This window comes from Vanessa cardui, chromosome 16 (genome assembly GCF_905220365.1).
Source record: "Vanessa cardui chromosome 16, ilVanCard2.1, whole genome shotgun sequence".
NCBI classification, from domain to species: Eukaryota; Metazoa; Arthropoda; class Insecta; order Lepidoptera; family Nymphalidae; genus Vanessa; species Vanessa cardui.
Genome location: NC_061138.1, coordinates 11983383 through 12127561, shown reverse-complemented (window position 1 = coordinate 12127561; position 144179 = coordinate 11983383). Strand labels below are relative to the sequence as shown.

The 144179-nt window shown below is 33.4% G+C and overlaps 5 protein-coding genes across 6 annotated transcripts; 4 read left to right on the top strand and 1 right to left on the bottom strand.

Moving 5' to 3' along the window:
• The first annotated feature begins 39893 nt into the window (after window positions 1-39893).
• LOC124536497 lies at window positions 39894-41241 on the top strand. Its single transcript, XM_047113053.1, has 2 exons — window positions 39894-39937; window positions 40532-41241. Exons 1-2 carry the CDS (start codon window positions 39919-39921, stop codon window positions 41239-41241), a joined length of 729 nt encoding a protein of 242 aa, XP_046969009.1. The 5' UTR covers window positions 39894-39918.
• Window positions 41242-41645: 404 nt separating this feature from the next.
• Window positions 41646-56890, top strand: LOC124536398. Its single transcript, XM_047112930.1, has 3 exons — window positions 41646-41838; window positions 53790-54261; window positions 56690-56890. The coding sequence occupies exons 1-3, from the start codon at window positions 41646-41648 to the stop codon at window positions 56853-56855; spliced, it is 831 nt and encodes a 276-aa protein (XP_046968886.1). The 3' UTR covers window positions 56856-56890.
• Window positions 56891-58084: 1194 nt separating this feature from the next.
• On the top strand, window positions 58085-60340 carry LOC124536015. Its single transcript, XM_047112388.1, has 2 exons — window positions 58085-58214; window positions 59604-60340. Exons 1-2 carry the CDS (start codon window positions 58184-58186, stop codon window positions 60230-60232), a joined length of 660 nt encoding a protein of 219 aa, XP_046968344.1. The 5' UTR covers window positions 58085-58183; the 3' UTR covers window positions 60233-60340.
• Window positions 60341-64700: 4360 nt separating this feature from the next.
• LOC124536332 (lysophosphatidylcholine acyltransferase) lies at window positions 64701-134096 on the bottom strand. 2 transcript variants are annotated; one of them, XM_047112857.1, is made up of 11 exons: window positions 133773-134096; window positions 122720-122865; window positions 102393-102619; window positions 78409-78521; window positions 72445-72599; window positions 71129-71266; window positions 70322-70447; window positions 69607-69751; window positions 68961-69062; window positions 67047-67188; window positions 64701-66135 (listed from the first exon to the last, which is right to left on the bottom strand). In XM_047112857.1, the coding sequence occupies exons 1-11, from the start codon at window positions 133887-133889 to the stop codon at window positions 66038-66040; spliced, it is 1509 nt and encodes a 502-aa protein (XP_046968813.1). In that variant the 5' UTR covers window positions 133890-134096; the 3' UTR covers window positions 64701-66037. The 2 variants fall into 2 exon arrangements, with proteins under 2 accessions (XP_046968813.1, XP_046968814.1); XM_047112858.1 differs by lacking the exon at window positions 102393-102619 and adding an exon at window positions 88809-89020.
• Window positions 134097-134657: 561 nt separating this feature from the next.
• On the top strand, window positions 134658-137482 carry LOC124536215 (sperm-associated antigen 7 homolog). Its single transcript, XM_047112702.1, has 3 exons — window positions 134658-134955; window positions 135029-135139; window positions 135403-137482. The coding sequence occupies exon 3, from the start codon at window positions 135736-135738 to the stop codon at window positions 136441-136443; it is 708 nt and encodes a 235-aa protein (XP_046968658.1). The 5' UTR covers window positions 134658-134955; window positions 135029-135139; window positions 135403-135735; the 3' UTR covers window positions 136444-137482.
• Window positions 137483-144179: the final 6697 nt, after the last annotated feature.

The window sequence follows — 144179 nt, the reverse complement described above, 5'->3', positions numbered from 1 at the left end:
AGGAATTCTTTTATGTAACTGCTTAAATTTAATAATTTCACTTAAATTTTGCACATACAAATTTTAATATATGTTTTGGGGATAGAGCTGAGATGGCCTAGTGGTTAGAACGCGTGCATCTTAATCGATGATTTCGGGTTCAAACCCAGGCAAGCACCACTATATAATATGTCCTTAATTTGTGTTATTAATTCAACTCGTGCTCGGCGAAAGAAAACATCGTGAGGAAACCTGCATGTGTCTAATTTCATCGAAATTCTACAATGTGCATTCCACCAACCCGTATTGGAACAGCGTGGTGGAATATGTTCCAAACCCTCTCCTTCATGGAAGAGGAGGCCTTAGCCTAGCAGTGGGTAATTTACAGGCTGTTACTTTTTTTACTTTTGTTTTGGGGTTAATATAGATGGCAATAATGCTTAGCTTTTGTGCATAAAAACATATTAATAAAGTCTAAACAAACATATGTCTGTATACTCATTGGTTTTATTATTTACTAGCGACCAGGTTCAGCTTTACACGTGTCTAATGCTGATACTAAATATACTACAGATTTTTTCTTGTTTCTTTACTGTATTGACCATATTTTAAATACAAAAAACCTCCTCTTGAATCACTCTATCTATTAAAAAAACCGCATCAAAATCAGTTGTTTAATTTGAAAGGGTTTTTCAAACATAGGGACAGACAGTGATAAGGGACTTTGTTTTATACCATTTAATGATTCATTAATTCGTGACGATTACTAAACAAAAGCATTGTTTTAGACAAGAGGTTTAAGGCCGTTTCCACGTTTCCATTTCTCTCTAGATAAGGCTGCGGTTTGCTACAAACTGGACGCAGTTTAGTGCGGATTTAAGGCGTGAAAAGAAAAATCGTGCGGTTTAATTCGCATTGCGGCCGTAACCTTAAATTACAAGTGCTGGAGAAATGGGGAAATAAAACTACGTAGAGTTTTACTACACAATATAACTCTCAATATATATATGATGTGTTTAAATATAGTTTTATTGATACTTTGTTGATCTCGTGGATTGATTAGCCTACAAATCTCGAAGTACTGGGTTCAAACTGGTGGGATTTTTTGGTTGAATATTTTTCAGTGAAAATCTGAGGCGTGAATTAGACCGTAAAGTCATTGGTCATAAGTCTGAACTCATCCTGGTCGATGGATTTTCCATCACAATAGGTTATAAGAATGATAGAATAAAGAGTACCACTGTATTTGCAAATCAAATCGTTTATAAAAAATACATTGGTAAAAAAGGCGTATTATTCGATACAAGATATTGTAGATGATAAAAAAGCGTAGAATTAATACCTGTTGACTTCCAGGCAGGATATATTAATTGAAATAATTCTATTAACTAACATGACTGTACTTTTTTTAAATGTTGAAAAAGAGTAACTACTGAGTTTCTTGCTGGATCTTTTCGGTAGAATCTACTTTCCGAACCGGTGGTAGCTTCACTTAATTATTATATGACGATTCAAAAGTGCTTGATAAAGCCCACTTGAATAAAGTATATTTTGATTTTGATTTTTTGATTTTGAGCGCCCATTGTGCGCAATAATATATCCTACGTAGTTGGTTAGCCTGCGACAAGATTGACCGCTGTGACTGGTACCGACATGGTCATCATCACTATCATATATATTGGATGATGAGCACAATGGTCACCACTGCCCATAAAAAAGGACGATTTAAGAAATATTACCCATTCCTTATATGCGCCAATGCACCACCAACCTTGGGAATTAAGATGTTTTGTCCCTTATACCTGTTGTTACACTACATCATCACCCTTCAAACTGGAACACAACAATACTGAGTTCTGTTGTTCGGGGGTAGAATAGTTAATGAGTGGGTGGTACCTAGCCAAACCGAAACTTTTCTTTCTTAACATTACTCCAAATTTAACAAATAATTTAACATAGCAAATTACAGACAGTTTTGTATATTTTCAGTACCAAGTACGTTACGCTAATTGTCGTAAATAAATCGCGTCTCTGAATTTCTAAATCGCGCAAGTAAGATGTTCTAAAATTATTATATATAGTTCAAAACAATGTGTCACAACTCGGAGCAGCCTCACTCACACACGCTCACTTAACAGGGGGTGACTGATACGTACACCTCACTTACACCGTCTCCGCTGGCGGAAACGAGGTCTCCGGCTTACGTATCCTCCTTTCCGACGTCCTAAGCTATTCGCTATCTCAGGAGATACCCTTAGGGCGATAATATTACGGAGCTCTCGCGTGGACTTATTATCTCGGCTGAGTAGGACTTGACACATTCCTTATAATTAAAAATAATACGATATAAAATTATAAATAACTGTAAACTTTGAACATTACTTAAAATTGTATCATTTATATCGGTGGACCTTCAGACGTAATCAATTTAATGTAAGTGTATATATTTATTTTTTTGAAATAGTTATTTTGTTTTTTATTTTGTTGTTAATAAGTAGATCTTTAAATCACGCTGTCGTTATTTAAAATAGTCAAAAATTGTCGTCTAACCATAAGAATCATAGATAACAGTTCAACGGATCGTTTACTGGTCAAAAGTGTATTTGATCAACATTTTAAGTCAGGCAAAAGGTAATTTAATGATATTAATGTGAGTTTAGCATTTTATAAAATTTTTACTTACAAGGCAACGATATAGCAATGAAAACCAAAAGGTAACAAATTTTTCAATTAAAAGTAACATGCAAATGGCAGCCTTATTGTTCATACATTTATATGATGAGTTAGGACCTCCCCTGTCTATAAAAGAAAATACACAGACTGGTGACGAATTCAAACGTACTTGAATTAGGAATAAAATTAAGTATTCGGTTTTAGAATTTCTTTTTTTTTTTAATTTTGTATAGTCAAGATAAAAATGTAAAAGGTCCAAGTTTCGTTTGCCTCAATGTTCATGGATAGACAGATACAGATTTCCACTCTATTGGGAGCCATTAAGTAAGATAAAACACATTCCACATGTTCTTCCAATATAAATTTATAATGCTATCTCTTTCTTCCATTAATAAAACGTAGCGATTTTAGCCTGACATGTATTTATTTTTTAAATACGATATCGACATATTATTTTAAAGTAAAATATATTTATAGATTTTTTTTATAGTGGCAACCTCACATTCGAAACAATTAGCATAAGTAATTGGGCTCTATAATTGGTCCCACTTATCAAATACAAATGCTATTAAGACTGGTTAGATATTAAAAACAATAAATACGGAAAAGTATTATTCAATTACATAATATGTCATAGTTTCATACAACCCATACAGGTCACTTAAGTCGTTTTTCTCCAAACAAGAGTTATATTATAAACAATGATTACGCACTTAAAAATTTATTGATTCTTGACTTCAATCGTAATCGTTTACGATACGTGTTCTAACCACTGGGTTGTATCAGATTAAAACTATTAAGTGAATTGACCTATATATCTGAAAGCACACCTAATTAATATTTGAGTCGCTACGAAATTTGAACACAAAATTAATTAGAATCAAGCACCTATTAAACTATTTTGAATGCTACTATTAAATTAGCTTAAAATAACTCAAATCTCACGTAATAGTAATTTTAATTTTTAAAGTTTACGTATGACTTTATTATATTTATCATTCAAAATAAATACGTTTAAAGCTCATATTAATATTCTTTAAAAATTAAGGACATTAGTCTGATAATAAAAAAATATCAAATTGAAATTTGTGACTATATCCATTATAAGATGTTTAAACCTAAGTGTTAATTATTATCTTTTTTTTTTTTAATTAAAAACAAAAGAACGACTGTTTTTCTTGCTGGTTCTACAAGTCAGTACAACATCAAAAGATACGTTATTCAAGTAGGCTTTTAGGCTACCACCGGATCAGAAAGCAGATTCTTCAGAGAACAACCGGAAACAAACTCAGTAGTTACTCTTCTATCAAAAATGAAGGTCAAAATTTCTTATAAAAACCTGGTTAAGTAATATATATATATCATTTAATTCAGGTATATCAATATATTCGCAATCACATCCTTGGGGGTTTGTAATCGCAGTCTTCGATCATTATCTGAAACATCGCTGATCCATCTCTTCACGATAATTAATTATTTCAAATCAATAATTTCTAAATGTCAATTTTCAAAATTTATTACTTCCGAGGCTGTACCAGCATTTACCATATGTATGTCGGCGCGGTATATCAAAATTATTGCCCAATATTTCTTACGAACTTCGAAGGCAGTGCTTCGTTCATTATTTATAAAAATTTCGAGGGTAATATTGTAAAAAGTGAACCATTTTCTCGAGAAAACGTTTTTGTAATCATATATTTTATAAAAATAAACAAAAATATTGGAAAATTAAATTTATTGGTAAACAGGAATGGGGTGGGGTACCGTGTATTAATTACCTCCCGTCGCTTTGTCTGTGTTTTGGAAGATTTCAATAGAATTAATTGAAAAGTTTAAATTTTAAAGAGTTACAATTATTAAGATTTGATGTCTCTTATGCCTGGATGCGAGTAGCCCAAGAACGATCTCAGTGGCGTGCAATTGAAGAAGCCTATGTCCAGCTGTGGACGGAAATGGGCTGATGGATTGGATTGGATGCCTGTAGTTACAAATTAGATAATATTTTATTAAAACGCTCATTATCATATGCTTCCATTTAATATATAATACATACAATTAGTAATGGTAAAAATACTCACGCTGATTAAATTTTTGAATAGGAGCATATGAATTTTTAGACTGATATGAATCTAGATTATTATGTATAGTCTAATTACGTACAAAAAATAATACGTCAAAAAGAGCGAAGTGGAAACAAAGGACTAAGAAGGCAGACCATCAGGTGGAAATTAAAAATACACAGGGGGGAGAGAGAGAGAGAGAGAGAGAGAGAGATAGAGTGACGCTGATTTTCAGCATGAAATTTATTAAGTATTAGTTTTTTTTAATTATTTATTTGTAGTATCATTTGTTTTGCTAGTATTGCAAAAGACTTAATTGTAATCAGGAATAAGATAAAACTAACCAGACATACTATTCATTAAAAATTATTGATGCGATTATTTAGTATGAATAAATTAACAAAATAATAAAAAGACGTTGATGACATTAATGGGTCTCTATAATATTCAAACAAATATATAGAACGTAATTACATAATTGGAAAACTTTGAAGGAATATCCGAGATTTTCCGATATTTTCTTCCAAGGTTATACTCGCTTTGAATAAATCGTTTAAAGTAGAGAAAAGATTTATGAAACAGATTGTATTAAAATCAAAATCAGACTCAAAATATACTTTATTCAAGTAAGCTTTTACCAGAACTTGAATCATCAATAAATAAGTCAAATGAAAATCAATAATCATCATAAATTTAAGTCATTTACAGACTATATTGAGTGAACCTATCAGATCGGAATGCAGATTCTACCGAGAAGAACCGACAACCTCATTACTCTTTTCCAACATTTGAAACTCCAATAAATTATTTCTTTAGACGGCAAATATAAATACGAAGCAGATCTAACAAAGGCCTCTAGAAAAAATAATATCATAGCTCTATATTTTACCAAAACGTTGCTTCATTTATTTTCAATCTTGCTTTCCTTGTATCTGTAGTCCACCGATCGACCGAAAATGATTGATTGTCGGTGGTTTGTTTGAAAAATAGTGTACATTCCGACAATGGGGCGAGCATTGTACAGTTGATTATAACGAACGTCGCCACGCTATAAATAACTCGGATAGGCATTTTCAAATGTTTCATGCTTTTTTTTCAATATATTCGCTTCTTACCTTATCGAGTGAAATATTACGATGTAAATACAGCGTTGGAATGTAATTCTTCACGTCTGCTAGGACGAATGAGTGGATTAAATACATGATGAAATTTCTGCCAAATGCAATTCTTAGAAACGTCTGCCAACCAAATTAACTTATCTACTTTAGATATATCTACATATTTCCAACATGAGAACATTTACCGGCTGCTACTTGTACTTTCAATATATGAACAGATAGTCAATTATTATCAAGTACAGTTTTTAATAGATCTTTAATACTTATATCGGAATCGGAGAGAAAGATAAACCCATAACACAAGCAATTTTCCCCGTAATCTTGATTCAAAAAGACGTATGATATAAGTGTACTTGAATTAAAAATACTTTGATTTTGATAAAAATGTCAATTGTGCAATTACTGAATAAAAGTATTTTCTTCATTTTGTTCCAGGTCTTTTAAGACATGTGCTAGAATTCCTCACGGATTTCTGATTTTTTAGTTTTTTGTTTTTCCAATACATTCTTCAATGTACCAGGGTTTTAACTTCAAATACCACGAATATATTATTACTAGTTGATAGGACTTTGTGGAAGTCCACTTATGGACTTGTGGAATAAAAACAGGCGCTCTAATTAGAAGTGGAACAAGTTCCTTTGTCCAACTTTGGTATACACAGGCTATATTACAGTGTAATTATTTGAAAGCTTGAAATGTACGTAATACGTAAATGTATGTAATTAATATAACGCATGTGTCTTAACCAAAAAATGGCGGGTACAAACGCAGTAAAGCATTCATGAAATTTGTGTTTGTAAATCATCTCGTGCTCAAGTCAAACATCATGTGAGCACATGCATGTGTCAATTAAATTCTCCTGCATGTGTATCCTTGTATTAGAATAATGGCGGGTTCCAAAACCTCCTCAAAGGGGAAGAGAGGCTTTACCGCAGCAGAGACATAATTACAGTAACTTTATTTATGTATTCTGCATTAATCCAGTTACCATTTATTCTACATCTGTAAAAGCCCTCCTCGGACAAGTATGAGGTCGAATCATTTATTATATTGATGAATAGGCGACCGTTCGTTGACGGCCTCTGTTACTCGGATATAATGAATGAAGTTAATTAATTACATTCGTAATATAAATATAACATCAACTTATTCATTGTTATTGTTATACGAAGTATATTTGATTTAGTATGTATGGAAACGTATATATGTTATATATACTTTTATTGATCCAATTTCGATGATACTTTTAACATTTAAAATATTCAAGACTGAAAGGAGCCGAGATGGCCCAGTGATTAGAAGGACTACTGAATTATCATGTGCTTAATTAGTATTTTAGGAGAAAAACACCATGAAAAAACCTATGTATGTATCTAATTTCAACAAAATTCTGCCACATATAAATCCTCCAAATCACATTGGAGCAGCGTGATGGAATATACTCCTTACATTCTCCTAAAAGAGGGAAGAGGACTGTTACTATTAACATTGACGTATATACAAAAAAAAAATTGTAATAAATATCGTGCAATTCTTCAACGCACCCTGGGTATGCGAGTAGTCCGTTATTCGAGAGCAATATGGTTACTTGATTAGAGGTATTTACTTGATGGTAGATAGCAATATTATGTATATTGAGTTATGGTATAAAAGTGAGCCAGTTTAACGTCAGGCATTCAAAATATAACGTCTTATATTCCATAATTAGTATAGCATTGGTGAAATCACTTCAATTTCTTACGGCGCTTATGTCTATGCACATTCGTGATTACTTACCATCAGGTTCATTGCCCAGTAACCATATGTTCGTTAAACAAGAAATGTTCCATCAACCCAATAATCAAGTTTTCGAATAAGTATTCGATTAGACGATTAGATTTAAAAATGTAATAAGTGCCTTTTATAAGAACTGAATTTATATTTTAATATAAGATCCATTTTTATTGAGAATTCGGTAATTTATGTACACTGGTCCAAACACACTGGTAAAAGTTTTTATAGAATTGAAACACACACCAATAAAAAGTTTGTAGAAACATCCATTAACAAATCTTAATGTAAAATAAAAAGTTAATTTAAAAATATACATTATAGGAAAAAAAAAAGTAATTATATACAAGACGCAAAATATTCAGAGCTCACATAATGTAGTTCACAAAAAGCTAATGGACGCCTTTCAGAACACCCTATATTTGGCCGATGATACAGCACAATTCGTTAGTGTTTGACATTTTTCACCCCAACGTATAATGTGGGCATATTATATATTGCATTAATGTAACAGTATTGTGGACTGAACGCTGAAAGCTCCTTCATCATGTAAAAAGGTTTCACGCAAAACTCGTCCAACCTTAGAACTGAGTGTTTTGGATGTGGCATTGAACTTACATTAGTTACACAACGTTGAACATCTATATAAACTATATTTAATAAAGTTTTTTATCAGAATGGTTTTATATATAAGTCGTAATTTACTTGGTGGTAGGGATTTGTGCAAGCCCGTCTGGGTAGGTACCACCCACTCATTAGTTATTTTAACACCAAACCACAGTACTCAGTATTGTTGTGTTCCGGTTCCGGGACATAAAAACTTAGTTCTCAAGGTTGGTGGCGCATTAACGATTTAAGGATTAGTTAATATTTCTTACAGCATCATATGGGGCATCGTATATGGATGAAGGCGTATGGTGAACATACATACATAAAAGATCTAATAAAACATTGTTCGAGTATGCTTTTTGAATTGTTTAAAAAAGTATGTGTTTTATTTACCGAGTCCTCCAAATGGTTAGGTTAGTAATAACATATGAAAATATGTGAATCTTAACAAAATATTGCAAGATCAACCCGGGCAAAAGTGTAGTGTTTTGATGTGCTTAATTTGTGTTTATAAATCATGTAGAACTCCTCGTTTGAGGATAATATCGCGTAAGAACCTGTGCGAGTAAACATCTGCTACATATGTATTTACATATTATAATAAATAAATAAGTAAATAAATAGTGGACAACATCACAAACATTACTCTGATGCCAATGTAAGTAGCTAAAGACTTGTATCAGAAGCAACGATAGTACTACAAACACCCACCCAATACCACATAGAAAACTAATGAACTTTTTCTGTATTGACCGGGAATCGAGGAGTGGGGAACCCATGAAAACCGGTGTACACACTACTCAACCACGAAGTCGTTGTATATTCTTCTACATATATATTCAAAAAGCACCAACCTTGGGTTCTAAGTTGTTTATCTTCTGCCCATGGTTACACTAGCTCACTCGCCCTTCAAACCGAAATATAACAACAACTACAACGGCCTGTAAATTCCCACTGCTGGGCTAAAGGCCTCCTCTCCCTCTGAGGAGAAGGATTGGAACACATTCCACCACGCTGTTCCAATGCGGGTTGGTGGAATGCACAAGTGGCAAAATTTCTATGAAATTTGTTACATGCAGGTTTCCTCACGATGTTTTCCTTCACCGCTGAGCACGAGATGAATTATAAAGACAAATTAAGCACATGAAACAGCGGTGCTTGCCAGGATTTGAACCCGCAATCATCGGTTAAGATGCACGCCTTCTAACCACTGGGCCATCTCGACTCGCGGAATATAAAAATACTTAACAGCAGCAGAATATCTGGTAAATTGGTGATCCCTAAATATCCAGCTTGAACGACGTCAAACCATCAAATAAATTAACAATTATAATTTCCTATAGTATTGTACAATACTATTAGGACATCACATTAGACACTACTAAAATTATCACTATTTCATTACTATATCGTCCATTTATTATATACAAAGACCTTCCCCTCGAATCACTCTATCTATATAAACAAATCGCATCAAAATCTGTTGCATAATTTCAAAAATTTAAGCATACATAGAGACAGACAGATGTATATGAGTTTGTTTTATACTATGTAATTATAATGATGATAATAATAATGCATCAACACAACAATACGAATCATTATTTCATGTTCCTAAATTGTCTACAGTACATTTCGTAAGTATGTATTGACGTAACCAAGCTTTTAATCTGGGGACTGGTTTGAAAATAAAGAAAAGTTTTATAACAATAAAATCCAATATTTTGTATTCAAAGGAAAAAAATCAAGTACAGCTGATTAATTTGGGTTTAATCATTGAAGTTTTTTTGATTACCTGGGGTTGTGACCATCCCTACGTTACGCTCTTGTAGATACTCATATCTAAAAGTCTCAGACGTCTTTAGACATTTTGATAGGTATGTTAACGGTTTTATTTTCGATATCAGTCACTTGAATTTTCTCAAATATTTTTTTATTTTATTAATGTAATGATAACAATAATAATATATTTATTGTTAATTAAATCTGTGCTAATTAATAATTGTTTAATTATTCATTTTTATATTTATTTATTTTGAATGTTTCTTAAGTAATTATGTAAAATCCAAAATTTTTATTTATTTATACTATAATCAAACTTGATATAAGTGCAACAAAAACATAATACATGTATGGGAGGATATGTTTTTGGACAATAGACTTCCTCATACTTTTAAAGGCTGTCGCATATTCCTATACAAACAAGCAATATTATAAATTATATTTGATCCATTTTAATAAAAGAATATGGTCACAAATAAATTTGTTTATTTTTTAAATGTGTTGATTTATATTTACAATACCCTAATTAAATAATATAATACCTTAAATTATATTTACACCCAAAAATACTTATAAAAAACAAGAAAGAAAAAAGACACTATAATCTTGAAGATTTCATTAAAAAGTTTCGCTGAGACTATTTACTTTACACTTTTAAGATGCAATAAGGCAAGATTGGTGTAATATTTACCCTTTCGTATAAAAATGTTATTTATTTTGATCTCGAAAGCAACGGTTTTACATTCTCTATGAAATGTAAAATCGATATGAAAAATTGCGATGAAAGGAAATTTGACGTTTCTCGCGTGCAATTTAGAAAAAGTTTAAGTTCGCTAGGAGCCATGACAAGGAGTTTATGCATACTTTAACTAGAATGCATGCATGCTAAGAATAGAAGTAGGTAAACGTAAGCTCCACCAACCCGCATTGGAACAGCGTGGTGGAATATGTTCCAAACCTTCTCCTCAAAGGGAGAGGAGGCCTTTAGCCCAGCAGTGGCAATTTATAGGCTTTTGTTGTTGTTGTTGTTGTTGTTGTAAACGTAAGCGCATGTATATATTCCACTGGGCTAAGACCTGATGCATTCGATTCACAAATGAAAGCTTTTTTTTAATTATTAGTAACACCGATACGCCACCCTGGGAACTAAGATATTTTATCCCTTGTGTCTCTACTTACACTGACTTACTCACGTTTCGAACTAGAGAACAATAACAATAAGTATCTCTGTTTAACAATACAATACCTGATGAGTGAGTACCATAGGGGTTTGCACAAAGACCTACCATTTAGTATACATAAGTCAAAATATTCAAAAATTAAAACTTTTTAAAAAAAATATATTTTTTATTAAATATTAACTTAAACTAAAACTACACTACTTGTGTCCAGTGGATGAATGAATTTACTTCCAAATGTGTGGCTTTTTATAGGCAGCTGTAGATGGTGGTGGGACTCAGCGAAAATTTGCTAATGTTCTATTTTTTCTTAATTACTCTATTGTCTCCTTTTGTTTAGTCTCTTATACCACATTCTTCGAAGTCCAGGGTGTTGACATTACATCCTGAATATGACCCTCGTTCGATGTACTGGCATTATTTACAATCCTTTTAAAATTAAGTTCTTGCATCTCGGTGGCGTGACTTACATATGATTTGCTTTTCAATTTAAACATTTTATAGATAACAATCAATAAATAAAAATATAGGAAAGTCATCATTGTACTATGCTCTATGTACTATCGATTGAACATAAGTTACTTGAATAATAATTTTTCAAATAATTCAGAGCGTTGAATATTTTCTGGAAGAAATCTGTTCGACAAATTGTCACCCCTATTCGAACTAGAAGGGGCTGTTCGAACGCTGTCGACAAACGACAAGTAAATTCCTTGCAGTCGTTCATCTTTAAATATTTACAACTGAAATGTATTCATATGCCTTTCTTTATTTCATTGCTCAAAAACTATTTTATGATGCTAATTAAACTTGAAGCGTCTTAGGATTCTCTGACAGTCAACTTTTGGGCTAATCAGATTCACGTCCATTACGTACGTACAAAGCTGTATTGAAATTTGGTTTTAGATAAATCATCAATGTATATAAAACAAATACCCATAATCATAATCAGTCCTGAATAAAGTATAGTAAGGAGAACCGTCAAGACGCTTTTATATCGCTATAAAAACGTAATGATCATTGTGAACATCTTAAAAAAACGAGAGCTGTGTGGAACACCATTACATAATAAATGATGCATTGAAATAAATCAACAGTGTTTCAGAATGACATGAAAAAAAATTGTCACGTGACTTGCAAAAAATACGGTGACAAAAATATATCTTAAATAGTGTTTTACAAAACAAAAACTAATACGTCGCCTGGAGGGGGATTAGCGCTTTTTCTATTAGTGATGATTCCTTCCAGTTCACCCTACTTTGAATTGTATTAAGAACTTATTCCAAAAATCTTATTCAAATAGACTCTTATATAATTAACTAGAAGTTTATATACAGTATCAATTCTTCAAAAGACAAATGACTCGTACCAATCTGGTATGAATTTTGTCATCACTACCGTCATTGACATAGGCCCTTTCTTAAATTTGGACTGCCTTGCGTGTACAATTGCGTTCCTCGACCTTTTACGAGTCAAGAGTTTATTTAGCTGTAAAACTACTATGTAATCAGAGTTTGCTGATACTCGATCTTTCCTCTGGGACTACAAAATAAGTAAAGATTAAGGGATGCCATTAAAAACTTCTTGCCAATTGTGACCATTCAAACAAAAACGTTCGTATAAACATACACAATCATAACACTTTTCCACACAAGTGTACTCAAGCTGACACACCCATTGTGCATACATGTAAAAACAGACAGGTTAACTGCATTACCTTCATAGGTGACGTAATCATAGAGCTAAGTATGATTATATGCAATAGTATTTCAGTATAATAGAGCTATAAATAACAAATACATTCAGAGCTTTCTCATAAGTACAGTCATGACGAAAGGGGGACTTGGGTAATATTTTGCTAGAACGTTCTCGTTTTATCTCATTGGCTACTGTCCAAAAAATACTGGCTAAGGACAGAGTGGTCTGTTATGTAATGCTCCTTGGGGGGCACTAGAACCATAATAGAGACATCGCTCCAACATTAAAGTAGATAAACATTGCATTGTCTATGTACAGTCGGGGTAAAAAGCGTTCGTCACCTTAAGATCTATTTTCGTGTGCTCAGTATGAGCGATAATCTGCTTTACCGATCGAGAATGGCATATTGCGTCGCAATGATTTGATGTTTAGATTCAAAAGGTACTAAGAGTCTAAGATTTGGTAAAGGAATTAATTTGAAAACTGACAAAGGTTTTCTTACTCTGACTGTACTTAACTGTAACGCGGTCGAATCTTTCTACAAAAATCCGTTATTGTGTTGTCTGGATACGTTATGCTCACACAAATGGTTATATTTTAAAGGAATTCTCTCCATGCTGTCAAATTTCATAAATATCTCTGGAAAAATCTAGGATATTCCTAAGAATTATCAAAAAATGTCTACTACTAGTACTGTGCGGAAAGTTGCAAGCGCTATTTATATAGCGTGATTAATTAATACAATAATAGGTATTGTGTATCTCGACAATAACTTAATGTTACTTTTCATTATGAAATTTATTTATTTTTTGTAAAAGATATAAACACTGGGATGGGACTCCCGAATGTAAATACTTATAATTAAAGACACCAATGTATAAGTTTATTGGTAATTCGACATATTCCCGTTAGGAGGTGATTGGAGTGACTACTTGCGATAATTTTGAACAAGAAAACCATTTTTAAGTCATAAATTTATTTTAAAAAAATGTATTAAGTATAAGTAAAAGTGTGCAGTCTAAAAACACGTACATATGCCACTTGCAATGCTGATACAAGGATCTACAGAATCAAGTAGAGAGCTAAGGGATGAAATTCTGTTATGCCGTTATACCAAAAATTCCACCGTGAGCCGACACAGTTGACGGCCATACTCCCAAGTCGCACCAATAAAGATTCCTATCAAAAACTTTTTAAACAAATATCGAACATCTTCAATCAATATTCTGGGTGTTTTGTGTATCATTAGAAACCTGCCCAGACTTCGCACGGGTGGTGTTTATTAATAAAGGAAATGAGAACGCTAAGCAAGAAATTATTACGAGGTTTATATATTTCATAACGTTATGTGTATGCTGTATCTACGTCATAAATGTAGGATGTTATTTGTAGGATCGGAGAAGGATAATAGTTCGTTACACTAGCTAACTTTTAAGGGTGGCGCACTAACGATACACGTTGGTACGTCCCACGCGAAAAGGGAAGTATCAACACAAATTAGATGTAGCATCGGAAAATACAATGGAATGAAAATAAAACCGATTACTGCCGATTTACACAACCAATAGAAATAGCTCACTATCGCGCCATTCGAGGCTATTTGTCGCTATAGATTCACGCGTCAGAGAAAGCAAGTGCATGTAAATCGACGCGGCGATTGACGAATATATGATATTGCAAGTTATTACGTTTGTGTAGATCATATTCGCATGAGAAATAAATTTTGATAATTTAGGATAGCGTACTCAATTCGGATGTGATCCGTTTAACGAATTTTGTCGATGCGACATCTAAGTTGTTTATATACGTACTATACGTCATAAGGCAAAATCATACAATGGACAATTATCAACGTTACAATTTATGCATTATTAAGTACACTACATGTATAAATAATGTAAAAAGAGTTTAAAGTCGTAATTTTATTGCGATACCTTATCAAAATTAGTCCACGGCATATAAAATTTAATTTGTGTAACTGACAGCTTACATTTTTTATTTTAGATTTTTAGTAGAATAAAACAACAACATACAACTTGTTATATCCAAGTATCAAACCTTCTTTAAAGCAGTGTGTGAATCGATTCCAATAATTGTCTCTAATCAGAGAACTTTTACCAGCAGTGGTGTAAAAGTTCCTTTAAATTTTTCAAATGAAATTTTTTTATTGAAAAAAATAGTTACATATACGAAAAATCTGTTTCCTCATTTTTTTTTCTCGCTGGAAAAACGCGTTACGCGCTTCCCCCACGTGATGGAAAGTGGAGGGCTGTGTGGGACTCCCCGGTTCCCTAGAAACTGAATGTGCCAAGGTTCACCGGGTTTACCCACTAAAGGCGTGGCTCATTAATATTAGTACGGAATGATATCATTTGTAAATCTCGAAAAGATATTGTGGCTCTCTCTGTCGAACGTACTATCGAATTATCCTGCGTGGAATTTCCGCAGTACATTGTAGTATGCGTTTACCGGCCCCCATCGGGAGATTTTTGCTTATTTGAGACCACTATGGAGGATGTTCTTAAAAAAATAAGCGAAGATCACTGTGGTCAGAAGTTTTCTTTAGAACACAAAGAAATTATTCATTCAAAAAAAATAATGTACAGGCCAATAACGGCTCATAAAGTAAACTGTTTTAAAGATATTATGGCGTATAAATTAGCTTATTTAGATCTAACGACACAAGATCCAAATGAACTTTATAATTATTTTTTTGAATTAATATTAATAGAATTTAATAAAATATTCAAAATGAAATCATTTTATAATAATACAAAATTGAAGTTTAGTGACTGGGCTACTATTGGTATATATAAAAGTAGAAATAAATTATACGACCTATATGGTATGAAGCAGTGGAATCAAAACGAAGCCTTTCTAGGATATGTCAATAAATATTCCAAAATATTTAAAACAGTATGTATTTATGCTAAGTATTTATACATAAAGAACAAAATTTTGACTTCCGATAATAGAATAAAGGCCACTTGGGACATTATTGGAAGTGTTAGTGGAAAACCTAAAAAGGAAAGTATACCTATCAAATTAAACACAGGCAGTAAATACACAAATTCTAATTTGGAAGTTGCAAATTTATTTGAAATATTTTTTGATAACATACCTAATAAAATAACATCTCATTTAAAATCATCTACATTAGATGCAGCTAAATTATTAAATAAACATGTTTCTAAATGCGTTATTGATTTTTCTTTTGAAACAGTTTCTGCAATAGATGTTATAAAAGTATTTAAAACACTCTATATTAAAAAAACTAACGACGTATGGGGCATTTCGGTAAAATTCATAAATAACATCATACACGATATTGCTCCGTATATAGCAGTAATTTTTAACAAGAGTTTGGACACGGGTTCATTTCCTGACTTGTTAAAATGTAGTAAAGTCTTACCACTTTTTAAGAATGGAAATAGGAGCGATCCCAGTAATTACAGGCCTATTTCAATACTCCCATCTTTAAGTAGAATTTTCGAAAAAATTATTTTAAATCAACTTCTTATCCATTTTGGTACAAATAAAATTTTTCATAGTGAGCAATTTGGTTTTACAAGAGGTCGATCAACAACTGATGCGGGAATTGCGCTTCTTAAGCATATTTACGATGCTTGGGAGAAATCACAGAATGCTATTGGAGTATTCTGTGATTTATCTAAAGCATTTGATTGTGTAGAACACGAGACGCTTCTTTATAAGCTTAAATATTACGGCGTTAAAGGTAGGGCTCTTGATCTCATTGCTTCCTACTTAAGTCAAAGAATTCAGCAAGTTTTCATTAATGGAATAAAGTCTACTGGATCTACGCTAAAAATGGGTGTTCCACAAGGTTCAATTTTGGGTCCCTTTCTATTCCTAGTATATATAAATGACCTTCCTTTCTTTGTTAAAGGTACTTGTGATATAGTATTGTTTGCTGACGATACTTCACTGATTTTTAAGGTTGACAGGAAAAAAACTGACTATGACGATGTGAACGGTGCCTTATCACAGATACAAGATTGGTTTAATGTAAATAATTTGGTTTTGAATACTCAAAAAACAAAATGTGTAGTTTTTACCCTACCCAATGTTAGGAAGCAAAATTATAATATATCTTTAAGCGGTGGCCCGCTTGATGTAGCCGATACTACCGTGTTCTTGGGAATAGAATTGGATTCCAGACTTCAGTGGAGTCCCCATTTGTCTTCCCTAACAGGGAGACTCAGCTCCGCAGCATACGCGGTTCGAAAAGTTAGACAACTAACTGATATTGATACCGCTCGTTTAGTTTATTTTGGTTATTTTCACAGTATTATGTCAGTATGGCATATTACTTTGGGGTAACGCTGCAGACATTGAATCTGTCTTTATTTTACAAAAGAGAGCAATTCGGTTTATTTATAATCTTGGAGCTAGAGACTCTCTTCGGGATGTTTTTAACAGAGTAGGAATACTCACTGTTGCGTCGCAATATATTTACAACAATATCATGTATATTCACAGTAACATTGATAACTTTGATAAAATCAGTGATAAACATTGTATATGCACTAGAAGTAAGGATAAGCTTATAACGCCAAGTTTCCGACTCCGCAAAGTCAATAAATCTTTCTTGGGGCAAGGTATCCATTTCTATAATAAAATTCCACAGACATTTTTAACTTTGCCGTCTCGTAAATTCAAATCGTTCATAAAAAATACATTGGTGAAAAAGGCGTATTATTCGATACAAGATTTTGTAGATGATAAAAAAGCGTGGAATTAATACCTGTTGACTTCCAGGCAGGATATATTAATTTAATAATTGTATTAACTTAAAAATTAACTAACATGACTGTATTTTTTTTAAATGTTGAAAAAGAGTAACTAATGCTTCTTTGCGTTTCTTGCCGGTTCTTCTCGGTAGAATCTACTTTCCGAACCGGTGGTAGCTTCACTTAATTGTTAAATGACGATTCAAAAGTGCTTGTAAAAGCCCACTTGAATAAAGTATACTTTGATTTTTTGATTTTTGATTTTTGAAAGAACCAGCGGTACCCTCTCCGTCTTTCGACGGACGCCACGGGATCGCTTACGCATGCATGCAATGTTTCCTCGTCCCTAAATGATCAAAGATTAAACGCGTAATAAAATTTTCACCAAGAAGCATTTCTCACTCAAACTCATTCCACGTAATGAAAATTTAATAATGAAAATTGCTACTATCGGATCGCTTCATCAAAATAAATATGGTTTTCCACTTACATCATAAAGGTCCAAAAGTTATTTTTTAATAAACTACTAATTTCACTGTAACTTCACATAAAAGCAATAGTTATACAAGTGGTGTATTGCTTCGTGTAAAGCCGTCTAGGTATGTCCGTCGAGGTAGCTCTACCCCAGATTGATGTATAGCATATCCCATCTGGATATTATTATAGTATCCCGGTTTGAAAGGAGAGTTAGCCATTGCTACTACAACTGAGATGGTCCAGTGGTTAGAACGCGTGCATCTCAACCGATGATTTCGGGTTCCAACCCGGGCAAGCACCTCTGTATATATGTGCTTAATTCTGTTTATAATTCATCTCGTGCTCGGCGGTGAAGTAACGAGAAGAAACCTGCATGTGTCTAATTTCATCGAAATTCTGCCACATGTGCATTCCACAAAAACCGCAATAGAACAGCGTGGTGGAATATGTTCCACATCATAAGTCTCTCCTCAATAGGAGAGGAGGCCTTAGCCCAGCAGTGGGAAATTTACGGGCTGTTACTTTACTACAACTACAAGTGATATAACATATTAGCTCCCAAAGTTGGTGGCGCATTTCCGATGTAAGGCATAGTTACTAGGGACCCGCCCGGTTTCGCACGGGTTCTTGATAAGTTTATTTGGACCAAATTACATAAAATCATTATAAATTATGCCTATGTTTAATTCTGATCTATAATCTATGTTACTGTAAAATTTCATACAAATCTGTTCAGTAGTTTTTTCATGAAAGAGTAACAAACATACATACATCCATCCTCAGAAACTTTCGAATTATAATGTTACTAACATTATAATTCGAAATATAATTGCTTACAACTCTTCTATACATATAAACGCGTTATGGATCAGAGAGTACATTATACTTTTTTTAAGCTAATGACTTATGCCTAACCTTGTAAGTCCTTAAAATTTTCATATCGTTTTTTTAATTTTGGCTTCGAACAAATAAATATTTGAATTTCGAAGTACTTCGAATGTCAATTGTCGAATATTATAAAGTTTCTCACAAAGATAAAATTATACAATGAAGCCCTTACTTGTCGAACGTCAGAAAAGTTATAACCTTGCATTGTTATGAAAAACAATTAAAAAGTTTATACTCGATGTTTCTAGTGGATGGCACATATGGTACTCTACTTAAGTAAAATCCGAGATAAGAAAACATAGAAATATACGGACTAATTATTTTTAATGAGAACTAATTAACTCTTTATCTTTCTCATTACGAGTCCAGGAATTGTCCCAATAAAACAACTTACTGTTAACGGTTAACAACAATTGTTAGCATAGTCATACTTAGAATGTATATCAGAAGAAATAAAACACAGGACTTATTACGGATTTATTAATTAATTATCAAAAGATACAACGTGCTCCAGAAGAAAGAATATGTAAAACATAATGTTGTTGTTCATTCAAAAATGTAAGATTAAAACTCGCCCAAGCGCGATTTTCACATGTCTTATTTGGATTAAATCTCGTATTTTACAGTAAAGAAAACATCGTTAAAAATTGTACTAAGATACAATGAAATAGCGCAGTGGATTGAGCTTGATACTTGACCTCCAATATTATATCCCATAAATAGTAATAACTTATTAGTAATGCTCCTAATAGCCGTAAGTAACAGCCCTTAAATTTCCCACTGCTGGGCTAAGGCCTCCTGTCCCATTAAGGAGATGACTTGAAACATATTCCACCACGCTGTTCCAATGCGGATGTGTGGAATGCACATGTGGCAGAATTTTGACACATTCAGGTTTTTTCCTCGCGATGTTTTCCTTCACCGCCGAGAACGAGATGAATTATAAACACAAATTAAGTACATATATAAAGTGCTGATTGCCTGGGTTTGAACCCGAAAGCATCGGTGTTAATTGGTTGAAATTAAATCCATGTAAGTCCTTATATACCCACACATATTTCGAGAGTTAATATAATAATAATGACCTAATTGACTACGGCCAATTGTGGCTTACATGAGAGGCTGCCCACCGTGGTGTGGTACAAATTATAGTTTCAAAACTTCTGAGCCACAGATATCTTATCTCTTAATGCCATAATCCGATAGGCCCGAAAATCTAGCAACGAAAACAAGAGAAGATGAGAGAAGAACTGAGGCACAGAACTCGGCTATTTCGAGTTTCCGAGCTTGGACATAGGATGTCGGGACCTTATAGCTAACTATGAGACCAAAGACACAGACAAATTGGAACAATATTCACAATACGAAATAAGAGACCAAGCTACTCTGAATCGAATCGATTAATAATAAGATAACAGCGACTGTTGCGAAGACCGGACAGCTGTAACCAATCGGTATAATATATCGACTGGCCGACTAGCTAGTGATACATATGTACAACAATTAATCATCTAGGGATTTCTCATAACGAATTACTTCATTTTGTAAATTGGGGTTCTTAAAATATATTGGTTTTGCTAAAACCATTACCCACAAGCTACATTCACATAATTATATTTCAAACGAGGCATAATTAGAATATCAGGGTCCCAAAAACAATTTCGATTCGTCAAACTTTTGTATAAGTTCGCCTCAAGCGTCACGGCCCGTAAGCCGGCATTCAATCACATTTTAATTAAAAATAAGCAAAACTCAAATAACGGCTTAACCAAAGTCTCTTATTCCGCGAAAAATAACATAAGAAAATTGAGGGAGAACTATGGAGCTAGACGTCGTACATACGTTGTTACGATGAAAAATCCGTGGTTCGGATTTTTTATTGAGCGCTTTGTACACGATATAGACGAAAAGATTGTAATCGGAATGTCAATTTGGAAAAAAATATGATTATTTTACGTTCAAAATTGAACAATGATTTGACCAATTGAATTCAATATAAAATATAGAAGCTTCATTTATAAACTTTATCTAAAACACACGAACTCACAACATTAACACAAAATACATCATTACGTCACAGGACACTTTAGAAATTTTCTGTGACCTATCCAAAACCTTTAATTGTGTTCAACATGAGACTCTTTTCAGGAAACTATATCAAAATGGAATTAGAGAATGAGCGCTAACCTTTTGAATTTTTGTAGCTTAATTGTATAACTTAGAAGGTTAACGTAAAAGGAAAAAGGTCTCTCGCGTATCAGCATTTCTATTCCATATATACATACATATCTGACTCTTTCTATTAGGAAACAAATATGATGTAGTATTATTTACTGCTTATATATTGTAAAATTAAAAGAGAACAGGCACACAAAAGAACAATACTGTATCTAATATAGTACATTGGTTTAATGTAAATAATCTTTTCTTAGTAACTTTTGTGTGGGGCAATATGTACGGTTTTACAACAAGTTCGCTAAATTTAAAAAAGTTCTTCTCTTCTCAGAGAATTTTCTTTCCTTTTCGCAGGGAATTTGTAGTTAGCAAAGGAAAGCTTTTATTAAAAAAAAAAGGATTTGATTCGATTTTCAGTTTTTCTCATTTAGTGAAACTTAAACCCTAAATAATTAGCTATTATGATTTAGTACCTGACTCTCAAAATCACACACATATAAATAATTGATACTTTAATAACAATTTACTTCACTGGAAACATAAAAAAGTAACAAATCATACTCGCATCACTTCTCTGATCATTCTCAGTATAAACGACTCAATCCTTCGAGGCACAATAAAGAGAAAGAAAGACGACACATACAATCATAAACAGTACATACACACCGATATAATGCATATTAAAATTTCGTAATTAGTTCTTTCATTCAAAATTCGTTCTTTTTTTACTAACAAGTAGACCGTCAAACGTGCAAAGCGAAGTGTAACCCAAGGGTCTAATAACTACCAGAATTAAGAATCAGCTGGGACCTCGTTAAAAAGATATTAAGAGTCGAAGTTAAAGGTAATTTATGTGCCAGAATAATTCCCATTAATCGCAAACAAACAGTAGTCTCATGAAAACTTGCTGACCTGCGTAATCTATGGTCTCAGGATCGAAGACTGACAACTTATTGGTTTATTTTTAGTATAGTCAAGGTAAAAATAAATTTTCAGGGGCTTAGTAACTAATTATTATACCTATATTATTACAATGAAATAAGACACATGCAGGTTTCCTCACGATGTTTTCTTTCACCGCCGAGCACGAGATGAATTATAAACACAAATTAAGCACATATATATAGTGGTGCTTGTCTAGGTTTGAACCCGAAATCATCGGTTAAGATGCACGCGTTTTAACCACTGGGCCATCTGGAAATTCTGCCACATGTGCATTCCACCAACCCGCATTGGAATAGCGTGGTGGAATATGTTCCAAACCCTCTCCTTAATGGAAGAGGAGGCCTTATCTCAGCAGTGGGAAATGTACAGTCTGTTACTACTACTACTACTACATATTATTACAAACCAGAAATTGGATAAATTAAAAAAATAAACAATTATATAATTCATAATACCAATTCAAACGTAAACGCTATATCTAATCTTACAATTTCTAAGAGCAATACAATCGTTTAATAATTTTTTACGAATTACGAAACTATTACAATTCAATGATAAAATTACAACAAAGACGAATATTACAGAAGCACGAACTAACGACCGTCATTCGCAAAGGCCCGCACCAAAGTGAGCCTGAGGTTGTCGAGATCCCTCTGACGTAGCTTATTTCGCCTGAACGACACTGTCAAGCCTTGAGAAATAATTGGAGGTTTGAAAATGCTGGCTATGTCTTATTTCCTTGCAAATTCTCTTACAATATATAAAACCAGATTTAACATGTTAGCGGTAACCAGATTTTTCTGGTATAAACCGGAATTGACGAAAAACATTACATTAAAAATATACTTAAACTTAGTAAAAACTGCGGCAAGGTGATCCAGTGGTTAGAACGCGTGCATCTTAACCGATGATTGGTTCAAACCCAGGCAAGCATCACTGAATATTCATGTGCTTAATTTCTGTTTATAATTCCTCTCGTTCTCGGCGGTGAAGGAAACCTGCATGTGTCAAATTTCATAGAAATTCTACCTGTGTTCCAAACCTTCTCCTCAAAGGCATTAGCCCAACAGTGGGAAATTTACAGGCTGTTGTTGTTGTTGTTGTTGTAAAAAACACTTAAGTAAAAAGAAACGTTATTTATATCGTAAATATACAAAAATCAATGTTCATTTCTGTGAGCTATGTCCCCGCTCCATTCCAAGGGTCAATTTATTATTCTACCCAGATTTCACAGGTTAGCAGTTTTTCCACGTTGAGTTTGCTAGCTGACCTTTGCGTCCCTTTTTAAGATGATCCCAGTAACAAATTGAAATTTCTTTTTAAACGGTAGTCTAAGAGACTTTTTCATACATAGTAAGCGTCCTGACTTGCACTTCTAAACGATTTTTCGTTTAGCTCGTCTCTATAATAATAAGCAAGGGTTTTATTTTGTAAAGTAACAGCCTGTACAATTCCCACTGCTGAGATAAGGCCTCCTCTTCCATTAAGGAGAGGGTTTGGAACAAATTCCACCACGCTGTTCCAATGCGGGTTGGTGGAATGAACATGTGGCAGAATTTCGATGAAATTAGACACATGCAGGTTTCCTCACGATGTTTTCCTTCACCGCAGAGGACGAGATGAATTATAAACACAAATTAAGCACATATATAGTGGTGCTTGCCTGGATTTGAACTCACATTCATCGGTTCAGATGCACGCGTTCTAACCACTGGGCCATCTCAGCTCAGGGTTTTATTTAAAAATGACTAATTACCTGTGCGAGTAAGACAATTTGTTTAACAATACCAATATTAAATAATGTCACATTATGTAAAAACATATGACGTCGTTACATGAAATTTATGATACAATGTTAATTAACAAGGTTCAATAACTTTTATGACGATATGGCAACACCATTTTATCCATATAATGACTGGATAACAGTTAGCTGATTGGCCGTTTTGTGATCACTTTATATCCCTGTCAAAATCAAAATAAACTGTATTCAAGTAGGCTTTTACAAGCACTTTTAAATCGTCATTTTACAATTAAGTCAAACTACCACCGGTTTGGAAAGTGGATTCTACCGAGAAGAACCGGCAAGAAAGTAGTTACTTTGTACTCAGTAGTTACTCTTTTTTTAAATTTAATAATGCAAAGTCATGTTAATTAATACAATTATTTAATTAAAACCCAGGTAAGCACAATCGAATATTCATGTTCTTAATTCGTGTTTATAATTCATCATGTGCTCTGCGGTGAAGGAAAACATCGTAACGCAATGTCTAATTTCATAGAAATTCTGCCACGTGTGTATTCCACCAACCCGCATTGGAACAGCGTAATGGATATATTCCAAAGTTTCTCCTCAAAGGGACAGGAGGCATTAGCCCAGCAATGGAAAATTTACAGGCTGTTGTTGTTGTTGTATGCGTATATTTCATAATAATATTAAATAGCATGTGTATAAATTACATTTACTTTCATAATAAATCAAGTACCAACACATGTGAAAAATATTATAGAGAATTACGTTTGTATGTGACGAAGTCAGCGCTAAGAAACTTGCGCTGTTAGTTGTAAACTTTAGCCGTGCTTGATGTACATAAACCATTTCATATATTTTATTCCGGCTATAAACGCGATCATACCTATTTCATTTTATCAGTTACTTCGACAGAGTTGCATCCAGAGCTTTGGCATAATATTATGAGATCTAGAACAGCGGCTTATTGGAATCGAGTACACTTATGAAAAAAATAACTTTATCGATGCATTGAATGTTTCTATAATTGAATTTCTGATTATCTGTGCGTCGTGATAGACATACGCAATGTTAAAATCTATTTACGGCCTCCGTGGTCGAGTGGTGTGTACACCAGTTTTCATGGGTACGCCACTCCGAGGTCCCGGGTTTGATTCCCGGCCGAGTCAATGTAGATTATCATTAGTTTTCTATGTTGTCTTGGGACTGGGTGTTTTTGGTACCGTCGTTACTTCTAATGATTTTCCATAACACAAGTGCTTAAGCTACTTACATTGTGTATGTGATGTTGTCCTATATTTATAAAAAAAAAAAATATTTTCAGTAATTTTACTCATTTCAATTTTGGTTAAGGGCTTCGGCAAGCTCGCCTCGGTTAGTTCCAACGTATTGTCGTATATTCTAATGTCGAACAGAATTATTTCAAGACTCATACAATTGTCTATGTGCATATATCTTGACTGGCTCGTCGGTCTAGTTGCTTAACCTAAGGCCACATATCTTGAGGGTCTGAGTACGAACTAGGTCAGACCAAAAAACTGTTTTTGGCTTATTAGTCATACTCTCAGTGCGAAGTTTAGTAGTTGGAAGCATATAGAGTGTATATGTGCACGTAAGGCTGTGGTCATACCTCTAAACTCTTTCCGCCAAAAAATAAGAATTAAAATTCAGATTTCGAACGCATAAAAAACAAAACACATAGCTAAAAATAATAACGATTTCATTTCAAACAAAAATCTTTATTTTTCTAAAACTGTTATAACGTGTGTTAGTACATTTTGTTTTGGACACAACTTGAATACTGATGAGAAACAGTCTAAAGAACGCAACCACAATATCACAATTTTTCTACAAAACTTTATATTTGAAAGTACGTTTAAGGAGCACCTATTTAATCAGGCTTTCACGCTGAATCGCAAATTCGATTCTTTTGGCGCACCGTCACTAACGAAGGCTATTAAGCACATCTTTAACGAAATTTTAACAATGCCGTGTCTGTGCTCACGAAAATTATTTTTCAGTAGTGAAGGCCGATTTATATTTTCTTTTTTGTCTCTATGTTCACATTCCACAGAGACTAAAACATTATATTACCTTCACGTATTTTGAGATGAGAGCTGCAGAGAGAGCAGAGCTGAGATGGCCCAGTGGTTAGAACGCGTGCATCTTAACCGATGATTGTGGGTTCAAACCCTGGCAAGCACCACTATATATATGTGCTTAATTGTGTTTATAATTCATCTCGTGCTCGGCGGTGAAGGAAAACATCGTGAGGAAACCTGCATGTGTCTAATTTCATCGAAATTCTGCCACATGTGCGGAATGCACATGTGGCCGCCTAACCTAACCTAACCAACCCGCATTGGAACAGCGTGGTGGAGTATGTTCCAAAACCCTCTCCTTAATGGAAGAGGAGGCCTTATCTCAGCAGTGGGAAATTTACAGGCACTTACTTTACTTTTTTTACTTTACTTTTGTCTTTATTGATTTATCGTTACATATTATTACGGCGTTATTAAATAAATTTTGTTATTTAAAGTTTATAATAAAGCTTAAGGCTTCTTCCAGCACGCGCATATTTCATAACTCTTACAGTTACATTTTCCTTTCTCTATGTGCACTTTCGAGAGACTAAAAAATAATACGTTCACGCAATTTGTATGACACACCGTTATTTTTATCGTTATTTATATTAATCAATCGTTACATATTGTTTACCGACGTTATTTATTAATAATTTTTCCTCCGATACATGAATGTTTGGTATAAAGATTTCCTTCAATCGAGCACTAGACGATTTACAAATTAAAGTAAAGAAATGAAAATTTTATAAATTTGTTACTTGATCATCATCTTCATTTAAGATTTTCTTGTTCAGACCACTAGACCGTTTCGGATTGAAACTAGATTGTACAAAACATTTAATTAAATTGACGGAAAATAACATAAGGCCAGAAAAACCTCAGACGTAGTATCTCAGTATGATTAGATAAATAGCTTCAGGCTCAAAGAAATTTTGAAGCACGGCGGTATGCGTTCCACAGTTAAAGTTAATGCAAAGCTAACACAGGTTCGAAATATAGATTTTACAGATAGGAACTTTTTTGATGGTATAGGTTGGCTGAGGAGCATATGGGCCACCTGATGGTATATGGCAAAAGCAAACGAGTCAGTTCAACAGACCCCCCCCCTACAAACACACACACATACACAGAAGAAAATAACCAATAAATGCTTAAAAATGTTTCACGAAAGTGAATTAAACTATACAATATCGTATAAGGTAGCTAGTGTAGTCATATCGTATGGTTTGTGTATATACAGAGTGATTATCTGGGCAGTTCAAGGTGTTTTAACAAAATATTGTCCCTCCGCCCAACGTAATGAAACAGTCAATCAACCGCTTGCTGATAAATTCTCTCGACACACACACCATTAGGCGCTCACCTTTTGAAATTGAAAAATATCTAAACGTTTAAAAAATGACATCATGTTTTATCATATTTACGAGATAAAATTAATCATTTGCTATCTGTGTTCTTAATTACTAAGATTTTTTTTTATTTTTATTTGACTACCTAGTATTCTTGTATGGCTATTTCATAGCTTTATTTTACGATTGCTGATTGGTTGTTGGACTTTGTGAAAATCCGTCTAGATTGGTACCACACACTCACAAATGTGAGTGAGTCAGTGTAATTATTGCCTTAGTACCCAAGGTTGGTGGGGCATACACAGTTTAAGGCATGGTTAATATTACTTACTTACTTAGAAGAAGAAGATGAGTAGTGGTGACCACTTACCATGAAGTGGCTCAATTAACTGTCAGCTAACGCATATAACATTAAAAATAAGGCCGGTTCTAATCTCAGGTCGAATCAATAAAAAAATATTGCCATCTTCTGTCAAGAATTCAGTTCGGTAGCCTGGAATTTTTTACGTCACGTTACCACATAGGGCCGGTGATCTTCTAGTTTACCGTATCATAGATGGGCTGAAGCAGGGGAGGCATTAGCAGCCAGCTTGGACATAGCGAAGGCCTTCGATCGCGTGCGGCACAAAGCGCTTCTTTCGAAACTTTCTTCCTAAGGGCTTCCCGGGAAATTATGCAATTGGATAACTAGCTTTTTGGCAGATCAGATCAAGGTCGTTGTCAACGGTGCATGCTCTGACTTAAAATTTGTCAATGCTGGTGTTCCACAAGGCTGCGTTCTATCACCCACTCTGTTTTTTTGCATATCAATGATTTGTTGCAAATCGGGAACATTCACTCCTATGCAGACGACAGTACCGTTGACACCTTATACACTGCCCGCACTAATATTTCTCGGGAAAGCGTCGAAGAAAACCGAAAAAAACTTGTGTCTGAAATCGAGCCTTCGTTAAACGAACTGGGGCCGGCTAAATCTAGTCCATTTCAACCCCAAAAAGACGCAAGTTTGCGCGTTAACTGCTAAAAAAAACACCATTTGTCGTATCTCCACGATTTGAGAATATCCCGATAGCCGCTACAGGTAGTATCGGAATAAATGGCGTTGATGGTTCGAGCCTCGTTCAATTCCGCGGTCAATTTGAAGGCAAAGCCAAATTGGCTTCCTTCGATGTGCACAGCAAGGCGAGACAGTATTTCAGGTCGGCCCATCGCCTAAAACTTTACAAGGCGCAAATTCGGCCACACATGGAGTACTGCCCTCACCTCTAGGCGGGTGCTCCCCAGTATCAGCTCCTTCCCTTTGGCCGTATCCAAGGTAGAGCGGCTGGAGTTATTGACGATCAAGCCCTTTCCGATCTCCTTGATCCTTTGGCTTTGCGTAGAGATGTTGGATCACTCTGCATCTTCTACCGAATTTTTCACGGGGAATGTTCCGAGGAATTGTTCGGATTAATCCCGGCTGCTGAATTTCACCTTCGGACATCTCGCCAAAATTCTAAGTTTCACCCGCACCGCCTTGATGTCCGAAAATCAACAACAGCGCAATTTCTTAGACATTTTCTGCCTCGCACAACCACTTTGTAGAACCAGCTTTCGCCAGCAGTTTTTCCGAACCGATACGACATGAAAACCTTCAAGAAAAAGGCGTATCCTTTCTTAAAAGCCGGCAACGCACCTGCAAGCCCCCTGGTGTTGCAGATGTTCATGGGTAGTGGTAGCCACTTTCCATCAGGTGAGCCTCCTACTCGTTTGCCACCTATGTCATAAAAAAAAGCCGAATAATTTCCGCCTTGGTACAAATTCGATCAAGATTTTTTAATGATAATCACTTGTATTGAAAAAAAGAAATGACTCGAGTTATTATAAAGAGAATATCATGTTAGATTACTATTACTAGTGATCACTCATTGGCCTAAATTCAACTGTCATTAATTTCTAATAAAAAGAAAACATTAATTTTAAAGGTAAGGAAAAAGCTCAGCTAGACGACAAAACTGAAAGTTGAAAATGGCGTCCTCGATTTTTTACTTTGACAAGGTTTTTTTATGGGAACAAACAATGACATGAAAGTTATATGATAATATGATACAAAATAGTTGAGAACTGTCGTGTTGACATTGTCAGTATGAACGTAAAATATAAATACATATACATATGTGTCAAGCGCAAGACAGTGTGTGTAATTTTTTTTATATCACAAACGAGTTCGCTTTCTGAACCTTATTCCATATAATTTTTAACCGTGCTAAATATTTTTACTTCTTAGCCGGCGTAAATTTCATAAAAAAAAAGCTTTGCCTTTACATAGATTATGTCGTTACTTTCATAACGCATAAAGAAAAAAAGATGATTTCCTTTAGGTTGACGCAAATACAAATAATGTTTTGTTATTCGAATATAAAGAAATCTCGTGGCCTTTTAAAGCACTTTGATGAAACAGCATTATCAGTTATATCATCAAAACGGCAGCGCCATTGTTTAAAAAAAAACAAAAGTGCTTGTGGTCTGGATTACCAAAAAATAAACAATAAGTTCACAATGAACTATTACTGATTTAAATGTATCTTTAAAGATCCCCGATTAATCAAATGTGATTAAATTTGTTTTCTTGATGGTATGTCTTCGGTCCCGTCTGCATATACCACCCACTCATCAGATATTCTACCACCAGAGTGTGAGTGCTAGTGGAACTACAGGCATAATGGACATCTTAGTTCTCAAGGTTGGTTGTGTATGCTGATGTAAATTGTAAGGAATGATTATTTCAATACATTGCCATTATCTAAGGGTGATGCGGATTGCATACAATCGGGTCTCCAATTGGCTCAACTGCCAACCACTATCATAAAAAAGTGATTATCTTAATTTCAATAATGTTAATAATCTGTACAAATAATAAGACTAGTTGTCGCCCGCGGCCTTGTTCGCATTTTGGGGGTTTGTTTGTCGTGTCTAAGGCAAAAAGGAACCTATAACATACAAACAGAGTTACATTTATAATCTATACCAGATTGGAGTGCCTGTTTGTAATATTAAAATAATCGCTTTTAGTAAATGCACACGTGTATACTAAATAATATTTTTACAATTTTCGTCTGTCTGTCTGTTTACAGACTAATTTCTGGAAAGTCTGGATCGAATTTGATGTGAATTTCACTAGTATATAGCTAATTTAATAAGGAGTCACTTGGCTACTTTTAATAAGTAATAAGTTATTGTAAAATCTGCGAAGTAAACAAAATTTTTTTTGTTAAATTCAAACGCGCACAATTTCGCGAGCAAATTTATTATTATAATAATACTGTTTACATACTTGTGTTATTTTAATGCGTGGCCCAAATCCGTCAAGAAAGCATTATCAGTCTATAAGAGATACTCTTCTAAACACGCAGAATTTAACTCAAACATCGGTAAAGATGAAACATAAGATAAGATCGCAAATTATTTTATTTTATTTTTGATAAGCTACAACATTAAAAAAGAATATGTGTCGTGGTTTTCTGCATTGAAACGAAATTGCATTGCATATTTATTCAATAACAGAAAACATTAAATAAAATAACAACCGCATGTAAAAAATATATTAATTATGACCGCTTGGAGTTGTGGAAAGAATGCTGGCAGCATTTCCCCATTTAATACCTATTTTCATCCTCAGAGAAAAATGAACCTACCGTCCTGTCATCTGTTAAGTTAATAAAACGAGGCATATCTATAATAAAGGTTTTTGGACAAATATTCCTTGACGACCTCCATGGTTGAATGGTGTGTACACCGGTTTTCATGGGTACGCCACTATGAGGTCCTGGGTTCGATTCCCGGCCGAGTCGATGTAGATTACCATTAGTTTTCTATGTTGTCTTGGGTCTGGGTGTTTGTGGTACCGTCGTTACTTCTGATTTCCATAACACAAGTTCTTCAGCTACTTATATTGGGATCAGAGTAATGTATGTGATGTTTTCTCATGATGTGATGTTATCCCAGGCTCTTCAAACTCAAGAGGAACAAATATACTTTGTAGAAGAATCTTTTGGTAGATATTTGCATCTTTTTATAATGAATGATATTTTATTTTATTCGATAAGATGTATAATTTATAATATGTATCCGTTTTTACATATTATGAATTTCTCACTGCTGGGCTTAAGCTTCCTCTCCCTCTGAGGTTCTCCTCATATTTCAACGCGAAGCTCCAATGCGGGTTGGAGGATTTACAGGTAACAGAATTTCGTTGAAATTAGACACATGCAAATTTCCTCACGATGTCTTCCTTCACCGCCGAGCTTGAGATTGCATTTTAAACACATATTAAGCACATGGAAATTCAGTGCTTGCCTGGATTTGAACCCGCAATAATCGGTTAAGATGTACGACGATCTCTTGCCACTGGGCAGTCTCGGCTCTTTTTATAATTATATATATTGCAATACTCGTAGATCACATAAATATGGTTCTTAGTATTTTGTCCGTTCGTTTGTTACCGCTAATATCTGAATTCACTAAACCGATTTGGATGGTTTGGGGTGAAATATAGCGTCGCACGAATCGAACGGAACCGAGATAGCCCAGTGGTTAGAACGCTTGCATCGTAACCGATGATTGCGGGTTCAAATCCAGGCAAGCACCACTGAATATTCATGTGCTTCATTTTTATTTATAATTCATCTCGCGCTCAGCGGTGAAGAAAAACATCGTGAAATTTACAGGATGTTGTTGTTTGTTGTTGTTTGAATCGACCAGAGTCGCAGGCACCAGCTAGTAACATATATAGAACATACATAATGACAATTGCCATCCGTGGGTATTAAGTTATTATGGCCCTCTCTGTCTGTAATTACGCTGGATTATCCTTCACAATGAATAATTACACGGATGTAACTTGGTCTAACAAGTAACGGTCGCACGATCAATGAGTATGCTTCTGGAAGGTCACATTCAAATCTACGCTTTCTTGAAAAAAAAAAAAAAATTAACTGTGCCCGCGAATTTACTAAAAAAAAATATTATTGTAGCCTTTGTTACATCTTATTATATCAGTTATCTGCCAGTGAAAGTTCTATCAAAATCGGTCCAGCCGTTCCAGAGATTAGCTGGAACAGACAGACAAAAATTGTAAAATCTATCATCGTATGCTCAGTATGAACGATAATCTGTTTTACCGATCGAGAATGACATATTGCTTCGCAATAATTTGATGCTTAGAATCAAAAGGCGCTAAGAGTTTATGACTTGATAAAGTAATTAATTTATAAACTGACGAAGGTTTTCCTACTCTGACTGTACTGACTGTACATAAGACCAGATATATACAATAAGAAAAAATACTTACACAAATTATTATTTGTAAAAACGCAAAACTTTTTTCTTAGCTTAACTTTTTAGAAAAAAGTTTTGCGTTTCGGTTTTAGTGTTTAATATGATTACTCTTTCTTTTCTCAAATTTTCACAATTATTTTTCACAATTACATCGTCAATTTTTTAATCAGCCGAGATGGCCCAGTTGTTAGAACGCTTGCATCTTAACCGATGATTGCGGGTACAAAAGCAGGCAAGCACCGCTGAATATTCATGTGCTTAATTTGTGTTTATAATTCAGCTCGTGCTCGGCGGTGAAGGAAATCATCGTGAGGAAACCTGCATGTGTCTAATTTCTTAGAATTCCTGCCACATGTGTCTGCCACCAACCCGCATTGGCACAGCGTGGTGAAATATAAACCAAACCTCAACCCAGTAGTGGCAAATTTACATGCTGTTGTTGTTGTTGCGTCAATTTAGTTTATTTGTATTTTTATATTGAATATTATTATACTTTACCTGCTATCTAAGTTGGCCGGTTTGAAATTATTGTAATTAGTCACAATGGTACGGTATGGTAGAAATGGTAATAGTGGTAAATTGGACTGAGCACGCGAATACGTCTGGGATACCACACACAATGATACTGTTACTATTGCTGTATTTGGTGATTACTTAAGTGTTTTTCACTTATATACAGATGATTCATATGGAATGTTTACGTATATAGTTTATTAAAGTTTTTGTATAAATTAGTTGAAATAAAACGAAATTTGTTAAACATGTCGGAAAAAATGTGAAAAGAAAATATGAGATAAAAATTAAAAAAAAAAAACATCTTAACTAATATAATAAGAAGCATAAGGGACATAACTGAGTTTTCTTGGTTTGTAGTGTATCGACGATGTAAGAGATAATTAATATTTCTTACAATTTCAATGTATGATCGATGGTGACCACTTACCATCGGGTACCATTTGCCGTCCCAAAAAGCTCTCTTCTCTTTTGAGTACTACTTAGAGTATAATCTATATAGTAGATACTCAAAGCAATATCAATTATAAAAAAAATATATTACACTAAAAAAGACATGTATTTTTTTTTAAATAGAATATTAATTGTATATATTTCATTTAGTAAATAGTTAAATGCATTTGAATTGAATGAAACGGTAACGATTTTATGGTATCACTAAATAGTATAAATCAAAATCGCTTTCTCTGCCCCTATATCCCTGTATATGCTTAGGTGTTTAAAACTCCGCAACGGATTTTGATGCGATTTTTTTAATAGATAGAGTGATTCGAGGGGAATGTTTTTGTATATAATACATGGACAATATAATAAAGAAACACTGATAACTATAGAAGTTTGTAACTTGTGTTGTAAATAAGTAAATTCTATAGTATATTTAGTATCAGTATTGCACCTGTGCGAAGCCGGTGGTAGGATGGATAGTACTAGTAATAATTGCGGAATCTTATTATTGAAACGGATACCTTGCCCCAGAAACGATCTATTGACTTTGCGGAGTCGGAAACTTGTTCTAACCTGTACTTCTCCTATTTATTCAATGAAGATATTATTATTCAGAACAATGGCTAATCAGTTGATTTTTATAGAAAACGACTGCATATTATATAATCTGTACTGTGATTACTATAGTATTGATAAATATACTATGTTGGTATCGTACGCATTCTCTTGTAAACACTATATAAATTATTATCATAAAAAATAAAATTACTAGCTGTTTAAAAATAAAATGTTGTACGTGAATCAAACAAATAACAGAACGAAATAAATAAAAAGATTCAATATTAACAACGCTATATCGTAAACAACACACACACACACAACACAAATTAAAAAAACTAGTATAGTACGTAGTTTTTATAGTACTACGTAGTCTACGTAAATATTATTTACACAATCAGAGAGAGACATAGTAACAATAATTCTGTTATAGTTAATATAAGAGACGTCGATACTACGAGTCTAAATATTCTAAAAACCAAAATTTAATTAAAAGAAATATAATATCCACAATTACATTATATAATTTTATATAACATAATTATTTATTTAAAAAAAAATTGTCGTTTTCAATTTAGAAAATATATAACAGTGTTACATATAAACGTATCAATAAATATTTTAGATAATACAACAAACAGAAAATATAAAAATAAGTTTCAAATTTACAAACACTTATTGTTCAAATATAAATAGATTATTAATTACGTAAACAAATGAACGGAAACGTTATGAAAACAAAGAAAAGGTTCTTTATAATCCCCGCAAGCTAATCCGGGATTACACATTAATATTTAATGTGTAGTAAATAAAAGAAACCTAACAATGGAACGGAACGCAACGTAAAATTTATAACAGACAGGACAAGATTGAAATAGCGGTAATCAAAAATTGACCTCGTCAGCGCCTTACCTGTAATTACACTTTTCGGTTAAACACAAAACACGCCCAGCGGCTGGAATTCTATTTCAAACTACATCACACAGGTCACGGCACTAAAAGAACTTAAAATGTCAAAAGAAATTTGTTGTCAGTTGAATAAATTATCGTCATACTTATTTTCAAATTTCGAACTTCGCGTGCATTCGATTTCGAGTCGCGTGCTCCCGTCGCGTAGAAATCTAAACTACATTTTTTTCGTGTTTTTATTTTTTTTCACGAACAAATTCAGGCACGTGTCGACGGTGGAACGCACCTTTTTACACTGGAACTGAGGGGTAGGAAACCCCTATTTCGATACTACGGGATCATAGAATAAAAATATCGCAGACGAAAAACTAGGTACTAACTGGAGGTCTTCAAAATAATTAAATATAATAAATCTTACAATTTTTTTGTGAAATCGTAAGGGTTCATAAAATTGTTTAATAAAATATGAAGCTGGAAAATTTATAAAAAGCTTGATATAAACTACTTATGACTTACTGAAAAATGTAATTATAGGAATAAGATTTTTATTGATGTGGGTTAAAATCGTAACTAAATCGTACACGTCTAATTTTTAGAACAAAGTAAGTGATAATTAATGTGGTACAAATAATCTTTGACCAATTTGGCCGAGTGCGAAAACGGGACAACTTATGAGGGATATAGTTAGAGGAAAGAGACGAGACATATTGACGAACGTACAACGTATTTGACCAGCCTTTCTTTCTGCTCAAATAAAACATGAGTTCTGAGAAGGCTTAGTCGACTGTACGATTGAAATAATTCAGAGATCACACCATTAAACATATGTATAGTGAGCACTTTTACCTTATATCATAGATAATAATTTTCTTATATGGTTGATTGAAAAAATACTGGTACTAGAGGTTTTAAAAATAGAACACATTCGTAACATGAAAATATTCGAAATTTGAATTTATTTAAAAAGCGACTCGTATCAATTACTATATATCAAGAAAAATTAATGTAATTGTAAATGAATTGGTATGAATATTTTATACAAGTTTTATTTTTATTTTTGCACTTGTAACACCTTAACAGTAATTAAATACCATAAGGACTTTCATAGGCAGAGAATTTGTTGTTTTCAATCACATGTTTTGACATAAGTCCTTTATCGTTTGTTCAACCAAAACATCGTCATTAAAGAGTTGAAAACAATTATTTCTAGGTATATAAAAATACGAGGGCAATTTATTCAGGTTAAATTTATATATTTTTATAATATAAATAATCGGGTAGTGGGACACTTGATCGTGAGTGTATATAATATCAACCATCCCCTTTTTTTTTGTTTCTCGCTGGCATTACGCGCTTCCACGTGATGTAAAGTGGGGGCAGGAGTGGTACTCCCCGGAGCCCTGAACGGCGAGTGCGCCCAACCACATTGGGTTTACCCACTAATAAAACCAGCGGCACCCGCTCCGTCTTTAGGCGGACGCCACGAGATCGCTTACGCATGCTACCGTGACGAATATCAACCATTCCCTATATATTCAATGCAGCCCCAACATTGGGAGTTAATACGTTATATCCCTTATGCTTGAATACCCCGGCTCACACACTTTTCAAACCAGAACATGAAAATACTGAGTATTACTGTTTGGCAGTAAATTGCGAATGGGTTTCAGACGACCGCTAAATTCGGATATTTCATCGACACCTTGATGTCCGAAAATGTACAACAGAGTTAAGGCATTTTCTGCCTCGCACTCGCATTCACGCACTCTATGGAACGGTGAAGCTTTCGTAGGCAGTTTTTTCGAAACAATATGATTGAAGTTCAAGTAAATAGCCTACTTTTGGCTCAAATTCGACGCGAAAGCCGGTGTACGTTTAGCAACGGTATTGCAGATGTCCATGGATGGTGGTAATCACGTTCCGTCAGCTAAACCTCCCGCTCGATTGTCACAAAACATAAAAAGCTATATATTTATTCAGTACTATATTGTATGGATAATAATAAATAGTGAAATTAAAAATGACGTTTTACAATAATGCATCTTTCCAAATTTTTTTTAGAATCATTCAATTGATTTTTAATGACAGCTCAATTTTTAAAATAAGAAATAGTTTTTTATCCCAGTATTATATGATTTATACCATATAAAATATTATTAATTATATTTGTACAAATCCATCAATTACTTACAAAAATAATTATATATATGTATATATAATAATAAAGTCAATTTAATTGTTTCTGTTACATTAATAATATGTAATAACAATATGATATAATTAATGATATAGAAGCAAATGACATTACACCGTATTGGAGGCCAGGATTACTCGGTAACACAAATAATATATAGAAGAAAACAGAACTTATTACTTAGAAGATGCTTTTAGTAGAATCGACCTTCCAAGCTTATATTTTTTAGCAAACCAGTCAGACATTACCGTATATAACATATAATAGTATGTTGCGAACGGTAAAATACGATATGGTATAATAAATGAAAAATAAAAAAAAATACCTTTACATTGTCGTTATATATAACGGACAAGCTTGTCCAGCTTGTTTTTTAAAAAAACATGACAAATTGCTGACGTCACAAATGTCAAGATTTCGATTTTTATCCATCGTAAGAGGGATTGCAAATGCAAAAGTCAGAGTAAGCCAGCTGATATTAACATCGATAGTTGATCTTATATGACTAATAACTGAACTGATCGTCAGCTGCTCAAGTAGCGGTGCGTCCGGGTAATGGAGGCTGCGAAAGAGGAAAGAAGGTTGGCGGACGAGCATATGGGCCACCTGATTGTAAGTGGTCACCATCACCCATAGACAATGACGCTGTAAGAAATATTAACTATTCCTTACATCGTCAATGTGCCACCAACCTTGGGAACTATGCTATGTCCCTTGTGCCTGTAGTTACACTACCTCACTCACCCTTCAAACCGGAACACAACAATACTGAGTACTGTTATTTGGCGGTAGAATAACTGATGAGTGGGTGGTACCTACCCAGTCGGGCTTGCACAAAACCCTACCACCAAGTAAAGTGGCTGAAACTTTTCCCATAATAGTTGATGTCATACTGAGCAAAAGAAATATTGTCAGCTGCATCGTGGAGGAGGGATTATGCGTCAGCTGGTTGCATGCAATATTGCCGGTATGGAATTTTTGTCAGCGACACATTTCTTCAGCTTTCTAGTAGCCTAATTTTGATCATTTACACATGACGGTGAAGAAAGTCGAGGTCAAGAAATTGAAAACTATTTCCTGCAGGACAGTTCGGCCGGTGATTCGTCAGAGAACGATAACGATAGCCACACCATCGACAACGAATATCTTTAGCGATCTTTTTATTTCTATATTTCAATTATGTTTATGTTACCTTTACTTTACCTTGGGTTCATTTCATTTTGCACTCGATTTTTATTTCATATCGTGCATTTTGTTACAAATAAAATGAAACAAAATTATATCGAGAAAGCTCCTGTCCATTGCTAGAATAGTCTTTACCTTTACTGCGTCAGCTAACGGTCTTTGCACCGCGATACACGCAGCTTATTGTTATTTTCTTACTTTTAATTATTTAAATAATCACGTAGTTCAATTTCTACTACTATGCCTTTATTTTTTTTATTACAAGTTCATGCGACCAGCTGACGCATAAACCATCCCCCTTCTATGATGCAGCTAATGATTTTTTTTCAGCTCAGTATAATGTCGACCATTCATGGAAAAAGTTTGAGCTGCCGTACTATTACTTAATTATTTATTTATTTTTTACCACTTCCACAACCAGCTGACGCTCGGTTCAGTTATAAGTAATTCAAGATAAATAGAAAAAGAAGGCAAACAGTGGGCTTAAAATCACCGTCAAAAATGCAATGCCCGGACTATCGGAGAGTATGAAAAGAGGAGAGAGAGTATGAAATTAAACTCTGGAAATATTCATTTCTTATTTATTCTAAGTTGAGGAGGTCTGATGGCTGATGGCTCGAACAAGCCTCCTGATACCGGCGGGCGCTCGGCCTTTTATAACAAAAATGGGTGGGTAGACTATTCACTCAATATAACACCTTTTCATGGACGCTAAAATATTTCTGAATAATTTAACATCTCAGAAACCACTAAAAATTATTAATTGAATAATCAAACAGTTTTAAATTATTTAAACAATCATTTTTGGACACGTGTTGTACTTAAATTCATGGTTTCGCGCCGACATGGCCATTCTGACAAGCGGTGCGTGTTTTAGGATTTGGATATCAGGTATAAGGCATAAACAATAGTATATTTGTGTTCTTCCTTGGACTTCCAGCATAATCTGTAACAAATACGATTCAGTATTCAGTTACTTTCGCATTTATATAACTAGTTTTTATTATAGATTTTCATGGTAAACGATCAAACATGGAGTTGGAGTCCATTAATCTAATACAGATAAATTAAACATTATTTTTATATATAAACATGGGTCGAATTGAAGCTTAGATTTTTATTTTTCAGCCAAATGTGAAATATGAAGCAAGATTGTGAGTTCAAATCCTAGTCAAATAACACTAGGTTTTCACTTTCATTTATTTAGGTACAAGTATCCGATTGATTTATAAAAACGTTGTTAAACGATTTCGAGCTTAAACGATAAAACGATAATGTTTTATTTTTGTAAACGTTTTTATTTTGTATTAGTGATATTTATCATTCCTTATTAAATGTTGAATTATCTCAAGGAGGCTTTGTCTAGCTGTTTGACAGTCACAAAATGTTTTATTAATGAGAAATTTTAAATTGTAAACATTAACCGTTAAACTACGATATTGTTAATGGTCTATTAGTGATAGAAATTGTTGCATTTACGATTTTCTCTGTAAACCTCGCGGACGTCGTGGAAATGACCGTACGATTCTTCAGTGAGTTATTTTCATTATAATTACTTAAACGATTACAATAACCAATCACTGTGTAAATTTTATTCAGTCAATAATTTTAAATAAACTTTATTAAATACTTAAAAATAAAACGTTTATTCACAAAAATAAAACATACCTTGTTCATTTAATTCATAATCAAAATATGTGTTATTCAAGTTGACTTCTACAAGCATATATAAATAGTCATTATAGGTATATATATTAAATCATTATTAAATCTATATTAAAAGTAGAGATTCGGAATTTAGATCCGACCGAGAAGAACCGAAAAAAAAAGCGCCCTCACGCATCGCAGACGGCGCGTCACGCATGCGCCTGTCATGAGCATGTGACGCGAGATATAAGATTTTCCTCTACCAAATTTTGCCTTACGCGCATATAGAAGCTTACACTTCAAAAATGCGGTAACGATACTTTGCCAACGTCTACCAAAATTTCGACAAGCACCATCACAAGTAGATTGAGTTATTTATAAAGTAATTCGACCTAAAGAAACATCAAAATCGATTCACATTAATAAGACCAGATTAACCTACTTATTTGTAAAATTAAATATTGTTCTATTTATTTCAGAACATCTAAATTTTATCCTCAGTCTAATCCATATAGTTAAAACAGACTTCGATCCTCGCAATAAATTTGCAAATTTCACATTTAAAGATTATCTAGAAAAATTTAAACCGAGTATTATTTGGAGAGAAATCGAAGACAACAACAAATTGAAAGGCATAAACAGAACTCTAAAAGATGAATTCGAAAATGTGTACAAACGTATCGACGAATCTGACACGCTTTTAAATTTGAAAGTTAAAAATGGTGATCCAAAAATAATATTGAGAAAAGACGGTAGGCGATGGAAGCCCCCCGGGGATATTGTACCAAATAAATACGATCGTTTCAGCCTAAGACGCAGGATACTGGAATTAATGAAACAGACTATATACCAAGCGAGAAATAAAATGGTCATAATGCAAGTGTTAAGAGAGAAATACAGTTCGATATCGGTATACAAAATGGGTTTTTTGATTAGTAAAACGGATACCGCGTGCAAAACCTTTGCGAGATTTGCATATAAGGCTTTTAGGGCTTGTACTTTGACTAGACAAGGCGCTATTACCACTTATCCTTTGATTGATCAATTGGAAGCAATCGAAAGGCTGCTAGATCTGTGGTTTGATGTAGAACTACTAGTTGATTTGATTAACATTAATAACGAAAACTGCAAGCGAATGCTGAATCAAGTTATGACCAACAGAAAACATGCTTGGAAATTTGTCGACTAATAATTTACATAATATTATACATTAAATAAATATAATCTTCAATTCACATTGTATTATTAATTTAATGCCTAAATTTATACCACATAATCGTTATCTATGTAATAAATAGGCAATCACATAATTTATGACGATCGTATTCATAAACTTGAAAATGTTGATAACAATTATTTTAATTAAATAGTAAAGACGAGATGATAACTTTATTTCTTTTAATATTTTCACATAAATATTGTAAGTTTTATATTACATTAAACATTGTCATGTGTCTTTTTATCATGATTTTATACTAAAAAAGAGTGATTTCAGGCCTATGTGAAGACAAGAAAAATAATTTAATTGAAATATATGATAATATTTATGATAATAATCGACTTTTTTACGGTGATTTGACTAACATAAAAGAAATGTTTCTACCACCTCTGGATGAATTAAGTGATGACGAAAGCGAAGAAGAAGATACAACCACAACAGAGAAACCTGTTGATTTACATTTTGATTTTTTAAAAGCAACAAATCAGCGAGATGATATAACAGAATTCAATGAAATAACAAAACTTCTCAAAAACGTAACGAGAAGGTACAACGGCAAAAACTATGGTTGGATTGATCCGGACACTGAGAGAGTTTATTATTTTTTACTTTTATGGTATTACAAAGAGGACACAGAGGAAATGAAAAAAGAAAAACTTAATAATCTTAACATACAATTCTTGATACATACGAGATACCAGGTAAAAAAAGTATTATTAGAAAAGCAAGGATTTAGAACAGACAAAAGATACAGGCTGGGTTATCTTTATAATAGATTGAGGAGGATAAAATACGAGCAGCAGAAGATAGTAAGTTACGTAAGCAAACAGGTAAAATCGTATTATCGAAATTTAAAATCACAAATAAAACTTTATGAGAAAATGGTCCGTTATGATGTAGACATAACGGATACTATTAGGCTCATTAAACAGATTGACAACGAGAAAGTTGAAACTGTAGGTATACAGTCATCAAATGAAGACACAGAAAAACAAGAATGGCAGTTAAAGGGAGTGCCGACAGAAGAGACAAAAATAAAAATTTCCTGATATTTAAATTTAAATCGTCAACAACAATTGGGTTTACACAAATAATGACACGCCGAGCAACAATTATATGGTTTTCACTATACAATTATATTACAAGATCATGACAAAATGTATTGAAATTACAACTTAAATAAAATACAATTATATTATTTGTGGATAGTATGTGTTTTTGCACAAATTTCAATTTAAATTATTTTTAACATTACTTTCATTTTTGAAGTGTAAACTTCTATAGCCGCGTTAGGCAAATTTTGGTAGAGGAAAAACTTATAGATTCGCGTCACCGACATGCTCAAGACAGGCGCATGCGCGACGGGCCGTCTGCTATGCGCGTTACGCGCTTTTTGGATGGGTGAAAATTCGTGTGTTCGCATATATATACATGTTAATAACAGTATTTTTGTAGCTATGGATACATGAGACGTACTATGAAACATTAGGTATTTCATATTTTTGTTTGATTATTATTTAAATAGTTTAATTGTAGAATTACTGCGAATACACAATAAATATTCTCATTTTTAAAAATAAATAACAGAAAATTATTTTAAGTCTTTGTATTTAGTTTGACGATTTCATACCTTTTATTTTCTAATATTTAAAATTATGAAAGGCATCACGAAAGTAGTACTTCGCAGTGGCTGGGGCGATTTCTTACTACCATGATTAAACAGATTTCTAGTTGTACTTTTGCCGTGGACTTTGAAATTAAAAAGTTACTTCATGAAACAATAATTTGAAGTTAATGTTCTAAAGCTTCAAATATGTTTATTAGAAAAATTAATGTGGGAATAGAGATAAGAAGAGAACAAATAATTTGACAAATTTACAAACAGATCAGCCATCAAAAACAGTTGTCAAGGATGTTCATGAACGTCAGAATTTCGTCCACATTCTCGTCCACAAGAAATGTTCCATATATACCACTAAATCATACATCTAGCGCTATTAGCTTAAAGTAAATAATTTGGTTTTGAATGCTCAAAAAACAAAATGAGTAGTTTTTACCCTACCCGATGTAAGAAAGCAAGATTATAATATATCTTTAAGCGGTGTCCGGCTTGATGTAGACGATACGACGGTGTTCATGGAAATGGAATTGGATTCCAGACTTCAGTGGAGTCCCCATTTGTCATCCCAAGCAGGAAGACTCAGCTCCGCAGCATACGCGGTAAGAAAAGTTAGACAATTAACTGATATTGATACCGCTCGTTTATGTCGAATGACATATTACTTTGGGCTAACGCTGCAGATATTGATTCTGTCTTTATTTTACAAAAAAGAGCAATCCGGTCTAGTAGGAGGAATACTCACTGTTGCGTGATTGCGTCGCAATATATTTACAAAAATGTTATGTATATTCACAGTAACATTGATCACTTTGATAAAATCAGTGATAATAATTATATATGCACTAGGAGTAAGGATAAGCTTATAACGCCAAGTTTCCGACTCCGCAAAGTCAATAAATGTTTCTTGGGCAAGGTATCCGTTTCTATAATAAAATTTCGCAGACATTTTTAACTTTGCCGTTTCGTAAATTCAAATAGTTTATAAAAAATACATTGGTAAAAAAGGCGTATTACTCGATACAAGATTTTGTAAATGATAAAAAAGCATGGAATTAATACCTGTTGACTTCCACGCAGGATATATTAATTTAAATAATTGTATTAACTAACAAGACTTTGTATTTTTAAATGTTGAAAAAGAGTAACTACTGAGTTTCTTGCCGGTTCTTCTCGGTAGAATCTACTCTACGAACCGGTGGTAGCTTCACTTAATTGTTAATTGCCGATTCAAAAGTGCTCGTAAAAGCCCACTTGAATAAAGTTTATTTTGATTTTGATTTCTTTGAATGCGAAATAAATTTTATATTCCAGAATCATATTATACATATCATAATACCAACACTCAATACAATATTATTTCACAATTAAATTGTATTCCACAATTATATGAAAATGCTTAAAATATATATATATATCCTTCAACGTGTTTCTCACAATAATATTCAAAACATTTGTTCTCAACATAACTTATCTGTGCAAACATACTCTTTTTTCCAACAAAATTCCAGTGCTCATCGATTATTATAATTTAATAATCGATTATTCTTGAAAATTAGAAGTTTTACATTTGGCCATGTTTGAGATATTTGTGATAGACTGTGTTAACGATATGACTCGCAGATCGAACGAATTGAGCATATTATTAATTGCATTATGAGAATGGACAATATGTTTTAATTGTTGTCGTTTATATTTCGCCTGGAAAATCTCATAAGACAGATAATATTTTCTATAATAATGTTACAATAAGTTCGTTTAAAATCAGAGTCAAGCAACACTTTCTTTCCACTTTTTAATTTTACAAGTTTAATTTATTTTATATGTATGTATTATATATAATATATACATAGATACAATATATATATATATATATATATATATATATATATATATATATATATATATATTTCTATGTACGTTGAATGTATATATATATATGTAGGCATGAATTAATGTATTTATTTGTATTTAGTGTGTAATATATTAATTTATCGTTAAGTCTACTTGAATTTTACAATATAAAACTAATTGATATTGTACCTACACCATAAATATGTATTACAAATAATCTCCACTAGATTCAGGGTTTCTGGAAGGTCTCTTGTTAGAAATAAGTTATCCCTTTGTACACATTTTTCATTTATATAATTGTCTGTATACTCTGTTGGTACATAAATAACTAAATACAAAAATGTTTACTTGATAGTTTGATGATTTATACATGAAAAGGTCATGAAATATTCGAAAAAAGATTTGGCTAAAAGTATCATGTTTCGATGATTTTAAGTGGAGACTTCAATGTCAACTCTGCAGATTATATAAATCCGCCATTAATTGAATTTCTAAAAGATACACTTAAATTGATGATGTCCAAGGACCGAAATGTCAGTACTACAATATATCAAACGACGATTGATGCGGTTTTTACCCGATGCTTGGATAAATTTCATTCAAACATTTTCATTTCTTATTTTAGTTACCATATGCGAGTTGTATTTTTTTTAGAACAAAATGACAAAATGAAATCATAAATTAAGAATGTTGTACGGGCGGACGTATGGCTCATTAGCCATCTCTTCTAATCAACCCAATGAGAGAGAGATTTTTTAAAGCATCGGCGTAGGCGTTGTCATCATAAACTTACAAATATTTACACACTAATACTTATAATTATAAATATATAAATATGTACACATAATACACATTTAACATTACTTGGTGGTACAGTTATTCTACCGCCAAACAACAGTACTCAGTATTGTTATGTTCGGGTTTGAAGCACAAGGGACATAATATCCTGGTTCCCAAGGTTAGTGGCGCATTGACGATTTAAGGAATAGTTAATATTTCTTACAGCGTCATTGTCTATGGGTAATGGTGACCACATACCATCAGGTGGCCCATATGCTCGTCCGACAACCTATACCATAAAAAAGATAATAAAATGTTATAAAAAGGAATTTATTAAAGTCGTCTAAATTATTATTTAGGTAATAGTTTCTAACGGCTTCTTAAAAAGCTGAAATTGATGGAGCTTTTTTTATATTTACCGGAATGGCATTCTGTAACTTTGTGGCCTGTACAGTAAACGAATTGTTCAGGAATTTTGTTTTGTGTACAGACATTTTGAGTGTTAGGTACTGCTTAGATCCTAATAAAGAAGAATTCAATTTTTTTCTTTAAATACGTAGGAAAAGTTAAATAGCGCACAGTACAGAAGGGAAACAATATGCAAGTTCCGGCAAAGACGAATAGGAAGCCACTTGAGTCTTGAACGATATTCGGAGACATGGTCATATTTTCGCAGGCAAAATAAATAAATAAAAATGAGACAACATCACATACCTTACTTCTGATCCCAATGTAATTAGCTGAAGCACTTGTGTTATGGAAATCAGAAGTAATGACGGTACCACAAACACCCAGACCCAAGACAACATAGAAAACTAATGGTAATCTACAACGACTCGGCCGAGAATCGAACCCGGGACCTCAGAGTGGCGTACCCATGAAAACCGGTGTACACACCACTCGACCACGGAGGTCGTCAAATATGAATCGAATGGCAATATTTTGAAGTCGTTCAAGTTTTTTCAGCCGGTCCTCGGTCGATCAGGATAGCTTGTATCTGCGTAATCTAGAATTGATAAAAGGAGAGAGTTTGCTAGCATAATTTTGGTAGGAATTGAAAGTACAGATTGGAGTCGCGGTAATAAGCTCAACGCAGCGAATATTTTTCTACTGACCTCTTTTATTTGTACTGACCATGATAACGTTTGGTCTAAATACACATCGAGATCTGTAACGTTGGAATAGTAGGATATTGTAGTGTACCTCTGAATTCAACGTGCGGAATAAATCTACCTTCAAAATCATGCCTGGACTACCAGTTATGATTGCCTGCGATTTACTTACATTCCATCTAAGAATATATAAAATATTTCAATTAATTTAGTATGAGAAACTATTCATAGCTATCGTATATATGTACCAGCTTGAAAACGATAGAGTCTGAATATTTTTTGGAGATTCCACGAAAATTAAAGTGGAATCAGACTAAGCAACATTGCAATGGATTGCTTGGTGCTTGCCTGGACTTGAACCCGAAATCATCGGTTAAGATGCACGCGCTCTAACCACTTAATATTATGTTAATATATATTATACTGAGAAGCAACAGTTAATTTCTTTAAATTTATATTTGAATAATTCTTTAGCTTTTAGGTCATAAATTGCGCGTATAGCCCTTTTCTGTAGCATAAATACAGTATAAAAAGCGGCAGCGTAACCCTAAAGCATAACGCCATAAGGTATGGTAACTTCACAATATACTGTGAAAGTAACTGAAATGTAGCTGAATCAACATCGGTAAAATATATATATATATTTTTACCAAAAATGCCGCAAAACTCAGCCAACTCGCCAACCTGTTCATATTGGGAACCCAATACAACTTGACATCAACCAAGAACAAGAAATTCAGCTGAATTAAATAGATCCGTCGATTCCCCTTTGATAAGTAATCAGGTTTAACAATTACACATTTGTAGCTATAGCATTGTGTACATCGTCATACGTTACCTGCTTTCTATTAATTTTAAAGAAAACAATAGCAATAGCAAACAATTCTATATAATATTTGTTTCCAACAACAAAGGTTGAGATATGTAAACTTATGAGGAATAAAAAAGGTTCAATCGGTGGTAGGGCTTTGTGCAAGCCTTTTTTTTTTTTTTTTTTTTCTCGCTGGAAAAACGCGTTACGCGCTTCCCCCACGTGATGGAAAGTGGGGGGTGTGTGGGACTCCCCGGAGCCCTGGACGCCGAGTGCGCCCAAGTACGCCGGGTTTACCCACTAAAAAACCAGCGGTACCCTCTCCGTCTTTCGATGGACGCCACGGGATCGCTTACGCATGCTACCGTGACGCCCTGACGGTCGGCCCACCTATGCGGGCCTCTAACACCTAGGGGTGATTCCCGGGGTACTGGGACCCCCCTAGTCCCTGCGGCGCCTATTGAGGCGGTGGGAGAAGGTGCGCGTAGCGCCTTTTCCTCCTCCCCGGTCGTCTTCTGCGAAGCGAGTCAGCGGCGGCACTCTCTTCCCGCTCCCGCTCCGCGGCTTCCTTCTGCGACATGACACTTTCGCAGAAGGAGCGCATCTCTGACCAGCACATCTCGCTACCGAGCATGGCGTTGATGATGCTCGGCAGCGAAAGGTCTCCGCCCATAGTCGCCGCAAGGGTGTGCCTCTGGGGCCCACACGCAGCACACTCGTACAGGGTGTGGTACGCCGAATCCACTGGCGCACCACACTCGTGGCAGCAGGGTGACTCCTCCCGCCGCGCTATCCCGTGCAGGTACTTAGCGACGCATCCGTGTCCAGTAAGTACCTGCGTCATTCTGTACGACAGTGTGCCGTACTTCCTCTCGACCCAGCGACTCAAGTGGGGACGGATCGCCTCCACTGTCGCTAGGCCCGCCGTGGGTGACCCCAGATCTTCCTGCCATCGGACGATCAGGGCTTGCTGGGCTAGAGCCCTGATCCGCCCGATCTTCGCCGACCCTGGACGTTCGCCGCGGTCCCTCGCCTCGACCCGGAACCGGTACACCTCCGCGAGCACCTCCGCCTGGAGCTCCCAGGGTGGATCGCCCGCGAGAAGTGTCGCCGTAGTCCACGACACCGTACGGTACCGCTATGACCCTCTGCGGCTTGCGCAGCAGGGCCCGATTTTTAGTGGTGAGGGCATCTATCCAGATCGGGGCACCGTAAAGCGCCATCGACCTCACTACGCCGGAATAGAGACGCCGGCATAGTGACCCCGGCCCCCCCCACATTCGGAAGGAGGCGACCAAGAGCGGCGGCGGCGTTGATGAGCCTCGGGCCGAGTTGGATAAAATGCTGCCCGAAGCTCCATCGACCGTCCAGGATCAGGCCCAGATACTTCATCTGGGCCTGCACCTTGATCACCGTCCCGTGGACGGTGATACTCGCACCTCGTGGGGGTCCTTTCCGTGGACCGTGGAAGAGGGGGGCCTCCGTTTTGGATATGGAGACCCTCAAGCCCAGCATTTCCATGCGGTCCACGGTGAGAGCCGTTCCGACTTCGGCGAGGCGAGCCGCCTCCCGGAAGTCCCGCCCAATCGCCGTGACGAGGGTGTCGTCAGCGTAACACAACACCCCCATCCCGGGAAGGACGGGAGCCCGCAGGAGCGAGTCGAAACCGACATTCCACAGAATTGGGCCGAGAACCGACCCCTGTGGAACGCCGCAGCTCACTCGATGCCGGATGAGCCTCCCATCGACCCCCGCCCAGAGGATCTCCCTGTCCTGGAGGTACGCCTCCAACAGCCTCCTGAGATAGGACGGCACCTCATGGTATCGAAGTGCCTCCCGTATAGTCTCAAAGGGGAGACTGTTGAAGGCGTTAGCCACGTCGAGCGAAACCGCCAAGACGACTTGCCCCTGGGCCACCGCTTCCGTGGTCCGAGTCTTCAGGGCGTCCAGGGCGTCGACCGTCGACCGGCCTGCCCTGAACCCGTACTGAGCCTGCGAGAGACCCGGACCGACCTCCTCGAGGTGCTGAACGAGACGGGCTGCGAGGATCTTCTCGAAGAGTTTTCCAGTCTCGTTCAGCAGCACGATTGGCCTGTATGCCGAAGGGGAATCCAACGGCCGACCTTCCTTCGGCAACAGGACCAACTTCCCTTCTTTCCAAGGCTTCGGAAACTGTCCACTGGCTTTGTGCAAGCCTATCTGAATAGGTACCACCCACTCATCAGTTATTCTACCGCCTAACAACAGTACTCAGTATTGTTGTGTTGAGCCAATGTAACTACAAGCACAAGGGGCATAAGATCTTAGTTCCCAAGGTTGGTGGCGCAGAAATATTAATTATTTCTAACGGCGTCATTGTCTATGGGTGATGGTGACCACTTATCATCAGGTGACCCAACAACTACTACTATAAGTAACATTGCACCTCTGTGGAGCAAGAGCCGTAACTTATTTCATAAATGTACCGTAAGATAACGATTACAGATTCGAATATAAGCAAACATTACCTACATAATATGTCGCTATATTTTTCACGAGGTCTGGCACAAATAGCCGTCTGGGATTTGAAGTTTCTAGAAACATCACGACGATAGGAGCTAGTAAAAGATTTGTATATCTTATAGATATAGTTGGAATAAACAAGCAACATCTGCGTCAAGTCACACAACTTCCCTTAAAAAAAAGGCGAGAGTTTTGCTTCTGACACATTTTGGATCACCATTATGATTATTACGGTGTAGTGTGATTATTGATGGTTATTTGTGTTGTAGATTAAATGTTTTTCTTTTGTGGTAGGTTGATTGTTACTTTAAATTAAAGGTAATTGTACCTACTTCCTACTTCTGGTTCTAAAAATATATATTAATTACGAGAAATGATTATTATTGTTTCTTGTCAGAGTTTAAACTTATAATCTTCGGTTAAGACCGATTTGTTATTTCTTCGACTATTGGATTAAAAATAAAAACCTGATTTTCCCTTAATTTAAATCAGTTCTTATTATGCAGTTTGATATAGCTGAAAAGAAAAAAATATTAAAACAGCATGAAATTAAATTAGCATTATTTAAAATCTATTAACATAAAAACAGAGTATTACAAAACTGGCAATGAAGCATGCTTTATTGCTTTTAAGTAAGTTTATTTTACGTTTCTAATTGTTTATTTCAGAAGGTACACTAGTGTATGGGCGTAGTGGCCCGCGGCTTCGCTCACAGACAGACAGACAGAGCTTTCCCATTTATAATTGTTATTTGTAGTTATTTAAAAAAAATTGGACAATATCACATACATTACTCTGATCCAAATGTAAGTACCTAAGGCACTTGTGTTATGGAAAATCTGAAGTAAAACGGTACCGCAAACAAAGACCCCAGGCAACATAGAAAACTAATGAAGTTTTTCTACATCGACTCGGCCGGGAATCGAACCCGCGGAATGTACACATGAAAACCGGTATACACACTACTCGACCACGGAGGTCGTCTATGATATTATATTGTGATCACGAGTTAACTTGTATATAAACTACATAAATTTAAGATTGTCGATCTTGAACTCTGAAAAACATCGAATGTGTATAACGTTTATATTCTCGTATTGTTCGATGGCAAATTAATATTTTTCTAAGGAAACAAACGTAAATTACACAACAATTATTCATAAAAATATATAATACTAGTTACCCACCCCTGCGTCGCACGGGTGCAATACTGACAATAAATATACTACAGAATTTGTACAGAATTGGAATTCCTAGTAATAAATATAGCTTATGTTACTCAGGATAAAAGTAGAAATGTATCTTTCAAATAGTGTAAGAGTATTTGAAATCGGCACAGTAGTTTTTGAGTTTATTCATTACAAACATACATACAAACAAAAATAGCTTTTTTTTCTTTTTATAATAGTAGTGTAGAAAAATAACAGATACAATTAAATAGAAAGCCATAGCTATACACTGATTGTTATAAATATGGGATGCTTTTTCAAATTACAAAAACAATCTGTGTACGTTGAGCTATTCTGCCTCGTCGATTGAGACTCCAGAAGCTAATAGCCATTTGATATATGGCTTTTTTTTTCTTTTTTTTATGGTATAGTTTGGCGGACTAGCATATGGGCCACCATGACGCTGTAAGATATATTACCTTACATCGTCAATGTGCCACCAACATTGGGAACTAAGATGTTATGTCCCTTGTGCCTGTAGTTACACTGGCTCACTCACCCTTCAAACCGGAACACAACAATATTGAGTACTGTTATTTGGCGGTAGAATAACTGATGAGTGGGTGGTACCTACCCAGACGGGCTTGCACAAAGTACTGGTAAGGCTGCTGATTATACCAGCTAACAAGACATATTACTATGTTAAAACCAGTCGAAATTTTTAATTCTTATATATTGAAATAAAACTAGCTATAACGGATTTGAATCGCGTATATTAATTATTTTTAACATCCCGACGTTTCGAGCACTTTACAGCGTTCGTGGTCACGGGTAGACTAAGGTGACATTTGTCTATTTGAAGAACAAAGGAAATAATAGGTTGGGGAAAAAGTTTCTTCGTATTTTATATGAAAATTCAGAAAGTTTTTTTTTTATAGTTTATTTACATTTGACTAAAGTATGTAGGTGCCATTTTGTTCCATAACTTTTTGCCATCTTGTTGGTAGTGACATGATCCCATTGCTGTAAAAATTTTGGGGCTTCTGATCGAAAAACTGCGACAAGTGGTTTTGGCAGTCCTCTCGTGATGTTAACCTGACACTGCCTCAGGAATTCTGCAGAGACCGAAACAGATGAAAATCTGAAGGTGCAAGGTCAGGACTATACGGCGGATGGATTAATACCTCCCAGCCAAACTCTCGTAATTTTTGTTGAGTGGCTAAAGATGTGTGAGGTCTAGCGTTGTCATGGTGAATAACCACACCCCTTCTGTTGATCAATTCTGGCCGCTTTCTCTCAATTTCTTGCTTCAATCTCATCAATTGTTCGCAATACAGTTCTGAATCGATGGTCCTGCCGGGCGGTAACAGCTCATAGTGAATGATGCCCTTCCAATCCCACCATACACACAGCATTACCTTGTTGCGAGTTAATCCGGGTTTTGCCACAGTCTGTGAAGCTTGACCGGCCTTTGACCACGATCTTTTTCGCACGTTCTTGTCGTATGTGATCCACTTTTCATCACCAGTTATCAGCTTCTTCAAAAATGGTTCGGTTTCATTACGTCGTAATAAAGAATCACAAATGAGTACACGGTTCATTAGGTTTCTTTGAGTGAGTTCATGAGGCACCCATATATCGAGCTTTTTTATGTACCCAGCTTTATTCAAATGAGTCAAAACCGTTTTGTGGTCAATTGCCAGTTCTTCAGCTACATCGTAATTACTAATATGCCGATCTTGCTCCACTTTTGCAAAAATGACATCAATTTTGTCCGTAACAGGGCGACCAGAGCGAAATGCATCTTTGATATCAAAATTTCCGGCTTGAAAACGTTTAAACCAAACTTGCGCTACTCTCACAGATACTACATTAGGTTCATAAACATCACAAATTTTTTTCGCGGCTTGAGTTGCATTTTTACCTTTTTTATAGTAAAATTTTAAAATGTATCGAATTTCTTCTTTAGATTCACTCATTTTAACAACAACAAAAACAAATGAAAATCACACAAATTCCTAATTTGAATTTGGAAGTGCCTTCTTTAAAATTAAAACTTTTTAATGATACCAAAACCAGCCAGATACAAATGGTATAGCCAAAGAGATTTTATTACAAGTTCATACATACTATATGCGAAAAGACTTTTTCCCCAACCTAATATTATCAATAACTACCGCCAACGATTTCTCAATTGGTATCTTGAGTAACGTTCCGGTTGCACGCAGAAGGCACTAACTGTATCTTTAGGTGATGCAGTCTGTTGGATTTGGAATTTTAAATTTTTAATAAGTGGATCCCAGGTCTTAGAAAGTCTCCAACCATCTTCTCTATTGAAGTTCGGATGTTTTTGAATTTCAATAGCCTCGCGTATCATTCTAGGAATGAATCTGTGTTCTCTAGCGAGGATCTGTGGTTTATCAAATCGAATAAAATCGTTAGGTTTATCAAGATACCAATTGAGAAATCGTTGGCGGTAGTTGTTAATAATATTTCCTTTGTTCTTCAAATAGACAAATGTCACCTTAGTCTACCCGTGACCACGAACGCTGTAAAGTGCTCGAAACGTCGGGATGTTAAAAATAATTAATATACGCGATTCAAATCCGTTATAGCTAGTTTTATTTCAATGTGTAATCGCGAAAATTTAAGACAATTCTTATATATTTTAGGTGTCATCGCTGTTTCTAGTTGTGATCAGTATGTTCCAAAGATCGACGACTTTTTCAAAACGCTCACTGAAGATCGACAAATAAGCAGGAGACTAGCGAATCCGCCTGATGTTATTACAAAAAATTTAACCATCGATGTTGAGAAGGTAAACGTGACCGTCCTGATGGCAAAACTAAAGTCCTTAACGAAGAACGTTGAGAACAACACCGCAGAAGACTACAACGCTAGACGATTGGCTTACGTCGGTAGACTTTATCAATGGAATAACGCTTCGATTGTTCTCGTAAAAAATAAACTGTTCGATTTGATGTTACAACTAATATATATGGCGAGACACAAAATAAAACAATTGGAAAACGAACCTTACTATAACCCATCGGATACGTCATACCGAATAGCGTTTTTGTATCGGCGGTTAAGACGTCTTCGGAAGAAGCTGCTAGATATTTATACAACTATGGTTAGAAACAGGTTTGTAATTTTAAATTAACATGGTTATTTTTATTACTAAAGTTATTAATTTCGGGACATTTACCATGTTTTATATTTTTATTCGGTGGAGTTCGATATTTCGACATTATCTACGAATGTCTTGTTCACGAGATAATGTCGAAATCCCAAAATCTAATCGAGTTTCACCGAATTTAATAACTTTAGGTTTGTAATTCTTTTGCAATTTCTTACAATCTTTCGAAACTACATAGAAGGTTGGGTGACTCAGTGATATGTCATATTAGACTTCAGTTGACTTTGTTTATGTAAGATGTGACCTTTCTAACAAAAACATTCGAACACTGGCCAGTTTATTTTAAGTAAGAATAAGTGTAATTTCGTACTCCAATGCTTACACCTTTTTTTTGATAAACAAGGATGAAATGTGTTTACACGTGCCACCAGGTCAGTTCAGGGACGGGTATAAGGCACTCAACCGGGGCCATGAAGGCCCCGTGCCAAGACCTAATACCCTGTCCTACCCACTAAAGCTATCCTCGAGTTTCCGCCATGCCGCCGAGTGGTAAGGCAACGGGTTCGCCCAGGGCATGCAACCGCGACCCCACAAGCATGGAAAGCGCTACTGGTTCGCGCCTTCCTCCTCATCCGCCATATGTGAATGTGACGAACTCCCCTGAGTATCCGCCGCAGGGCGTCAACTAAGCTGACGTCCTACGGCGGATAAGATGGCTGGCTCTGCAGCTGACCGCCGGTACAAAACACCTGGGAGGCTCGAGTAGTGAGATCTCCCACTCCCTTATTACCAACGGGGCCGTTCACATACTCCTCCCTAATCAATGCTTACATCTAACCTAACCTTCGAAACTAAAATTGTATGTCCCTTGTTCCAGTAGTTGCATTGGCTTACTGACCCTTCAAACCAGAACACGAAAATTATCCACCCAGACGGGGTACTTTCACAATACCCACCAAGTAAACGCACACATATAGAGATATCTTTTTTTTTTCTCGCTGGAAAAACGCATTACGCGCTTCCCCCACGTGATGGAAAGTGGGGGGGGCGTGTGGTACTCCCCGGAGCCCTGGATGCCGAGTGCGCCCAAGTACGCCGGGTTTACCCACTAAAAAACCAGCGGTACCCTCTCCGTCTTTCGATGGACGCCATGGGATCGCTTACGCATGCTACCGTGACGCCCTGACGGTCGGCCCACCTATGCGGGCCTCTAACACCTAGGGGTGATTCCCGGGGTACTGGGGCCCCCCTAGTCCCTGCGGCGCCTATTGAGGCGGTGGGAGAAGATGCGCGTAGCGCCTTTTCCCCCTCCCCGGTCGTCTTCTGCGGAGCGAGTCAGCGGCGGCACTCTCTTCCCGCTCCCGCTCCGCGGCTTCCTTCTGCGACATGACAATTTCGCAGAAGGAGCGCATCTCTGACCAGTACATCTCGCTACGGAACATGGACACATATAGAGATATCTAAAACATCTAAGTGCATTGTTGTTCATTGAATAATAAACTATGATCTGCAACTTTGAAATTTCATTAATGTTTTTTTTTTTTTTAATTCAATGAGTATGCTGAGCATTGCTGGTCAGTAATTAGATTCCTACCTTATCGATCGGTCCGGTCCTGCTCATTATACCTAATGGCCGAGTAGTAAGCTACTGATTGATTCTTGTTATTTTTTATTCTTTTACTTTAAAATGATGAGGAATTGAAACTATTTATGAATTGAGTTTAGAGACAAAAGTTATGCGGATATTTTTCCAGGACATTTTCAGTAGCGGTACTGGTGATGTTTTGTTCACAGTCCTGGCCTTGGAATTAAAATGAAGCCCTTGATCTTACGCTCGATTTCCCTCCTGATATTTGAACACAATAGTATCTATACATAGCTGTGCCCGCGTAATCAATATATTATTGTAGCCTAAGTTACTCCTTATTATATCAGTTATCTTCCAGTGAAAGTCCCGTCAAAATCGGTCTTGCCGTTCCAGAAATTAGCCGTAACAAACAGACAGACAAATTTGTAAAAAAATGTTATTTTTGTATCTGTACCGTGTATATATATGCATTATAACAAAGGACTATTCTAATATTACAAACAGACACTCCAATTTTATTATATGTAAAGATATATGAGAAAAATAAATACCATGAGCGATACAACCGAACATTAAACCCGTTACTAAACGTTCTGCAGTATTCATGTGATTCGTTCCAGGTTGAGGAGAGGGTAGTTCTTGTAAGAGTAAGTTATTAAAAAAATACTACGTGTTGTTTCAAAAAAAAATGTAAAATGTAAAAAATAATGTAAAAATGTAAATGTTAAGTTTTAAATTTAATACCACAAATTAGATTATTGATAAATGAAAGTGTATTGTATTGTAATTGCAAAAATGAGTAGTAGAATAAATGGCTTTTTTATTTATTTTACGTGTTGTTTCAGACACAATAAAGCTAATGTATTCGATAGAGTAAATCCGTTCCTTATACTTCATCACAAAGCAGCGAAACTTCACGTCGATTTCCTCTACCTCTGGTGGCTGCTGGTCAAATTACACGAGAAATACGACTTCCGACATGGAATACCCAATACAACACCGATTGATTGATTCTGATGATACGAATATATTTTTATGTTACTGTTTCTGTTTTTTTTTTACATTTTACAATATCATATCACAGTTAATCATTACATAGTATAAATGAAAGTCGCTATGTCTGTCCCTTATATGCTTAGATTTTTAAAATTACACGGGTTTGATGCGGTTTTTTGAATAGATAGAGTGATTCGTGAGGAAGGTAGGAGGAGGAGAGGAGGTACCTGAACAACATATTAAAAAGGTGATAATTTTAGGAATTTCTAATGTGTCGCAAATAAATAACACTTTTTTTATGGCGTAGGTTGGCATATGGGCCACCTGATGGTAAGTGATCACTATCACCCATAGACAATGAAGCTGTAGGAAATATTAACTATGCCTTAGATCGTCAATGCGCCATCAACCTTGGGAACTAAGATGCTTTGTCCTTTGTGCCTGTAGTTACACTGGCTCACTCAACACAACAATACTGAGTACTGGTATTTGGCGGTAGAATGACTAATGAGTGGGTGCTACCTACCCAAACGGGTTTGCACAAAGCCCTACCACCATGAAAATAAGTATTTGTTTACTTATTTACTTGGTGGTAGGTTTATGTAGTACATTTAGTATAAGCTTTACCCAAAACGAAGCCGGAGCGAGTCGCTAGTTTAGCTTTAATGTAAATGTAATGAGTAATGATTTACAAGTAAAATTATAGAAATTTAAATCGTGAGTTAAAGTTTACATTTGTGTAATAGTGTTGTATTAGTGGTGAACAAATAAGTAATAGAGATGGCCCAATGGTTAGAACGAGTGCATCTTAACCGATGATTGGGGGTTCAAACCCAGGCAAGCACCACTATATATATATATGCTTAATTTGTGTTTATAATTCATCTCGCGCTCGGCGAAGAAGTGAAGGAAAACATCGTGAGGAAACCTGCATGTGTTTAATTTCATCGAAATTCTGTCACATGTGCAATCCACCAACCCGCATTGGAACAGATCCAAAACCCTCTCTTTAATGTAAGAGGAGGCCTTATCCCAGCAGTGGGAAATTTACAGACAGTTACTTTACTTCAAATAAGTAATTACGTTGTTAATAATGGTAATTGTTATTTTAAGGCAATTTATAAAAAAATTTTTAATTTATAATATCTGTAATTCAAAATCATTAACCAAGACAACAAATGAAGTAAAAATTCTAACGCGCGTACATAAATACCACGTGCCATGTTTCGTTTAATTATTTTACGAATTAATCTGAAATTCATAAGTAAGTTTATTTGTTTTTAACGATCCATCTATCAAAACTAATCATATAAATTGCAAATTTATAAACTCCTGAATGAACAATGTGCTTATCCAAATGGATCTTTATTTTATGTAAGTTAAATGGTTAATTTATTTACTAGTTCGGGTTTGACCAATGTTACAAAGTTGTTTGCAAGCATAAGATTATTTATGTTACACACTTGTTAAGTAAAGAAGGATTAAAAAAATGTACATGCCTCGCATGCGAAAACTAATGAAGTATATTTTCATTTTTATTTGGAACTACAAGGGACATAACGCCACTAAGCTTGGGTTATAAGGTTGGCGTTGGGTTGGTGATATAAGGAATGGTTATTATTCTCACAGCGCCAATGCGTATTGGTCCATCAGATACCCCAAAATGCCAATCCAATTACCAACAACAGAAAGTAAAATTGCTGTAACGTGAACTTTTGATTTGATTTGGTTAATTATTAACAAATAAACCAAGTTTTCGCAATGGTTATAGTTATGAATTAACAGACCACTTTAAAGATTTTAAATAAGTGATAATAAATGACTTTACATGATATATTTCTTTATTGGAATAAATTAAAAAAGCTTGCAAAATTTATTTTTTGGCCTGCTTTTCAATGTTCTTAGCTGTATTTTAATATTTGGTGGTAGGCCTTTGTGAAAACCTGTCTGGGTAGGTAGCGCCCACTCATCAGATATCCTACCGCCAAACAACAGTACTCATTATTGTTGTGTTCCGGTTTGAACAAGGATGAGTAAGCCAGTGGCACAAGACATAACATCTTAGTTCCCAAGGTTGGTGGCGCATTGGCAACGTAAGGCGACTTAGTGCCTAAATTGATTTGTAGACTGGTTACCTAAGACCCAGGGAGTAACCTGACCTGGTGGGTCAGGTTCGACTCCCTATCACCTACCCGAAGAGCTTGATGGAGTCTACGCATGAGCGAAAAGTTTAATAATAACGCAACACAAACAACGAAAACCATGTTATAGGGGCCAATACGGGGCAAACGAGCAGAAGGCTCGCCTGATGGAAAGTGATTACCACCGCCCATGGACATCTGCAACACCAGGGGGCTGGCAGGTGCGTTGCCGACCTTTAAGGAAGGAGTACGGTCTTTTCTTGAAGGTTCCCAAGTGGTATCGGTTCTGAAAAATCGCCGGCGGAAGCTGGTTCCAAGGTTTACAAGGCAGTTTAAATTTATGAAATCGTAAAATCTGAATCTCTGTCAAAAGCGTCCAGTCCTACTCCGGCTCCGTTGGCAACAGCCTAATATTAAAGAGCCTATAATCTTCGTCGAGAGTTGGAACTACTAGACTAGCGCGCTTAAACAAAAACACAGCAAAACACTTCAGAGTAATTACTTTTATCTTTTTCTGTTGAAAGAGTTACACTTTAGTCTTGTTTCCCAACACAGTTATTATGTATATATTATTAAAACTATAAGTTTAGTAAGTAAGACTTATTTTTTTATTTGTAATCAGGTTTTGGATACACCATATCTAAGACACTATCAGGAAAAAATTCTAAAATTACGGGCGTTAAAGTTGCTAATCCTGCTAACACTACACATATTGACGAGGAAGTTGTCCTAGATTATTTCTTTGGAAACCAATCAGATCCCAACGAAGACTCACAAAACAATTTGGACATCAGCATGATGGGCATTGATACTGCTAAAAAGTTATTTTTAAAAGCACAGAAGAGAATCTCCATTAATGGAACGGGAACAGTTAAAAATATTGGAAGGGGCAGGAAACCTTCGGACGAGGCCTATCGAGACATTCCTTTCTTCATAACCAAAGCCTTAGATCTTATGAAGCAGTCCATATATGCAACAAGATACCGTCTTCAGGAGACGAGAAGGTTGAGAAAAAAATATACAAACGATCCTTGTTATAGTGCAGCGATTTTGTACGGTTCTTTGATGCAACTGAGAATAAAATTGGACAATGCATACATGACCCTGAAGAGGTTACATTACACGGTTAAGTTTATATGGTACCTAAACCTATATGAGCGAATCCTGGCGCTAAACATGGACGTGATTTACATCGTAGAACACATGTTTAAACTAAAGGCTATCTTATTGTCTACAATGCATGGGCGTTAAATAATTTATTTCTCATCGCATTTATTGAAAACCATATACATGATATTCATTTCATTTAATATATAGTACAATAGAACGAAAAAATAATAATAATAAAATAACGAGAGGACCCCCGTGGTCGTATAGTGTGTACATTTTTTTTCATTGGTACGCCACACCGAGGTTCTGGGTTCGATTGCCAGCCGAGTCGAAGGAGCAAAAGTTGGTTAGTTTTCTATGTGGTCTTGGGTGATTTTCCATAACACAGTTGCTTTAGCTACTTACGTTAGGATCAGAATAAATTAATGTATGTGATGTTGTCAAATATTTATTTATTATTAATAACACATAAAGTAGTCCAGTTTCCAAAAAGATGTGGAAATTAACGATTGATAAATGATTTAGAACCTTTTTCAATAATCCGTCTAAGTTTACAGATATATCGCTATCTCCGATTAATCAGTAAGCATTTATCTATCGTTAATTTGCTCAATCTTTATCTGTCGTTAAGCAATTACAGCATTTTTTTCCTCTCACCTATTTAAACTCCTTCGAACATTTTGTTTTAGTAATTACAAAAAATGGTTTACTTTTATTTATTTTTATTATATTATTATATATAATATAAATAAATAAAACAGCATTTTTTTCCTGCAATTCCTTCAGCCTGTAGTTACGTTGACTTACGCGCTTATAGAAACTGAAATATAAGATTATTCAGTATGGTCTAGGCGGTAGCATATAAATAGATAAGTGTGTGTTAGCCAGGCGGACTCGAATAAAGCCCTACCACCATTTCACCATCATGTAAAATATCCCTAAATACTGGATCGATCGGACACTTGGACAGTACTACACATAACAGTAAAGTACAGTGTAAGAGGTGGAAAATATTCCCTCTCTTTACATAATATCTCTTGCAAATGAATATACAGATTATTAAAAAAGTTAAATTCCATTTGATTGGAAATTACAATGTCTTTGAAAGCTATCAGTCAGGCACTGAGGTTGCCTACTACTACCCATTTCATAATAGATACGACGTCAACGCGGTGTTACGGAAGGTAACACGATCTGCTAGTAATCTTTTAGTTATAAATATATATAAAACGAACCGAGATGGCCCAGTGGTTAGAACGCATCCATCTTAACCGATGATTGCGGGTAAAACCCAGGCAAGCGCTTCTGAATATATATGCGCTAAATCTGTGTTTATAATTCATCTCGTGCTCGGCGGTGAAGGAAAACATTCGGTTTCGGTTCACGAAAATCACCTTGCCATACTTTTCCGACAGTTCCCAATGGCCGTCATACCACTGCAAAGGAGTATTTTTTTGCCATTTTCCTTTTTGTCTTGTCTTTTACGTAATTAGACCCCTGAAGAACCGCCATACTGGTACAAATGACCAAATATTTTGTCATTATCATCTCCCGGTCTACTAGTTGTTATATAAACATCAAAAGCTAAAAATAAAACAAAACTATTTTTAAAACATTTATTAAAAAATAAATACGTATACAATAGCATCAATAAAATTAAAAACAAAACGAAGGAATGCTATATAATACAAGATTAAATCTCATTTAAAACTCAATATTCGCTTAAATAAGAACTTAATATTAGATAATAATTAATAAAATCTAGGTACATGTGATATTAAATAATGTAATCGAATTGTTAGAAAGCATTGAAAACTACTTAACAATTAAATCGATGTTACCGTATGTATAAAATAAAATGCGCCATATTGCTTTTATTTAAACTTGTTTTAATATATAATCTGTGAATATTTGATGTGATGACTAAAAAATAACCTAGAGCCTGAAAACTTTATTAGTATTTAACAATATTAAAATATGATATTATCGATTCCAAGATAGATCTCATGAAACAGCTATAGTTGAAATTGAATGATATATTATTCCAATTTGATGATTTACATATCCCACAGATTAATTATATTAAATGACATATCACCTACCTGGTCTGCCTAAATAGCTGACACAATAACAATGGATCATATTCGCAACGAGGGGAAAAAGAGTAGCTACTGAGTTTCATACGACTCTTCCCGGTATAATCTATCGAAAACGGTCATTTCACTAAATATAGTTTGTAAAATGACGTTTTAAAAGTGCTTATAAAAGCCTAGTTGAAATGGTTATCTATAATGTCTTCAGATGCGGCAAAAGCAGCCCTATAGATGTATTTAACCAATCATCATTTTACAACTTATAAAACAGCAACGAAACACGTCGCGTTGACCAGCTGTGGACTTTACAAAGTTCGAATTGTTTCCATACTAATAACTTATTTTTTCTTACCTCTTATTACCTGAGCATTTATTTGGAGATGAGATACAATTATCAAGTCTTAAAACATTGAATTCAATAAAAAGCATTCTTATCGTTTAAATAATTTAAATACATGTAAAGTATACTAAAATATAAAATTAACGTATACTTATAAATTACCTGTACAAGCGAATAATTTTACAAAAAAAAAAAAAAACAGAAATAAACAATTTAAAAAGAAAAAATGTCTTAATAATCTGTTTACAAAGATAAGTACCGTTTGGTTATCATTATTCGAGTTACTACTTGAAGCTATGTACAGATTAAAAATGTATTTGAATAAAATACGCAAACATTCGTTTTTTTTTTATTTTTAGGCAATCGTATAAAATATTAAATCAATCCATTATAATATATTTACCTTACTTTTCGTTTAATTTCTACAAAAGAGCGTATTGTAAAAAGAAGTGCATTTAATACTTAATAACGCATATTTCTCCTCCTAACAAAACAATGAGAAACGGTTATTATAGAAAAAAATTAAATATGTTGCCAGCTCATAAGGGACAAAATTAAACGACGGATAAAATAATAAAACATCTTTAAAAAAAATATGAAAAAAAATTTAGAACAATGTTCTTGTATCCGAACCATGATTGTCTTCAACTATTAAGAATAATGGAAAAAAATAATAATAAAGATGAACTGTCAAAATAGTTGTTAAAAAATATAGCTGTCTATCACAAGAAACCGTATATTGTAAACTCACAATTCGATCATAAATTATCATTTACAACTAGAACTGATTAAAAAAAATAGTTTCTTAGCCGATCTTTTACATTTTTTATTTTATTTGTCTATTAACATCTGACATAAGCAATATGATATTTGCCGACTTAAATAGGAACAGGTTACCGTAAAAAAAATATTGTGTTGGAAAGAAAAGAAAAAACAGCGATTGGGCATTCTTATTACTAATAATTTATAATAATATTTTTGATAGAGCAAATGCCATTATAAATTCGGTATTTATTTAAATTTGACATTAAAGGATGTCAAACTAACCTATACCCATTTCAGCACAATTGACGTATCTCTTCACATTTGACATTTGTAGAAAATTTCAATGTTAGAATTCAGCCCCTTACTGCAAATTCCGCTAATTCAAATAATATTTCCCACAAATGACAGCACCTATTCTCTTTTCAAATATATCCGTAAACCGGCCACGTTTTGAGCACCCTCATATGTCAGATATCAATAGATTAAAAATAGTTGATAACATTTAAATATAACAAAAACAATTAACAATAATTATTTTTTACCAAATCTCAATATAACCACTTATTATATAAAACTATAATTAATCGAATATAATTCAATGCTTAATCTTATAATTAACAATTTGCTTACAATTATCACAATTTAAATGGCGTATCAAGCTTGAAAGAGACGCACTACGTCAAGTGTCGAAAGAGAAATATTTACAATAAATATGCCATTATTTAAACATTACATACGCTGAGAGGAAGCAGTTCTGACATGTCTTGGATTATGGATAGAATTTAAAAAAAAACCTTGTTTTTTTTTAAATTCCTTGTTTGCTTTGTTGTAAGTTTATGTCAACTGGAAGTTTTTTTTAATCTATCGCTAAAACGCAACTGATAGATGTCAGAAATACATTCTCTAAGCGGCCGGATATTAATGGCCGGCTCGTATCTTAAGTTCCACTATCTTGTATTAAATATTAAGCCCTAGAGATATGAGGTATTGATGCCGATTATTCAGTAAATCTAGCTAAGGCAAATTTGACAGCACTAATAATGTTGCCATACGTATTAAACATACAAATGAAAAAGATATAACAACACATTTTGTTCTATCAAATTTTTGGTTTGACAAATGTCAATTTGTTTTTTTTTAATATCCGTCAGTTTGATAATTGATTTACTTTGCTCAAAAACAATATTAACAATCAAAATACTCAAATAACATTACGATTGGCAGCGCGTTAACGGTGTAAGGAATGGTTGTCACCTCCTACAATACTAATTGATATAGTCTATGGACAATGGCCATAAATTGGCGCATCCACTTATTATTTAAATTTTATACTCAGTAGTAAGATGCACATAAGCACAATATACAGAGTGTTTAACTAAGAATTGTAACTGCATTTTTCCCGTTTTGTTTATACATTAAAAGCGATTACGCTTGTAAAGTAAAGATTTTACTTACTTTTTGAACATGTATGTAATATAATATTAATTCATCAAGCGATTTAACCAAATGAATTAAGCTTATGATCAAATTTGTATCGTCCATTTATTACAAAGCTGTACAAAATGTACCTGTAATTTCACTTTTCACAGAATTTTCAAAAAAAGAATTCCAATAACGAAATTTTTTTTCGGAAGCTGTTATTTAGAGAATATCATTCATTAATTCATTCATTTGTACTTATTGTATTGAAGCGTTATTTTAAACTTCTACTAACGGCTTTTTTTTAATTTATATAATTCTAAGATTACGTCAAATATTCACAATGATAATATTTCTACACACACCACCTGACTGCAGATCAGCTGAACAACTTAATAAAACGAATTTTAAATTAATATAAAATTCCAAAGTTCTAAGAAAAATCTACTAAACACATTTTAATCAATATTTAATTTCAATCATTTCAAGAATTGGGTAAAACCGCTATGTAACATAGCGTCAATACGCATGCCTTGTATGTATGTTGAACTCCATTATTGAACTCGATTTGCAAAACAATCCATTGCTAACTAATTTCTGGACCAGAAATGATGAGGACTAAAAACGCAACTTCTTTCAGATCTGAAGTATTTCAATAAAGTAGTAGATTTGTGGAAGAGAATACGTGAGTATACGGCTAATAATTTAATAAATGCGCAGATATTTGGCGCGAAATTTGAATATGGAACATCCCAAGACTACCCGTGTTTCTGAGGTTTCAAATGATTGTATCCACAATTATTGATACGATTTACAATATTAAACAAATGATTTATATTTAAGCAAATATTCATCTATTAAATTGTATAACCTTGTCCGTCTATACACAAAAGCACTATGATTTTTCAATTCTAGATATATTCAAATGTTAATTAATTTGATGTTTTTTTTTCTATTTATGTCATTTTTCTACTGATTATCTACATTCTAAGTTGAGATGTTTTAAGATTCGTTCTAAAGAATTTATTTTATTCTAATTTCTATGATTTATATTTTTTAACATTGCAATGTTTCAAAGATTTTATTTTTTAGATATTTTTTTTAAAGTATTGTATAGATTTGATATTTTTACAACATATTAGTGACTTTAATGTTTAATGTTGCTATATAAAAATCAGTGTTGCTATATTAAAAACATATTCTAAAAATAAATAAAATCACGAAATTTAATTGAATAAATTAAAATAATGTTAGGGTACCACAGATTTATTGAATTCAATATAATATCTATGGTACTTGCCTGCAGACAGTCGGTATGTGTTCCGAATCTCACTGGGATTTCGGTTTCGTTTTCGGCTTGAAAGAATTATCGCTGACAAATAAGAATGCGTATTCGTTTTTCTCCTGGGCGAATTTTATAAATTCCTCTGAAATAAAAAACAAACGAACCTTTAATTTTGTTAAATGTAGGGTTAGAAGATGTTAATAAACATGAAATTATTTTTATCATTATATAATATAATCACCATATTATGTCAACAAAAAATTTATGTATATTCGTAGGTATATATATTTTTCTACAGAAAAAAACGAATAATTTATTGTTTCGACTAGGGGTTTGAATCCAGGATATTAAGATCTGCTTCACTAGACTAACTAGCAATCAAGTTTAAGGGCTGTCACAATTTACAATATTATAGGTATTAAAACTTGAAGGACAATATATATTTTTTAACTTTCAAGTAATATTCTATACATAAAATAAAATTGGAGTGTCTGTTTGTAATATTAAAATAGCCCTTATTTACTCAATGCAAATGTATGTATACACGGTACATATGCCAAAATAACAGTTTTTACATATTTGTCCGTCTTTTTGTTCCGGCTAATCTCCGGAACGGCTGGACCGATTTTGAGGGGACTTGATCTTGATCGTGTCAGAAATGGCATAATTTATTGAATTATCTACAAGGAGATGTTACATATTTTTCTTTCCCACGTCAAAAAATATACATATTTAAAAATATAAACAATATAAAAAAATAAAAAAACACAATATTAATGCAGTAATCCCGGGTAACATGTTAGTTAAAAAAATATTATTCATTTTTCAATTTACAGTTTTTTTTAAGTATCGAACATACCTTGTCCTTTCTTAAAATATGTGCTATTATATTACTTAAGCAAGCTGTATTAGAACCAACTTTTCTTAACTAACAATCACTGGCAGATAAGTGATATAATAGGGAGTATCTCTTAGTCTAGAATATTATTTTTTTTTGTTAAATTCAAGCTTTTACAAGGTCACGGGCACAGCTAGTAATTAATACATTCTCACCGTAAGTAATGTACCCCTTTTCGTCGAGGTCCACCTGTTTGAACGTGTTCTGCGCGTCTTCCCGACAAAGTCCGAGAACCCGGATCGCTATCTCTTCAAACGTGTCGCATTTTATGAAACCTGTGTGTGTTTCGTCGTATAGCTGGAAAATAAAATAGTTAATACTGTTAATTCCAATGGAACAAACAGATTGAATTAAGCATTCGTGATTTAACATTACAAAAGATTCTAATGTCAGAAACAACAACAATAACAACAGCCTGGAAATTCCCACTGCTGGGCTAAAGGTCTCCTCTCCCTTTGAGGAGAAGGTTTGGAACATATTCCACCACGCTGTTCCAATGTGAGTTGGTGTAATACACATATGGCAGAATTTCTAAGAAATTTGTCACGTGCAGGTTTCCTCACGATGTTTTCCTTCACCGCTGAGCACGAGATGAATTATAAAAACAAATTAAGTACATGAATCAGCGGTGCTTGCCTGGGTTTGAACCCGCAATCATCGGTTAAGATGCAAGCGTTCTGACCACTGGGCGGTCTCGACTCGAATGTAGAGGCCACTTTAAATTAATTCTATTTTTTTGTAATTAATTAAACTTGCAAGTGAGTTTATGATCCCTAAAGTTTTAACTGCAACAAACTTTCATTTCTGTTAACTCCTTGTTAAGTAAATCGAATGTGAAACTAACTTTGTCTATCTGTCTGTATGTCGTTCTATCACGACCAAACCGCTGAACCGAATTTGATGAAATTTGTTATGAAACAAACTTGAACTAAAAGAAAGGACATAGGTTACTTTTTTGCCTAACACGTGAAAACCAACCAATCGCGAGCGAAGCTGCGAACAACTACTAGTTTATCAATATAATTACTTTTAATTTTATATTTGTACAAGTACAGTCGGGGTAAGAAAAGGTTCGTCACCGTAAGATCTATTTTCGTGTGCTCCGTATGAGCGATAATTCGCTTTATCGATCGAGAACATATGACACTGACAGACATATTTTGACAATTCAGTAGAAGATATGACATCTAATTGAATTTAGAATGATTAATACGCCACTAAAATAATTTTGATGTTGATATATAACTAGACGTAGTACAAAGATGTTACACTATTTTGAACCAAGTTATCATATTATGTAAGTTTAATTTTATATTCAGTTATTTGTATTGTCAGTTAAGTGCTTTAGTTTCAAAAGGTACTAAGAGCTGACGACTTGATAAAGGAATGAATTTGAAAACTGACGAAGGTTTTCTTACTCTGACTGTACATTGTAAAAGCACATCTGATACAGTTTAATTACATTATTATTATTAGTTTTGACGACCTCCGTGGTCGAGTGGTGTGTTCGCCGATTTTAATGGGTACGCCACTCCGAGGTCTCGGGTTCGATTCCCGGCCGAGTCAGTGCAGATTTTCATTTAGTTTTCTATGTTGGGTTTGAGTGTTTGTGGTACCGTCATTACTTCTGATTTTCCATAACACAAGTGATTTATCTACTTACATTGGGATCAGAGTAATTTATAGTACGACACAAATTAGACGTAGCATCGGAAAATGCAATGGAATGAAAATAAAACCGATTACTGCTGATTTACACAACCAATAGAAATAGCTCCCTAACGCGCCATTCGACGCTATTCGTCGCTATAGATTCTCGCGTCATAGAAACCAAGTGCAATGCGTCGAGCATCAAATTGACGAATATATTAGGTCATATGATATTGCAAGTTATTACGTTTGTGCAAAGATCATATTCGCATGAGAAATAGATATTGACAATTTGGGATAGCGTACTCAATTCGGATGTGATCGGTTTTACGAATTATGCCAATGCTACATCTAAGTTGTGTCGTACTATATGTGATGTTGTCTCTAAAGTGTATTATAATAAGGAGATGTCGCCATACCCTGAATGTGCACGACAGCATGTGCGATAGTGGCGCGTGCGGCACCGACAGGAACATTGCGCACAAGATGTAGTCTGCGAAGTTCACCAAACCACTCGAATTCTGAAAAATTAACGTTCCATATTTAAAAAAAAAATACACACACAAAAGAGGTTTATTTCATATTAAGTTTAAATGTCACAAAAGAGGTTTACTAAAAAAGGTTTTTGTAAATAAGTTCTTTTACACGGCAGTAGAGTAGAACTGTCAAAAATCGTCACTTAAGAAAAAAAAAAGCCCAGGGGAAATTTCCCTTTCTTAATTATTTATGTTTTGATAATGATTGTTATTTTATAACTTACGCGGTATTTTAATAACAATTTTGCCATTGACATTAGCCATTACTTTCAAACTTTATAAATTGATTTCATCGTGTTTGTTATTTAAAAAAAAATTAAATATAAAAAAGGCTTCGCACGAGTGCAATGCTGATATTAAATATACTACATAATTTTTCTTATTTCTTTACTATATTGTCCATCCCATTATATACGAAGAACTTACTCTCGAATTAATTACTTAAAAAAACCGGCATCAAAACTTATTTTATACAATGTAATTATATAAGAAATAAAAATAGCTGTTAAGCTCTATTAAAGTTACTTACTTGAACAAATATATCGAAGAGCCTTTGGGAATTTATATCGTAAGGCACTCCTAATCTTTGGGCGAACTCTTCATTATTCAGCCATTTCTTCTTCCCTTTGAGACCTTCGGATGCCAAGTGGACCTCCAGATGTGAACGGTCCAAGCTGAATAAATCAAGAATCATTTACATCACAGAGGCTTGAACTTTATAAATCAATTTTGGCTATTAATAACAATGAGAAAGAGATATAAATTAAAAAAAAGTAAGACCACCCAATTATGGTTTAAATCCATGCTAATATAGCTTAAACACTTGTGCTATGGAAAATCAGAAGTAACGATGGTATCACAAATACCCAGATCCAAGACAGTATAGAAAACCAATTAACTTTTTCAACATATACTCGGCCGGGAATCGAACCCGCGACCTCGGAGTGGCATACCCATGAAAACAGGTGTACTCATTACTATCTATATTAACACATTATAAATGTGAAAGTAACCCTGTCCGTCTGTCTGACGTTCTTTCACGACCAAACCGCTTAACCGAATTTGATGAAGTTTGCAAAAAAGGACATAGGCTACTTTTTTTCCCTGACACATACAACCAACACCCTAAAACGCGAGGGAATCCACGAGCGACCACTAGTTTACTATTTGTAGGTTAGAAGAAGAAGGGCATATGTTACATACATACATATAACATAACAAACTAAATACATCGTTCTTCCTACCCCAGTTGCGCTCTCAATTCGCTGATCTCTCTAATGGCGGATGCACACGGTATTCCCAACTGCTTAGCCCTTGCGATTAGACGGCAGTCGTCATACGTGTAGTCAAGCACTGGCACGCCTAGAGCCCTGTAACGTTACATACATTTGTTAGGAGTTAAGAGCCGAGATGGCCCAGTGGTTAGAACGCTAGCATCTTAACCGATAACTCCGAGTTCAATCCCAGGCAACCACTGAATTTTGATGTGCTTAAATTGTGTTTATAATTCATCTCGTGCTCGTCGGTGAAGGAAAACATCGTGAGGTAACCTGCATGTGTCTAATTGAAATTATATGTTCCAAACTTCTTCTCAAAGGTAGAGGAGGCCTTAGCCCAACAGTGGGAAATTTACAGGCTGGTGTTGTTATTGCTGCAGTAAAGTCTGCGCACTGAACAATAGCTTTTTGGTAAATTCAGACGCGCATAAATTCGAGCTGTAACATATAATTATATAACACATATTCAGCACTTATAAATAACAGATAAAACAAAAAAATAATTAGGACCTGATATGAGTGACAATTACAGATGTACGCAACATTCACAGAAAGAAAAAATAAAACTTATTGTCTACCTGTTGAATTTAAGTAATAATTAAACAATTATATTAAAGAAAAATCATAAGGCCTAAAAAACCACAAATGAAAAATAAAACAATTATATCTTAGTAACAGTACAGTGATAAAATGTGACTAGAGACGAAATTTTTTATTGACAGATTTTATGGGCAAGTATTAGCTATCTAAGTTAATAACCATGATAATACTTACTTAGCCATGACATCCCTTACGTTCCTGGCGTATAACTTGGGATCTCGTTTCTCATCCTCGCTCGGATAGTACACAGGCAGGAACTCGATTTCGCACGAACTGTGCACTTGGGTCAGGGTCAGCCACAGGAGTTTTAACCTGAAAATGTCAAAGTGAAAATATACTCTATTCATATAGACTTAAGGACCACTTTTCAATTGCATTACAAAAATATATAAACTAGCTGATCTGAAGAACATTGTCCTTAACTATGGATATTTATAAATATTTGACATACGGTCCCAAATAGAAAACTCGTGAAAACTGCTATTACGAAATGAAAACTAAGTTTTCTAAAAATGAAAATTTTTTTGCGAATTTTCCTTAATTTCTATCAACGTATGAACCTTACATTATAGTTTATTCCATAAATATGTTTTAATCATAAACTCTTCGTAGCGCACAATAGCTGAGTTATTAGCAAATGAAATGCGAAAATCTTAGGTTATTTATTATATTTATTTTATGACAGGTTAGTGGACGAGCATATGGGCCACCTGATGGTAAGTGGTCCAAGCGCTCATAGACAATGGAAAAATAACTGACTAGACTGTAAAAATAATAACCATTTCTTACATCGCCAATGCGCCACCAACCTTGGGAACTAAGATGTTATGTCCCTTGTGTCTGTTCACACTGGCTCATTCACCCTTCAAACCGGAACACAACAAATGAGGACTGTTGTTTAGCGGTACAATATCTGATGAGTGGGTGGTACCTACCCAGACGAGTTTGCACAAAGTCCTACCACCAAGAAAAATCTTTTTTCCTACTTCCAATAGAATAGGCAATAGATATAAAACCGTCTGTTTTTATTTGACTACCATTTCATTTTGAATGTTAATTTTACCGTCAATAAACGAAAAGAAACTCGGTTGTATTACAGAGTTATCCCATTGGACTAAAATAAAATCGATATATATATATATATGACCGTGCAAATCGTATTTATAACTGTAAAATTTTCTACAATGTTGGTTTTTTTTTTTAATGAGACAACATCACATACATTACTCTGATCCCAATGTAAGTAGCTAAAGCACTTGTGTTATGGAAATCAGAAGTAACGACGGTACCACAAACACCCAGACCCAAGACAACATAGAAAACTAATGGTAATCTACATCGACTCGGCCGGGAATCGAACCCGGGACCTCAGAGTGGCGTACCCATGAAAACCGGTGTACACACCACTCGACTATCGAGGTCGGGTGGTTTGTGTAGTAAGAAGTCTTCCATGGGCAAAAAAAAAAACATATAGATATAATATAACTTACGCGCCAGGTCCCTCCCACGTCCACGTGACCGTATCCTTTGCGTTGGGATAGCGGATAGTGACTGGCTGCACTGGCACGCCGGGATAGAAGCCCCCTGGCTTGAACGTTATCAAGCATGATCGATTTGTGCACGTACCTTCCGGAAAGATTAGAACCTGGAAATAATTATATAATGTTTACTCATTTAACTCAGACCTACCAAAAACCTCCTAACCTCAGACGCGAACGCACCGCGGGTGGAACCTAGTATACAATTATAATAGTTAACAAACAATAGGTTACAACTTACAGAGGGAATTTTATAGTTGAAAGAATCAATGCCGAACATGAATTAGTTTTTAATAAAAACACAAATATTCGTTCAGTAATCGATATATACACGATATACCATTCAATAACTTTGAAACTGATCAAAAGCTACCAAAGAAAAAAAAAGTAAATCGCTTAACAATAGAAGATAAAGTTTTGGAACTGATTTGGTTTCAAATCTTAAAGTTGTATATAAGTATATAGACGTACAAAAAAAAATATATTCGTTCAGTTGTCGATATTTACGAAATAATATACAATTCGATAATTTTGAAAATGGTCAATAGCTACCCAAGAAAAAAAAAGTAAATTGCTTAACAATAGAAGATAAAGTTTTAGAACTGTTTTGACTTTAAATCTTAAAGTTGTATATAAGTATATAGACGTATAAAAAAACAAATATTCGTTCAGTTGTCGATATTTACGAAATAACATACATTTCGATAATTTTGAAACTGGTCAATAGCTACCAAAGAAAAAAAAAAGCAAATCGTTTAACAATAGAATATTAAGTTTTGCAACTGTTTTGACTTCAAATCTTAAAGTTGTATATTAGTATATAGACGTATTATAAAAACACAAATTTGCTTCCAGTCGTTTGTTCGCTTACATACTTTAAACTACGAAACGGTTTTCATCAATAGAGCGTAAATCAAGAAGAAAAGTCCAAAATATTTTGAACCTTATTAATTCTTAAACTTTCGCTGATACAATTTATTTGGAGATAGTTTGAGTGCCTTAGCCTACTATTATTTAAGAATTATATGTAAAAAATAAAGTTACGCTGCAATGTCCAAACGCTGTTGAGCACTCGGGTCACGTCGGGTCACATCGGGTCACATCGGGTGCATCCCACCAACGACAGATTTATTAAGATTATACTAAAATCTGCGAACTAAACTATTTCTTAAATTCAAACGCGCGAATTCGCGGGCGCACCTAGTATACACATAAATTGTTTCAAATAATCCGGCAATCCCATGACAACTAGATATTTTAAGTAGGCATTCCAATTATTCGCCATTGAGATGAAATCAAGCGAGCTACACCACTAAAAATAAAAACACAACTGTAATTATTTCTGTTACCGATACAGACAATTCTTTTTTTAAATAAATCGATATCTATTGTTATTTGTTAGGTTAATAAGGCATGATGCTTGTGAAAGAAATACAACGGTACCTTTTTTTAAATTAAACCCACTGGGCGGGAATTCTACTAACAAAACGTCACTCTATCGCATTTGAATCGAAATGCACTCCTTGATGTTTAGGCATTTTTTTCTAAAAAATACAAACAGACATTTTAACTTTGCTAATTTATAATTTCGAACCGTTTGTAAGTAATCTATAAGTAAGGCATGTCATTCAACACATTATTATATAGATGACTAACTGTGCCCGCGTCTTTGTACGCGTTTGATATTTAACAAAAAAAATATATTGTAGCCTAAGTATCCTATCCTATCTATTATATCAGTTATCTGCCAGTGAAAGTCCCGTCAAAATCGGTCCAGCCGTTCCAGAGACTCGACGGAACAAACAGACAGACAGAAAATGTTAAAAAATTTTTTTTGAAATATGTAACGTGTATAAATACATATGTATTGAGTAAAAAAGGGCTATTTTAATATTACAAACAAACACTCCAATTTTATTATATGTATAGATGAACTTAGTTGAAATGATACTAGTTGAGTCACAAACAGAACATTCCTTATTCAAAAAGCCTTTAGCCATAATAGCCGTTTAAAGTCGTCATGTCATATAAATTAAACGTAAAGATATACATATGTAAGTATAAAGTAAAATAAAGTAACAGCCTGTAAATTTCCCACTGCTGGGATAAGGTTTCCTCTTCCATTAAGAAGAGGGTTTGGAACATATTCCATCACGCTGTTTTAAAGCGGGTTGGTAGAATGCATAAGTGGCAGAATTTCTAAGAAATTAGACACATGCAGGTTTTCTCACGATGTTTTCCTTCACCGCCGAGCACGAGATGAATTATAAACAAAACTTAAGCACATATATGTAGTAGTGCTGCTTGGTTTTGAACCCGCATTCATCAATTAAGATGCACGCGTTCTATCCACTGGGCCTTCTCAGTTCATATATAAGTATACATATGATTAATAGTCGAAGTTCCAAATAGAATCGGGAACGTATCATAACAGTTATATGTTAGTAGAATTGACCCGCGGGAAAGAGCAAAACCTTTTTTACAAAACATGGAGGTTGGAGTTGTTTCTGTAGTTCACTTCAGACAATCAAGTTTTTTAATTAAACCCGCTGCTAGCTTTGAATTTTACAAAAAGTTACAACAATAAAACTCTTTATTGTTCCCTGCATTCCCTGCATTATATAATATTTATTTTCTGGGATAAACAGACACAGGGTCGTCTTTAACCTATCGGAGGCCCTGGGTACTAAAAGAGGGGTCTGACATGTAGTCTCAGAGTAAATGGAGCCCCTGGAGCATTATATTGAAGCAAAAAAGCAAGTATAAAATAACTAACAAAAGCACATTCCCAGTAACGCGTAACGACGCGTCTTTTTGTACCCTGTATACCAATAAATGTAATGTAACCAATAAATAAAAATCTGTTATTTTAATATTATAAAAAGATACACCAATTTTATTATATGTATTTATAGGTTAAATAACAGAGATCATAAAATAAATTAAGAATAATTTAATGACAATGACAAAATTGACATTTAATTGTTCGCAAACGTTAAAATAAAATGAATAAAAACTTGAACGTGAATTAAAACAATGAAATAAGTTTAATCATCTTTACTAATATTATAAATACTAAAGTATGACCTATTCACGCTAAACCGATTTAGGTGAAATTTGTTATGAAGATAATTTGAGTCCCGGAAAACGACATGGTCGTTCATTTACCACTCATGGGTTTGAAATTAGGTATTCGTGTAGTGATAGTACAGTCTAAATCGGTCCAGCCGTTTCAGTGATAAGCCGGAACAAATATACAGACAGACAGAAAAATAAAAAGCGCTTATTTTAATATTAGAAATACAGAACAAAGAGACAATACAATTTTATTATTAAAAATATGAAAAATAAATAATAATAAATAAATAAATAAATAAATAAATATATAAATATATATATACCTATATAGATATAAAACTGTATAGGTACAATAGAAAGAGAGGCTGTCTGGAAGAGGTAAGGCCGCTTTATCATTAAGGGATAATTTATACCAGTTTACTCTATAATAATCTGCGTAGAAGAACTTATATATGTATATATATACAAGCAAAGGAATACATACAAATATTACTTCCAGACAAGTTAAAATCTTAACTCGTATAACGCTTTGTTTATTTAATTAAATCGTAGTAACTGGATTCTCGTACCAGATCGCCATCAAAGTAATCATAACATTTGAATTGTTTTTAGGGTTCCGTAACTCTAAATCTCGTAAATAAACCATTCCATTTGCCCATCTGCCCATCTGTTTGTATATCAAGATCATTTTTAGGAACTTTTTTTAAAATTAATACCAAATACAATAATAGTAACTGGGTTGATTCATAAATGGAGCATAAATAGCTCAATGGCTTAAAGACAAAGCGATATAAAAAGTCGCGGAATCGAACCTTGGCTATTTTCAATAATAATTACGCATATACTGCTACATATTTGTATTATATATTATGTAAATATTATTTTTAAAAAAAAAGTCAGTGTGGGCCACGTCTTCCAAGAAGACAAATGAAATACAGCGAAGATCTGCTGATGTTTATATTTATAAAACGCCAAAACTTTAAAGCTTAATTGGAGACGTCAATATATTACTAATTTTTTGTAATGGAACACTGCTACCATTATAAAAAAAAAACACAAAAGAAAAAAATAAAAAAGTATCTGTTTGTTTATCAGACTGTTGGTACGGAACCCCCAGTGCGCGAATCCGACTTGCCCGGGATTCTTATTATAATTTAAAATTAATAAAAACGTATAGTCTTTATATCTGGTGGTACGGAACCCTCTGTACGAAACCGACTCGTGCTTTCTCGGTTTTTTATTGAAATTTATATCATTATAATTTCATTGTAATGATTCCTGACGCGGCGGCTTTGAAGATAGAAAGTTATAATCACTTCGGATCGGATGAGCAGTTACTTGAAACAAATTGAGACAAATAACAATAAAGCCTCTAAACTAATTCCATCTGATACATTGTTGATAAGATCTATGAGAAACATATATTCATAGCTATCGTATCTTTCACTATCGTTCATTGAAATTTAATGATATTTAAATATATATGTATTAAGCTAGCTGTGCCCGCGACTTTGCGCGTTTGAATTTAAAAAAAAAGTTAAAGTTGTAGCCAGTACATCAGTTATCTATACGTTAAAAACCCGTCAAAATCGGTCCAACTTTTTCGTAGAACAGACGGAAGAAAGAGACAGACAAACAGACAAATCGTAAAAAATATTATTATAATATTAACGCTACCGTGTATATTCGTACCATCCAAATGTTTAATGTTACAAACAGACAGTACAATTTATTATATGTACATATATGATATTATAAATAACAATTTCTATCCTTGAAACACACTCGAATAGCTGTACAGATTCTTATCAAATTTCGTTTAAAGGTCAACTGTGTAATGGATTAGGAAATTGCATACTTTTTAATAACCGTGCCGATTGGCCCTGTGGTAAGAACGCGCCTTTAACCAAACCGGATTCAAACCCAAGCAAGCACCATAATTTTTTATATATTTAATTTATGTTTATAATTAATCTCGTGATTGGTGAAGGAAACCATAATGAGGCAACATACATGCAATGTCTAATTTCAATGAAATTCTTCCACAGGCGTATGTACTAATCCGCGTTGATGCAACGTGGTGGAATGAGCTGAAAATCACCACAAAAGAAAGGGAGGATCTTTACAACTATCCCAGCTACTTTATACTGTTACTTTTACATTACATTGCAATTATCGTATAGCAAAGCGAGTAATAGCTGTTTAATAATCATATCGGAAGCCACGTTAATAATAATTACTATGCCAAAAAAATAGTTACTATAAAAAACTAATTGATATTTTACTGGCTGAATATGCGGGTTACCAGCACGAAATTTATATAACTCTACCTTAATTTTGCTCCCTCGATGGGGTACATTAAAAAAAGTATCTTAAGTCCTTCTCTAAAACTAACTCCATACCAAATTTCATCTAAATTTAACGATGAAGAGATGACAGTTAGATTTACTTTCGCATTTATAATACTAGCGACCCGCCCGGCTTCGCACGAGTGTAATACTGATACTAAATATACTGCAGAATATATTTATTTACGACATCACATTACAAACTTCTTAAATTATCAGCGTTTCATTACTATCCTTCCTCTCGAATCACTATTAAAAGAAACCGCATCAAAATCCGTTGCGTAGTTTCAAAGAATTAAGCATACATAGGGGTATGTAGTGATTAATATACATTTTGATTTGTTCAAAATAAAAAAAAAAAACTTCATTCAAGTAGGCTTTTACAAGCACTTTTGAATCGTCATTTTATAATTAAGTGAAGCTACCACCGGATAGTTGATAAGGATATCAAATGTTGCATCTAAAATTAATAACGGAAAAACCAATATACCTGAGGCCAGTCTTCTTTCGAGGTGGCCCTCTCAATAATCTCCTTGATGGTGTTCTGCCGAGAATTCGGATCATCTCGCCAAACATAAACGGGCTGAGTGTAGTTGATGAGTTCTGAAAAAAAATAATATTTTGTTTAATAACTATAAAAATGTATTTAAATTTTACAGAATGGTATAAAGGTCGGTACAAATATGGTATAGGATATGTTATACGATTTTATTCCAAGAACCGTGATGATCCAGACAGGACCACTTAATTTTCAAGTACTTGATCAGCACAGCAACATCGTGAGGAAACATGCACATGTCTAAATCAATGAACGATTGCAATGAATTATCGGCATATGAAATTAAACAACTATACATTACATGTAGTTATATAATGTATATTATAAATTAATTAATTCAAATTTATTTATTTCCAAATATTTTGTCACATTCTTTATACAAAAAGATCCTGTAATTGAAGTCCCACAAAAAAATTAACACAATGCAAAATTAAACGTGCGAAAATAAAATAATTAGAAGCATTTACAAAACTTAAATTTATAATATAAAATGTAATTAAAATAAATACTAATTATATACAAATAAAAGTTTATCTTATTAAATGACTTTGAAATGTTAGCAAGGATATCGTCGCCAGAAAAACCAACAATATTTTATAGCTAGAATGTTTCGACGCATATTCTTTAATATGTAGTATTCTTTAGTATGTAGCCTTTGCTACATAATACACTATATATATATTAGTAGTAGTATCCTGAATATGCATAACGATAATAACTTTATGAAATAAGTAGATGTCAACACAGCAAATTCTTCGCTTTGGAATAACGTCAAGGTTTCCACAAGTACGACATTCACTCCTCAAATATTCTAATGCCAAGCACTAGATATTGGAACAATACAATACTTTGTATTGTTCCAATTTGAAATACAAGTGAGCCAGTGTAACTACAGGCACAAGGGACAGAACAATTCAGGCGGTCCGTGGCGCATTAGCAATGTAAAGTTAATATTTCTGACAGAGCCAATGTTTATGAGGGGCGGTGACCCCTTACCATAAGGTAAACACAAATTAAACCCACAAAAAAGTTATGATTGAACTGGTCCATAGTAAAGATTGTCCAATTCTAACCAACGAGCCAAATCGTATAGATATACAATGGATAATATACATCTTTGTTACATAACAATCGTAAATTCTTTTAAATAAATAATTTAGCAGACTCTTAGAGTCACCCTTCTCTCGTTGGAACTTCAGAAGTAACGTCTCCTACTAAATCTTCTTTTTACTTTAAACACAATAGCGACGCTTATATTCGTGACGTCATTAAAATTAATAATTAGAATTATTACAGAACGACAATCCACCCAAGGAATAAGTTTAAACCTTCACAACCACTATTCAGCCATATCTTTAGATATTCGAACTTCTTGCATAAAAAACACGTTTCTGAAAACCAGTGATATGTCATTCGAGTTACGAAATTAAGATTCGATACAAGAACACTATAATGATATCGAAAGCACAAAATGGTAAATTAATGAATTCGTATCCAATCCAATACATTACCGAACTGTTATTATCAGCAATATTTTAAGAAAAGAATAAATTATACGTTACAGTCACGATATTTCAACAGGATGAGATTACAAGTCTAGCTTGTCTGGCTGTTATATTTTTTCTTTTATTGACCAAAATTATAGTACTAAAAATCTTAATCTTTTCCTCGGAGACCGCTAATACTACCAATAAATAACAATGTATCTAGATTTTATGTGTACGTAGCATAATTTATTTTTTAAGCTGCAGTGCTATTCTGATACAACCCACTTAAATTAAATCTCAATGATGAAAATTTATACTGTGTATAAATTTCATAATGTTTGTAGTCAATATCGCATATGACAATGATATTTCACCCTCGTGTTATCGGGTGAGTTTCGATTTTCTTTTTACAGAATACGTCTCCTACCTACAACTACTTTGACACGTCAACGTGTTAGCATGTTACTTTTGGAGTGAGCTAAGAGTTTGTCACAGATTCTATTGAGATTAATACATACTTTTTTAGAATTTAAGACAAACAAAATCTAGGAATTGCAAGAACTAATGCAGATTTTTTTTTAATTTACTTTTGTAAATGACCGTTCTCTGACCGGCGAGTAACTTTTTACTCTCTCTAAATTTAATTCTATGTTTTATAGCAATAATTTAGTAAATTGCAATCAAGAATCCTCTTTAATTTTCTGCACATCTACGACTCTCAAAATGAGACTTTTTATCTGCAGCTATCGTCCTATAATCATAGACAAAAATCTTACGCTATTAATATATAAGTTGCCTGCAGCATCTTAATAAATTATTTACATGCAGCGCAACCACAGACGGTCCCGTTGCAGTTATTATAATAGATTAGACAAGGTTTGAATAATTACAAACATAAAAGAGAAAGTTTTATGGTCTCCACTTTACTGTGCGGTCTAATATCTATCATTTACACATTTTGTTATTTCATACACACACATCTACACGTAAGCGTATACATGCAAACACACACAAAGATGCAACCGTGCGAACGATTCAACATACAAATTATTAGCTATAAAACTGTGCAGATTTTGTACGCTCTGAAAATGATGCATACAATTTGATGATGAATACCTTTCTTTGAAATAATAATATTAAGAAATGTATAAAAATATACTTAAATTATAAATAATTAATTAGTGTTTGAAGTTATTCTTACTGATGCAAGAAACACTGGCACGAGAAATAATGTATAATGTAATCTTTGAATAGATTTTTAAGAATACAGCCTTATCTAGTTAAGAACCTAAAATACATTGGGCACTTCTATAGATTACTTTGGCCCATTACAGTATGTAATTTAAATGCATATTTTCGAATATATTACAGATTTAAAATGAAGGAACCTATCTGTTTGTATTGTCTGATGACAAAAAATCTGTGAACGTTGTAAGGCATTCTGTATATAGTATAGTATATTTAGTACCAGCATTGCACCCGTGCGAAGCCGGGGCTTGTCGCTAGTATTATATAAAGTAACCGAGGGGAAATGGCGCATTGACGTCTTACTCAAAGCTAACATTCTTCATCTCTATAGGAGATTGCATATTTAATATTCTCATTACAGTACAAAATTTCAATTTCCTTTACAATGTTTAATATTAAATTAACCTCGGAGTACCCTCTATTCAAGCATGCTTGATAGAGTTTCACATGTAACTTTATTTTACAAGGTTCACTTAGATATACTTACATAATTTACACGAAATACGTCTTTTCCAGTCAGAAATATAAAATTTGAGGTTTACGCTTTTGTTCGTGACTAAAAGACAACAATTAAAAAACCGACATAGCAATATTTTCCGACGGGATATCCGATGGAGTTCACGGCTAACATACATAAATATTCGGGTTTTAATAGTTAAATAATTACTGCGTCTAAACTTAGACTTTTACGGAAACCATTTTTTTTAAATATTTTTCGTAATCGAATCGAAAAATATGAGGTTTTATTTTAAAGCTTCTATTTATTATTGTACTTATTATTTTTTCAGATTTATTTTTATACTACTATAAAGTTTAAAGAATAAAACACTCTGTGAAGGAAAAGTTCGACAATTTCGCTAGTTTGATAATGATGTGCATCCTGCGTTGATTAGAAAGATTAAACATCAGAGATGAAAACTGAAGATGATTTATTGATTCTGCAGATTAATACCATATGAAGCAATCAATATATATGCTTATGGATAGTTATCAATGTCAATTGTGAAACGATTATCGCGCAAATAGAATATCCGAACAAATTAATAATTTATAAGCAAATCTATCGTTGAAAATGGTAATTTATTTTGCCTGCATTGCGCCAGATGGTTGTTTTTATAATCACAATAATTACATCTATTGTAATTATATTTTAGTTCAAAGAACACGCAAAACCCCTGAGTAATAAGCTTTAGGTATAACCTTGAATTTTGATATTTATGTCATCTAGAAATTTCTGAAAGTCAACTTGCCAAGTCACGTTCGATTTAAAATTTTCTCACAAAACGAAACAATCCATTAAGATCTAGGTATATACCTAATAGATATAACACAGTGACTACATATAAAATAGCAACATATACGTCAAAAAGAACACAATTATATTTTTAAAATTTTTTGTTCTCTGATGTATGATGATCGTTACGCTGGTGTTTTACAAGGAGTAATTCTAAGTGCACTATTATATATATTTCATACAATTGATCTTTTGTTAAGAGACATATTCAATTCAATGGTACTAGCTCTCATGCTTTTAAATCCTTAAGTTATTCCCTCTATTAGTGTATTATAACAAACATCAAATATATAACATGTTCATTTATTAAAGTCACCTAGAACACATTTAAGTCACGGCATTCAAAATAAATTTACATCCTAATATATGGTCGTTATTGTGACAGTGTAAGTTATCAACAACCATTCGTAATTGGTAACTCACAATGACAACCGCTTTCAAACGAGTTGTAGTCTTAAAGACTGTCCATACCACATTACCTGATTGATAGATTAAAGAAGCGGCCAAATTTTTTGATATATATTCCCTTTCATTAGTATTTTTTGTTGTTTTTTTCCGACATGTTTAACATTTGTCGTTCTATTTCAACTTATACACAGAAACATTAACAAATTATAAACCTAAATCTTCCTTGTGAATTCTTCTATCTATTGCAGCATGAAAATCAGTTCAGTAGTTTTGGAGTTTATCTTTATAATATTGAGAATATATTATTATTATATTTTTTTATATTTTTTTTCTTTCTTCTTTCTTGGCTGACACCATATATAATATATACGTTATATAATCGTAAATAGACTTTTAAGTAGTCTAATATTTTTCATTTCATTTTACTTAGGAGGACTATAAAAAATATGTTAAATACGCAATTATTTTTATTACTTTTTTAGTGCATATTTATTTGTCTTAAATTATTATTTTGTTTGAAGTCGGTTTTTCTTCATTTTTAATTTTTGTTTATAAAATATGTATCGAGTACTGAGTACTATCAAAATCATTCGTTGAATTGAATAACACTTTCTGCTTTTTATACAATAGTATTGATTTTCAATTCGCTCCAAACTACTTTTACGATCGGAGTTAGCGAACCGTATTACACCAAGCACACGTGCGAATCTAAAATTAGTATCACGTGGATTATTACGCGCGCAAAAATAGAATATAATCGAAGTAACGTCATTAACATATATTTGCATCATTCTCCTCGATAACTGTGGAAATTTACTTTTACTATTATTTACAGTAAGAAGCCAGATCAATACGATTTAGTTCGTCAAAGTCTCAATGGAGAGCAAATGGTTCCTTTCCTATAAGGTTTGAATTATTTTTATTCAGATTGATTGATACACTTGTGACAATGACATGTGATACAAAGAGTTTCTCAGGGTGTTAAGTGGTGCTTATCGAAATTTGAGCCCCGGTGTTTTTAAGTTTCATATCGGCTTACAACTAAATATACTTTTTAGTATACAATAATTTCGAACTATGGCATCTCTCAACTCAACTTTCATGCCCAATGTTTGGCAAGGACCAACAGGAAGCTGGCAGCTACGGGCCTTTTGATATAGGTGAGTGGCATTGAGGTTTTCCCCGTAATCTCCACACTGGGCAATAATTTAGTGATTGCTGGACACTATAATCATCCGAAGACGTCTTAGCACAGGTCACCTCAAATGGGGCTCTGGAAACCGACTAATGATATAAATACATAGAATTATCTAGAAGAGAAAAACACGCAGATATCACACTTGCTTTGAAGAAGATAATCTGAGAATTTGTTTGATCGTAAATATTAAGGACGGAGTACAGGGCATGGCGAATGGAATCAAAAGCAACTCTCAACATCGTTTTATGATACAACTCACTACAACTCACAATTTTGTGTTAACTGGTGGACCATTGGTCGTAATTCGACCAAAATCGTTATTGAAATTTTAAGGAAAATATATAAATCTGCTAGTTTTAAACATTTTCTTAATAACACTAAAGCATTAAATATTTCCGATGGTATATATCCCATCGGGCACACGGCTAGTTTATATATAAAATCCGACACTCATTATTAATGGACACAGCAACTTGCGGTTAAAATTAACGGGAATTATTCAAAGAGAAAATAATTGCATCACTCATTATGTGTCACGGAGCAAAGCGGACTCGACCTAGGAAACAATTTAAAGTGAAAACAATTATATTGAAATATTTCTCGATGCCTAAGTATTAAAGTGATTCTGTTTTCTAACATTCAATATATACAAATAAATAAAACTGAAACGTCTGTCTGTGATTATAGACAAACGGCCTTAAAGTTAAAGAGGAGGTTGGTAAGATTTGAAAATGGGCCACTTGACGAGCTCGTTACATCACACCAATGTGGATTCAATCTTGGAAACTAAGATGTTATGTCTCACGCCTGCAGTTACACTGGCTCACTTACCTTCAAAGCGAAACTTAACTACGTATTGCTCATTATCAGTAGAACGTCTGGGTAATCAAAACGGGATAATGCCCTACCGCAAAGTAAAATACCACTTAATATGAACTATAGCAAGTTAATAAACGAAATATACTTATTTGTATTGTTTGTCTGTATATCTGATATAATCTTCAAAATGGGTTATAATTAAAAGTCTAAAAAATTACTAAAATATCTATTAAGCTACAACAATACAAAATTTACGTATTTGTATTTCAAAAGTAGTTATAACTACGTATAGTACGACACAACTTAGATGTCGCATCGGCAAAATTCGTAAAACCGATCACACCCGAATTAAGTACGCTATACCAAATTATCAATATTTATTTCTCACGCGAATATGATCTTTTGCACAAATGTAATAACTTGTAATATCATATGACCTAATATATTCGTCAATTTGACGCGTCGATTTACATGCACTTGCTTTCTCTGACGCGTGAATCTATAGCGACGAATAGCGTCGAATGGCGCGATAGGGAGCTATTTTTATTGGTTGTGTAAATCGGCAGTAATCGGTTTTATTTTCATTCCATTGCAGTTTCCGATGCTACATCTAATTTGTTTCTTACTTACCTTACTTAATTAACTTAAATGTTATCAAAAGTGTTATTCTACTCTCAATATTATTAGTAGATACAAATTTCTCGCTAGTAAAATGCTGTGGAGCATATGAAAGAGAATACTATAACGATATTTTTGTCTCAGTGAATATAAATCATTTGCATATTTGTTGCAGCAATAGAATCAATCAAAATGTTAATGTCCTCGACTGTTGTTTTGAAAGACGATTTACATCCACATTTTATATATCAATAAATACATAAAAAATACAAACACATATTTGGCGACATTTTTTTATCAGCCACATCGAATTTCCTTACGATATTCTATTCTACCGCTGAGATGAAATATGTACACAATACATTTGTGTTAATAGATCACATGTATAATAAAATCACCAGTTAAGGCTGGGTCATTAAAGCTCTTCAGCTGATTATATTGTTACCAAGACTTGAAAGATATTTAAAATTGAAGATAATTTGGATAATTCAGTTGCAAGATTTGACCTACACTTTGAACCGGAGAATTGTTAAATAATTACATGCTTCGAACAATTCCTATTTCATGCATCAATAGTTATGTTATTATTTCAAACCAGTCTAGAAAGTTCTAGAATAGTTTTGAACATAAACGAACCCGTCATCAAGGCTTTTGAGGGTGTATAATTAAATGCAGTCTATATCCTCCTTTCCAATCGCTCAGCCATTTAATGTGATTAAATTCATTCAAAATAATTGATTTAAAATAGCAAAGAAAGCGATATGAGACCTCGATGCGGTAAATCAGTCGTAAATTAATTAAAATCAACCTGAATTCTGAGTATTTTTTATTTAGTACTTGGAACAAGAAGACTAGAAAGAACTTTCACTAAAGGATAATTGACAACGTTTTAATCGAAAACACTATTTATACATATAATAAAATTGGAGTGGCTGTTTGTAATAATAAAATAGCCTTTTGTAACTCAATGCGTATGTATACACGGTACATATACGAAAAAGCCATTTGTTACAATTCTTGTCTGTCTCTCTGTCAGTTCCGTATAATCTCTCAAACGACTGAAACTATTTTGACGGGACTTTTACTAGCAGATAACTGATATAATAAGGAGTAACTTAGGCTACAATAATATATTACTTTTGTTACATAAAATCAAACGCGTTCGTGGTCGCGGGCACAGCTAGTTTGTAATAAAAAGAGTAAGATTTTACGAGGGAGAAAATAATCCTAATCACCCATTCTTGTACCGAAAATATACAACAGTACAATACAGTACAGTAGAGTACGTATGGTTAATTGGGACCATAAGTTGGAAACAAAAAATCATAAGCATTGGTCGTGAACTGCCCAATAGGCCTTTTCATAAAAGATGAGATATGTCAAAGCAGACTTGACGTTTACGTGTTCCTACATTAATACTTGTTAACCCATATCTGTAACGAAGCTCATTCAAACGTCAGCTGAACAAAAGGGTTATTCAGATCATATGAATAAAAAACAAATAGCAAAGAGAAAACCATTCAAAAGCCTTCTTTATTAAGTCCGGTACTTTGTAACGGGCTCTGTTTGTCATGCTTGTCGAATCGATCCTATTCATTTTTTTAAAACGTGACTAGTCTTACAGGATAACACATGAGATCAAAATAAACAAACAAAGACATCCATACTAACAATATATTGTTATGACTGTCTGTCTGTCCGTCTCTTTCACGCCCAATCAACTGAAGCAAATTCGATGATTTTGGTATAAAGCAATCTTGAATTCTAAGTAGGGACATACGGTACTTCTATACATCTAACACTTGAAATCCAAACCATGTACAAGGCGAGCAAAGCCGCGCACCATGATTTATTATTTTTATACAGATAAAAAAAAAACAAATAATTCGGTTACAATTTCAAATTTCGAACTCACCAATAAAAAGATCAAATTTTATGACAATTTACAAGAAGTCTGGAAGATTGATTTCTAAATTTATGCACATATATTACAAACTATACATATAGACCAAATTTATATTTTATACTTTATGTACACAGAGCCGGGCGTATCGTTCGGGGAGTGTGGTGTAAGTTGCACGTAAAATCAATAGCGAGAGTGCACTCACTCAGTAGGCTGCAATTTTGAATCAGTGTTGCGTAGAGGTTACACGCTTTTTCGATTCGATGATCATAAGTTATGGTAGGCCCACACGACGCAGTCTGTCATCGCGCATATATCTGAACAGACTTACAAGTCTAATTAAAAAAGTCTATCGATAAAATGTTTGCACGGACTATTCATTACCTCTGAATTTTTGTTTTAAAGATGCATAATAAATATCATCGCTTCAAAATAAAATATAGTTAAAGGGGCGCTCATAAGAAAATATTGATGAAAATTGAGATTGCATCTCGACTAGAAAACTGATATACCAATGTAAGGAAAATTTCTTGGAAATGACGGTTATGATAGATTACCTTCTCCTTCTGGTGAAGAAGAAAAAGTTACAATATATAAAGTAAAAATGGATTGGGTAGCCAATGAAAAGCTGTCGTAACGACAGGCTATTTATTAACTTAGAAAAGATGACGTTCCTCCGTCTACATTGGACCAAGACGAAATTTCTAGCTTACTTTTAGTAGTTCCATAACTGCCAAAGTGCTCTTGTAATGACAACGTTAAGGAAACAAAATTTAAACCATTAACGCACCACTGTTAATTGTCATATTTGTCCTGGAACTCGAGTCATAATTGTTTTTTCACTCGGTTAATTGTCGCATATCAAATTAACTAGGCAGCTAAGACTAATTGTACTAAAACGTTTTCATGTATCGTATCAATCAATCAATCAGGCCATTTTCGTCCACAGCTGGACATAGGCCTCTCCAATTGCACGCCGCTATGATCGTTCTTGGGCTATTCCCTCCTGTCATATAACGTAACTGAATTGTTTTCATTTTTATTGATACTTACATAAAAGTTAATAAAACTAAGATAGATATTTATTCGACCACCGTCATATATATGGAATCTTTTTGGACCTAAAGTTGTCCTTTTGAGACAACCATCAGAAACAATACATGCTCCGTATTAAACCACCAATTTTCTATATACATACAGCAAAAAATAAACCAACACCAATTACATTGCACTCACAAAAGCTTTACATACAAATTGATACTATTTTAGAAATAGTGTGAGGAGTTTGAATGTATGTCATCTTCAGTACCAACAAATGTAAATACACCACCACCAAAAGAAAATCGATTCACCTACTTCCGACATAGTTGTCCATGCTCTCCTTCCTAACAATAACAGAGGACATCCTGGTAGCATACACGATGCAGCTGTCCAAGAAAGAGGAGTGTGGTGCTATCACTAGTATGGGAGCCTCCTTCCGACTGGCCTGGCGACCTCGTATCGATATCGCCATTCCTCCAGCGAGATACGACATCTTCCCAATGAAACATATGAGCGGTTTCAATGACCTACAATGGAATATGAAAAACATTTGTTACAAGAATTTAGTATCAACTTAGTTCAGCGGGGTTTAAACACTGATCATCTCATTCTATCGTTATTCATTTGACGTTCGAAAGAAAAAGACAAACATTGTTTAACAAATCAGCCCCTAAACGTTTATAGGTAAAAGCTTTATTCTCTACAATATTTTCAATAGACTTTATTTAATGTAATATGACGTCACCTACACTATATCTTGTTCTTTTATGTCGTTATTGTACTTAAAACACATTCGTACGTATGTGTGTGTATGTGTGCATGTGTGAGGGTAATACAGTTAACGGTTGAACTGTACTTTACCATATTTTTGATAATTGAATTATTTTTTCTCAATCGAATACTTGAGGACCTGTTTGGTGCATAATTAATCAATGATCAAGATTATTCATGAGATGAGTCATCTAAATTTAGCAACGTTATTTACTTATTTTAATGCATACAAATTTTAAAATGTAAAAAATATTTTTAATAATGTATGCTTGTAAGTATAAGTATGTATGTTTGTTTTTTTTTTGGAATCGCGTACGAGCACTTCTTGTACTTATGAAACAAATTTAATATGTGTGTGTTGTGAAATGCGATTTTGTAAGAATTCACATTGTTTCTCATAAGTGAAATATTAACAACCCTCTTATGGTAATACGCTACTTTGATCGTGTATTCTTTAAATTCAATAATTAATATAGTCAATATCGCATATCATCTAATATTATACGCGGTGAGTTACGACTTCTGGCCCACTCAGGTACTTCAAGATGGCTCTATAATGTATGTTGTACTTCATCTATGTACGGTCCTTATATACACAGACAAACTTTTCAATTGAACAATTCTAAAACGTTTGTAAATTTAAGGTATTCAATATTAATAGGACCCCAAACTATTTTTAAAAAAGTATGCAAAGGTAAGATTACATTTCTCAAATAATTCTAAAAATATGGAAAAAATACGAGGATTTCAGATAAATTTGTCATAAAGTTTTAATACTGATTAACTGTGTACCTTTCAATCGAATCTTTTAAATAGTAAGATTCCGACGAAGTCATAACCTCATTTTCGTGAAGTCGGTTTAAAAATAGCTTATACACTTTACAATCTGGTCTAGCAGTTTATAATTTTAATTTAAATATCATCGTGAGAAAAAGAGGTATGGACCGTGTGAATTGAATTACGTGACTCAAACTTATTTCTATTATTCATTTATGACTTATTATTATCTAAAAATATACTGCAACTAAACCTTCATGATACTTGTGCTAGCCTTTATACAGTTATTCGTCAAAGTTGTTTAATGTTCGGCATATTATGTTCAATTACTGACATTTATTTTTGATTGATTGTCTTAAATCAAATACATGATATTTATTTATATCGAATACATGATACAAACAGTACATTTGATTACTGCTAGATTCGTGTCAGCATGGTTTATAGATGACCTTTTTAAACATATGTGTTTTCTCTTATTGATTTCTTAGCTATGAGCCGCGCTTCACAGTGTGTCTTTTGTGTGTGTCTTGTCCGGGCTTGCGAGGACCAAATTCATAGCTTTTCTTTTCTATAACATTCACGCATATGTATAACTTCTTTTTTATGTAGGCAGACAAACATGTAATGCAGCAACGAATTACGCACATTAAAATTTGATTACGGGCATAAATAAATTTTGCCACAAATCGCACCCTCACTGTGAGCCATTAAGGAGTTCCATTGATTATGATATTCGACTATGACAATTACTTGACCATATCACGGAAGGTGACTCAAATATATAAAAACCTAAGTCGGTTAAAAAGTGTTTTTATGAGACTTCCAAAATAAAGAATATGTAAATTTAATTTAAAAATATTTTGGCAGACATCTTTGACATGACAATCTTTTATAATTTGAAAGGCACAATCAATCTTTACACCGTAACACGTCCAAAGAAAGAATTCAGAAGATTTATATACAAATCGTGTCCATACTAAATACTTTACAAATACAAGTTTTTGTTAACCTTTTTACAACTATATCTAATTCATAAAAAAACTTTGACCCCAAAATCATTCATAAATTATACCAGATTTAAACTAGTTTATTCAAAGAGATCGCTGACCTACATTAACTAATTCTTAACGTGCATAAAAATGCATAAAAATATAATTTAATAATTAAATTACTAATTAAGATATTATCACAAAGACAAATAAAAAACTATCTTCAAAAATTTGCATGTTAAGCTAGAATGAAAATAACAATATATTTAGAATGAAAATTCATTGATAAATATACATAATCTAGCAGATAGGCATATTTTTCAGTACCTACAAGATTATTCAGACGATAAGAAAGCGAGGAATGAATACTTGTGGACTCAGGCAGGATAAATTACATATTTAATTGTAATTAACATGAAAAAGAGTAAATACTGAGTTTCTTGCCGGTTTTTCTCAGTAGAACCTAGATTCCGAACCGGTGTTAGCTTCACTTAAAATAGTTGTTAAATGTCGATTCAAAAGTGCTTGTAAAACCCTACTTGAATAAAGTATATTTTGATTTTGATAAAGATAAATATTCAAATAGGAGCTCGTGTAAGAAGGTTTTAACAGAAGAATTAAAAATGTAACATTGGTTGACATTAAAAAAAACTTATTTACTCTACTATCTAGAAACAAGTCCACCTGCTTTTTAAAATGTTATCAAGATTTTGGTCGCTTACCGCTGTCTGTCCCTTTGTATGCTTAGGTCTTTAAAAGTACGCAAGGGAACGTGATGCGGTTTTTTTAATAAATAGATTGATTCGAGAAAAAGGTTTTTGGTAAAGAGACACTGATAATTTTTCAGGTTTCTAATGCGATGTCGTAAATAAACATCTTATACACGTATTATTTATATTTGACACGTGCGAAGCCGCGGCGGGTTTCTAGTATAATATAGGTATTAGTGTTGTTTTTTTTTTTCAATAAATCACTACTGAACGTATCAGTTGTGACCAATCAACGCGGAATCGTTCTCCTTTCAGGTTTATTAAACGATCAGCAAAGCCAGCGGCAACAACTCGCAAGTTGAGAAATTTAAAAGGAAATTTTTGTGTCATAAATATGTAGAAATGTCCAATAGCTCGACTAATTCTAGAACTTTCATTTACATCTCTACTCACAATTAGTTTTATTTTCTTCTGAGAAACCACAGAGCGTATAATTTGCAGAGCTGACAACGAGTGATTCAATTATTGACTGAAATGGTAGTTACTGGTACTGGTAATTCCATGTAACAAGGTTTTTTTTGTTTGTGGCTTTTATTTGTTCCAAAAAGAAACAGATTATGTCGCCAATGTCACCAGATAACAATACTCATACTGACATTTCTTTTATTATCGTTTGGAATCTAAAATTCTAATGGAGTTATGTCAAAACGATTTTTAAGTATCGATATAAACATAAAAATCTGAATATCATTTACACTGATAATGAGACCATTTATATTATAAATAAATATTTCAAGGAATCCCAGTATGTAAACGGTGACATATTTGTCAATTACAACAAAAACAATAAGTTTAAAAATATAAATAACCTCAAAAACCTGTGACTGACGCAAAAATACGTCGATAGGATACGTGAGATTTACACTTAGCGGAAAGATCATAATACGTACAATAGATTCTAGAAAATGTAAACATACAACTTTCATAATCATAATAAACAAAATTATCGTCGTTTACGTTTACGTAATACATTCATGATGTTACAACCATTTATGAGGTTCAACTTTCATTCGTATACAAAAACCAGTACGTACATAAAGTACTCTGAACACAGTCGTACATGAGTACGACGCAAATGCATGCATTACGTGAAGTGAACGCACTGGGAGAGCGTCTCAAGAGTACTTTACGGTCTCGACAGCGACCGCACTGTTACGTAACAGACGTAACTCGCAACTAGAGCTACGGTTCATTTATTCGCTTATGCAAAACCACGCGAACACTGTGTGCAAATCGCTGAGTATGATTTTATTACAAAGATTTACATTTTGCCCGACAGCCATTTTGCTATAAATAAATATTGCAATGAGTGCATCTCTGATTAAACTGCTTAAGCAACTATACATTTTGTTTTGATAATGTAAATTTCCCACTGCTAGGTTAAGGCCTCTCCTATTAAGGAGAGGGTTTGTGAACATATTCCACCACGCTGTTCCAATGCGGGTTGGTGAAATGCACATGTGACAGAATTTCGATGAAATTAGACACATGCAGGATTCCTCACGACGTTTTCCTTCACTGCCGAGCAGGAGATGAATAATAAACACAGATTAAGCACATAAATATATAGTAGTGCTTGCCTGGGTTTGAACCCGAAATCATCGGTTAAGATGCTCGCGTTCTAACCTCTGGGCTACCTCTGCTCTTCTGTATAAAAACATATCATAAGTTAAGATGTTACATATATATATGACATATGGATAAGTTCAACGGATCGTCACTCGTAACTCAGATATGATTGATGTATCTTCACTATAAATATATATATTGGATATTTTTATATCTACTTAATAAAATTTCTGATTGACGTGTTTCGTACTGCCTACATGAGTGCCTTCAAAAGTACTCCTGTGCTAGTAGCATTCCTATGCTACGTGACGTAACGTAAGAGAAATTTGAAAAAAAAATGTAATAAAAAGGCATATTAGCATAAGGCTAGTTGATGTAATAATAAACTTCCTTCACTTAAATTAAAAAATCAAATTCGTAAAACATTGAAAATAGAACTACTATTATAAAAAAGAAATGGTGGCACAGAAAATGTATCCATTTTATATATTTTTTTAAGATATTATAAAAAAAGCACACAGAGACATTAAATTGTGTCTTGGTTAATTATAAAGGATACTTCTCGTGAATAAAAATATAATGAAATAAATTTATACGTAAACATATACATACATATATGAGAACACAAACATTGCACATATATTACTAATTGTCATAATCGGAACGAATACCGCCTGAAATAGTAATTATTTTAGCTAATTACATGACACCACAGAATATATCTGAATTTTGATTCAACCGCGAATCAGACGCAGATAATTGGGATCATGTTTGAAATCCAATTACCCTGCATACAGATACTGAATGCGGAATTAATTATTGTTTTTATACGATGGCAGTTTGATAAGCGCTTGACCTAGTAATAAAAACAGTTTTCGAAGATAGTTTTTTCGTTCAATATAGTATCGTTGTAGTTCAAGGTAAGTGGATTGACAAAATGGGCCATCTGATGGTAAGTGGTCACCGCCGCCCATAGATATTAGCGCTGTAATTTACCATTCCTTGCAAATCGCCACCAACCTTGGAAACTAATATGTTATGTCCCTTGTGTAAACGGAAACCGGATCACGGTAATCCAAGTAATGCAATTTGGCGGTAGGAGTAATGTGTTAGTATTTTTATTTTTATGACATAGGTGGCAAACGAGCAGGAGGCTCACCTGATGGAAAGTGACTACAACCGCCCATGGACATCTGCAACACCATCGGGCTTGCAGGTGCGTTGCCGGCCTTTAAGAAAGGAGTACGCTCTTTTCATGAAGGTTCCCATGTCGTATCGGTTCGAAAAAACCGCCTAATTATATACCTAAGACTCTCAAGATCTCTTTTAAATCTCTCAGGTGCCATATTATAGGCGGTAAATTTGATGAGCCTTTTTTGGACCTATAGTTCCTACTTTTAATAATTGTTAGGACTGTTTTTTTTTAAATGCAGTGACGAATCCACATACGTGATCTCACGCGAGAAACCATGCCGAACCATGCTCTATCCGTAGTTAAATCAACACATAAAATCGGACGTACATTATTTACATTCACTAAAGCATTCTTGCGACTTTATTTTAACTCATTTTATTTTATTTATTTTAACCAAATTCGATTTTCTTTTCGATTCGTTAAACAAACATCTTCGAATGCGTGATTACGGTAAAATTAACTATCAGCTAATTTACACAAAACCTTGATAAGATTTGTTCGTTGATTATAAATATTTACACAATCCATCATAATCGCACCTTAAGATAATAATGAATGGTTAACTGTTACGAGACCTTTACTAAGTATCACATTAATCTTAATTCTTTATCGATAAATCTTTGCCAATTAGAAATATAAAAAATGCTTAACGAGAATATATCTTACTTTCATAAATTCAAACTCGAATCAAATGTCACCAATTTATCAAAAAGTCGACAAGAAATTTGAAGTTGTCGATAAACAATCTTATTTTCAGGAACGTCCCTATTTTATTAATGGATGATGTACGTCAGCTGACATTCGTTCAGGCCGCTTTTTTAGTGAAGTGCCTTTCATTTAATAACTAATTAAACTAGTTTACTACTATATAGTAACAATTTAAATAATTTTACAATCTCATCATTTATTGATTACCTTACTAATCTATTTATTTATTTATAACTTTTAATTGCGTTAATTTATGAAAGGCGACGACTTCTATGATCTATAGGACACTTCTACGGGATACGCAGCAACTTTAAAAATAATTTGAGTTAACTATATTTAAATATAATGTTGTTTTATGTAAAGCTTGAACCTTAAACTCTATATTTCACAATAGACTTTTCATAACGAAAATATCCTGATTTTCTTGCAGGTTCTTCTAGCATTACATTAAAATGAAAATGAATATTGTAACATTACAATTTAAAAGTACTTATAAGAACCTACATAAATAAAGATTACTATAATTGTGATTACATTTAAAGGATATTCAAATTAAAAAAGTATCACCGGAAGTCACTCTTTAAAATCACACAAGTACGATATAAACTCTTACAGAATAGCACTGCAAATTCGAAAGTAAAAAAAATAGTAAATACGCACGATCGTTTTAAGAGAAAGTAATGTCATATCCGCTGGATGAATATTGTGTTGTATTTATGACAATTAGTTAAATACAGTGAAAATGAGAACTAGTTTCGCAAAGTTAAACAGAAAAAAACAATCACTGAAAAATCACTGTCGCGTTTCCCAATGAAGGTTATGTGAGACTCTTTGGAATACCCACTAAAGAACAAGGAGTAATATGAGGCATTATGGGATCGATTATTACGTATACGTGTCGCAACCAACTCATTTAATTAGCCTTATTATTTAATAGCCTAGCCATAGTCCAAAACGAGTTAGGTACTCAAATCTGTGAATGGAAGAAACTATAGTGGGTTCTTTGATATATCATTCAATCTGCTGAACTACGAGTGTAAAATTAATTAAATAATTTAATTAATAAACAAAATAAATAAAAGGTCTTGATTGTTAATATAAGAAAAGAGTAATTATTAAATTCTACCGAGAAGAACCGAGAAGAAATATGTTACACATCGCACAAATTGGAAATATAAGGTTCTGTCACTAGATGACGTTAGTAATAAAAGTTTAAGAAAGTAAAAAATTAAGGACTTCTTTACATAATGGAACTGTCTTATCACAAAAACATGCGGAACCACAAATATAAAAAAGTACAAATAAAAGTATACACCAAAAGCACGGACAACATGCCTGTGAAGATACACACGGATTCCGTACTAACAATACGGAAAAAAATACTATAAAGGTCAATAAACTTTACGTAAATACCAGTGTAGTACCATAATCGGCAACTTACGAAAGCCTCATGTAATCAGTAAATGTTATTTCCTTATACAAACAAGCTGTACACTTCTAGCAGCCTTTGTTTTTAAAGTGAAACCTCTTTGGTAGAGAAAGGAGCCATATTTTCTAGTCGAACTTGAATGCAACGTAATCATTTCCGAAGTCCCAAGTGTACAAATTAGCACGAGATTTTCTAAACTATTTATTCCTGTTACAAAACCAGTAACAGTAGTAATGTAGCCTGTAAATTTCCCATTGCTGGGTTAAGGCCGCCTCTCCCTCTGAGGAGAAGGTTTGGAACGTATTCCACCACGTTGCTCCAATGCGGGTTGGTGGAATACACATGTGGCAGAATTGGTATGAAATTATACACATGCAGGTTTCCTGCACGATGTTCTACTTCACCGCTGAGCACGAGATGAATTATAAACACAAATCAAACACATAAATATCCATCGTGATTGCCTGCGTTTGAACACGCAATCATCGGTTAAGATGCACGCGTTCTAACCACTGGTCAATCTCGGCTTAAACTATTATTATCATTCAAATAAATAAAAAGATATTGGAAATGAATTCTGTCGTGACAAATCTGCGAGCGAATGACGCTATGTGTGAAACACGATTTTACAGTTATAACGATCTGTGGCTGTATTTAAGCGACCTTAAAACAACATTAATATCATAATTAAAAGACAAAAACACGCTAAGACGATTAGCGGACTATACAAGCTGAGACGTAACACGAAATTATGATTTATTATTACTTATTTTGAGTTATATGTCAAATTTATATATTTTTTTCGAGAATCTTACGTCTATATCAGTCCTTGGCCAGGTTCCTGGACTTCTTCCCTTCGATCGTTTAGGTAATAATGTCGTGAGGAGGTAACAAGCAGACATACATGCATAACTGTAATTTCGCCATTGGATATATAAAAGTCTTATTGTATTATGTGTTGTGTGTATGCGTTTGATACCATATATATACCGTTCGTTTTGATTCGAAAAAAAATATTTAAATTGTCATTCTTTTTTTTAAGTCATAATGTAGCATAAATAAAATGTAATTTAAAACTTTTAATGTCAATATTCGTTATTTTATCTTGTGACATAATTATTTATAGTCTGAAAAAGAACGTTGACCTCTTTTTAAAAAAAATATTAATTTAATACGGTATTATAAGTACAAATATAGTGATTCGATTTTAATCTACCTCTAATGGCATTTCGATTTGAATAATTTCACTTTGTTATCTGTGAGAATCCAATAATAGGTAGATACTAAGAATGATCAAAAATATTAGTATGCTTTAAGATTTTTAAAAATAATGTATGATGAACAAAACCAAATGTAAGCAAAGGTCCTTATACGTTCATTCTAGTCACAAATATTCATCCTAGTAAAAATGTGTAAAAATGGATGAACCAATTTAAAGAAAGATTATTATCTATTCTATATAAACTTAGCATTTTTTACTTTAAGGTACACAATACACAGAAAGTCATAAATCTCCAGCTTTAGCTAAAAATATATAAAACCTGTCTAGTCAGCGTGTGAATCATTTTATTCCGTACGATACCGACGTCGAATTGTAAATATTTATATTATTATTAATAATAACTAATGCGATTAAATTTAATTAGCTATCTAGCCGCCTTCTAACCTGAATGCATCAATTTATTTTGACAAATGAGATGTTAAGTGACATTACGAGAAATTAAATATGGCCGCTAGTTCTGTCCATTAAACCAAACCAGTTCAGCGTTTGTCGGTTTTTGTACATTTAAATAGTCATGTACTCCTTAGTCCGGTTTTTTTATATTATAACTTACAATTACGTCAGCGATTTAAAGCGGTACATATTACAAAAGAAAGTGGTCGTGCCGTGTCCGTCTGCTTATTTATCTAAACTAAATTAACTACCGAACGGATTTTGATACGGTTACTACAATGGACGCCATTACTCATGAAATTTGGGTACATATAAAATTTGTAATTTGTAGTGGGTACCCCGATTTTCATTGGTACGCCACTCCGAGGTCCCGGATTCGATTCCCGGCTGAGTCGATGGAGAAAAAGTTTATTACTTTTCTATGTCGTTTTGGGTATGGGTGTTTGTAGTACCATCGTTACTTCTGATTTTCCATAACATAAATGTTTTAGCTACTCACATTGGGATCAGAGTAATGTGAAGTTGTCCAATATGTATTTATTTATATAAAATGAATTAATGTATAATATATTCCACATCGGCTGGAGTATAAATGATTATATTCGATTTTGGTACAAATAATTCGGACTAAGAGCTTCACTTGTGAGCGTTGCATTAAACAATACAGTTATATGCATTCCTGTTTTAAACGTGGTATGCAGTTTGTAGCTCTTGAATGAGACGCCGGGACAGTATGATATAATCATTTAATGTTTATAGATGAAAAATACATAAATATAACTAAAATTAATATGACTAATTAAGTACAGGGTAAGCTTAAACTTTACTTCGACAAATATAAGAATACAGATACACGAAACACTACGAAAGAAATGAGCATGAAGAAATTTATATGATAATCGTAATAATACTGTTCTTCTGAGGATCTTACTTCATTTCAGATTCGAGACAATATAAAGGACCTACTCAAACTTCCAATAAATTCAGCAGACACCTAAAGAGCCCTTGCAGGTTATTTAACATCGATCGATTCAATATTTTTATAGACATTGACGCTCTAAGAAAAATTAACTCTAAGTAAGATGCTAAGACCCTTGTATCTGTAGTTGCACCGGCTCATTCACCAACCAAACCGGAACACATGGGCTTTTATGCCGAGTAAACTAATATAACAATCCATATTACTAGCACGAAACAGCAAAACATTTAAGACTTAAAATTATATTCATACATAATATTTTTAATTTACTTGGTGGTAAGGCTTTGTGCAAGCCCACCTGGGTAGGTACCACCACCTCATCAGATATTCTACCGCCAATCAACAGAACTTGTTATTGTCGTGAACCGGTTTGAATTATGAGTGAGCCAGTGTGAACAGGCACAAGGGACATAACATCTTAGTTCCCAAAGTTGGTGGCGCATTGGCGATGAAAGGAATGGTTACTGTGTCATACAGCGCCATTTTCTAAGGGCGGTACTCGGTAGTAACCACTTAATATCAGGTGGCCCATATGCTCGTCTGCCAACCAATAGCATAAAAAAAAGTATCAACAGTTCTCTCAACTTAACTGTTCATCATTGTAATACGACAAATTAAATTTGGCCCTCGTGCTGAATAATCCATTAAGTCATCCTCACATCGAACGCATAAGTATTATAAGAATAAAATACATTCGTAAATATTCTTCAAAGAATCACATTGATAATTACATTATTACACGTATATTTTACAATACAAAACCCCTCATTAATTTAATGGTGCCTTACATTCGTGTTAACAATGTTAAAATTTTCGTTGGAAACCGGTTATTGAACGGTCGAACGGTATTAAAATTAAATTCACGACTGTTTGTTTGTGTATCTGATAAACTTCAACAGTGATGATAAAGGGAATTAATGATGTCAGTTTTTCCACAAACATTGTCCTTTTGATAGATTTAGTGTAAGAACTCTTCAAGGAGACTAGCGGTGCATTTTACAGTGCACAATTATTTCCCACTGCTGGGCTAACGCCTCCCTTAGTGGAGCAGGTTAAAAGCATATTCCACCAACCATGCTGCTCCAATCTGGATTGTCAGATTCACATGTGGAAGAACTTCTTTGAAATTAGATGCAGTTTAAACATGCAGTTTTCCTCACGATATTTTCTTTGATCGACGAGCTTGACATGAATTATAAACACAAATTAAGCACATGGCAATTCAAAGATGCTGCCCTGGGCTCAAACCCACAATCATCGGTTAAGACATACGCGTACTAACCACTGGGCCATCTCGGCTCGCAAACTCCAATGGAACGGCAAATACGATCGAAAACAATTCCGGCGACGAAGTAACAGATTTTCTATGCAACTATACATACTCTAAAATGCTTGGCTAGTGAGAATTTACTTGGATTTGTACCTTAAGATCTGCGGCCTTGAGTCAGCCAAGCAGTCCGTTTATTTAGAAAAAAGCGATTAAGGTTAAAGTATATCTATTTAAGTCAATTTTTTTGCTCGAGCGCTGTCTATTAATTTAAAAATTAATGTAACAAGTAAGAGATGAAATTAATCATACTTAGATTTATTATTAATTCTATATGAATAATGATCTGTCACTTTGAAGTATTGATATTAGTTGTCAAATACAAAAAGGTTTTATATTAATTTTTAATTTAGCACATTCTATTAGGAACCGTTGTTATTAATTTGAAACAAATCCAATCGAATATTGTGTTCTATTACTTTTTTTTTAATTTAATTTTAAGTGCATTATAACATTCTTATGTGAAATAAAGATTTCAACCTCATACTGATTAACTGTTTGAAATAAATATAGCAAAGCCAGTGCCTCAAGAGCTCTCATAAAAACAATTTCTTTACAATAAAACATACAGATTATTTTCCTTATGACGTTAATATTTAAAACTGTAGTCCTTTGTTATTTGGTTTATTTATTTCGAATATATTTAATCATGTCATGCTCATGAATTGAGAGGCATCGTTAAAGCGGTGAATTGCGAGATATACTGTACCGTTAGCGCAGCGCTACACATACATACAACCTCGGTTAATAAAGTCACACGTGTAGCATGGCATGTGTGAAATATCGCGTAGGTATATCTCTTGACATTTCCTACGTGATAGATTTACAGTAAACATAATATTTAAAATTATATAGGAAAATGTTTGCTCGAATGTGTGGCGCCTGACTTATATTTTGGTCAATTCCTCGAATGCAAGTCATCAAGGAACAGCGTTCCAATCTATATTAGAAAAAAAATTGCACCAGATTTTAGACTAAAAAATATGTCAACTTTGCCCTGCATCTTAGAGTCATCCAGGTTGAAAATGTACTTTTGCACTTTAAGAAGCAGTAGCAGATACGACCTTTTGACAACTGATAAATTGTGTGAAAAGGCATGTTTGATGAATGCTTAAGGCGTGTGGATATAAAATGCTTTTATCATACGTTATGCAACTGATCAGGTTCGAGATTAATGTTTAAAGAAAGTTTTGGCACCGACGCAGCGGTTAAAACAAACTACTTTAGCCAAATACTCAAGAAATCTCTTTGGCAATACTAAATGCATTATCAAAAACTTCAAGCAGACATCTAAGTATTTTCAAAAAGAAGCTTTAACAAAAAAACAACAAAAAGATCTACTGCGAATTCGTACGAAGTACTTGATTTCCTGTAACATTAAAGGTAAAATTCTAAAAACAAAAAAGACACTAGCGGTAAAAAGTAGGGGTGTCGTGGGTCACCCCGATGGAACGAAGTTGCTTTCACGACGAATTATGTACTACTAATGGCAATGATAACACATTTGTTCAATTAAAAATCTGGTGGGAATTAAACCAATTACAAAAACAGAAATAGACGGGGAGATTGAGATAGAAAAGTCGCCTGGAAAGGTATAAAGATTTGTACCAATTAACTCTACTTTGACCTGCGTAAAAGAACTTCGTTCCAAAAAACCAAAGATAACAAAACTACACACAGAACATGCCAAACATACACGCCACCTACGTCCTATAAAGGGCAGCCTCGCGGTGTCAGCCTTCGCGACCACGCTGGGCGCTCCCAGGCAGACTATAGCAATTGCGTCGAAGAACGACGAGTGTGGCGCGATGACCAGTACGGGCGCGTCACGTGGACTCTTTGGAAGATTCTCACGACCCACCACCCGGACGCGGTGGAACCCAGCCGCCACCACCACCAATCGTACGAGAGACAGAATCGAGAAGCGCAGTTTGCTAGAACGAGACGGCAATGTTAGTATAGTCACAAAATAGCTACCATTAGTTATTTTAATCGAATGCTCTGGAATACAATCGTTTTCTGTTAGTGTTTTTCGTATTTTAACAAGTTAATATAAAATTATGGACATGTCCTCAACCTATTCTAACAAAATATTAATTCTTGTATTTTAAAAAATGAGTCAAATTCATAACTTATTAAATGTAATGATTAAAGTGCTAAGTAAGTAAAACCCTCTTGGAAGATTGTAAAGGAGAACATTATTTGATTCCTTCATTCAATTATGTACACAAACAAACAAAATAAAATCACACAATTGACAACACTAATACTTATTGTATGTTATATTAGTATGTGTATTTTTATGCGGAATCTTGAAAACATGGGTGTGTTCGGACAACGTATAATAAAAGCTTGTAAATATACCTAAGCTCGGCTAAGATCTATTCCCGAGTGTGGAGCTGGTATCAAGCAGGTTTCCTCGTGATGTTTACTTGTGTTAATGAATTTTAATTAAGTAAGCACGTGAAATTTCTGTGACGATTGTCTAGATATGTACCTGTATAATCTAGTTTGACATTTTCAAACCACTGTGTTATTTCAGCGTGTAATGCTGAACAGTTACAAATTAATATAGATTAACTTCCTTGCATATATCAACGTAATGTGTTCATGAAACATTGATACAAAATGGAACATCAGACATAAATGGGTTAGTCACGATTGATGGTTGCATGTTACACAAAAAAAAGAAAGAATAAAGATAAAGATGTTCACGACAGCCCCGGGTCGAGATGTAATTACTCTTTTCAGACTATTAGAAGTCATTAAGCACGTAGCGGCGTGTAACATGTAAATGTTAATTCAATTATAAAAAAATTGTGCCACTTTAAAAGTTATTTTTAACTTTTATTTGTCAAAATTTTTTGTCTAAAAAACAAATATGTAAAACATTGCTACCTATGATCAGCATTTCATCGTTTTAATTTTCGTAATATCTTATAACCAAAAATGTATGGTATATGTATTTCAAAGATAAACAAACGAAATTGTATATTATGTACACAAGTTACTTACATTCCTATAATAAGTGAAGCTTATACACCTACACTGCTTATACGCTTATTATAAATGTTGATCAGCGGGTGATTTATTAAACAGTGCTGTGTCTTTTTCTTTCGAACGTCGAATCTGTGATGTTAGAAGGGAGAAATTTATAAAAAGCCAATCAGTGTTAAGAAAGGCCGTTTGTTTAAAATTCAAAAAATTGTAAATATAGCGTACAAGCAGCTATTCCACGACATTTATGTAAACACTTGATAATAAAAACCTAATATTGAAAGTTCTTTCCAACGATTTCTATTTATTTTTTAGTCACAAGTTTATTGAACTCTCCAAAAGTATACATTTACAGATGAGTGCTGGAATGCTTGAATAAATCATGAAGTAATACAATCACAACAATTTAGGCGGCAGCATATATTTGAACCGAAACTAAAGTTGTGATGAACTGAATTGCAAATCGATCCAGCGCGCTCAACCTCGCTCATATATTTGGAGTCCAAATGTTTACCGATCACGGGACGAATTCTACTAACAATTTGTCGAAATTACCGAAATTCTATCGAAGCGTTATCGTTTCTCATCATCATCCGTTTTAAAAAAATTATTTGGAGTTGGGCAGCATGTCTTCTTTTTTCATACTTCTCTGCCTAATATCATCTCACACAACACACACACAACACCAGCCTGTAAATTCCCACTGCTGGGCTAAAGGCCTCCTCTCCCTTTGAGGAGAAGGTTTGGAACATATTCCACCACGCTGTTCCAATGCGGGTTGGTGGAATACACATGTGGCAGAATTTCTATGAAATTTGTCACTGCAGGTTTCCTCGTGATGTTTTCCTTCACCGCTGAGCACGATATGAATTATAAAGACATATTAAAAACATGAATCAGCGGTGCCTGCCTGGGTTTGAACCCGCAATTATTGGTTAAGATGCACGCGTTCTAACCACTGGGCCATCTCCACTCAATCATCATCATCTCACAAGTAACATTATTTCCAGCCATATCGTCTTTTACACAACACATCCATCGTTTCATTAGTCTGTATCCATCCACACCCATGCTCAAGACCTTCCTTATAACATGGTCCACATTCTTCTGCACATGCCCATACCATGGTATACGGTTTCCACATAACCTATTAGTTACCGGTGGCACTTATAGTTATCGTTCTTGTTTAACTGTTTTATTTTTCTAATAATACAACAATCTCATCGCGGTTTGGTCCAAGATGTATCGGAGTAAAATCGTAACCATCATAATATATATAAGCGGAATACCACTCACTGATTAATCACGAAGTCTTATAAACTACAATACCTACAAACTTGAATTTTGGCAGGTAGGTTACTCATAAGGTATAGACATCCGCCAAGAACGAATTTTACGAAACCCCATGCCTAGCAGGACAAAACGAGGGTTACAAGTGTGATTGTTTTATAAATTTCACGCGGGAATGATGTGGTTTAAATAGACAGTGACAGAAATACACGTCAGTACAGTTCATCGAAATACACGTCTCTTGCTTATGTTACACTACAGCCAGGTATAGGTATTATAACATGGGTAAAGCCGCAGATTCAGCTAGTTATAGCCCTCAGCTACAACACAGCTGACGTAAATTTTGTAAGGAATAGCCGGTATCGTATCGAAATAGAATCAGGTAAGTATCGTGACCTTTTAAAATTCGTAGAATAGACCCCACTGAGAGTGGACGATCGCGTGAAGCCTATAATAGATATATTCCAACCCGCAGACCAATGTGACCCAAATGTTATCTGACCCCAACCGAGGCTCTGACCTTTGTCCTTTGAAACTTATTAAGAAGATTTGAAGTCGTGTAATAATAGACTGAACCGTGTGCATCTTTACCGATGATTGCAAATTCAAAACGGGGCAAGCACAGCAGAATTTTCATATTCTTAATATGCGTTTATACTTCATCTCGTGCTAGGTAAATAACAATATCGTGAGGAAACCTGCATATATCATATCATATCATGCCATTTCAATGTATTCACTAACGAAGATTGGACCAGCATGGTAGAATATGTATCAAATAATTTCCTTACAAAGAAGGAGGCCTTAGTACAGCATTGTTCATTTACTGCATTACTTTAATTCAATTAATTAATAGATATTTCTTTATTTCCAGCAAGTCTTTATACTCTCATTTTTATTAAACATACAGTTAACATATTATGTTATCAGTAAAGGTAAAAAAATAGAGAGATACGATGTATCAATAACACAAACAATAACAATTAACGAGATGTATATTTTTTCATAAAATAATTGTTTTGATTATTAATTAATAAAATATATACATAATTAAGCAATCGAGCTCTTGATATATAATAATCACCAAGCAGTGTTTTGTTAATCTACCTTTATATACAATTGACTGTAGCACGCGGATTCGCTCGCTATTAAGAATCAAGTGTTAGCAATAAAAATGAGAATATATATTAATATTATAAATGTAAAAGTAACTCTGTCTGTCTTTGTCTGTCGGTCTTTCACGACTAAACAAATGAACCGAATCTAAAACCTGAAGGAACCTCCAAGAAAGGACATAGGCAACTTTTCTGCCTGACACATGACGACCAACCTAAAACGCAAGCGAAGCTGCGGACGACAACTAGTATTACAATGAACGCGTTTAAGTCTATTATTACACGACTTCGAATCTTCTTCATAAGTTTCAAAGGAAAAAGGTCAGAGTCTCAGTTGGGGTCAAATAACATTTGGGTCACATTGGTCTGCGGGTTGGAATATATCTATTATAGGCTTCACGCGATCGTCCACTCTCAGTGGGGTCTATTTTACGAATTTTAAAAGGTCACGATACTTACCTGATTCTATTTCAATATGACATCGGCTATTCCTTACAAATTTTACGTCAGCTGTGTTGTAGCTGAGGGCTATAACTAGCTGAACCTGCGGCTTTACCCGTGGTAAAAGTGCGAGGGGTCACCGGTAATATACAATCTTCTTTAGTGGCAAAGAATGAACTAAGCTACGGAAAATATGTCACTGCGGCGTAACATGTCGTTTACTTGTATATAACATTATTTTTAGCTCGCCGCTTCGACAACGTCCTTGGGATTCAAACTGGCTTCATAACAAAATTCACAAAAGATTCGGTCCATTGGTTCGGCCGTATTTGATTAACAGATGAGCAGACATAGTTACTTCGCTTTTCAAATATTATAGAATATTTGTAAAGATGTGCCTCTAAAGTCAGATTTAAATGGCCAATAATAAATCTTTCAGAAGACTAAATACATAATCTATAATAAAACAAGAAAAGTGAAAATTAATTATTTTACTGCACCGACCAGATACATTACAAACACATTAAGTACAAGAATCATTTAATTAGTAGTAAGTTAGTTCTGATTTTATTACTTGTTGAGATATGAGTGTTTTCTTATAAACAAAATCAACATTTTTTACTATTATTAAAAATAAAAAAAAACGTAAAAGAAGATTCATGAAACACTCCGTTGAGACTAAGTAACTTTCCCTAACCATAACCGTACATAATAGAAAGAGACGGAGAGAAAGAAAAAGAGAGGAAGAGAGGAAAATCGCCTATAGAAAACAGATCGCTTTTTCCTCACATAACAATTTATAAAAGTTCACTCTTATATAAAAAAAAAATAATAAAAAATATAACTAAAACCTCTTTCGTATTCAATTATATTTCCGACTTTGTTTGACAAGACTAGAAAGCTCGAATAGAGGTTAGGTAAACTCTTAGATTCAATGAATTAAGATTGTTACCGTTACGAATTTCGTGCCTGCGTTTACGCTTATGTAGAACAACCTTGACGTAAATGACCCACACAGAGCCATAGGACAGTGAACTTGAAACTGTACATAAGGTTGTGAGATGTACAGTGTGTAGTTTTTAATAACGGTCACAATTAAAATGTAATTTGAATGAAACATACAACTCGATACTGAATTTTAACATACTATATAACCAGTTTTGATTTTTTATTATTAAACTCTCGTTTTATAAATCTCGATTATTAAACGCTAATCAAAATGAGTTTAACAACCGCTTATTTGTCTAACTAACGATTAGTGTTACTTGTATAAAAAATATACCTTTGCCGAATTAATTGATTAAAAAAAAAACTTTAGAAAATTTGTTTTTATAATTCATCTCGTGCTCGGCGGTGAAGGAAAACATCGTGAGGAAACCTGCATGTACAATTTTAATGAATTCTACCATGGCATGCCATTTCAATGTATAAACTAACGAGGATTGGACCAGCGTGGTAGAATAAGTGTCAAATCATCTCTTTACTGAGGAGACCTTAGTCCATCAACTGTACAGTAAGAGTTAGAAAACCTTCGTCAATTTTCAAATTAATTCCTTTATCAAGTCTTAAGCTCTTAGTACCTTTTGAATCTAAACATCAAATCATTTCGAAACAATCGAATCACGATCGGTAAAGCAGATTATAGCTCATACTGAGCACACGAAAATAGATCTTAAGGTGACGAACCTTTTCTAAGCCCGACTGTACATTTACTGCATTGCTTTACTTCAATTACTTTGTTGTTGATGTTAGAAAATTAAGTTCAACTATCAAACGAGCTAAAATTAAGTTAAGCATTGACACGTGTGTAGACGCGTCAAAGTTTAACCTAATTTTACCTTCCGTTGCAAACGAGAAGCCCTGCAGGTAAACCTTTATTACTCACCTAGTTTTACATTTCATTACATTACTTGATATTATTACTTTGAAGGAAAAGTTTCTAGAGGAGAAGTTTTGGAGATGACACCATCACACAGTTCTAGTACGGGTTTTTTGGATTTACATTATATTTTCCTTAACGTAAACATCAAGAAAACAAAATAAGGCTACAGCCTCCTCTCCCTTCGAGGAAAAGGTTTGGAACATATTCCACCACGCTGTTCCAATACGAAATTTTATTTTATTAGAGCAAATATGGACTTTAAAACCTATTGAATTATTTATCTAGATATGAACTTATAACCTTCAATTAAAATTAAAGCATTCTAAGGACAGAGCCAACGGCTCATCTATTTCAATACTGTAAATCATAAATAATGAATGATGCAAAGTTAGAACTGTTACATATCATAATTAATCATAAAATCTTTTATCTGATAAGACGTCATATATCAAAGATCCAAAGCGGCCACTTAGACGCTGACTGACTTTCTTTCTGTCACTTTTGACTTGATTTACTCGTACACATTACATTGGTGATTATTCTTAAATTGGTTCCAGAGTTTTGTAGACGCCTGTCTGAGTAGGTACTTAATCCTAAAGCCTACTGCCAAACATCCATCCTTAGTATTCTTGTGTTCCGGTTGGCAAGTAAGTAAGCATTTTCAGTGACATGGGTCATAACATCTTAGTTATATAGTTTGCTGGTTCGGTAGTGACCATTTACCATGAGATAATCAAATCTATATTTATATATTAATATTATAAATGTGAAAGTAACTCTGTCTGTCTGTAGCTCTTTCAAGACCAAACCGCTGAATCGAATGAAGCAAACCTGAACTCCAAGGAAGGCATAGGTTACTTTTTTGCATAACACATAACGCAAACGCGAGCGAATCCGCGGGCGACTACTAGTATGTTATACTAGACAGTGTCATAATGGTAGTATGCGTAAGCAATCTGTAACGTCTCCGATAAGACGTAGTGGGTACCGCTAGTTTACTGGTTATTTCAATGCCTTCAGCGCTGGCGAGGGCATACATCTTGTGAGGGAAACGCGTGAAGGCGTAATTCCAGAAAAAAAGGTCGTCTGAGTATTTCATAAAAATGCCAAAAAGACTCATATATGACTGCATTTAATAAGAAAATAGTATAAAACAAAGTCGATTACCGCTGTCTGTGTTTATGTTCTTAGTTGTTAATAGATCTTTAAAATTACGCCACGAATTTTAATACTGTTTTTTTAATAGCTAGATTAATTAAAGAGGACGGTTTTTATATAATACATGAAAAGAGACACTGATAATTTTAGAAGTTTCTAATGTGATGTGAATAAACAAATTCTGTAGTATATATATATATATATATATATATATATATATATATATATATATATATATATATATATATATATATATATATATATATAGTACCAGCATTGAATAGTAGACCAAGACACATTTGATACATAACGCTTATTAATTTATTTGTTTAACGGTAGCCAAATGAGAACAAATACATATTCCGTAGTACGTCACGCTTGGTAACGGAAAATGTTAAAACTACGTTCAACTAGACCTTATCTTAAGAAGGCGGTACTTTCTCTGCACTTCAAATTGTCAAACTGTTACATCGGAACATGGAGAAAGAGTTAACTACAGAGATTGTACTTTGCTCTTGTTCCCAGTATCCTGAAGTTGCAAACACAAAAGTGACTGTCTGTTTGTCACAATTACACGTCTTTTAAGCATTACCATTAAACTGATCATGATGATATAGTACATAATATCTATACATATAATAGAATTGGACTGCCTGTTGTAATATTGAATAACTGCTTTTGACTAAATGTATTCACGGTACATGTACCAAAGTAACATTTTTTGTTACTCTTGTCTGTCTGTCTATTTGTTCTGGGCAATCTTTGGAACGGCTGGACCGATTTTGATGAGACTTTTACCGGTAGATAGCTGATGTAATGAGGAATGATGCGATGTGTGCAACGACTCCCCCAACCACTCAATATAACAAAAACTGCCTAATACAGAATCCAGAATTAATAAGTTATAGTAAAAATTGCGAAGTAAATCATCATTCGCACCGCCACATCTATACCCCTTTAAACTACAAACGAATCTACAACAACAACAACAGCCTGAAATTCCCACTGCTGGGCTAAAGGCCTCCTCTCCCTTTGAGGAGAAGGTTTGGAACATATTCCACCACGCTGTTCCAATGCGGGCTGGTGGAATGCACATGTAGCAGAATTTCTATGAAATTTGTCACATGCAGGTTTCCTCACGATGTTTTCCTTCACCGCTGAGCACGAGATGAATTATGAAGACAAATTAAGCACATGAATCAGCGGTGCTTGCCTGGGTTTAAACCCGCAATCATCGGTTAAGATGCACGCGTTCTAACCACTGGGCCATCTCGACTCTAACGAATATAAAACGAATCTAAATTCAGTACAATCCGGTCTAACCTTACAAGGTTCAAGTTACAATCAAATTAAACAAAAAAAGTAGAATAATCGTATACATAGTTTTAACAACACACAGGTATACAAGCTATCAGGAATTTACAGGACATATTGTAACCGTCACTTGCAGTCGATTTCCCAACATTGATCCCAAATTTGTTGTGCCACTCAGGTTTCTTAACAATTTTGTCCGATCAATAACCTTTATCGACCTGAAGATAATTTAAACTAGGATTTTGAGATCTTGCATATAAGCCTCCAGTCAATGTGGTATTTAGATAATGAACATATCAGATACGAAATTTTAATATACTTCATCACCCTCCTTCCCCTATCCCAATTTTACTTGGGATCGCGCAGAATGTTCTTCCATACCCCTTATCAGAAGTCACCTCACATGTAACATTCTTTCCAGCCATATCGTCTTGGACACAATACATCGAACGTTTATTTGGTCGTTACCTACATTTATATCCATCCACATCCACGCTCAAGACCTTCCCTACAACATGATCCTCATTCCTCCAAATCTTAATCTACTTATGTCAATAATTCATAGAAAAGTGCAAAATATCAAGTAGGCAAATTGACTGTTATTAATAACTCCTGAGTATACTGTGTTGCAATACCCAATACCATAATTAAACGTCAGTCTCTGGTCAACCCTGACTCCTAAGTTAGGTCATTGTACGTGTACAAATGGCTGACATTAATCATACTCTGTAATAAAAATGGTGGAAGAGTAACCACTAAGGTTTTGCTGGTTCTTCTGGGTTAAATCTATTTATGTTTTAACTTACTAGCATTTCGGAAAATAGATGCAACTCTAACATGACGATTTAAAAGTGCTTCCATGAGCCTAATTGAATAAAACCTATTTTAAGTTTCATTTTGATATTTTTTATAGCTGCATATCAATAATTGACAGAATCTATAAAAAAATATTAGCCAAATATGTAGCGGATGTAAAAACGAAAGTAAATTTGTGCTAAACTTAAAAAAAATATACTTTTGGATTCCTCTTTTATTGTAATAGTAATATTTGAAGCAATAAAAAAACAACAAAATTGTTGGTACATTAAATTTTATCAAAGTTTACTATTTCATTTTTTAAATGAATTATCAAGTATAAATTTCTAGCATCACTTTTGTCTTTTAATTTAGACTACATATAATTATAGCCATTTTGAAGTTGACGTTGTAAATTATACAACTAGATGAAAGTTGGATTATGAGCAATGAGAATAATTTTGACCTGAACAGCCTTAACTGTTTTCGTTTTTATAAAAAAAGTGTTCATTAAAATTCCACTCAGTACTTTGTGATGCACGCGCAGACCATAATATTGGCTATATATTAAAGCATTTTTGTTAATAATTAATTATAATATTTTAATAGTAAAGTAATTTATATTTTAAGAGCTGGATGCGAGTAGCTGGAGAAAGACCACAGTGGCGTGCACTGGGAGAGGCCTATGTCCAGCAGTGGACAAAAATAGGCTGTTGATGATGATGATGATGATGAATAGTAAAGTACGTACTATGCTACGAAAACCATTTTACATAGTTTTCATACAAAAGTTTTTTTAAACATTTTAACTTATGTATCTTCGTACAGTCGGGGTAAGAAAAGATTCGTCACATTAAGATCAATTTTCGGTATGGGCGATAATCTGCTTTACCGATTGAGAATGACATATTGCGTCGCAATTATTTGATGTTTAAATTCCAAAGGTACAAAAAGTTTAAGACTTGTCAAAGAAATTAATTTGAAAACTGACGAAGGTTTTCTTACTCTGACTGTACATATATTTCCTTTACTAACAATATAAACGTGAGCAGCAAAAACGAAATGAAATCTTACAAGTCGTCAATTCGAATATTAAGCACATAAAGGGTGCAATGAGGTTGCTTTCCACAGTAAGAAGCCGTAATAATGCCTGCGTACGTTTACGCCTCAATCGATTTTGATCATTGTACCATCGGATACGCAGAAATCTTCAATGTTTTGCTATTTACGCCGACATTACAACTCAATGTACAAGTATCAAGAATAATGTAATCAGTTTAAATATTTTTACACCGTAAAAGGTATTATAATAATGAGATAAAATTCGTAAATAAATTACCAATTATTTCTCGATTCTATAATCAATACTATATATTAAGGAGATTCCTTTATCTTCTATACATCTGACAAGACAAATAAAAAAAAAAACAAAAGCGCGCGAAATTGTATCAAACCGCCATTTCGTTGGCCGAGAACTGTAAGGTCGATTTTGGCGCGACTTGCAATTTGTTAAAAAGTATTTATTCTATTTTGTTTTATTTTACACTTGTAAGTTTAACTGAGTATGTTGTTTACTTCAATATCTATGAATTGGTGATTTATTTATGTTAAAATATATTCGAAGTTTGCTTTGACACTAAATTGTTTTAGGTATTTTATATTCTTGTCTTTTTTTAAATCTATTTCTGCTCTGTACACTAAATATTTAAGACCTCGAACAATTATAGCACGTTAATTCAATGTAAAAATTATATATTTGTCTTTACTCTTGCCTAGAATACATTGTATTTACCTAGTGTTAACTACAGCGTACTTACAAGAAGGAACAAAAATGTACACGAACTAAAATTATCATAGACATGTCAAAATTGAATTGTCAGAAAAGTGTTGCCAGTCAACAAAAATCCTTTTTTAAGATTGTTCTATAAAAGAGTATGTCAAGTATCCGTTCTTGGTAATTTTACCAAGACGATAGGATAACTATGTCAGGAGATTTATTTTAAAACACGCAATATATTTACCGTTATTATATACAATAACTTCGTGCTCAGGGAAATGTGCTAAAATAATAGTAAATTACCATTCATATTATATATGCGTCATAAAATCAAGCAACACAAGAAAGTCTAGCCTACACGAGCCACTGAGTTTAACTCATTACTCAGACCGGGTCAAGCTAAATTAGTTTTACACTTATATTTCCTATACGAGAAATACGATTATTTTTAGTAAAAAGTATATTTAACTAGCGACCCGCCCCGGCTTCGCACAGATGCAATACTGATACTAAATATACTTCAGAATTTGTTTAATTACGACATCACATTAGAGGCTTTTGTGTAAACTAATTGTCAATTGTTAAACATGTCGAAAATAATCAAGCCGCCAGTGATTAACGACGAAGCGCTAGTTGTTTTTATAATCAGAGTGTGTCGAGTGTAAATTTGCCACAAAGGAGTAGGGTGATAGAACGACCTTTAAAACGCCTAAAGATACGGTGTTTGCCCAATAGTGAAATATTTAAGATCGCTGAATTTAAAAGAAATCAGTTTTTTTTTTCTCTTTTTTGCTCTTTTTTAAACAAAATACAGTTATAAAATATCTCAAAATTTTAGGTAGATAATTAAAATTAAGAAAATTATTTAATCGCTCAAGCGAAATTGTTCGTTCCACATTCATTTTCACTTATACTTAATTTTAATTAAAACTTGTGTATTTAATGCAAATTCGAGTGTACTCCATTGAAGTAGACCGAGTAGCACTTAAATAATTAATTTAGCCTGCCTGTCATATAATTTAGACTAAATTTTTACTCAAGTTTACCATCGGTTTCGAATTTTAAAGATTTTTTTTTTTTTCATAAACCAACGCACATTTTAGCCTATCAAAAGCCAAGCATGGATTTTTTTTTTCTATCAAATCTTAAAGCACAGAAATTATTTTCTATGTCTGAGGACTATACAAATTTCAATTGTACTGAATTGATGTTTGAGTCAAGGTATCCGAAATGAGGATGTACCATTTAAGACCTTATGCCTGTAATTGCAAAAACACTTTCTTCAAGTCGTACAGACATACAATGCTGATTTCAAATCAGCTAATGAGTGGTGCTAGAGGGTCTTCTACAAAACACTAGCAGGTTTTAGATGTAACGCTTTTAAAAGCATGAAACTGTACGTTACTGTTCAATTTGTGTGTGGTATAAATTATGATTATACAGAATAATATACTTCATCATCATATTTATTTAAAGTGTATATGAGCATGATAAATAACCTTACCGTTTGATACTGGTATTAGCTTATATATGAAACTATACAAATCGGAATCCTAATGTAGATGTATATTTATTTTGAAATTAACTATTCCATCTATTAAGACGTCCGAATCCTTGAAATATCAATTATAATTCATCCGTCGCAATATTGCGCCACTCAGCATTGCCTCAATTCGATACGCCACGCTCTACAAAACCAACCTTGTAGGACAAAATTAAGAGACGCATTACCTGGAAATAGGTAATCTGCTGATTATTCAACGCAAGTAACCGCGTCGAAATTTTCTTAAACCCAATGATATTCTAATAAACAGATATGGTATACAGATATGTTATACCCATACTAAACAACAGAAAGAAGTGTGCCGCGCCGGGAACCGTTTATTTTACATTTCGTTACAAGTAAAAAGGATAGCTTGATAAAAACAATAAGTAAAAGAGATAACTAGATTTTTAATTACGCAAAACGTATTAATACATAATTATGATGTATTATAACGTATTACTGGCATAAATATGATGAAAACGACTTAAGGCAAACGTCCCAATTAGGACGTTTTCTAGTCTTCACTTTTTGCGCGTTAATGACATATCTGTTTACTAGAACATCATTGCTTTAACCTGTATACGACATTATCCAAGTCACAGGATCCCTCAGTATCAAATTGTACTACCATCGGTATTGTGCTAACAGACAGATACTGACATCTCACATTTATAGAGCAAGGGTACTTAGTAGGTCACGAAGCAGCAAGAATCTTCTCGAACCAAAAAAACCTTATTTACGAGGGATCCAAAAGTACGGATTCAAATGATCGTCATTACAATAAAATAATAAAATTTCCTTCCCAATCTTCAGTTACAAAACATTAAGCAGCTCAAGCATTCCCTATTCTAATTGGACCTCATTGGACTTTTTTCTTTTACTTTATAAAATGTCTGGCACGCGTAACAAGGCCGCTTCAAATCTTTCAGTTAACCACTATCCGATAAGTCTCTCGCGTATTGTTAGTATGCCAGAAATATTCATGCAAGTGCCAATAACAACCGTTCAAAGTATCAACTCAATAGATAAACAATTCGTATCCGCATAGAAACATTCGTTTTTATATTGAACATTCGTAAATGTTTTACATTCGTCGCACAATAGATGTCATCAATGATTGTTCTCATTTCAAAAGTTACTTGCATTCGAATATATTTCAGTTACAAAATAAATCCTCAATGGTTTTTTCAAATGAGGATACTGTAAAGAGTTTTTATGCATCTGTAAGGAGTTCTTATGCGTCGTCAAAAGCCACCCGACAAAAATAATTCAGATGTAACATGACATTTGCTTGTCATATGTGGTATTGTACGGAGGATGGTGAAAAGGAGTGTTGGTCATGATTGCGATCACAGAACTCATTTTTATTTTACTGGATGTTATTTTATTATTGAAGTTTGCAGTATTGAATTGTGATTATAATTTGTGTTACCTCGCTTCTAGTTACTAAAAATATACATATATCTTTGACATAAAGTTGGCTATGTAACAAAAAGTAGTTAAGGAGGATAAGGGGACGACCTAAGAGATGGAAGGAGTATGTGAGGAGGAATATTGATAGAGATTGATGTGAACAAATGACGAACAACAAAGAAGAATGAAAGAAAAAATGAAGGACTTCATTGATGTATATAAAATAATGAAATATTTATATTGTGTTATAAAATACATACTGCGCCGATCTATAACTACAGACACATGAAACATAACATCTTAGTTCCCAAGGTTGGTGGGTCATTGGCGATGTAAGGAATTGTTAATATTTCTTACTAATAGACGATGACTTAATAGACGATGGTGACCTCTTACAATTAGGTGGTCCATTAGGTCAGCCACCAAACTATACTATAAAAAAACATCCTAAGGGAAAAAAGAAGAAAGTTAGCTACGCTCTACGCATTTGGTATTGAAAACTACAAACCATTTCACGTGATTCATTAAGCAATTTACCAGTATTATGGTTTAATTTATCCCATTTCGACTAAAGGATTAAGACGTTTCAGCTTTACTATTTCTTTAAGTACAAAAGGCCATATGTATTACCATGGAAACACAGAAAGAAAATACAATAATATTGTACAAATACAACGCCATTACTGTCGGTGTACATTCGAACGGTGCATACTTAAGTTATGATGAATGATGGAATTTACTGATACAGCAATAAACTTTATACATTACAAAACAATGTAACTTTGTCTGTATGTCTCTCGCTCTTTCACACGAGAAACTAGCTTGATAAAATCTTATATATTAATAGGGGAAGGCGACTTTTGTCCCAGTGATTATGGGGCGTTAGTTGCACATTAAAATCGGTTATGGTCTCATTTTGAAGAGGATTATTAATTGCAATTTACTACTTTGTTACAATTTAACAAATAATTAATTTTAGAAAGCAGAAAATGTTGTTGGCGTGTTAAAGTTTTATTACGTATAAGAAAAAAATGAAAAGCTGAAGCCGTAGACAATACTGACTGAATTGGTATATTATTTGATATTAAAAATTAAAACGTCATTTAACAATAACATACGAGTACATTTAAATGACATTTTGGTACCAAAATTTGATGAGCAATTTGCGGTTTAGAGTGAAATGAAAACTAAACCTACAAATGTAATAGGTTTCGAAATTCCTAAAAAATATTTCGAATAAATGCGAAGTTTTACGGAAAACAAATTAGTTGGGTATAAACAAAGTTTAAAGTCTGAGCAAGGACGTTTTTCATACCTATCACCTTACAACCAATCCTTAAAATACGAGCGAAACCGAAGGAGACTACTAATAGAATAAAAATAGAAAATTGCATGAAAATTTACTTATTACTTTATCACGCAAAGAACTGATCGTAATTTATTGCCATTAATTAGAAAATCAGTTACGTCATTGAATAAAAACTATTTTTTTTTTTGAAAATTAACATTTCGATAAGGCCGAAAATCGGGCAGGTAAGGCCAATTCCAAAAGCAGTTGGGTGTCCTAGCGTGTCGCGGGGCCTTATAATGGTTCCATTTCAAATGCGACGCGAAGGCCAAACGAAACGTCACTTTGTAAACTAGATTGACATTGATCAATCCATAAAGCAAATATGTATAATCATTTAATATGTATTAGAATTTCGTATATAACTTTATATAGTACGACACAAATTAGATTTAGCATCGGCAAAATTCATATAATCGATTACTGGCTATTTACACAACCAATAGAAATAGCTCCCTATCGCGCCATTCGACACGCTATTCGTAGTTCAACCCGAAACAGCAAATCGACGTGTCAAATTGAAGAATATATTAAGTCATCTGATATTACACGTTGTTACGTTTGTGTAAAGATCATATTCACATAAGAAATAAATATTGATAATTTGGGATGGAGTGCCTAATTCGGATGCGATCAGTTTTACGAATTTTGCCGATGCTACATCTAAATTGTGTCGAACTATACGTTTTAAATGCCTACGTTTTCTTTTTAGCGCAAGAAAAACTAAACGTTGACAACGTTTGAATTTAGAAATACAGACTGTTGGTTTGGTTAAGATTATACTAAAAGATGGCTTGGATGATGGGACTAACAATACATTACTTCAACAGTCTACCTCATTTTTCTTTTAACCGATTAAATCGCGTTCGTGCGATGGAAGATTCTTAAGACTTTAAGAGTTAAGGAATCCAATGAAACGTCTTAGCGGATTTATTTTTTCATCCAGGGCTTAAACTATAGACTCAAACTCGAACTGAAATTCTTTTATTAAATGTAGAGGCATTACACTTAATATACTTATTGATGGTCAAGGTAAACATAGATAAGTAATATCCCATAATGTCTATTTGTTTAAAATATGAAATATATTTTAAATTAAACTACATCTATTTAATTTAATATTTAATAAATAAATAGATGCTATCCTAGAATGAGACCCTTGCACCTGTCTTCCACACACAATTGTTCTTATCATTAACGCCCGTTTTCAGTTACCTATCTAAGATTACAGATAGATCGCTATCCCCGATTGTCACATAGAATTTATCTCTTGTTAGTACGCGTTTCACAACCAAGGATAATGCTATTTATCTTCGACAAACGATAGATTACTTTTCCCTCTCACCTATCTTAGCTTCTTTGAATGTTTCGTTTTACGATAACCACGAAACAATGTCACGCTCAAAATTTGTTTTTCATATATTTATTTTTTATTTGTTTACTATTTAAAATTGAGTAATAAATTAATTTTAATAAAAATAAAATATCATAATGTAATTAGGTAACGAAACGTGTTGACAGTTTGAAGTTTCAATTTTGGTTTTCAGTTGGTTATCAATTTGTGTTTGCTTAATTATCTATTTATTTTTTTATTATTGAATTCATTTACAGCACCTTTACTCAGTCTGATATGCTAATTCGTAAACATTTAGTTTATTCATGTAATTTATTCGTGGCTTATACTTCTTTTGTGATCGCACAATATTGGAATCACTGTCGCTTTCTGTATCTGTATCATAATCATTCAAAATTTGTAATAATTCCATATCACTATCATCACTGCTACAATATTCCGTCAGTAATAAAAATTAGAGCAATTACAAATTTAAAATTTCAAGTCGATCGGCCGAATTTGACGGATAAGCGATTGACGTTACTAGAGATAGCTTCGTCTATCCGAGAGTAACGTCAAACGTATATAGAAACGTAGGTAGCCACGAATTGTATGAGCGGTCCTATGTCTTGTAAGCTATCTGCCCGCTCGATGACAGATAGCTAGTTTCGGTAGGAAATGCTATCCGTCGATAGGTAATTGAAAACAAAATAAAGGCAGAAGGATAGATTTGGTTATCTTTAGTTACTGAAACAAGGAATAGGTAGATTATTGAAAACGGCCGCAAGACGCATTAGAACTGTAAAGTCGGTGATAGAATATAAATGATTATTATTAACAACTCAGCAGATTTACCAAAAAATAGTTTAAGATCAAGAAAACACTACTTAAATACGTACACAGATACTTTTTTATGATTGTTGACTTATGAGTATCGACGATTTCTTTTATTAAAAGAGGTATTAGTAAAAAAATCGATTAAGAGTTGACTGCCAATTGTTTTAATTTCGCGCTACGTTACAAAACTTACTACATTTAAAAAATTGCATACTATAAACAATTTAATTCTTGTGCATTTAAATTGTCAGCCAAAATAATTAATTCAGCAATACATAATTGTAGAAGTTACAAAATATTGTCATTTAAAAATAATTATAGTTTTATTAAGCAATCCTATCTGATTAAGATATTACTTAATTTATTAAATTATTTTCATCTTCTACAGTATTTAGTAAACAGAACTATTCATATTTTTAAAAACGTTTCTTCAAATCACATATTGTCATTAGATTATTTATGATACGAATTAACGGTACTATAAATAAAGACATGTGTAAAAAAAAGTAAAATTCTGAACGAATCGAACCGGAAGTATATCAGAATAAGAGTAAAACTATCGCACTTCGATCAATAAATTTGAATTAGCAGATTCCATCACTTCCGTTACTGACAGATCAAATTTGTAAAAGCGTATTATATACACGTACGTATAAAACTTAACCAATGCCTATAGTAACGTAGATCGCTAATTATAAGTTAATTCGTGTAATTAACTACTTAAATGAAAGAGAGATTTAGATAATTTAATTCAATTCTTAAGTTGTTTAAAGTATAAAATTCCATTTAACTAACAAGTATGTCGACTTAATTGTTACGATAGAGAGTTTGAAATCACTCATACATAATGTACTTTTTAGTTAGTATATATTGACGTTACATTTATGAACTTTTTATAATATAGATAAGACTAACATATAGGCCATTTGATAGTAAGTAATCAGCATCACCCATAGACAATCTCTACGTAAGAAATATCAACTGTTCCTCACATTCTTTCCGATCACGTCCTATCAGATAATGAGAGTGTCTATATTTGCGCAAACACTTGTGCAATGTAATATGTCGTGCCCGCCGGTGAAGAAAAACATCGTGAGGAAACCTGCATGTGTCTTAGTTCAACGACATTGTGCCACATGTGAATCCACCAAAACGCCTCAGAGCAGCGTAGTGGAATATAATCCCAAACTTCTCCACAGAAGAATTAGCCGAGCAGTGGAAAATTTACAGACTGTACGTTTTGTAGTCTAGTCTTGTTTGAGACTGGTCGCCGTGACCGAAGTCGACATACTTACAAATTCAATAAAGCTCTTTTTTATATATCCAACCTTAAAAATTTATTTCAATTACCTATAAACAGATTTTTAGTATTGCACAATAGTGATATTTCTTTCTTTTGCCCGTTGCCGCTCGCTCGTTTTACTATTCAACATTTTCAAGGCTTCCATTTATTTTCAACAATGCCTCAGTACCATTGTTAGCGCTGTGAAGCGATATTTGCTGGTAATTGTTAACAAAACATTAAATTTACAAAAAGAACAAAGGCTTGAAAAATCTTGGTGAAGTAATCATTAATATACAAACAAATATAGATGATACAGACGCAAGAGAGAAAGACATGAAGTAGGCTACACATATTTCAACAACACAACAACAGTCTGTATAATTCCCACTTTTGGGCTATGGCCTCCGTTCCCTTTGTGAGGGTTCGGAGCATATTCCACCACGCTGTTCTAATGCAAGTTAGTGGAATACAAATGTGGCAGAATTTCTATGAAATTTGACACATGTAGGTTTCCTCACGATGTTTTCCTTCACCGCCGAGCACAAGATGAATTATAAACACAAAACTGAATAAGCAAACATCGGTTAAGATGCACGCGTTCTAACCACTGGTCCATCTCGGCTCACACACACATATTTCAAAAAATCCAAAGACTCTTTATCTATGCTAATATTATAAAAAAAAAGGTAATCCCCGGAACTAATGATACAATTCTAAAATTGTTTTCAATGGTAGAAAGTTACATTATTACTGAGTTCAAGGTATTTTATGTATAATATTATTTTCTTTACATATAAACTGCACCCGTCCGAAGCCGGTGCGGGTCGCTAATTAAACATAAAAATAGCATATCCATAGAAGTGAAAGAATAATTTTCCTGGGAGAAAGTATGAGGTTTATTCGCCACAAAATAATAATTTAATATATTAATAGTGATGTATGTAATATATAGTGGTTTTGTAGATGATAAAAAAGCGTGGAATTAATACCTGTTGACTTCCAGGCAGGATATATTAATTTAAATAATTGTATTAACTAACATGACTGTATTTTTTTTTAATGTTGAAAAAGAGTAACTACTGAGTTTCTTGGCGGTTCTTCTCGGTAGAATCTACTTTCCGAACCGGTGATAGCTTCACTTAATTGATAAATAACGATTCAAAAGTGCTTGTAAAAGCCCACTTGAATAAAGTATATTTTGATTTTGATTAATTTCTACTATATTATTAGCGTTTACAATTTACAGGATAATGTATTTTGAAACTTTTAATACTTAATTAACTAATCATATAAATTTTATACATGGTCATCATAAGCAGTTGTGGTTTATTCGTAAACTTACTTTACATCATGGAATCGATCAGTGTTACTATGTAAAAAGTTTATTCGTATCATACGATTACTATGTATTAAACAGATTACCTTTAGTAGGTACTTATTAGATTAGGTAAGTATATAATTAGGCTCATGCAATCGATATAATCGTTGAAGTGAGACAATTACCTTCTCCAACCAGTCATCGGCTTTTTCCGTAAGTCTTCCTCGCTCAGGCCATAAAGGCCGATGCAGGCGAGGAACCAGGCTGTCACGATCAGGTAACATATGACGATCACTCGAAACGGAAGCAGGATGACGGTGAAAATCGCCGTCTGTAACAAAAAAAAAACTTGGATACAATCCAATTCCACCACAAACATTTTGATAATCCATCACAGAAAACATTTCGCTGACGTTACTTTTGAAATAGCTTTCAAGGGTAAGCCCCGATAATAAAAAGTGCAGAATGCGTATTTTATCGAATGATTGCGTCAATTCCCTAATTTGTTTTTCGAAAACATGTGCATTATATAATAATCACATCCATTTATCGTTTGTATTTCATAGTGTTTTATCGCATTTACATTACAATAACAGCCTGTAAACTCCCACTGCTGGGCTAAAGGCCTCCTCTCCCTTTGAGAAGAAGGTTTGGAACATATTCCACCACGCTGTTCCAATGCAGGTTGGTGGAATACACATGTGGCAGAATTTTTATGAAATTTGTCACATACAGGTTTCCTCACGATGTTTTCCTTCAACGCTGAGCACGAGATGAATTATAAAGACAAATTAAGCACATGAATCAGCGGTGTTTGCCTGGTTTTGAACCCGATGATCGGTTACGATGCACGTGTTCTAACCACTGGGCCATCTCAACTCTCATCTACATTAATATATTAATAATTCGAAATAATGCAACTTATAAGATAGTCATTATTATAAATAGGTTAGCTGTTCTTCCCTTATTTGGCAAAGTAAAATAAAGCAACTTTTTAACCAAGGAGATAAATATTCCAATTCAGATCTTTCGTCAATACTTTTACAACCGTTTCTTTAAACATATTGTAATCAAAATATTATCAGGTCTCGTGTAGAGCTAATCTTCTAACTCTACAAGACCTCTTACTTCACAAACTCTACACCTTAGTCAATAGAAACACAGGTAATGAACAGTGGCTATATAATATTATTCCATGTTTAATTATTTATATTAAATATTAGCATATATTGTCTCAGGCCGTCATAATCACATAAGGTACCATTGAAAATCAACATTAGGTCCTTGGAACCCAATTTGGAAGCTAAATGGTACCTACACCTATTTAAGACACGGTAACTATAATTGCTTGTTTCTTTTTTGTAGACTAGTTAGTAATTTGATTTTATCTTTTATTTCTTATACTTTTTTATAATTGTGCCGTGTCCTAAAAAAGACATTTTTTTTTTCATTCTTTTTATGTCAATTTTTTTGACAAAATTCCCGAAGTCACACAAATTTTCATCTTCTATAAGGAGAAATTAAAAATATTATTAATTTATTAAATAATTAAAACATTGACTGATAACATTAACGTTAAGCATTAGGATAATAGATTGTCTGTCAGGCCAAGTTCCAAGCGAACAACATCAACTCTATATCATATATAAAGAAACTATGATAAGTGTGTGATCCACATAACTACAAATCTACAGAAAAAAAGATATGAAAACATATCTATCTTTAATAGAAAAAAACAAAATTATATTTTTAAAGTTACAAAATAAATATCAGTTCATTTAATTATAGCATCATATTACCAATTTAAACCATAAAACCTTTAAATTTATTATAAATAAAAAAATATATTAACGCTACATTTGCAAAATGGTATTCGAGAATCGAATGCATGAAAAAGAAAATGTAAGGTGAACAAGCAGATTATAGGAAACGCCTATGAACTAACCGCATTAGGTAACAGAATACGTCAACCCGTCCGCAGTGCAAAGGACCGCTCCTAGGGAACCACCTCAAACCTCACAAACTACTCGAAGATATTATATCCCCAATGTATGTGAGTGTGTGGGTGTATGCATTTTTTTGTGAGTGCAAGCACCTCTTCCTCGCTTTCATTGTTTCCAAGAACTATTTCACGTGGTTATCGCTTTAATAAAATCTGTGTATGTGCACAAGAAGTAAGGATAAACTTATAACGCCATGTTTCCGACTTCTTAAAGTCAATAAATCCTTCTTCGGGCAAGGTATCCGTTTCTATAACAAAATTCCACAGACATTTATAACTTTGCCGTTTCATAAATTTAAATAATTTGTAAAAAATACATTGGTAAATAAGGCATATTATTCAACACAAGATTATGCAGACGATAAAAAAGTGGGGAATTAATACTTGTTGACTTCCAGGCAGGATAAATTACATACATATATAATTGTAATTAAATAACAAGACTTATTTTTTAATTTTGAAAAAGAGTAGCTACTCATTTTCTTAGACGTTCTTCTCTTAACTTGTATGGTGGTAACTTCACTTAATATATTTTTTAAATGACGATTCAAAAGTGCTTGTTAAAGCCTACTTGAATATACTTTATATTTTGAATTTGATTTTATCGAGCATTAGAATGTTCATGCATTGTATCAGACAATTTCTTATCAGGAAGAAAATATCTACACAAAATATTGACTTTTGTATCGTCTATAGCAAGACAAGATCGTTAAAGAATTCGTACCATCACGATACTGGTACCGTTTCAAACATTTCTAGAACCTTCGAGGGTGCACCTATTAAAACTTTCGAACTTGTAAGTTGGAAAAAGGCTTGCATATAAGCATATACAATTTATTAAATTATGTAATCAATTTTTATCTAAACATATAATAAAATTGAAGTACCACCAAGTAACCACATCAAAAACTAATAAAATTATAATAAAGCCGTCGGCTACAACTATTTATTAATATATTTTATATTTATCGAAAAATAATAATCTATACATATAATAAAATTGGAGTGTCTGTTTGTAATATTAAAATAGCCCTTTTTTACTCGATGCATATATATGTATAGTACGACACAACTTAGATGTCGCATCGGCAAAATTCGTAAAACCGATCACATCCGAATTGAGTACGCTATCCCAAATTATCAAAATTTATTTCTCATGCGAATATGATCTTTATACAAACGTAATAACTTGTACTATCATATGACCTAATATATTCGTCAATTTGACACGTCGATTTACATGCACTTGCTTTCTCTGACGCGAGAATCTATAGCAACGAATAGCGTCGAATGGCGCGATAGGGAGCTATTTCTATTGGTTGTGTAAATCGGCAGTAATCGTTTTTATATTCATTCCATTGCATTTCCCGATGCTACATCTAATTTGTGTCGTACTATACGAGTATACATGGTACACATACCAAAATAATTTTTTTTACAATTGTTGTCTGTCTGTTCCAGTTAATCTCTGGAAGTGAACTTGAACTCCAAGAAAAGAGATAGACTCCTTTTTGCCAGACACATGCCTAAAACGCGAGCAAATCCGCAGGCTTTAATAAATCGATTCGCTACAGAAGAAATCCACTAAGTGTCTGGTTGGACACGTAAATGCGTCCATTAATTCAAACCTTATTCGATTAATACAATTCAGAAACCATCGAAGCCATACAAATATTGTAGTTAAGTAGACTATAACATTAACTATATTCCATTCTAGTTTCAGGTATTCAAAAATAATTTACATATAGATATAATAGATAAGAGCTGAGATGGCCCAGTGGTTAGAACGCGTGCATCTTAACCGATGATTGCAGGTTCAAACCCAAGCAAGCACTACTGTATATATGTGCTTAATTTGTGTTTATATTTCATCCCGTGCTCGACGGTGAAGAAAAACATCGTGAGGAAACCTGCATGTCTTATTTCATCGAAATTCTGCCACATGTGTATTCCACTAAACCGCATTGGAACAGCGTGGTGGAATATGTTCCAAACCCTCTCCTTACGGCCGTTTTCAATAATCTATCTATCCCTTGTTTCAGTAACTAAAGATAGCCAAATCTATCATTCTGCCTTTACTTTGTTTTCAATCACCTATCAACGGTTAGCATTTCCTATCGATACTAGCTATCTGTCATCGGGAGGACATATAGCTTACAAGAGATAGAACGCTCATACGATTCGTGGTTACCTACGTTTCTATATACGCTTGAAGTCACTCTCGGATAGACGAAGCTATCTCTAGTAACGTCAATCGCTTATCCGTCAAATTCGGCCGATTGACTTGAAATTTTGAAATATTATTGCGCTAATTTTTATTAATGATGGAATATTGTAGCAGTGATGATAGTGATATGGAATTATTACAAATTATAAATGATTGTTATACAGACAGTGACAGTGATTCCGATATTGTGCGATCACAAAAGAAGTATAAGCCACGAATAAATTACACGAATATGCTAAATGATTACGAATTTGCATATCGATTAAGATTAAGCAAAGGTGCTGTAAATGAATTAAATAATTTAATTCAACCCTATTTGAAGACTACATCTAAAAGGTAAGGTTAATTTTGTCATTCTAATTTCCTTACATTACCTACATAAGGTACCTAATATCAGAATTCAATCATGTTTTAACATTTTTCAGAAACCATGGTACATCTCCCTTGCATCAGATACTATTAGCGCTACGATTTAATACGTTGGGCACTATGCTGGTATCTGTTGACTCAAAGTTTAAAATTTGCAAGCGGTTATTATAGCTACTGCTGTGCTACATAATATTGGGAGGAAAATGAATTTACAAGAATTGGAACCAGAAATATCAATTGCAATTATACTAGAAGAAAATAATTTTGTTATAGATAACCATTTACCATCTGAATTTTTTTATTCACGGCAATCACTAATAAATAATTACTTCAACAACACATAATTATACATATAAATATTGAATTTATCTGCGTTTTATTTGTTTTTAAATATATAGGTATTTTACACTTAACAATGAAAGTCCTTCTTTTAAATGGAAAAACTATTTATTTATTTCATTTTTTAATTTTTAATTTTCTAACTTTGCATTCTCTAATTCTAGCTGAAGTTTAGCAATAATAATTTTTTTCCTGTAGCTCTAATTCAACTTTTTTCATTATCATTGTTTCGTCTCTGGTCATAGGTGCTGCCTTTGTTGACTGAAAAAGTTGGTATATCAATGATGAGAGGAGATGAACGCGTTGTAACTATTAAACATAAATATATTTCGTAGATACTTACATAAGCCATTTTGTCAAAATTGAAAGTTCAAACTGTCAAGATGTTTCGTTTTGTTATTGACTTTGGATGGCTAGCATTACCGTGACTTTGTTCATAAACGTTCGAAGAAGCTAAGATAGGTGAGAGGGAAAGTAATCTATCGTTGTCGAAGATAGATGGCACTTATCCTTAATTGTGAAACGCATATTAATGATAGATAAATTCTAACTGACAATCGAGGATAGCGATCTATCTGTAATCTTAGATAGGTTATTGAAAACGGGCGTTAATGGAAGAGGAGGCCTTATCCCAGCAGTGGGAAATTTACAGGCTGTTACTTTATTTTACTTTATATAAATTCTGTACTTACATCGACTCGGCCGGGAATCGAACCCGGGACCTTGGAGTACCCATAAAAATCGGTGTACACACTACTCGACCACAGAGGTCGCGAAATAAGTATATAAGCGCTCAGTTGTCGCAGAATCACTTTAAACCCCTTTTCAGAATGACGATGAAAGATCCTAGGACATTTCCATCTACAATTTCGAATGAAGCTTTTCAAACCCAATAATTTTAAATAAACAATAATATCTAAAAAAACACTCGGTTCGCATGTATTTTCAAATGTCACATAGATTATAAGATTTTTAGAGAATGTTACGACCTGCCTCTAAACAATTTGCAGATCATTGAAAATTTGAAGGCAAACTTCGTAACATATCAGGAAATGTTTTACAGAAGGCCTCGATTTACTCAAATTTAATTTAATTTTTGCACCGTGTTTTTGGAGCAGAAACTATGTTAATAACATATACATATGTATCTAGACATCTATTTATTAATTTGATTACTAGTATATCATAACAATTTATGTGTAAAACGTACTGTTCATAACTAGTCGCAGCTTTGTTCGCATTTCAGGAGTTAGTCATCAGGTTTTAGGCATAAACCATTCCTTGTTATTCAATTTTTGTGTAGTTAAAAAACACAACAATGAACAGTTAACACTCAGGCAGGAGCTGAATGCGAGTAGCCCAAGAACGATCTCAGTGGCGTACAATTGGAGAGGCCTATTTCCAGCAGTGGACGGAAATGGGCTGATGGATTGGATAACAAACGAACAAATTTTCATCGAATTTGATTCATTACTTTGGCCGTGAAAGACAAACAGACAAGCAGATATTTCCGCGTTTATAATATTTATAGATAAATTAATTAATTAATATGGCATTTCCAATGATATCATTTTAAGTGTAGTATATAATAAATAATAATAAAATAAATAATGATTTTGGTACCGAAGACTTCGATACCGTTTTACCGACCACCATGAAATTTGATACATATGTATTTTAAGATGGAAAAGGTTATTGAACTCTCAACTTTATTGTATATCGTAACAAAACGGCGCTAAGGCACATCAAATTTATACCGTTTAATCGATCGACGTCAATGGTTGTATACACACAGATAGGACAACGTCTAGCGGGTTTTTTAGTTGTTGACAAATTGAAAAAAAAATAATCTTTCAGTAAAAATCTTTTTAAAGAGCTTTAACATTAGACAGATCAATTGTATCAATTTGAAAAAAAAATTGTTGCCATCTACAAAAAGCACAAAGACCCAAATTTTAATTCCAAAACAATGAGGAATATTTAGAATAAGATAAAAAGTAATAATTATATAAGAACTTCGTGGGAGAACCTCTTTAATAAATTTGAAAATCCAACATAAATGTGAATAATAAATTGCTTACCTTTACATTAATAGGTGCGACCTTGTTGAAATAATTATTCATTATGCATAATATATTACATCTATTATCGTATACACTTAAAATTTAGACGTTAAATATATTCGAATTTTTATTAGTAATGTCGCATGTGTTTCCATGCGCGGTATTTTCGTGAAAAATATATTACCTAGCTAGTATAGCTATAGATCTATTGACTTATGATGACGCGCCCCTCCACGTTGAATTATTATTAACAGCGTGCATGAGTGAGTGACCCTCGTACTTATAAAATGTCTTAGTGTGCGTGAGATGCGTAAAAGTAATGGTAGCAAAAAAATCATTTTATATTAAAAAGTTTATTTTATTCCTTTTCGTAAGCGAATACATGCATAATTTAATTTTGTGACAGTGTTATCGAATAATAACTAGCTAACTCAAACGATTTTCATTTATTTTGATATTTACAGTCTAATTATAAATAATTTAAGAACATTACAGAATTTTAGTTTGCCTGTTTGGACAAACTAAAAATATATTTTATACTAACGGTTTTTTATAACATAACTCGGTTTTTTGAGGAAGTTTGAACTTTGATGATTTATGTCTTAAATTAGAATGTTGAATTGCAACAATAGAACTATTTTTGAACGCAAAATTAACCTCAAAACATGATCGTTAAATATTAGAAAATTACACGCAACACAGGCTACAATAAAATAATAACATTTAAATTGATGAGTCTGTTTTCGATATCACCCGAGTGAATTAGGAAGTGATTTTTACAGAATAATGCGATATGCTTAATTTTCAAATCATTTATATGTGTAACTTTCGTTCCTATCGCTCACTCACTAATTAATATTACGATATATCAGAAACTATAACACCTACCAACTTGTAATTGAGCACGTAGGTTCCTTATAGGGTTTAAACATACGCTCAGAAGGAATTTTATTAAACTTGTGCCCTAAGGGGGTAAAACGGGGCTTGAAAGTTTCTATGAAAATTCTATACTTTAAGTAAGAGACTTGAAATTTAAAATAGTGTGGCGGTGTTCTCATCATGTATCTTTGGAAACAAACCACTTTATATAATAGATAATTAGTTGCAATTTAGTAATCAAAAATAATCTTCAAATAATTTATATCGACACGGAAGTGTTAAGAACTGAGCAGTTGTTTCTAGTGTGCATTTACCAGTGTTAATAATTTGAAGAGTATTATAATAAAATAATAATTTTACGAGGAAAAACGAAGGGTTCAACTTTATACAACTTTAGAGAATAACCAACGACTCTGTATCTGGCGTTCATAGCTCTAATAAATATTTCGGACCTTGGAATGTTTTTTATCTCTTACTATTTTTAGTACCGAACAAAAAAGGCAAATACACTTTGAAATTCGATTACAATTTATAACACAAATTAATTATATTCGAATACTTTTATAGAAAAAATCGTCATTTCAATGCGTGTGGGTATTATAATGTCATTTTCAGTTCTGAGCGACTGCGATGGGCTCTTGACTGGCAACAATATTTGTCATAAGAATATTGGCACGTTGCTCTAGTAGCTATAACTGATATATTTATTTATTTAATGCCACAGATCCCACAGGTTCTAGATTTTGAGTCCAGGTTGAGCCAATAAAAAGTTTTTAATGTTTCTGCCGAAAGATTCACATTATCAGACCATGGTCTGGAAGTTGGCAGGCACGTTGGTCCTGCGTCTGAACACTTACAAATCTATTGATTGCCGTCCCATCAATCATCAATTCGATCGGATTAGAAAATGAATAGAGCTCAATTATGTTTGCGTACAAACTTGTGCATAACAACATAAGGCACAAGAAGATTTTGGGCTTATCCTGCATGTTTGATGGCTCGTGAGATTTCCCGGCGTTACCGAAATCCCTCAGGACGACATCTTCAATTTCATAATCGTTCCCGATTATCATTAAAGGTAAGAAATAGCTAAGCAACGATCGTTTCAATCTCAAGAAATAATAATATAACATAAACGACGATAATCAAAATCAATATTTATAAAATCAATTGTCAGCTTTCTTTACATTACGGCATGGTTACACAATGATGAATGAACGTAATGTGGTCACCTTTAGAAGGTTTAGGTGTGTGCGTGTTAAGGCTCACAAAACTTTCCCTCGGTCAATGGCAATATAAGTGAACATTTTCAACTTTCTTTATTATCTATATCCACATAAATCTGTACCGACTACCGAGACACAGAGTAAATTATACAAATAGTTGGTACATTCGTATAGTATTTTCACAGATAATAAATGTTTATACTCATCACTTGTTTATCACAAGAATGCATGTTTGAAAAACTTTATGGACACAAGAAATAAAAATAAGGATTTATGTTCACTATAAACTGTAAATGACTTTTTTATTCACTATAGGAAAGTAACATGTAAACTAAGTACTAAGCATTTAATTAAATAAGCAATCGATTGGCTTTCATGCTTAATTTGAGCTGACCGAATTTCAGTTACGGCGGGGCCTGTGTTAACCTTATGAATTAGCCATTTACGCAGGCGTCTACAAAAGTGTAGGTGCAATCTTTGTACTCTTATCATTATGCCAATCTACCGTCGTCAACCTATTTTTCTCCAAAGATGGAACACGAGGGAACTTGGTGGTAATTACCACCCTACACATTATAAATTTACGCCGTAATATTAACCATTTATAACAAGTCCAATACGCCAACAACATTGGAAGATTGGAAGATATATTAGAATAAGGTGTCCCTTGTGCCTTTAGCTATACTGGCTTGCCACCTTGACCTACGGAATACAACAATCCTAAGTAAAGGTAAAAAAAAAATTGGGTAAAGACCAATTTGATATAATAATACTGCCAACTTCTTAACTTCCTAAAAATACCGGGATCAAAAGACCACCATTGTGGCTGGCAACCAACTGGCTATTAGACCAACGAATCAGACCATTTGTTTTTTTTTCAATATTCTTATAACTACAAGTAGCAATATAATGTCGACGTAAACATTCCTGGAATTCATAGTACTTGGTTTAAATTTCATGCTTCATCATTTTATTGCAATTTACCCATTTATATTGCTAATGGTGAGTCCTGTAAACTTATGTACTATACATACATGATAATTTTGAAGATTTTTATCAAAAACTAATGCCAATTCTCCTTTGGAATGATTTTCGTCACACACGGCACCCAAGCGATTAAATGGGGTGGCTCTATCTACTCTATAAGGAACCTTCCACCATGGAATCAAGGAAGGCTTCGTTGGTTTGATTCAATATACGTATTTAATTGTATGAAATCAATGTTTTACTAAACTTATATTCTGTAGTAGCTATTAGGATTCATTTAATTTTTTTCTAACAATCATTTTCTCTTCTATAATTCTTGCTTTAATCCTAAAAATGATTTACAGATAAAAATGGATGCATTCCGAATCAATGGCTCTGATGATAGTGACGTAAAAATTATTGTTTTTGGGCCCTAACGAAGTCACCCAACAAACCACACATAAAAATATTGACATCGAGAAACGGATGGCAAGTATTCAATTATTAAAACTATTAAAAGACGCGATGAACGCGATAAGCCTAAAGTATCCATTACGTTTTTTTTACTGTGTAGGTATTTATGTCAAATAACGCAAATGTCAACGAGCTTCTAAATTCTAATATAGTTGATTTTTTTTTTATAATCTTCTGAAATGAAAGGCCTAAAAGAAGTAGACCAGAAAGTATTTTTTTCTTGTTAATATTTTTGTTTTAATTATGAAAGAATAGACGATGAATAAAATATCTCTGGCCAAGACAAACTAACTGTTTTCCTAGTTTATTTTATTTTTCCTAATCATATTTTTTAAGTATGTTATTCTACGTAAAATTACTTACTAGATATTTTAATGGTCTAAATAAAAAAAAAAAGACAATTTGATTATAATACATATTAATATTTTTCAAAACGAAATTGGTTCAGAGGAGCGAAAATTAGAGATGAAATGACCAACAGTAAATTTGAATTGATTTTTGTTGTAATTCAGAAAAGTTAACAGATTAAAATAATGCAAATTGAATAAAAAATAATCTAATTTAAAAAGTATTACGACACAATCTCAGATCTCCCCTTGTTTTGCCGTTTCGAGCCTGCGCAAACGGTACTTATATTTTTCGACGTTATAATGTAATTTCATAATATTATTAATTTATTTAAACCTTACTTACCCGAATTTTATCATACGTATTGTCTAATTCCAATTTATGAACAAATGGATTTAATATTTCGGCTCGCATACCATCGGGCGAGAAAGTGCCCGTTTCACTGTGCTTTTTACCATTCATTTTCACAATATCACAATTTATACTTGCGTCTCAAATAATATTCAAACTACACTGGTTACACTCATTTTTCCTCACTATTTATAAAAAACCCTATTAAACCTACGCGGAATTAATATGTTTCACAGCGGAATATAAATCGAAATTATTGCGTGATAAATTGACGTGATCCTACAGTCAACAGTAAACGCATACTGATCATTTTCATACATTTGACGTTGACGTTAATAATGTTGACATAAAACAAACAAGACGTTCACGGTGCGGTCGTTCAACGGCGGAGTTTGGTGCACGTTCGGTTGTGTTCGTAATTCATAATTCTTATTTTGGATACAAGAATTGAATCCTCAAAACGGTACACTTCGCGATCGTGTAACTTTTATTTAAACCCGCTCTTAGCATTGATTCTGTTAGATTATAGTTCAAGATTTAACAATTATTGTTAAGTATTAAGTGTACTCATATGACTCTTTAGAATAAAAACGTTGAACAAATTAGTTTTAATAATACCACACGGTTAGGTTAATTAAAAACATTAAAAGTTTCTTGTTCCTATTGTATACATATTTTTTTATATTAACTTTAACATATTTATATGGATGACAAAAAATGAATTGTCGATTATATAAATATCCCAAATGAAGATAATTAAAGTTAAATCTAAGAAAAATATTGTATCCTCTATTTATAATGTTATATTATGTATAAAGATAAATTTTCTTAAAGGTTGAATAATTTTTTTTACTGGCAGCACTGCCAGAACAGTAGCCTTACTTGAGTAATTTCAACCGACCGCCGAGTAACGACTAAACTTATCTGTGGACGAAATTGACATTTACCATATAAATAAAATATTTAATTTTATTTATGTTTAAACTCGTGTCTCGTACGAAAATAAATAAACATGAAGTTTAATATATATAATGGAAGCTAAAGTACAAAGACATATCATTGATTACTTTTCTTTTTTCGAAGAATTCTTCAATAAGTCCAAAACGTGTTTGAAAATTTGCCAAAACTGCGCAATATCTATTAATAAATTGATACATCGTTGCAAAAGTATAAAAGAGTAAGAATAAATACAAATATTTTGATTTTTTTTACTAATATGATTAGTAATTATCACGGGCGTCATTTTACAGGGCTAGCTTGTCAGGAACCCCTCTCGAAGAATTTGACGGATTACAAAGAAAATTGATATCGGCTTTACATAACCTAATATCTGAAGAAGTTCAGGATATTCAAATTCAACGGTGAGTAAATTTGTTAATTTAAACTTGAAATAATCAAGGTCACTAAAATTCTTATGATTTAGAAAAAAGTATTGATTACACAAACAACTTTGCGTTGTAACGTCTTTATCAATGATGGAAGATTATTGACAATACAACTATAATACACATAACACTATTTACTTTGAAGTCGAACTTAATTTTTATTTAACCCATTGTTTTTTTTTTGGAACTTATGCTCAAATTTGTTTTGTTTCTTATCAATATATTATTTTTAATTACAGATCGGAACTCGAAGAATCCCTTGAAATACTCTGCAATAAACACAGGTGTTTGTTAGAAAGTTGTAAAGAGATTGACTTATCTCACCAAACATTGCTTACTAAAGGCACTCCTTTACAACCCCCTTTGGAACAGTTACTAGAATTTGCAGGCGAAACTATTACATTTGGAAGTCAAATTTGTGCCCAAATTGAGACTTCATTAAGTGTTTTATCATTCAAAGGCCTTAACACAAATTCTTTTGCTGACAACTTTAAAATACCAACTGACTGGCAGTATAAAATACCAGAAATTATAGCCTATACATCTTTTTGTTCAGAAAATATTATTTAACAATGGATCTGCTTGGTTCCATCTTGAATTCTATGCAAAAGCCCCCGTCTACAAGTGAGGCACAAAAAAAAGCAATTAAGAAGCATAAGGAAGCTTTGGAACAGAAGCAGAAAGAAGAAAAAAACATTCTTAATAAATTCTGTAGACGTGTCGAAGAGAAAATAAGTAACTTTATAATGGATGGTACAAAGCCATATTTGCAGTTTGATCCCATGGATCAAATGTATAGATCAGTTATAAGAGATGTCGCCACAACAGCTGGAGGCCAAGTGTACTCCTTTGGACAAGAGGGCATTGACAGATATTGTGTTGTTTACTTAAAAGAGAAAGGGCCATCGGAGGATGAACTCACAGTCCGCAGGGCAGGAGGTATATGGGATGATGAGAAAGCAGCAGAAATGGCACAAAGACGCTTGGAGATGGAAAAACAAGCTGCTTTAGATAATGAAGAAGAGAAGAGCAGAAAACGAAAGCATGGTAAAGAGGAATTAAGCGGCACTTTCTATAAGCAGAAATATGCACATTTAATAGGCCAGGAAGCAGCTATAGATGCAGCCCAGAAGACTAATATGAATAAAAGTTATGGAGAAGTACCAAGTGAGAATAAAAAAGATTTACGATCTATTGAGCAAACAATGGCAGATATTAAAGCAAAGAAAGTCAAAAAAGCAGAAATTGAGAAACAAATGGAAAGAGAAGGTAGCGTTTGATTTTAATTTACTTCTAGAAGAATAGCTTTACTTAGCAATAAACTTAGACTCTTCCAATTATGTTAAATTTAAGGTTTAAACACCTTTTCTTTAGAATCGAAAATTTTTAATCTTAAAAATTCAATTTATAAAACTCATATTTTGTTATTACCTAAGAATTACAATGTCAAGATAAAATTCACACGATTACATGATCTTGAAGTCATAGTGAATGTATGGTGCTGTATTGTTTACAGAAATACAATTGTGTATAATTTTTTCTGCTGCTCGTGCAGACTCGTGTTAGGAAATTAAGCAATAATAACGATCCATTTAAACAATAAGACTGTATCAAAATTCTATAGCATAGATTAAATTTTAAACGCTTAGAAATGTATACTGAATATCAATTAATTTGCTGCCTTTGATTATATTTAAGGAACATAGAATAATTGGTCCAACGGTCTTTTCAAGCATATAATTCCATTTTTGACATTGATCGTGATAATTGGATAGAAGATATGTATAGTCAATATTACTATATGACTTTTGGCTATTTGACTGGTTTTTAAAATCGATTTTATATTATTTAGTAGAGGTTAAGGAACCCAGTAAAAGTTTTTTTAATAGTACATGTTTGCTGAAAAATATCAAATTAAAAATTTAATATTTAAATAGCACGTAGAAACAGTACTTTGACAATATGGCGCTGTAATGGGTTCGGTGACATCAGGAGCCTGTATTATAATCTGTGGTACATATAATCCACATACAGTAGTAAACGAGCTAGTGACGCCATCATAAACCTGACTAATGAGTAGCGTTTTGTGTCACGTGACAAACAATTATTCAAATGTATTTGTGGGTTATTTGATCAGATCAATTATTATTTTCAAATTGCGTTAATAAATAACCAATTTTAAACTCATGATTTATATCATGTGTTTACAATAATTGACACTTTATTTTTTGAATTGTCAAATAACCTATTGCAATGGCAGCAGGTATTACAATAAATCAAAAGAATTTTGAAGTTGAGTCCAACCGGCACGAGTCCTTAATAATTATATAATATAAAATAATCGGAATAGTGTTTTATTGTATACAGATCAATCAAGATCAGTTTGCAATGCTTGAAGAAAAATCTGCCATTGAAATAGACTATAGGTATTATGGTTTAAGTGTTGCGGTTGTTTCTGAAGCCCTTAACACAGTAGGGTCCAGTGCTAGTGTAAAAATATGATCATATATTAATAGCGCTTAACATTTAGACTTATTAACTTTGTTTAAAATTAGAATTGAATCATTTTGCTGAAATTGTATGTTGTTTGTACGATGTTGAATTGAATACTAAGTGCTTAATAGAGTAATAGAATAAATAATTATTTTTCTACATTAAACCATAGACATACATAGACAGAACCATTGAAGCAATATTACTTAACTTTTTAGTGAATATCATGTAAGAAAAGGAGCAAGAATATGTGATCTTTTAGTTTTATAGTAATTAACTTTAAGGTGTTTTTAATTATAACAATACAGACTATGAAATAAAAATTGTCATGTGAGCTATGATTACAGGTTAAATAAAACTTAAAATTTATGTTTTTTTTTATTGTGCCAATGGACACCGATTATAATGCCAATGTGATGTAGTGTGGAGTCAAATGTTTTCTTAAACATCTTAGTTTTAGGTTTTTGTTTCTATAACATTGTAGTACAGATTTTTTTTCGATTTTATCAGCATTAAATATTTTGTGTACCTGATGTTAAGTTCAAATGTAAGTAATTTAACTTCGGGATGTAAAAATTATTAAATTAAATAATATCCTACTATGAGTATGATTTTAATTAACAACTATTATCCTAAAGGCAACAACAACACTACGACTCTAAAAAAATATATGTTAAACCTTTCTAGAATGGTTATTATAACAATACCAGAGAACAGTCAGATACTGATTGATTAATATACGGTGACACTAGCGGCTCATCCCGACTTCGTCCGGGTGAAATAAGATTTCCATTTCTTTCCCTATGGCAGCACTACGTATGCCCATTCTAATCAATTCAGACATTCAAATACAAACAAATGTCGTCGAAATCGGTTAGACTGTGTATGAGCTTAGTGACATAGGTACACATTGGATGAAATTAGCAAGATACAAAGTTATTACAATCAGAAGCTAACGACTATAAGAAAATAACAAAAAAGCTACAAATTAATATAAATCTATATATATACATCAACATAATCTTAAGATATTTGCAACAGCTGTGTCCCAAGAGTTATCATTCTGCTTTTACGTTTGGTTAGAACCCAACGCTTATTTTCAATGGTACCCTTTGGTGTCACAGCCATGTGACGAGCGGTGACGAAGTTATATAAAAATAGTTAACAATGTAAATAAATATATCACATAATGCTATTTATTATTATATAGTTTTAAATGCAAAACAAACTGAAGCATTAATAAAATGATAATTTTAAATAAATAGAATAAATAAATATTATATACATAAAAATAGCAATAATACAGTCCGTAGAAAAAGTAAAAAATATATTATTTTAATATATTATATTAGTAAAAGTAAAAAAAAGTAAAGTAAAGCCTGTAAAAAAAGAGGGCTAAGACCTCTCCCATGGAACATACTCCACCAGGCTGTTCCAATGCGGGTTAGTGGTATTATATTAGTAAGTATAGATGATAGCCATATTTATTGGCGAATTAGGCTTTATATTCGTTTAATCTCTATGTTTTAATATAAGTCAAAACTATTTACTACCTACCTTTAAAAAAATAATATGAGGCCATTATCTAATCTGTCTTAAAATGCAAATTATAAGTAAAAAAAATTACAAATAAAAACTAATCATTTTTCGAAACGTTTATTTACCATCAACACGCAATAGATAGACAAAATTTACAATAGGTACACAAAACAACAAGTATGTAACCATAACATTATATTTAGGGGATTAATATAGGGGTTATTTGAATTTATTGTCTATAACTCTCAAGGAGTCTACTTATACTTAGCTTATAATAACACGTTATAGGTAATGGATGGTAATGATTAGTGAAAGCACAGAAGGAAATAGATTAAAACAATAATTTTATATTATTAGGTGTCATCAAAAAACATACATACTTTTACCCGACTGCCTCAGAAAGCGATTTACATGATTTATTTATTTGTGGTACGCTGTGCTCTTAATGAATTTATGGATTGAAATAGAATACCTAAGAAGTATTATTTCAATTACAATTTGGTAAATTGTTATTCGTGTTGCACACAAATATTCTTTTTAAATTGCGTGAAGTCTTTAAATTTCTGATATCACGTGAAAAATACGATGCGTGGTTTTATATGTGAATCGTACTTAAGTTGATCAGCGCTGTAACTGCAGACTGGTCCAGGGCACAACCTTCAGAACGCTCACTTATCATACTCATAAGCTTGTAAGCTGCTGGGATGCTGGCAAATATAATTCAAACAATTTGCTAACACAAATAAAATGAACTTCCAAGTAATTTAGACAGACGTCTGTAAATACTTATTTTATGCTAAAAACTAAATTTGTCACACTATGTAGGCGCAAAATCGAATCTCGCCAGAGGCGTTTAGGACTTTATATAGCTAGTGTAGTTACATCGCTGTAAAATCTATTTCATGAGGCAGTCGGTAAATTAATAATGAATATTCTAAACATTTAGGATGAAACTAATGGAACACTGTATTTATTGTCAATCTGGAAGTAATCCAATTACATTGTGTGTAAAATACTTAATTTAAAACTATACATATTCTACGCAAACAGTTATTGTCAAGTTTCGATTATAATATTGTCATTTAACAAGTTGATATATTGTAAATAGATATGGTTTAATATAAATAAATTTGTTTTTAGTAAACGTATTTTTTGTAGTTACTTTTTTGTGTTAGATCTTCCACAATATTTTTTTTATAAAAGAAACTTAGCAAATAAAATCTTATCAGTATTTTTTGCTACGTAGAGCGCGTAAGAACTCACATTCATAAGTGTTAATGCACGCTGATAATAATATAACGTGGAGCGCCTTCAAAAATATATACAAACATCAACGGTCAATTTAAATAACACTCTATTGTATTCGGATTTTAATCATGATCATTACTTTTCTTTTTATTATCTGTCGTAAAATCAAACAAAATTATTATAATCAGATTGGATTGACACCCAAACAATACACCGTGTATAAGAGGATTCAAATATTATACTTTAGACAGAAGCCAATGGCAAAGGCATTAAACATTTTGGAGTCGTTACTCGATTGCTGAAATAAGTATTATCGATAAATATTACAATTACATTTCGATAAAATAAATCGTTGTAAATTAAATAGTCATTATTTATATTCCAAAATTGTTATTTTTGTATATATATTTGATTTAACAGTGAGTTAATTGACTTAATTAATGCAACTAAAATTAGAAGCTGTTAATGTCAACTGTATTTCAATTTTTAATCTACTAGCAATAAAGCTATAAGTATATAACAAGATTGTATTGAAGACAATCAGGACGCTATATAATGGCAAATATGGCCGAAACATAGCCTATTGATAAACAATATTAGCTTATAGCTACCTTAAAATATCATAAGATACATTTTCAATAAAATTATCGAGCGAATAAACTATCAAAAATACATATTCGGAAATTGTGTTTTTTTTTTCTTTTTACGAAAAGTACTTCTTTTCTGTATGGAAATTGAAAGAGTTAAAGAAATATAAGAGGATATAGGAGAGGGTTTGAGGATTTTTTTTGGTGGGCCAAGTGTGAGTAACATACATTTCTGTTACAGTAGGGATACCAGCACCAATAAATATAGAAGATAATCAATCACCTTGCAAATCTGAGTTTTGATATGACAGTTTTCTTTTTTTTTTGTTTTACAAATTGAAGACTAAGGTACTTTAATACTTAGGACATAAAATTAAAAAATTGTCACTGCATATAAATATTTCATAGAGTATTTTTTTGAATATGTTCGTAATCTCTTTATCCAATACGCTCTCTTAGCTTTTTTTTCTCTTTATAATATCAGGCCTTGACTTAATGTGTTATAAGCTTTTTTGATACGGTTACTTTCCGTCTCATATATATAAATCTACTTTTAATTATATAATTAACAACATTACAATTCCTTCGATACATTGCTATCAAATTAGATATTACTTTAACTTTAAAGGAAAAAAGTTCTAAAATGTACAAATATGTATATATTGATATTATTTTGAGCGTAGTGAAAATTCCTGAATTTCGTGGTTCTGCAGAATCATCAGGATATGGCTATATTTTTTTTTAATCATTTTTTATTACCTTTCCCCTTTTTTTGGTTAAAGGTTATATATAGTATATTCATAGTTATTATAGTTATACATAAGGCAGAATCAAATTAAAATTAAAACAGTATTATAGAAAATAAATTATTCGTAGCGGAAATGGAAAATATAAAATACTATCAACTAAATGTAACACATACATACTACTAATAATTAAAAATACTGTACAAGTAAAATGATTTACTTTAGTAACTACGTACATAACATCATTAATATGCCGTGGAAATGATCTTACTAAGGACGATATATACATTAATGCCATGTCATTTCTTTATATATATATTTATTTGTTATGTATATCTGTTCATGTTTGTATATTACGGATATTTTCTTGAATGTGGTATCGTGCATATAGTTTTATGAAACGTGTTTTTTTCTATTGTATATATAAGATTTCCTCTACCCTAACCGTTACAGGTTTGATTTCCGGTAGACCATTGCGTTTCAGCAATAAAACCGTCTATGGGGCAGCAGATCTTAAAACTGCAATCTTTATAAAGACATTTTAATTTGTTATACAATAAATTACTTTATAATTATGTTTATATAAAAGACACCCTGAGTGCTTTTATTTTTTCTAATTTAAAAAATGGATAGATAGAGATACTTTTTTAAACCTAAATGTTGAGTGATATCGATGTTGAACCCGCTCAAATCAGAACATTTTTTCAATACTTAGATTATAAATACGTGTAGATAGAGTGTCGCACTACCACAAACAAACCAAAATTTTATGTTAGTGTGCGTGTCTTCTACGCTTGACACTTGTCAAACGTGACACTTTCAAATGTCAATTATTACAAAGGAATTCGATACAAACTGTTGACCATTTCATATTGTCGCGTTCTCAGCTTCGACAGTATATCTAGACATATAAATAATCAAAGCCGTAGTTCCGTTCGTGTAATAATATAGCGATCAATACGCAACATAAACTAATTATATTATAGTATATTTCTAAAAAGTCAACAACAAATATCACATCGAAGTCTAAAAATGCTATGTAGAATCTTAACGTTCTATATTAATTTAATCTTGATTTTGTATTGTCTTAGTATTTCATAAATCACAAACTAGTTTAACAAAGATTTACCTTTGAAATATTAATGTAAAGAAATGTCTATAAATCCGATTAAAAACCGTATAATGTTATTGTCATAGATTATTTTTTAATGATTGATTGAATCAGTTATTGTCGTTTCAAAGGTGTGACCTTAATTATTTTTAACAATAGTAAAAAGGTTATTTTTAAATATAGTTAACCAATTATTCAAAATAATAAGTAAATATATAAGCTTGTTTATAAATACTTCCATATATGTATATAAAACCTTTTTGATTCGAATTCCATAGACTTTGCAAAACAGACTGCATATAAATTACTTTACACAATTAAGGAGTTTTTATATCCCCGACATCCGTATTGGATCAGTGTATATATTTTATGTATATACATACATATACATAATAATTTTTAAACAGATTATAAATTATTACAAAACTGCAAGATATGACAACTTGATATGGATTTTTATTCTAAGCTACATTTAAAATTGGCATAAACAATTTGACATTAGAATCTAACAATTATATGTATTGGTAAATGGTAATATACAGTAGATATATTATTATACTATTGAAGATAAAGACACATTGACAAAGCAGTTCTTCGATTACAAATTTCAAAGTCATGTCATGTGCGTTCCGAATTTCATTCTACCTATTTATAATTACGCCATATTTATCTTAATGCCTGCTGTACACTCTCGCTGAGGTTATATAGCGATATTAAAATATCGTCTTATATCTAGACTTCTCGACGAGGGTATAAAGCTAGAGTAAAAATAAACTTTATTTCAAAAGATATGTAGATTTACATTGAAAATATAAGGTATCTAATTTATGTAAATTTGCAATGAAATTTGATATGGACGTTTTATTTACGAAATAAAATTTTGCTAAATGCTAAAACCTTACCAATGAATATTGTTTAGGGGGCCCTTCTGACACTTATTTTTCTTTTCCTATTGACAGTAATTTCCCAACAAACATTTAACAGGTCGCCACAACGTGCCAACTGTAACTTTTGGTTCTATAAGCTGGTCGCCGTTACGCCGCTATAACGCCGATATCACCAAGAAAAGGCCCATTTTATACGACTTAGTGTCCTATAAGAGGCATGTAGCGGTCGCATAAGTTACTTTTTGGTCGCATAGTGGTCGTATAGAGGTCGTGCGGCAGACTTATAGTGTTTATTACCACTGCTTTACGACATTTGATCGAATAGCAGTATCCAACACGCTTCTTACCAGACTATATTTGTTGTCAAAGTGACTGGATAAAATATTAAATGTAAATTGAATTTGA

Excerpts from the sequence above, each read along its gene's own strand:
- LOC124536398 (XM_047112930.1), top strand. The coding sequence starts at position 41,646 with ATGTTTCTACCACCTCTGGATGAATTAAGTGATGACGAAAGCGAAGAA. Across the intron at positions 41,839-53,789 it reads GTACAACGGCAAAAACTATG|GTGTCATCGCTGTTTCTAGT; the intron begins GTTGGATTGATC and ends TATATATTTTAG. Across the intron at positions 54,262-56,689 it reads ACAACTATGGTTAGAAACAG|ACACAATAAAGCTAATGTAT; the intron begins GTTTGTAATTTT and ends GTGTTGTTTCAG.
- LOC124536015 (XM_047112388.1), top strand. The coding sequence starts at position 58,184 with ATGTGCTTATCCAAATGGATCTTTATTTTAT. Across the intron at positions 58,215-59,603 it reads CAAATGGATCTTTATTTTAT|GTTTTGGATACACCATATCT; the intron begins GTAAGTTAAATG and ends ATTTGTAATCAG.
- LOC124536332 (XM_047112857.1), bottom strand. The coding sequence starts at position 133,889 with ATGAATGGTAAAAAGCACAGTGAAACGGGCACTTTCTCGCCCGATGGT. Across the intron at positions 72,600-78,408 it reads CGAAAGAAGACTGGCCTCAG|GTTCTAATCTTTCCGGAAGG; the intron begins GTATATTGGTTT and ends AATTATTTCCAG. Across the intron at positions 69,063-69,606 it reads TCTTCGATATATTTGTTCAA|AATTCGAGTGGTTTGGTGAA; the intron begins GTAAGTAACTTT and ends TTAATTTTTCAG.
- LOC124536215 (XM_047112702.1), top strand. The coding sequence starts at position 135,736 with ATGGATCTGCTTGGTTCCATCTTGAATTCTATGCAAAAGCCCCCGTCT.